The 140,385-nt window shown below is 43.1% G+C and overlaps 4 protein-coding genes across 10 annotated transcripts; 1 reads left to right on the plus strand and 3 right to left on the minus strand.

The window, feature by feature from the left end:
- Nucleotides 1-438: 438 nt before the first annotated feature.
- Nucleotides 439-51,161, minus strand: wdr90 (WD repeat domain 90). Its single transcript, XM_014158909.3, has 42 exons — nt 50,807-51,161; nt 50,549-50,640; nt 50,075-50,251; nt 40,411-40,549; nt 40,023-40,193; nt 36,408-36,534; nt 36,042-36,109; nt 35,729-35,841; nt 35,274-35,513; nt 35,042-35,104; nt 34,853-34,921; nt 33,659-33,769; nt 33,246-33,391; nt 32,974-33,031; nt 26,915-27,033; nt 26,331-26,492; nt 25,370-25,500; nt 25,129-25,245; nt 24,075-24,310; nt 23,587-23,723; nt 20,729-20,859; nt 19,810-19,940; nt 16,246-16,407; nt 14,577-14,705; nt 14,289-14,422; nt 14,089-14,129; nt 13,801-13,932; nt 13,374-13,550; nt 10,772-10,854; nt 10,563-10,665; nt 8,319-8,440; nt 7,916-8,072; nt 7,577-7,767; nt 7,036-7,204; nt 6,733-6,856; nt 4,748-4,919; nt 4,492-4,614; nt 3,646-3,820; nt 3,293-3,423; nt 2,925-3,068; nt 1,504-1,708; nt 439-1,168 (listed from the first exon to the last, which is right to left on the minus strand). The coding sequence occupies exons 1-42, from the start codon at nt 50,817-50,819 to the stop codon at nt 1,011-1,013; spliced, it is 5,583 nt and encodes a 1,860-aa protein (XP_014014384.3). The 5' UTR covers nt 50,820-51,161; the 3' UTR covers nt 439-1,010.
- Nucleotides 51,162-53,659: 2,498 nt separating this feature from the next.
- On the minus strand, nt 53,660-61,552 carry LOC106579376 (glucagon receptor-like). Its single transcript, XM_014159214.3, has 7 exons — nt 61,300-61,552; nt 61,147-61,207; nt 60,967-61,036; nt 60,565-60,656; nt 60,225-60,363; nt 60,071-60,112; nt 53,660-56,338 (listed from the first exon to the last, which is right to left on the minus strand). The coding sequence occupies exons 1-7, from the start codon at nt 61,514-61,516 to the stop codon at nt 56,267-56,269; spliced, it is 693 nt and encodes a 230-aa protein (XP_014014689.3). The 5' UTR covers nt 61,517-61,552; the 3' UTR covers nt 53,660-56,266.
- A 25,569-nt stretch (nt 61,553-87,121) lies between these two features.
- ift38 (intraflagellar transport 38) lies at nt 87,122-113,875 on the plus strand. 2 transcript variants are annotated; one of them, XM_045702546.2, is made up of 13 exons: nt 87,122-87,242; nt 87,511-87,581; nt 95,667-95,778; nt 95,895-95,979; nt 96,423-96,602; nt 105,066-105,161; nt 105,525-105,608; nt 105,719-105,852; nt 110,964-111,105; nt 111,994-112,093; nt 112,299-112,409; nt 112,669-112,721; nt 113,586-113,875. In XM_045702546.2, exons 2-13 carry the CDS (start codon nt 87,560-87,562, stop codon nt 113,754-113,756), a joined length of 1,290 nt encoding a protein of 429 aa, XP_045558502.1. In that variant the 5' UTR covers nt 87,122-87,242; nt 87,511-87,559; the 3' UTR covers nt 113,757-113,875. The 2 variants fall into 2 exon arrangements, with proteins under 2 accessions (XP_045558502.1, XP_014014382.1); XM_014158907.2 differs by having other exon boundaries at nt 111,994-112,066.
- On the minus strand, nt 108,621-137,796 carry nlrc3 (NLR family, CARD domain containing 3). 6 transcript variants are annotated; one of them, XR_006760748.2, is made up of 21 exons: nt 137,438-137,796; nt 129,368-129,553; nt 128,692-128,955; nt 126,745-128,494; nt 126,316-126,402; nt 125,588-125,671; nt 125,284-125,367; nt 123,515-123,598; nt 123,348-123,431; nt 122,734-122,817; nt 121,977-122,060; nt 121,129-121,212; nt 120,777-120,860; nt 120,473-120,556; nt 120,126-120,209; nt 119,784-119,867; nt 119,269-119,352; nt 116,125-116,208; nt 115,852-115,982; nt 110,949-111,168; nt 108,621-110,446 (listed from the first exon to the last, which is right to left on the minus strand). XR_006760748.2 is itself a non-coding variant. In XM_014158904.3 (20 exons), the coding sequence occupies exons 2-19, from the start codon at nt 129,489-129,491 to the stop codon at nt 115,892-115,894; spliced, it is 3,408 nt and encodes a 1,135-aa protein (XP_014014379.1). In that variant the 5' UTR covers nt 129,492-129,553; nt 137,438-137,796; the 3' UTR covers nt 108,621-110,446; nt 115,852-115,891. The 6 variants fall into 6 exon arrangements, 5 of the variants coding, with proteins under 5 accessions (XP_014014379.1, XP_014014376.1, XP_082821984.1 ...); XM_014158904.3 differs by lacking the exon at nt 110,949-111,168; XM_014158901.3 differs by lacking the exons at nt 108,621-110,446; nt 110,949-111,168 and adding an exon at nt 115,470-115,708.
- Nucleotides 137,797-140,385: the final 2,589 nt, after the last annotated feature.

Raw genomic sequence — 140,385 nt, forward strand, 5'->3', positions numbered from 1 at the left:
ATAGCCCATCTGTAAATAGCCCATCCAACTACCTCATCCCCAAACTGTATTTATCTTGCTCCTTTGCACACCAGTATCTCTACTTGCACATTCATCTTCTGCACATCTACCATTCCAGTGTTTAATTGCTATATTGTTATTACTTCACCACTATGTACCATTTATTGCCTTATCTCCCTTATCCTACCTCATTTGCACATGCTGTATATAGACTTTTTCTGTATTATTGACTGTATGTTTGTTTATTCCATGTGTTACTCTGTGTTGTTGTATGTGTCGAACTGCTTTGCTTTATCTTGGCCAGGTCGCAGTTGCAAATGAGAACTTGTTCTCAACTAGCCTACCTTGTTAAATAAAGGTGAAATGAAAATTTGTGGAAATATACTTACCTTGCAATTGCATCACAAAAAACAATTACATTAATGAGACAATTTAGGGTTTAATTTGAGGTGACAACCTTTATTGAAATTTCTTTGTTGAAATAATATATACAAGTGTGGAACATTGATGGACAAAACATTTAAGTGCATAATTTAGACTGAATGACCGTATTGGCTGATGGACATAGCATATTGTAATTTTAAGAACATAAAATGCAAAACAAAAATCCCTCCCATCAAGTGTAAAACCACTGAACAGACAAAAGAGGCTCCCATATAAATAAAATATTTTCTTCAAATATAAAAAGTAATTTACAGGACTGATAAAAACCTCAGAATTAAAATGACTAAAGTAAACAAAATGATCAATTATTCAATTTCCTTCGTCAGTTGAACTGAGGCACTTGCGAGCGTGAGTATTGAGGACTTTTAACCTACAACCAACCAAGGGTTGATGCAGACAGGAGAGCAGTGTTTCAATTAACCGACATGACCAACACCTCATGTCAATCTAGAAATCCATACTAACTAGGACCAATGGTGAAAGCTTGGGTCTATACAGTAGATCCTCCCCTGATTGTCCTTTAATAATATAGTTCAGTCTACTAATATATAGTGGTCTATCTTGTTCTAAAGGCCCTGCACCTCCCACAGCAGGATCTCATTGTAGGCAACGGTAAAGAGGAGTTTCCCTGAGGGGGAGAATCGACAGGTCTGCAAAGAGTCACTGTGGTGGAGGAAGTCCTGGAACCTACCGCTGGATGATTTGATGAGCTTCAGCACTCGCTCTGAGAGAGAGAGAGAGAGAGAGAGAGAGAGAGAGAGACAAAACACACAGCAGCTTCATGCAACCTATTTACATACACACAGAATGTATCATTGCGCACAGAACTGTGCAGAGACACACATGCTGGTGATTTGTCAAACTGATGCTGCATTGTAAATTCGAAAATACCAAGCAAGCCTGTGCCAAGCTGGTCTGCTTTTGATGGGTTTTTATTGTAGTTTATTTTAATGCTTCAGTCCTTGCTAGCAAACAAAGTGCCTTTTACAACAAAACACAAGACGCACCAGTCACATTGTAAAACTGAAATGAGAGAGGTAGAAGAGAAGTGACATGCACCTTTTGAGCCCACCGCTATGAGGCGACCCTTGGAGGAGAGGCTGAAGCACATGGCCCAATGGGACAGTGCAATCTTCTTTATGACCCGTTTCTTGGCCAGGCTGTAGAAGGACAGCTCTCTCTCCACTCCATAGCCTGTGTACACCACCAGGCCAGGGTCTATGGGGCTGAAAGCAGCCAGGCTGGGAGGAAGGCTGTCTGACTCCTGATAAAGACAGAAATAAAGAGAGATAGAGAGGACTTTTAAAACACAGAAATGTTCACAGTAAAACTATTCAACGCCCGCAAGGTTGAAAAAGGTTTTTCAAGTAAAAAAAAAAACAGTAATTGACTGATATCACATCTCATCTTGCACTTCACTTCGGGGCCAATTCAGACTTTTTTTTTTACTCGTTTTGATTGAAGCTCTTCTCAGTATTTAGTATTCAGACCTACCCTAATGCTTTTTTTTTTTATATACTTTTTAAAATGTTATACTTCATTGTGGGAAATGGGGTGGAAATACCCGTCATCTTGATATGCTTTCCAGTTTCCTTCCATGACTGGTTTCACATTAGTCTCCAGCGATCAGAAGGAAAAATCATCTAAAACAATTGCTATTTGTATTTTACAATCCCCTTCTCCAAACGGATTACTAATTTACCTAGCTCTTATCAAAGCTCTTATTAATTTGAAATTAAATTGCATGGAGAGCAGTGTGTTATTTCTATCAGATGTTTTTTTTCCCACTTGGAACAAACAGGTTAACTCAAACTTATTCATGATTTCCGTATCTGTAGACACACCTCTGCCACGTATCTGTAGACACACCTCTGATCTACCCCCCCAAAAGAACACCTTGCTGGCACATGCATTTCCCCATGCTTAAAGGTACAATATGCAGAAATCACTCCGCCATTTCCTGGTTGATAAAATTCAAATAGTTCGCCTAATTTCAGTTTACGGTGACAAAAAAAGCAGTCATTATGTAGAGAATCATTGTACCAGTTAATCCGCTGTGAAATATATTTTCTATAACCAAAAATATTGTATTTTCATCTGTTTGAAGCTGGTGTACGAAACTGAAATTAAAAGACAAAAAAAAACAATACTTAAGAATGGGAAGCATGGAAATTACGCACATAGCATAAATCCACCACTTAGACTCGCTTTCAACGAGAATGACAGAGCTATAACTTACTTGTCTATGTGAATTTGGTCGGGTCGCCTACATATTGCAGCTTTAAGTCCAAGTTCAGAACACAGAGAGAAAAGTGCATAAATAGGGAATGAAGTTACATTTACGCGCACGCGCATAACTTGGGTCTGAATTCCCACCATCCTGAACAAAATCCTCACCTGAAAGTGCTTGTCTAACAGATAGATTTCCATGTTATTCATTTTGTGTGCATGTGTGTGTATGCCTATGAAGAGAGGTTTACCTCAGGATTGGCAGGGGCTGGAAATGTGAGCCAGTCCAGGAGCTCACACTTGTCCTTCATCCAATCAGCTGTCCAAACGCTGACCCGTCTGTCTGCACTGGCAGCCAACCACATCTCGTTTCCTTCAAGCCCAAATTCTTTGTACTGGTGGACAAAATGCATGACGACACAATTCCTTCATGTAGATTCTTAGCAGCTCCTCAAAAACAGTTACACTAGTAACCTCAGAAGACGTCACACAGAAGTATGTTTTAGACATTCTATGTATACTATAGGATCGGGTCCCCCCTTGTATTCATTATAATTTGAAAGGCAAAACTGATCCTAGATCTGCACTCCTACTCCGATGAGTGAATACGGGCCCTGACCTGTTTCTTCACACACTGGATGGTAGTGATGGGTGCCCCCTTGTGGTCGCTGATGATTCGGACGGTAAGCCCGGTTACTGGGCTGCTGACAGCCATCACGCCGTCCCTCCCCGCAGAGAGGATCACCTGACCTGAGGGTCAGAGGTCACATATAACCTCCGTTATTGGCCATGTGTATCATTATACATCCCAGTGAAATGACATACAAACGGTGTCCCAACAGAAAGAGTGCCATCACATCCTAAACATGAATAGGAAAGCAGAATCAGCAGTGTCCGACTACCAAATTCACACACGAGACAACGTCCACTGGTAGCATTGACAGTGACCTTCCTAAACACACACACACACACCGTTAGCAGAGTACTGGATGGCGGTGACGGCCACAGGGTGTGGGTGCAGCTTGAGCTCCATCTCTGAGGAGGCCAGGCGAAAGATCCTTAGGGTTCCGTCGCTGTACCCCCCCACCACACAGGCAGCCCCTTTAGAGGGACTGCCGACCGGGCTCCAGCACGCACTACCACAGCTCTGACAGACAAGACGGGGATGGGGGGGGGGGGGGGGGGGGGGGGGGAAATCAGGGGAGTAGATATTGACAGTCAGACTCCTAGGTTTATAACTGGTGCATGATGCGTTGGAGCTTCTCTCTCTATGTGGAATGTAGCCTTGTAGGTAACATGTCATAGTGGAATTGTTACAGCATGTGATATACAGCCATTTAGCCTGTGTAACGCGGTCGTTGAAAATAATAGCTCTGTTCATGTCATAGTTCTAATTATAACATGCTTCACAACATTTTGTTGTTTATAAGCGCTTTATAATATTTGCATTGTAATACTTATGGCTGCTGTTACAATGTATTAATGTATATAGGTGTAATAAGGGGTTAAAGCAACAACAAAAATCCCATGACTGAAACTTAAGTGGATCTCAGATCGATTGTCTGCTGGCCCAAGTTATCCTCCCCTTACACTTAAAACTGTCATGTCCATCATGCTTTTAGGGAGAGAGGATCATTTTGTACATGTATTAAAACTGCGAGTCTCACCACTTTGTCCTTTTCGATTAGAAACCAAAAATGATCCATATGAGTGGAGATCCGTCACAGCGACGTAACACTTTAACGTTATAAAGTATTTTCTTGAATCCACACGGCCATCTTAGCCTTAGCGGTTCCTGTAGTTGTCTTGCCGTCTCACCTGGTTGAGCACCTGAAACTGCACCACCAGTTCGTTGCTGGGGGCCGACCACACCCTCACACTGCCGTCCTCCCCACACGTGGCAAAGTGGCTCTCGTCTGGGCTGAAAACCACGTCATTTACCTGACCACCGGGGGGGGGGGGGGGGGGAGAGCGGGTCATTCAATGTACGGATAGAGGCGTCAACAATGAACGCTCACATAGGCTCCAAAAGTCATAAATGCATGCACACGCTGGCAAAAACCCGGCACTGTACCTTGCTCTTGTGCCCGCTGATGAGGCGGATGCTGGTGTTGTCCACCCAGTTGATGTACCACAGGGTACCCGCAGTGGTGCCCACGATGCCCATGTCCATGACGTCGTCAAAGGCCGCGCTCACCACCGTCCCGTCCAGCATCATCTCCTGCTCCAATAGCACCAGAGCACCTCTGACAGACAGAGGCAAGGACCAATGAGAGTAGACCATTAGATCAAATACGCCAATTCATTGAATAAGAGTGGTTCTCTATATAAAATGTAATAGCCTCACAAGATCGCTCTGATGCAATACATGTACACTGAACCGAAACATAAATGCAAATAAACTGAGTTACAGTTCATACAAGGAAATCAGTCAATTGAAATAAATTAAACTAGACCCTAGTCTATGGATTTCATATGACTAGGAATACAGATGTGCATCTGTTGGTCACAGATAGAGTTCCTTAAAAAAAAGTAGGGCCTTGGATCAGAAAACCAGTCAGTATCTGGTGTGACCACCATTCGCTTCATGCAGCGCGACATCTCCTTCGCATAGAGTTGATCAGGCTGTTGAGTGTGGCCTGTGGAATATTGTCCAACTCCTCTTCAATGGCTGTGCAAAGTTGCTTGATTTTGGCGGGAACTGGAACATGCTCTCGTACATGTCGATCCAGAGCATCCCAAACATGCTCAACAGGTGATATGTCTTGTGATTATGCAGGTCATAGAAGAACTGGGACATTTCAGCTTCCAGGAATTGTGTACAGATCCTTGTGACATGGTGCCGTGCATTATCATACTGAAACATGAAGTGATGGTAGCGGATGAATGGCACGACAATGGGCCTCAGGATCTCGTCACATCTCTGTGCATTCAAATTGCCATTGATAAAATGCAATTGTGTTGGTTGTTCGTAGCTAATGCCTGCCCATACCATAACCCCACCTCCACCATGGGGCAATCTGTTCACAATGTTGACTTCAGCAAACCACTCGCCAACACGACCCTATAAACGTTGTCTGCCATCTGACCGGTACAGTTAAAACTGGGATTCATTCGTGAAGGGCACACTTCTCTAGCGTGCCAGTGCCCATTGAAGGTGCGCATTTGCCCACTTAAGTCGTCACGACACCAAACTGCAGTCAGGTCAAGACCCTGGTGAGGACAACGAGCACGCAGATGAGCTTCCTTGAGACGGTTTCTGACAGTTTGTGCAGAAATTCTTCTGTTGCGCAAACCCACAGACCGGTAGTCTCAGACAATCCGGAAGGAGAAAAAGCCAGATGTGGAGGTCCTGGCCTGGCGTGGTTACACGTGGTCTGCAGTTGTGAGGCCGGTTGGACGTACTGCCAAATTCTCTAAAATGACGTTGGAGGAGGGTTATGGTAAAGAAATTAACATTAAATTATCTGGCAACAGCTTTGGTGGACATTCCTGCAGTCAGCATGCCAATTGCACACTCCCTCAAAACTGGAGACATCTGTGGCATTGTGTTGTGTGACAAAACTGCACCTTTTAAAGTGGCCTTTTATTGTCCCCAGCACAAGGTGGACCGGTGTAATGATAATGCCGTTTAATCAGCTTATTGATATGCCACACCTATTTAACAGGATGTTAGACAGGTGTAACTAACAGGGATGTAAACAACACTTTCCATGTTGTATGCAGAAATCGCTCCGCCATAAAAGACAAATAAACTAGAAGCTTAGAAATAGCGCACCTAGAACAGATCTACCGCTTCTTAGACTTACTTTCAATGAGAATGACAGATCGGTAACTACCATTTCTATGTGAATTTGATCAGGTCCCCTCAAAAAGTTACATATTGCAGCTTTAACTAAATACCAAATGTTCAAAGTATATAAAACAACAGGCCAGAGATGAATGGGATTTAAAGACATGTCATGAGAAGATACTCTATGTAACATAGGAGGATGAGGGAAAAGGTATGTAAGGAGTAGAATGTGTAGGCTGAGAAGGAGTGTGCGGTGAGCAACAGACCTGTCCTCTGTGTTAGAGGCCTCTCCTCCAGGCCTCATGCCCTGTACAGCTGCCACACCCCACAGCCTCAGCCTGCGAGTGTTACTGCCCGTCAAGAGACGGTTCCCCCGACACAGCAGCACTCCTAGAAACACACAAACGTACACTAATACTGTACATACAGACTGACAAACCTATTTTGGAGACGGGTTTATTTGCAAGGATTGTGAAATGTGTTTATTTACCAACTTTAGTTGAATGAAGTCTGGATAAGCTTTGGTTAAGAGTGCCTGCTATGAGTAACATTATTAAAATATAACTGACCGATCTCCCCCTGGTCAGCCTCCCAGGTCATAAAGCAACGCTGGGTGTTGCAGTCCCAGGCACACACATGCCCGCTGTTGGTGCCCGTGAAGAGGATGAAGTTGGCGTTGTAGCACAAAGCTGTCAGCGCCACATCACCCACCTCCTCTGGCACACATACTCTCTGCACCTAGAATTTGAAAAACTTTATTGTCCACACAAAGTGGACATTTTTCTTCAGTCTTTGTTTAAAAAAAAACCGTTGTCCTCGTTATGTGGAAATATATGTCTTCCTATGAGGGAGGACATGTTGAACATACCTGGTGCCGGCCTGATTTTTATCCAAGCAGAGGGGCTCTAGTTAGCTAGACATGCCCAGCCCAAACCAGGCAGGAAATGAGCAGTGTTAAACAAAAGAAGGCTGGTATTACACCGAAACATATTCTCTAGAAAGCAGGCCAAAAGAGCATAGTTTGGGTCGGTACGATAGTGTGAAAAAAGTATCAGGGTTATCTTCTTAGAAATACAATTAATTAGAAATTCATTCTAATTCTATTGTTACCTTGAGCTCCACGTCCATGCCCTGTGTGTGGGTGTTGCAGAAGTAGAGTCCCTGGCTGCCCACACAGGCCAGCTGGCTGGCTGCAGAGGGGCTGAATGCCACGTCGTGGAGCGGGCCGGACACGCTGACCCTGGACAGCAGCTGGTAGGTCCTGGTGCTCCACAGCGCCACCTCCGGGTCGGTGAAGTCCCCTGCAGGAGGGCAGATTCAAATACCTTTAAAAAAAACATTTTCTATCTCACATCCTTGAGGTAATCATTGATCTGTATGTGACTGGATAAGTGAACGCTATGTAGTGAAACTCTACTCCACTTGTCCTTGAAGGACTTTTCCACTGACCCACAGTGAGGAAGAAGAAATCATCCCTGGAGAAGGACAGGGCCTGCACCGCCCCCCGGTGGTAGGAGATGGTATTACTGCAGGTTCCGTCCTGAACGTTCCAGATGCATATCAGGCTCCTGGAGCCACCGCTGCCCCCTGCCGCCGAGGCCACCGTCTGAAAGAGAACAACACACCGTCAGAGACATGTAATGACTCATAAAATCAACTGTCTAGTTAGAAGGGATCAAAGTCACAATTACTTTAAAAACAGGGTAATTCAGACTTAGCACAACTAGTCACAGAGAGAAACCACATTCAGACAGTGGTTGAGACGCAGAGAATGAGTCATCCTTATTGGCACCAGCACAGTCCACCACCTTCATCATCATCGCTCATGCAAGAGAGGAGACTGGAGGCCTACCTGCGCGTCATTGGTAACAGCCAGACAGGAGATCTCTTCAGTGTGGCCCAGCCAGTGTCTCTGGGAGCCAGTGTGTAGGTTCTCCACCACCACCACACAACCACAGGAGTACGCAAACAGACCTGCAAATCAGTCAACACAACTAGGGCTGTGGCGGTCACGAAATCTCGTCAGCCGGTGATTGTCAAGCAAATAACTGTCGGTCTCACGGTATTTGACCGTTAATTAATACAAAACATCTCCTGGCGTCCACACATGGCTTTATTAGACTTTTAAAAATGTATTTTAGGCTATGTAATATAACCTCCACAATAAATCCATTATCTGTTTTAGACAGGTCTAAAGAAGCATGCTATGAAGAAAACGTAGTCCATTTCAGAAGAAAATAATAGCATACTCTGAGTTCTCCTTAGGTTAGGTCCTGATGTGGCTGTGGGCTACACTAGTTAATTTAGCAGACAAGATCTGCTTATCATTCTGTGGCATTATTTTATAGTATGAAGAATACAATTAATTAATTTAGAGTTATTAATGTAACTTTAGTTCTGTAAACGTTGGGCTATGTGTTTTGATTTTTAATACACTAAGGCTGCATGATGAGACTAATGATGATTTGAAGAAAGTCGCTTGAAAGGCATGGGCTGTTTTTTTTCTCAGGCTGTACACACTCCAATAGTCTCTCACAATTTGACAAGCACTTGATGATGCCTCGAATTTCATAGTGGCATCCCCTTTGTGGTCGTAATGCACCATTAAAAGAAAATCATGCCCTTTGTGGCCCGGAGTGCTGCTTTGTGCCCTTCTCCCTGAGTGTGCTGCGCAATCCGAAACGTCTCTCACGCACACGGCTCTCTGTCACGTGATCGGGTCTTTCTCACAGGCTACAAGTGAAGACGGACACGTCGGGGACGCAACTGCACGAGTCATTATCCAATTCTGAGGTGCATATTGAAAACGTCAGATGAACTGTCCACATTTACTTTTCGTCAACCAAGAAGATGAGTAGGCCTAACGAACAGCAAAAGCACTAGCCTATGTCAATATACTATCCCCACAAAAGTCGACCAATTCTATTCTGTGCGAGAAATAAATATTCCAAACATAGTCTGGGACAGTTGTGGGATGCGACAGATCCCAAATTAATACAACCACTAGCATCAAAACCTTTTTATGCAATGTGGCTGACGCAACAGATCAGAACGTTAAACTTAAAATGTTGATAAAGTATTAGGCTATTTCTTCACATTATAAGCGCAGTAATGCGCACATGGTAGTAGACTATAAGCACAAATGTTCCATTAGCGGAAAACACCATTATCAATAGTGACCGCAAATGCGATTATGCATGTAATGCTCTTATTATAAAGGTGCATTTTTATGGTGAAAATGATCTTCCCCAAACTTGAACTTAACTCGCTGCGTATATATGCCACTTAGGCTCTACACCTCTTGTAAAGCGGATTGATGTGCTTAATTTTAAGAAGTTATTTGGCCACTTTAGTTGTGATACAAACCTTAAAAACGCAATTGCATAGCCTATAGAAATGTTGCGCAACATGAGCTGATGGGCTCTCATGAAGTGTTTGATTAGATTTTCGAAGACATTTGCATTGACGTCAGAGTGATTAGAGGGACAATAGAGTGCTGAGTACCAGGCAGTTAGCAAGTTTGGTAGGCTACTAATGACGAGCAGCAGCATCAGAGCTTGGAGAAGCCTAATTACCGTGACTAAACGGTCACGTCGAATTTGACTGCCTTCATGACTCGTGACCTCCGGTGTGGCGGTAATATGGGCACCGCAACAGTCCTAAACAAAACCACCACACAATCAAAGGTGTACACAAACGGACCTGCAATCAGTCAAGTTTCAAGTTTTAATGTCACGATGGGCAAGAAACAAAATGCCTTTCTTGCAAGCTCCAAACCCAACAAGGTACTAAAAATAACATAAGGTAGAACAAAAACACAAGAGAAAAAAAATAAAGACACGAGAAAGTAAGAAGCTATATACAGGAAAGTATACAACTACCACAGCAGTACACAAACAGACCTGCAATCAGTCAACACAACCACATAAGATAAACAAACAGCGATGAAACCGGAAATAAGAAGGAAAGAGACATACGGGGTTGGGTCATACATGCTTACGACAAGTCTTACAATGCATTATAACTTGCATCATAATATTTTATCAGTATATTTTAGACAGACAATGAAATCAGTTGAACAAGCGCAAGGTTTTACCTGTTTCTGGATTCCACACCATGTTGGCCCGCCCATTGCCATTGTAACCAATTACTGCTTTCAGACTCAGGCCCTCTTCGCCCAGTTCGGGAGTTGCAGTACTCTGAGATGGAGACAAGCAGACAGAATGCTTGGAAAGCAAGCCTCAATAATGCAGGCTTCCTTATTTCTCAATAACAGGACCTGAGCTGGCGAGAGGTGCTCTCTACCTGGTCGAGGGAGGAGGTTTTGAAACGTGGGGTGAAGTGCTTGTAGCAGTCGGGACGCACTGGCTTCTCCACCTCCAAAAAATCTGTATAACATACAAAAAAGTAAGAAAAGGTTAAAGACATGCTCCGGAATATTGGCAACTACAAAGTATTTTTTAAACCTCCCGCTTTGGGCTGGATATGTTAATGTGTAGAAGCTATGCTGTGCCATTTTCCCCCACGTGGGCCACTCCCCTAGCAGTTCAAGCAATGAGCTTCAGCCCCTCACAGTATAAGTGTCCACAATATGCACATGAAGCACCCAGCAGAGCGAGAGAGAAAGCAATGAAGTGTTGCACGAATCTGCACATATGTGACATTGTACACAATGTTCGGGGACCATTCTTGGCTTGTTAGCGCTACTTTCAGAACTACTGGCTTATTAAAAAGTATACACAAGTACCGGATAATCCCTTTAATAGAGAGAGGAATGGTTCTGTTTAGAAATATGCACTATTGTCAAAGTCAACTATAGAGCATACTATATTTAAACAGACAGACAGAGACAGACAGACAGACAGACAGACAGACACACACACACACACACAGAAAGTATTCAGACCCTTTTCCTTTTTCCACATTTTGTTACGTTACAGCCTTATTCTAAAATGGATTAAAAAAAAATATAATCCTCAATCTACACAAAATACCCCATAATGTCAAAGCAAAAATAGGTTTTTAGAAATGTTTGCTAATTTATTAAAATTAAAAACAGAAATACCTTATTCAGACCCTTTGCTATGAGACTCGATATTGAGCTCAGGTGCATCCTGTTTCCATTGATCATCCTTGAGATGTTTCTACAACTTAAATGGAGTCCACTTTTGGTAAATTCAACTGATTGGACAGGATTTGGAAAGGCACACACCAGTCTATATAAGGTCCCACAGTTGACAGTGCATGTCAGAGCAAACACCAAGCGATGAGGTCAAAGGAAATGTGCATAGAACTCTGAGATAGGATTGTGTTGAAGAACAGATCTGGGGAAGGGTAGCAAAACATTTCTGCAGCATTGAAGGTCCCCAAGAACTCAGTGGCCTCCATAATTCTTAAATGGAAGAAGTTTGGGCCAAGATGGCCGCCCGGGCAAACTGAGCAATCGGGGGAGAAGGGCCTTGGTCAGGGAGGAGACTTCCTCTGTGGAGATGGGACAACCTTCCAGAAGGACAATTATCTCTGCAGCACTCCACTAATCAGGCCTTCATGGTAGGGTGGCCAGATGGAAGCCACTCCACAGTAAAAAGGCACATGACAGCCTGCTTTGCCAAAAGGCACCTAAAAGGACTCTCAGACCATGAAAAACAAGATTCTCTGGTCTGATGAAACTAAGATTGACGCTTGAATGCCAAGCGTCACATCTAGAGGAAACCTGGCACCATCTCTACAGTGAAGCATTGTGGTGGCAGCATCATGCTGTGGGGATATTTATCAGCGGCATGGACAGAGATTAGTAAGGATCGAGGGAAAGATGTACAGAGAGATCCTTGATGAAAACCTGCTCCAGAGCACTCAGGACCTCAGACTGGGGCAAAGGTTCATCTTCCAACAGGACAATGACCCTAAGCACACAGCCAAGATTATGCAGGAGTGGCTTCGGGACAAGTCTCTGAATGTCCTTGAATGGCCCAGCCAGAGTCCGGACTTGAACCCAATCGAACATCTCTGCAGAGACCTGAAAATAACTGTGCAGCGGCGCTCCCGACTGACTGCATGAATGTCCAACAGAGCTGTTGCCGGAGAATTTAATGTTAATTTCTCTACCATAAGCCGCCTCCAACGTAATTGTTATAGAATTTGGCAGTACATCCAACCAGCCTCACAACCACAGAACACGTGTTGCCATGCCAGCCCAGGACCTCCACATCCGGCTTCTTCACCTACGGGACCGTCTGAGGGGGGTGCTGAGGAGTATTTGTGTCTGTAATGAAGCCGTTTTGTGGGGAAAAACTCATCCTGATTGTCTGGGCCTGTCTTCCCAGTGGGTGGAACTGGCTACCAAGTGGGTGGGCTCATGCCCTCCCAAGCCCACCCATTGCTGCGCCCCTGTCCAGTCAAGTGAAATCCATAGATTAGGGCATAATGAATGTATTTAAACTGACCGATTTCCTTTATGAACTGTAACTCAGTAAAATCTTTGAAATTGTTGCGTTTATATTTTTGTTCAGTATGTACACATGTACAGTACCAGTCAAAAGTTTGGACACACCTACTCAATCAAGGGTTTTTCTTTATTTTGACTCTTTTCTACATTGTATAATAATAGTGAAGACTTAAACTGTGAAATAACACATGGAATCATGTAGTGTGTAAAGCTGTCATCAAGGCAGAAGAAGAATCTCAAATATAAAAATATATTTTTATTTTTTAAACATTTTTTGGTTACTACATGATTCCATATGTGTTATTTAATAGTTTTGATGTCTTCACTTTTATTCTACAATGTAGAAAATGTACAATGTACAAATAAAGAAAAACCCTTGAATGAGTAGGTGTCCAATCTTTTGACTGGTACTGCATGCATGATGATTATCTTTGCCACTGAATTTATAAATAAATAATTTACCTTTATCCGCTGCTCTCTTCAGACTAGACTTCAGGGTTGATGAGTCTCCGCCTGCCACCATCTCAGTGACTTTGAGAAAGGAGCCAGATGCAGGGCGATGGGAGGGGCCTGCCAGGGGGGCAGCGCGGGGAAGAACCTCGTCAATGTCCTCCTCACACAGAGACAGGTGGCTCAGAGCTTAAAAAGGAAAGAGGGAGACAGGAGAAGGGCAAAGTGGGGGAGAACATGATACTTTAGGTCGGTTGCAAAACAATACCTAGCTCCTTCTCTTTCTGTGCTTGCAGGAAGTCATAAGCAAAATGGTGGAAACCCAATGTTTCTTTGCACACTTTTCCAGGGGTTGGTGCTAGGGGTAATTTTTCAAGTAAGGGTGAGAGATAAAAACAAATCATTAAAAAAAGATGAAAAAGGGAGCAGCGATTCTCACCTTGTCCAATCCTGTCTATGGAGCTGATGTCCAAACAGGGCGGGGGTGAGGAGGGAAGGGGCGCTGTCTGTCGAGGCATTCCATTGGATAGCAGCCTACCGTTGACCTCTGACTCTGAATGACCTTTAAGGGCTACAGTAGAACCCCCAAATTCTGATTATCTATTGATAGCCAGAACTACAAGACTTACTTCTGTACGTGGTATTCTATTTACTGGCAACCTTGTAAATTATGGTGTGAATGACATAGAAAGAAATTATGATTCATGATCTCTGTTTTTGTATTTACCTGGTTTATGAGGGGAAACAGAGGCTGCCTTTGGTGGTGAACTGCGAGAGAAAAATGAAAACTGATAAATTACACACAGATGCATGAATACAACCTACTTATACAACTTACAACAGTACAGTAATGCAATGCCACTGTGGAGAATTTTTTGGGGGACCGACAGACATTCAGACAGACTAACCGACAGGCAAGACTCTCACCGTCTGTCAGTTCCAGTCTCCTGAGGGTGGGCCAGGAAGTCCCAGAAGAAGATGGCGTCTCCTACTGAGACCACAGCCATCTGGTCTGGGGAGAAGTTCACCTGGCGAATAGGCTGGCTGTGGCCAATGAACATCTGGGATGGAATTATGTCTTCAATCAACACATTTCAAATGAATAACGTCACAACTTTAAAACTACTTGAAATTTGGTAAGATCACGATACTAAAATCCATAAATTGCTAATGCAAATGTTGGTTGGCATGGTAACCGAACCCAATCAACTTTACCTGTGAGTTGACATCCAGCTGCATGCTGTAATCCCACACCTTCACAGCATTGTGTCCTGCTGTCAGTAAGAAACGTCCATCCTCACTCACTGCCAGAGAGGAACACTGGTGCTTGTGTACCTTAGACACCTGGCAGGGAGACCATACACAAACACTGAAGAACTCCACCAAAACAATGTAGATATTAAGTACCTTGATTAATAAAAATAAAAAAATAATTTAAACACCCACGCTTTTCTTTTCTCACTAGCTATGACTTTGCTGATAAGTTGCTTTGTTGAGGAAATGTTTTACTTACTATGATCGTGATATGGTTGTCTCACCGAGCTACTTTATTAAGATGAATACACTACTAAGTCCCTCTGGTTAAGAGCATCATCTAAATGACTAAAATGTAAAAATATAAAAACATCTCTTTAGAAAAGTCAGTGGCAAAGATAATCACCACCTTCATTACAACACATATCACTGTATTATGCACATCAACGATGTCACACAAACACACTATATACACAAAAGTATGTGGACACCCCTTCAAAATTTGTGGACTTGGCTATATCAGCCACACCCGTTGCTGACAGGTGTATAAAATCTAACAGCCATGCAATCTCCATAGACAAACACTGGCAGTTGAATGGCCTTACTGAAGAGCTCAGTGATTTTCAACGTGGCACCGTCATAGGATACCACCTTTTTCCAACAAGTCAGTTCATAAAATTTCTGCCCTGCTAGAGCTGCCCCGGTTAAATGTAAGTGCGGTTATTGTGAAGTGGAAATGTCTAGGAGCAACAACCGCTCAGCTGCGAAGTGGTAGGCCACACAAGCTCACAGAACAGGGCCGCGAGTGTTGGACAAAATTGTCTGTCCTCGGTTGCAACATTCACTACCCAGTTCCAAACTGCCTCGAAGCAACGTCAGCACAAGAACTGTTCGACGGGAGCTTCATGAAATGGGTTTCCATGGCGAGCAGCCACACAAAAACCTAAGATCACAAAGCGCAATGCCAAGCGTCGGCTAGAGTGGTGTAAAGCTTGCCGCAATTGGACTCTGGGGAAGCAGAAACGCGTTCTCGGGAGTGATGAAACGCACTTCACCATCTGGCAGTCCGACGGACGAATCTGGGTTTGGCGGATGCCAGAAAAAACGCTACCTGCTCCAATGCATAGTGCCAACTGTAAAGACGATTCTGTGCTTCCAACTTTGTGGCAACAGTTTGGGGAAGGCCCTTTCCTGTTTCAGCAATTCCCCCCCCATGACAGTGCACACAGAGGTCAATATAGAAATGGTTTGTCGAGATTAGTGTGGAAGAACTTGACTGGCCTGTACAGAGCCCGGACCTCAACCCCATTGAACAACTTTGGAATGAATTCGAACGGCGACTGAGAGCCAGGCTTAATTGCCCAACATCAGTGCCCGACCTCACGAATGTTCTCGTGGCTGAATGGAAGCAAGTCACCCACAGCAATGTTCCAACATCCAGTGGAAAGCCTTCCCAGTAGAGTGGAGGCTGTTATAGCAGAAAATGGGGGACCAACTCCATATTAATGCCCATGATTTTAGAATGAGATGTTTGACGAGCAGGTGTCCACATACACTACAAAAGTATCTCCCACACTAAAACACACACAGCTCAGAAACAGAGAGACAGCATGCATATCAGTACCACTACCTCTCTGAGCAGTCGTCCGGTGTTCGCGCTAATCCACAGGATCTTGTTGGCGGAGGTGGTGACCAGTAGGTGTCCGATAGAGGCCGGGGAGAAGCATACCTTCAAGGCCGAGTCCAGACTGGTGCTCTCCACATCCAGGATACTCACGTCCACACGCAGCAGCTGGGTGATGCGACGTAGAGCATCACGTTACCTCGGCTCAGATACACATCCGAACTAGTTCAAATCTCATTTTAATATGTCACATGCTTCGTAAACAAGAGGTAAAGACTAACAGTGAAATGCTTACCTTCCCAACAATGCAAGGAGAAAAAATACATACAAATAACAGAAAAGTAGAACACGTAATAAGTTATAATAAATACACAATGAGTAACGATATATATACAGGAATCCAGCACCGAGTCGATGGGAAGGGTAATTGAGGTAGATATGTACATTCAACACATACAGTTGAAGTCGGAAGTTTACCTACACCTTAGCCAAATACTTTTAAACTCAGTTTTTCACAATTCCTGACATTTAATCCTAGTAACAATTCCCTGTCTTAGGTCAGTTAGGATCACCACTTTATTTTAAGAATGTGAAATGTCAGAATAACAGTAGAGAGAATGATTTATTTCAGCTTTTATTTCTTTCATCACATTCCCAGTGGGTCTGAAGTTTACACACACTCAATTAGTATTTGGTAGCATTGCCTTTAAATTGTTTAACTTGGGTCAAATGTTTCAGGGGTAGCCTTTCACAAGCTTCCCACAATAAGTTGGGTGAATTTTGGCCCATTCCTCCTGACAGAGCTGGTGTAACCGAGTCAGGTTTGTAGGCCTCCTTGCTCGCACGTGTTTTTTCAGTTCTGCCCACAAATTTTCTATGGGATTGAGGTCAGGGGCTTTGTGATGGCCACTCCAATAACCTTGACTTTGTTGTCCTTAAGCCATTTTGCCACAACTTTGGAAGTATGCTTGGGGTCATTGTCCATTTGGAAGACCCATTTGTGACCAAGCTTTAACTTCCTGACTGATGTCTTGAGATGTTGCTTCAATATATCCACATAATTTTATTTCCTCATGATGCCATCTATTTTGTGAAGTGCACCAGTCCCTCCTGCAGCAAAACACCCCACAACATTTACATTTACGTCATTTAAGTCATTCTCTTATCGAGAGCGACTTACAAATTATGCTGCCACCCCCGTGCTTCACGGTCGGGATGGTGTTCTTCGGCTTGCAAGCCTCCCCCTTTTTCCTTCAAACATAATGATGGTCATTATGGACTAACAGTTCTATTTTTGTTTCATCAGATCAGAGGACATTTCTCCAAAAAGTACGATCTTTGTCCCCATGTGCAGTTGCAAACCGTAGTCTGGCTTTTTTTATGGCGGTTTTGGAGCAGTGGCTTCTTCCTTGCTGAGCGGCCTTTCAGGTTATGTCGATATATGACTCGTTTTACTGTGGATATAGATACTTTTGTACCTGTTTCCTCCAGCATCTTGACAAGTCCTTTGCTATTGTTCTGGGATTGATTTGCACTTTTCGCACCAAAGTAAGTTCATCTCTAGGAGACAGAACGTATCTCCTTCCTAAGCGGTATGACGGCTGCGTGGTCCCATGGTGTTTATACTTGAGTACTATTGTTTGTACAGATGAACGTGGTACCTTCAGGGAAATTGCTCCCAAGGATGAACCAGACATGTGGAGGTCTACAATTAATTTTTCTGAGGTCTTGGTTGATTTCTATTGATTTTCCCATGTCGTCATGCAAAGAGGCACTGAGTTTGAAGGTAGGCCTTGAAATACATCCACAGGTACACCTCCAATTGACTCAGATGATGTCAATAAGCCTATCAGAAGCTTCTAAAGCCATGACATCATTACCTGGAATTTTCCAAGCTGTTTAAAGGCACAGTCAACTTTGTGTATGTAAACTTCTGACCCATTGGAATTGTGATACAGTGAATTATAAGTGAAATAATCTGTCTGTAAACAATTGTTTGAAAAATTACTTGTGTCATGCACAAAGTAGATGTCCTAACCGACTTGCCAAAACTAGAAATTTGTGGAGTGGTTGAAAAACGAGTTTTAATGACTCCAACCTAAGTGTATGTAAACTTTCTTCTTCAACGGTAACTAGGAATAAAGAGTCAGATAATAAACAGTAGCAGCAGTGTATGTGATGAGTCAAAAAGTTGTGCAAAAAGGGTCAACGCAGATAGTCCGGGTAGCTATTTGGTTAACTATTTAGCAGTTTTACGGCTTGGGGGTATAAGCTGTTTAGGGTTCTGTTGGTTCCAGACTTGATGCATCGGTACCGCTTGAGGTGCAGATGCAGAGAGAACAGTCTATGACTTGGGTGGTTGGTGCCTTTGACAATTTTAGGGCCTTCCTCTGACACCACCTGGTATAGAGGTCCTGGATGGCAGGAAGCTTGGCCCCAGTGATGTAATGGGCCGTACGCAGTACCCTCTGTAGCGCCTTACGGTCGGATGCCAAGCATTTACCATACCAGGCAGTGATGCAACAAGTCAAGTTGCTCTCAATGGTGCAGCTGTAGAACTTTTTCAGGATCTGAGGGCCGGGCCAAATCTTTTCAGCCTCCTGAGGGGCAAGAGGTGTTGTCGTGCCCTCTTCACGACTGTGTTGGTGTGTGTGGACCATGATAGATCCTTAGTGATGTGGACCCCTAGGAACTCCCGCTCCACTAGAGCTGTGCCGATGTCAATGGCGGCGTGCTCGGTCCTCCGTTTCCTGTTATCCACGATCAGCTCCTTTGTCTTGCTGACGGTGCGGGAGAAGTTGTTGTCCTGGCACCACACTGACCTCCTCCCTATAGGCTGTCTCATCGTCGTCGGTGATCAGGCCTATCACTATCGTGTCGTCAGCCAACTTAATGATGGCGTTGGAGTCGTGGGCGGCCACGCAGTCCTGGGTGAACAGGGACTACAGGCGGGGACTAAGCACACACCCCTGAGGGGCCCCCCGTGTTGAGGGTCAGCGTGGCGGATGTGTTGTTGCCTCCCCTCACCACCTGGGGGAAGCCCGTCAGGAAATCCAGATGCAGACGGAGGTGTTCAATCCCAGGGTCCTTAGCTTTGTAATGAGCTTGGAGGGCACTATGGTGTTGAATGCTGAGCTGTAGTCAATGAACAGCATTCTCAAGTAGGTGTTCCTCTTATCCAGGTGGGAAAGGGCAGTGTGGAGTACAATAAAGATTGCATCATCTGTGGCTCTGTTGGGGTGGTACGCAAATTGGAGTGGGCCCAGGGTGTCTGGGATGATGCCGTTGATGTGAGCCATGACCGGCCTTTCAAAGCATTTCATGGGTTAGAGATTGCTCTACTTGAAACATGTAGGTGTTACTTTGTCTCTGCCAAAATTACTGCAGAGACACACCAGTTGGTCCTGACCTACCATTTGGGAAGTACAGAGTAAATCAATTTTTTTACACTATTATTTTAACAATAAATTTGTCCAAGCCACATATAGGGAAAAAAAAGCTCAAAGACTAATTGATTGACACAATAACAGGGGGCAGACATTTTGTTGATCGTAAGAGAACCAACAGTACCTCATCTAGGGAGCGGGCGGCCATGATGGTGACGATGTACTCAGACGGCCCGACGAAAGCCAGACAGCGATTGTCACTGCTTATAGCGAGGGCGTCAGGAGCACGTTCAGTGCCTCGCGCAACCACATTACCTACACAAAAAGAGAATAAGGGAGGGTCTGTTGGGGCATAAAATGTACTTTTTGGTCTACCAGCCACTGTGGCAGGTAGTGTTAAAAATCTACAAGACACTATTTATTTTGGCTGCTAAAAAATCTGAATCATTTAAATTACACCAACAAAGCACACAACAAACATATACCTTGTAATGTTTCTAAAACAAATGTATTACTAGTAAGAAGTAATGCATGTTGTTTAAGTTCATTTTTTGTGACCGGAGTATTTTAACCAAAATATCACAGCCCCCAGCCAGGCAGTGTTCAACGCGAGGTGGAATAGGCTATAGTAGGATTCGCAGTTCTTTGACTTTGTGCGATTAATTTACCAGCCATGAAACAAAACGTAAGAAATACTTTGAGAACAGCTACTGCAGCATTTATTTTACTATAGATGTGATCATACTTGACTACCTTTATTCACAAATCCGAGTGAAATGCTCGCACTGTGGAGCCCTGACCACCCGCCATTGTGGCTAGTGAAATGGACATCTTACCCGCAAATGCCAAAATCTACCCACATTTTGCTAGTGGCGGGTGATAATGTAAGGCCCTGCTTGTAAGTCAATGAAAATTGAAGATACAGTACCTTCACTGGAGATGGAGCTGTCTGACAGGTAATATCAGAACAATACAATAGACTGAGTGCAGTCCTTGTATTCCCGAAGGTGAAGGGTTCCATCTTCCATTCCATTCATAACATACCAGCTAATTCAACCAGCTCCAGCTGTATTGTATATGTGTGGTTGTCAGTGTTAACTCACCCAGTACTCGGAGTACATGGTGGTCATCCTGAGAGGAGTTGTAGAGAGCCAGAGAGCCCAGGGAGCCAGCGCTGTACATGAACTCGCCATCTGGAGAGAAGGCCAGGCCCACCACCTCCCCTCTGTGCTGCCTGCAGAAACAAAAAAAACACAGGACTCGAGGTGTTCTGAAAGATGAGACGTCAAGGATTATAATAAATAGCACTTTGATGTCATAGAAGCAAACCACCTGTGAGTCCAAACGCGCACTTCACATTTCCATTTAAAACTCATGTAATTTACATTATGATGGATTCTATCAAAATGTAACATGTTTCAAGTTAAATTGTAGTTTTCTAGAATTGTGTTTAGTGAATGACTACTGTGAGTATTAATGGAGTTTAGGCCATGAAACCGTGTGTACGCTAATTTAGAAAGGTTGACCTCATCAGATAAGAGGAAATTGCCAAGGATCACAGAGCAGGGTCAGGCCCAGAACAGAGGATGGACGGGGGTGCGATTCTGACATCTGGCAAAACAAAGAGAGGACCATGGACATTCCACAGCGGAAAGGAGGGGAACTCATTGGGGCCATAAAATGTATAGCTGGGGAGGTGACGCCTACAAGGGAAGAGTATAAAATGTGTAGTGAGCTTTCTAAAATGTATGCACTCAGCTGACTGTATCCTCGGTAGTAAACACTTCCTTATTGGAAAGAGGTTGCAATAGCATTATTCTTTTTAACAAGTATCAACGTTTATGACCGCTATGTTTGATGTACAGTTACAAGGGTACCATGGCGTCATAGCCTGGGTGGCTCTTAACAGAATGAGCTCGTTTATTTTCTTCACAATAAACAAGCAGCGGAACCACGCACTTAAATGCCCTCCTGACTCAATTCTATAAGCCTTGTGACAGCCTAATTTAGCTAGTCATGTTGGCAATAGAACAAGCTTTCAAATGATGCCCACCTAACCCAGATTGAGATTTAAATTTAAATAACAACAGTAATTGTGCGATGGTGTAAATAACAACAGTAATTGTGCGATGGTGTAAATAACAACAGTAATTGTGCGATGGTGTAAATAGCAACAGTAATTGTGCGATGGTGTAAATAGCAACAGTAATTGTGCGATGGTGTAAATAGCAACAGTAATTGTGCGATGGTGTAAATAGCAACAGTAATTGTGCGATGGTGTAAATAGCAACAGTAATTGTGCGATGGTGTAAATAGCAACAGTAATTGTGCGATGGTGTAAATAGCAACAGTAATTGTGCGATGGTGTAAATAAGTAATTGTGCGATGGTGTAAATAGCAACAGTAATTGTGCGATGGTGTAAATAGCAACAGTAATTGTGCGATGGTGTAAATAACAACAGTAATTGTGCGATGGTGTAAATAACAACAGTAATTGTGCGATGGTGGGGACGCAGGGCTGTGTTCCAAACATCTACAAGTCTGCTTCAGTTACTAAACAGCACAACTAAGAGAGCTCAAAAAAAAGCACAGAAAAGTTGAAAGCGCTTTCCTTTGAGTCATAAAAGCGCATTGAAAGTACTTAGAAACTGTGCACACTGGAGGTGTGTGGCCACCAGTTAGACACCAGTTAGACCCCTCACTCAAACCCTTCTCATTTTATCTTACGTTGCACCTACCCCACATTCTTCATGAATATTCTTACTACGTTACTGAATGTATGCAGAGTATTTTCAGATTTCATGGTCGATAGATGCTGCGAGAAATACAGTTAAACGTAAAATGCACGTAAAATCAACAGTTATTTTAGATTCAGTCGTGTCAGGTGAACAGGTGTCCTCACTTTTAATAACTTTCACATAATCTCCAAATTGTTCCCTTTCAATTCCTGCCATGGTTATGCATATTCTTCTCATACTGTAGTTCAGTTAGAAACATTTCAATTGGGCCCTATCCATATAGGCCAATTCCCATGATTGTAAAGGGTTAACAAACACCCAAATACAATGAGTCACAGAGCGAGAGCCAAAAACACCGCACTAATCATATATTAAATAAAACCATTTCCATTCTTCCTCTCGCTCTCATTCTCTAAACCTTTACACCGGTTAACACTGAAGTGTTCAAACTGCGGCGGTGGTCTCGACATTCATACAAGACCTTATTAAATGTGTCTATAATAGCCTTGCTGCCAACTCTGTCCCACAGACTCTGTGTGTGTGTGTGTGTGTGTGTGTGTGTGTGTGTGTGTGTGTGTGTGTGTGTGTGTGTGTGTGTGTGTGTGTTCAGTTGGTGCGCGAGGGAGCGTGGCTCAGTCACGAATCACAGATTCATCTCCAGAAGGCCTCCGCTCGATTCCTCTATAACGAGATACCACACTGGTACCAACTGACAGACTGTGACAAGAGCCAACTCTCTGTCACCCTTCCTACACCGCCATTGTCCATGCCTGTAACAGGCCAAAAGAAAAAATGGGCAAAGAGGGCGAAAGATAGAGGCACAGCAGATGTCACCGGTGTGACACTTCCTTGTCAGGGGTGGTGTCCGAGAGGTTTATGGTAGGTCACAGTAATGACATGCCTCAGCTGGCAGGATAAACAGTCACTGACTTAACCGGCTATATATTCAAAATCAGTACCAAGACGTATGACCCACTGACAGCGACAGCTAGTCACGTCCGGCAAATTGGCCATCGGGTTACGGCGTCTTACAGCACGTGATCAGAATTGAAAGGATTATTGCGAGTCAAGGCAAAACTGTGCTGAAGGTCTTTTGATGCTCAGAGACTGTATCTAGATTCTGTTGGATCAAGGCACCACGTAACTTCTGTTGTTCATTAATCCATCAACACCAGAACCCACTACGTACACGACAGTATCTCCTCTAGTCTGGGTCTACCTACTTGTGTTCTGCCAGTAGTTTGGCGCTGGCAATGTCAAAGACCCTGACAAGGCCAGAGCTGGATCCACAGGAGAAGACTTGCAGGCTGGGGTGGAAGGCCACGGAGCAGGGCGTGTCTTCAGAAACAAAGTCATACAGCTGGAGAAGGACCAGAGGACACATAGCAGTCATGAGGTACAGCGATTCAGTCAGATAACATCACGGTGGAACAGTCAGAATTCTAAGGAGGAGAGGTCAGTTATTTCAGGTGAGAGAAATCTTACAATAATTCTCGAAAAACATAACACTGACCATTTTCTTACTATCGCGTCGACCTGTACCAAACTGTGGCATTATCCTTATCAACACTGTTCAAGCAACTATGGTGGACGCATGACCAGGCCAGCTCAGTTCGGCTCAGCAGTGCGAAAACAATATGTGGGTTTGAAAATGAGCCTAGTAGATTTGAGCATCAGTGTGTGCTATCAGTTCCAGGGCTCGAGTTCCCACCTGCTGCATGGAGTCCATGTCCCAGACGCGCACGGTGCGGTCGCAGGAGGCGGTGGTGATGCGCCGACGGATACCGTCCAGGCTGAAGCCCAGCACGCCGTCCGTGTGTGACCTCATCAGGGTGCTGTAGCCTCGGCTGCTCACGTCCAGGTAGCCCAGGTTACCGCTGGTGGTGGCCGCCATGACGCTGAGGCCGTCGTCGGACACGGACACAAGGCTCACAGGACCCTCGTGTTCTGGGGAGGAAAGACAGGGGGGCTGAGGAACACTGGAGTGTGTGTCTGTGTACTGTAGGCTGAGAAAGTGGGAGGCAGCTTGCACAGAATGTGGGTTTTGATTAAATGGCAGCGATTTCATTACTCTAAAATCCCATCAATTCTCCTTTGAAACCCTTCATACGAGCAATACGATTTTAGCTCTTTGATAAGTCCTGGAAACCCCTTTGATATGGGTTGTCTTCAAATACCTTCAGTTTATCAGACATTTACTTCAAACAAGTTACCAATTCTTTAGATGCCAGTCAATATTGACACGTTGAATGCGGCAGACGTACTGAATAAAACAAATGACTGTGGCTGAGTGAGATGTCTTTTGTTCCTGCCACTGGTTTTGCAGATGACTTTAAGAATGAGTGATATGTGGTTGTTTTTACCTATATTAGGGAAAGGGGGATACCTAGTCAGTTGTACAACTGAATGCCTTCAACTGAAATGTGTCTTCCACATTTAACCCAACCTTCTGAATCAGAGAGGTTCGGGGGGCTGCCTTAAATCGACATCCACGGTGCTCGGGGGAACGGTGGGTTAACTGCCTTGCTCAGGGGCAGAACGACAGATTTTTAGCATGTCAGCTCGGGGATTCGATCCAGCAACCTTACGGTTACTGACCCAACGCTCTAACCACTAGGCTACCTGCCGTCTAAGTCACTCTTGATTAGAGTATCTGCTGAATGACTAAAATGTTCAATGTAAATGTAGATGATTGACAAACCGAGCAGGGATGGAGTTGAATGTTAAAATAAGGGGCCCTGCAGTTGGACTGTGCCTGTTCTCACCAGCCTCCAGGAACACGGTGGAGAAGTCTAGGGGCCAGAGCCGCAGGAAGCCGTCCTCAGAGCCTGTGGCGCAGAACGCTGATGACACACTGATGCTGTTAACAGCGATGCCCAGACCTGGTGGGAAGGAGAACATTTTTATTGTTCAACACAGCAGTTTAAAGTGATCTCATGTCTCACCTTAAATGACCTTTCTCAATCCCTCTCTTTCTCCCTCCATCCCTCCCCGCCCTCCTCTCACCCATGCTGAAGGTCTGTTTCTCACGGCGCTGAGCATGGGGCTGCTGTGCAGGCAGCAGTCTCCTGACGTTCTTGATCGCCACGCTCCCATAGTTTATCTCCAGGATGTGGCCACTGCGGCTACTGGCAAATCTATTGGAAACAAGGAAACCGAGGCTCCATAATGGCTCAAAGAATTCTGAATTAGAAAATTGAGCACTTATGGCCTCCTCTCCGGAGAGTGGGTGGGATTAGGTACTTTAGATTGGGTTATTAGGGGATTGAGTGGTGTGGATCCAGCAGGTGAGGTGTCAGTCACTCAGAGGTAGTGATGTGTGGATCTTTTCAAACCTTTCATAGGCTCAGCGGGGGGGGGGGGGAGGAAAGAAAGAAAGAAAAAAAAGAGAAAGAGAGAGAGAGAGAGAGAGAGAGAGAGAGAGAGAGAGAGAGAGAGAGAGAGAGAGAGAGAGAGAGAGAGAGAGAGAGAGAGAGAGAGAAAGAGAGAAAGAAAAGGCACTGGGTTCTGATTCACCGAAATGGAACTATGCAGGGCTTGGAGGAAGACGTAAGTAAGCTCACAGTTTAGAGAGCCAAATTTGCACATTAACCAATTTAAAAATGTTCTTCCGCCATCTTTTAAGGTCAAGGTAATTTATCTTAGATGGTAAAATGTTTACAGTGGGTGAGATTTAGCCTCGTAAACACCAGACTGAGTCACGCTGCGCTATCAGCAACATTCATGTAAGCTCGCGGGATCAGGCAGCTATGCGAGGCTAGGTCAGAATTACTGTAGAAGGGTTTCTAGATATACTGTGACATTTGCACCCTTCCAGAAGTTATAGACTGCCTCTCAAATGGTACCCTATTCCCTCTACAGTGTACTACTTTTCACCAGAGCCCTGCACTATTTGGGATGCAGCCATAGCTTGCTTACCTACAGTATATGAAAAGGTTAAAAAGCTGAAAGGAGTCTGTGGACTCACAGACTGCGGTCCTCAGGCTCGCGGTCAGCAGAGTGACCCTCCTCAAAGGCCACATCGGTGAAGTCCAGGGCGTGGTACTCCCCCAGGTTGACCGGACAAGACCGCAGGGCCCCGCTCCGCACACGCCACAACCGAACGTTATCCCGACCACAGGACACCATCCTGGGGTGTAAATAATCAAAAGAACACATTTACATTTTGGCTATTTAGCAAAGGCAAAAAAATATTTTAAAAAAATCATAGTGACACAAACTCAAGATGACAGAATGGATACATTCCTACACCCATTTCTTTTAACCTCTAATGAATCCTGAATGAAGCCTTACATATTTGTACTTATTATGGATCCCCATTAGCTGCTACTCTTCCTGGGGTCCAGCAAAATTAAGGCAGTTTATACAATTTTAAAACATTACAATACATTTACAACACACTGTGTGCCCTCAAGCCCCTACTCTACCACTACCACATTACTAAATCCATGTGTATGTATAGTGCGTATGTTATCGTGTGTGTGTGTGTGTGTGTGTGTGTCAATGTTTGTGTTGCTTCACATATTGAAGTACGATAGACTGTAACGTTACCGTGTGTCATCAAAGAAGGCAATCTTCATGGTCTGTATGTCCACGTCGGTGTGTGCTTTGGCCAGGACAGACACCTCTCCTCCTTTAGTGACACGAAGGGTGTTCCACACAACCACCATCTGTGGAGGAGAGTTAAAAGAGTGAAAAGATTTGACATGGGCCCGGAGGTGCCCAAAAGTTCAATAGCTGCATCATTGAGAGCATCTTGACGGGCTGCGTCACTGCTTGGTTCGGCAACTGCAAGGCACGACAGAGGGTAGTGAGTATACCCACTGCTGCTACCGTCTATGATATATCCTGTTCCCTAGTCACTTTAACCCTACCTAAACTCGGCAAAAAAAGAAACGTCCTCTCACTGTCAACAGCATTTATTTTAAGCACACTTAACGTGTAAATATTTGTATGAATACAATGCAACAAGTTCCACAGACATGTGACTAACAGAAATGGAATAATGTGTCCCTGAACAATGGGGGGGTCAAAATCAAAAGTAACAGTCAGTATCTGGTGTGGCCACCAACTGCATTAAGTACTGCAGTGCATCTCCTCATGGAGTGCACCAGATTTGCCAGTTGTTGCTGTGAGATGTTACCCCACTCTTCCACCAAGGCACCTGCAAGTTCCCGGACATTTCTGGGGGGGAATGGACCTAGCCCTCACCCTCCAATCCAACAGGTCCCAGACCTGCTCAATAGGATTGAGATCCGGGCTCTTCGCTGGCCATGGCAGAACACTGACATTCCTGTCTTACAGGAAATCACGCACAGAACGAGCAGTATGGCTGGTGGCATTGTCATGCTGGAGGGTCATGTCAGGATAAGCCTGCAGGAAGGGTACCACATGAGGGAGGAGGATGTCTTCCCTGTAACACACAGCGTTGAGATTGCCTGCAATGACAACAAGCTCAGTCCGATGACGCTGTGACACACCACCCCAGACCATGACAGACCCTCCACCTCCAAATCCATCCCGCTCCAGAGTACAGGTCTCATTCCTTCGACAATAAACGCAAATCCGACCATCACCCCTGGTGAGAGAACCGCGACTCGTCAGTGAAGAGCATTTTTTGCCAGTCCTGTCTGGTCCAGCGACAGTGGGTTTGTGCCCATAGGTGACGTTGTTGCCGATGATGTCTGGTGGGCACCTGCCTCACAACAGGCCTACAAGCCCTCAGCCCAGCCTCTCTCAGCCTATTGCGGACAGTCTGAGCACTGATGGAGGGATTGTGCGTTGTTGGTGTAACTCGGGCAGTTGTTGTTGCCATCCTGTACCTGTCCCGCAGGTGTGATGTTCGGATGTACCGATCCTGTGCAGGTGTTGTTACACGTGGTCTGCCACTGCGAAGACGATCAGCTGTCCGTCCTGTCTCAGGCATCTCACAGTACGGACAATTTATTGCCCTTGCCACATCTGCAGTCATCATGTCTGCTTGCAGCATGCCTAAGGCATGTTCACGCAGATGAGCAGGGACCCTGGGCATCTTTCTTTTGATGTTTTTCAGAGTCTGTAGAAAGGCCTCTTTAGTGTCCTAAGTTTTCATAACTGTGACCATAATTGCCTAACCTCTGTAAGCTGTTAGTGTCTTAACGACCGTTCCACAGGTGCATGTTCATTAATTGTTCATTGAACAAGCATTGGGAAACAGTGTTTAAACCCATTACAAGGAAGATCTGTGAAGTTATTTGGATTTTTATGAATTATCTTTGAAAGACAATGTCCTGAAAAGGGGAATTTTCTTTTTTTTGCTGAGATTATATGTACATAGCTACAACAATTACCTTGTACACCTGCGCATCGACTCAACACTGGTACTTCCTGTGTATCGCCATGCTATTTTCCACGTCCTGTGTATAGCCACGCCATTTTCCACGTCCTGTATATTCTAAACACCTCTCGCCGGCTTTGTATTCATGTTACCTGGTGAAATTGCTGTTCAATATGATCTTGTTGCCATCTGATGCACATTCAGATGTCATAAATCAGCACTGCAGAGCTCTCCCAAAATTCTGACTTGTGCTCTGATATCGGCATCACTGATTTCTGCACTCGTAAAAGCCTGGGGTTTCTGCACGTTAACACTAGAAGCTTATTACCTAAAATGGATCAATTGAAAGTGTGGGTTCACAGCTCCAATCCAGATGTGTTGGTCATTACGGAGAAGTGGTTAAGGAAGAGTGTTTTGAATACTGACGTTAACCTTCCTTGTTATAACCTTTTTCGGCAAGACAGATCTTCCAAAGGTGGGGGAGTGGCAATCTTTACCAAGGATCACTTTCAGTGCTCGGTTGTCTCCACCAAGTCTGTCCCCAAACAATTTGATTTGCTTGTTTTAAGCATTATACTTTCAAATAGCTCGTTGACTGTTGCTGGGTGCTATCGTCCTCCATCAGCCGCGGCCTGTACCCTACCTGCCCTAAGCTCTCTCCTGGTCCCTTACACTAAGTCTGAATTTGTCCTGCTTGGTGACCTAAAATGGGACATGCTTAAACCACCTGACCAATTCCTAAAGCAATGGGACTCCCTAAATATTTCTCAGATTATCACCAATCCCACAATGACTACAAACACCCAGAAAAGGCTACTCTCCTCGATGTTATCCTCACAAATAATCCTGATAGGTATCAGTCTGGTGTTTTCTATAATGACCTTAATGATCACTGTTTTACAGCCTGTGTTAGTAATGGCTGCTCAGTGAAACGACCTGTCCTGATTTGTCATAGACAATTGCTAAAAAACTTTAATGAGCAAGCTTTCCTTCATGAACTGGCCTAGAATCAGCTTGATGCCCTCTGTCAAAGACACTTGGACTTTCTTTTTTTATATTTTCAGTGGTATTGTTAACAAACACACCCCTATAAAAGGAAAAATAATTAAAAAACAGGTTCAGCCCCTGGTTCGACCATGTTCTTGCAGAGTTACTCCCCCTCAAGAATAGCACTTGGAGAAAGGCTCGGCACACACTTACTCAGGTTGACAGGCAAATGAGAAATAAGTGCACTCAGGCCAAAGTTAGAAAAATAACTGCTCCTTACAGTAACTATGGGTCTAACCCCAAGTAGTACTGGAAAACGGTTAAAGACCTGGAGAATAAACCCTCCTCCTCACAGCTACCCATGTCCCTTAATGTTGTGGTTGTTACTGACAAGAAGCACATGGTTGAGCTCTTTAATCACCACTTCATTAAGTCAAGATTCCTATTTGACTCAGCCATGCCTCCTTGCCCGTCCAACATTTCCCCATCTCCCACCCCTTCTAATGCGACTATCCCCAATGCTTCTCCCTCTTTTTCCCCTGCACCGCTACAAAGTTTCTCTCTGCAGGCAGTCACTGAGTCCGAGGTGCTAAAGGAGCTCCTTAAACTTGACCCCAAAAAAACATCTGGGTCAGATGGTTTAGACCCTTTCTTCTTTAAGGTTGCTGCCCCTATCATCGTCAAGCCTGTCTCTCCTTTCTGGGGAGGTTCCCATTGCTTGGAAGGCAGCGACGGTTCGTCCTTTATTTAAAGGGGGCGATCAAGCTGATCCTAACTGTTCTATTTCGCCCTGTTAATCAAAAGTGTTGGAAAATCTTGTCAATCAACTGACTGGCTTTCTTGATGTCAATACTATACTCTTGGGTATGCAATCTGGTTTCCGCTCAGGTTATGGATGCGTCACTGCAATCTTAAAAGGTCCTCAATGATGTCACCATTGCCCTTGATTCTAAGCAATGGTGTGCTGCTATTTTTATTGACTTGGCCAAAGCTTTTCACACGGTACACCATTCTATTCTTGTGGGCCGGCTAAGGAGTATTAGTGTCTGAGGGATCTTTGGGCTGGTTTGCTAACTACCTCTCTCAAAGAGTGCAGTGTAGAAAGTCAGAAAATCTTCTGTCTCAGCCACTGCCTGTCACTAAGTACCCCAAGGCTCGATTCTAGGACCCACGTTCTTATCAATTTACATCAACAACATAACTCAGGCAGTAAGAAGATCTCTCAACCATTTATATGCAGATTATACAGTCTTATACTCAGCTGGCCCCTCAGTGGATTTTGTGTTAAATGCTCTACAACAAAGCTTTCTTGGTGTCCAACAAACTTCCTCTACCCTTAACCTTGTTCTGAACACCTACACAAAAGTCATGTGGTTTGGTAAGAAGAATGCCCCACCTCCCACCGGTGTGATTACTACCTCTGAGGGTTTAGAGCTTGAGGTAGACACCTCATACAAGTACTTGGGAGTATGGCTTGAAGGTGCACTGTCCTTCTCTCAGCACATATCAAAGCTGCAGGCCAAAGTTAAATCTAGACTTGGTTTCCTCTATCATAATCGCTCCTCTTTCACCCCAGCTGCCAAACGAACCCTGATTCAGATGACCATCCTACCCATGCTAGATTACGGAGACATAATTTATAGATCGGCAGTTAAGGGTGCTCTCGAGCGGCTAGATGTTATTTACCATTCGGCCATCAGATTTGCCACCAATGCTCCTTATAGGACACATCACTGTACTCTATAGTCCTCTGTAAACTGGTCATCTCTGTATACCCGTCGCAAGACCCACTGGTTGATGCTTATTTATAAAACCCTCTTAGGCCTCACTCCCCCCCATCTGAGATATCTACTGCAGCTCTCATCCTCAACATACAACACCCGTTCTGCCAGCCACATTCTGTTAAAGGTCATATTACAGGTCAATTTATATTACATTTACATTACATTTACGTCATTTAGCAGACGCTCTTATCCAGAGCGACTTACAAATTGTATTTTATTTATTTATTATTTTTAATCCCAGGCCCCGCAGGAGGCCTTTCGCCTTTTGGTAGGCCGTCATTGTAAATAAGAATTTGTTCTTAACTTACTTTCCCAGATAAATAAAGATTAAATAATAAAAAAATATAGCCATGTTATTTGCAACTCCCTGTATATAGCCATGTTGTTTGCTACTCCCTGTATATAGCCATGTTATTTGCTACTCCCTGTATATAGCCATGTTATTTGCTACTCCCTGTATATAGCCATGTTATTTGCTACTCCCTGTATATAGCCATGTTATTTGCTACTCCCTGTATATAGCCATGTTATTTGCTACTCCCTGGATTTAGCCATGTTATTTGCTACTCCCTGGATTTAGCCATGTTATTTGCTACACCCTGGATATAGCCATGTTATTTTCTACTCCCTGGATTTAGCCATGTTATTTTCTACTCCCTGGATATAGCCATGTTATTTGCTACACCCTGGATTTAGCCATGTTATTTGCTACACCCTGGATATAGCCATGTTATTTTCTACTCCCTGGATATAGCCATGTTATTTGCTACTCCCTGGATATAGCCATGTTATTTGCTACTCCCTGGATATAGCCATGTTATTTGCTACACCCTGGATATAGCCATGTTATTTGCTACACCCTATATAAAGTTATTTTTACTTGTCATTGTTATTCAATCTTATTCACCATTTTTTATCGTTAACTCTGCATTGTTGAAAAAGGACCCGTAAGCATTTCACTGTTAGTCTACACCTGTTGTTTACGAAGCATGTGACAAATAAGTTTTTTTTAAGTTAGGCCGCCTCCGCCAAACAACAAGCAATTAACTTTCTGTTCACAGTCACAGCAATCAGTCAACCAAAAGGTAACTAACACTGATTGCGAAGCTATGGTAAAAGTCATGACGATAATGAATTGCTTTTTCCCCTCAGAGCGTTTCTTATTAGGTCCCTAAGCAGTGCGCTGAAATGTTTTTCTATTGACCTTGGTTGCTCCCTAGCTGGGTAGCCATGGTAAACAGACTGTTTTGTTCTCAGGTAAGAAAGCAGCTAGAAGGCCAAAAGAAAGATAATTGTTTAACCTGAAACAAACTGAGATTAAGACTGAATAAGGTCGTCTTGGCTGTAGCCAAAACGTGACTAAGAAGAATTGTTTAAACAGAATTGTATATATGGATTACATTAAGAATACAATCTGTATACCATTCTTCCTAGTCATGGACTGTATCCTTTGAATATAATATCTGCAAACAATTCTTCCGAGTCACGCATCATATCATGGCTATGTTGGCTGTGGTGCTTACTGTTTTACTGTGGCCGTCTTTCCCCACTCCACATAGAACCCCACCGCTGTAGGAGAAGCTGAGGAAAACAAGAAGCGCAAGTCATGAACAGAGTGAATATCAGTTCTTAAAGCGAATGTGTGTGTGTTGTATTATACTGTATATGCGTGTGGTTAGCTTAATGAGGACAATGGACCAGGAACACACAGGGGAAAATCAAATGTGAAGTGGAGTTACATAAAAAGGGGAGATGTGAGGTGAAGAGGTGTGTGAATTTATATGTGAACGGTCACCTCAACGAGGACAGTGAGTGAGCGTGGGTCTTGAACATGGCCAAGCAGCTGGCCTTGAGGTAGTTCCAAACCCGCACCACACTCTGAATGCCGGTCTGGGCCGAGGCCAGCACTGTGCTGTTCCCATTGAACGTGAGAGCAGACACCTGACAGCACACAGAGACAACATACTGTGAGGTGACATTGATGCCACTTTGACAGTGATAAAATTCAGCGCTAGCGTCAAAAAAGACCACGGGACTCTCATAACCTGCTGTGGCATCTCATTCAAAACCTGTTATAGTACAACGTCTAAAGCACCAGCCAGGCCAAATATTTGAAGTGGCATATGGCCTACTATGACAACAGTGGCGCTGTTTGTGAGTGTGTATTGTGTGTGTATTCAGGATATTTCATTAAACTGTGTGTTACACCTTATCAGTGTGGCCGATGAAGAACCTCTGCTGTCCGGAGGAGATCTTCATGGAGACGATGATGGCGTGACAGGGATACACCACCGTATCCCCAGACTTAGTCCATAGAGCCTACAGGGAGAGCGGTAGTAGATTGGTATTTATGAACTGAGTAGTTTGAATCCTGGATGCTGATTGGCTGAAAGCCGTGGTATATCAGACATTATAAACTGGGTGGTTTGAGCCCTGAGTGCCGATTGAGTGAAAGCTGCGATATATCAAATCAAATTTTATTTGTCACATACACATGGTTAGCAGATGTTAATGCGAGCGTAGCGAAATGCTTGTATGCTACGGATATGACAAAATGTACATTTTTACTGCTCTAACTACGTTGGTAGCCAGTTTATAATAGCAATAAAGCACCTCGGGTGTTTGTGGTATACGGCCAATATAGGGCTGTATCCAGGCACTCTGCGTTGTGCATAAGAACAGTCCTTAGCTGTGGTATATTGGCCATATACCACACCCCCTCGGGCCTTATTTCTTAAATATACAGTACTTGTGTATATGATATATAGTTTTGTCATATATGATCACACAGAGCGAGAGAGACTCATATCTGATATTATATTTGTAACATATAAAAATTGTATGATATCTAATATACGGCAACGTATATAAAAGTTTTCCTTTATTTATTTCACATGACATACAGGACTTTTTAACCCCCTTTTCCTCCCCAATTTCTATCTTGTCTCATCGCTGCAACTCCTCAACGGGCTCGGGAGAGGCGAAGGTCGAGCCATGCGTCCGCCGAAACATAAACCGCCAAACCACGCTTTTTAACATCTGCCCGCTTAACCCGGAAGCCAGCTGCACCAATGTGTCGGGAGGAAACAGCGTTCAACTGATGACAGAAGTCAGCCTACAGGCTCCCAGCCCGTCATAGGGAGTCGCTAGAGAGCGATGAACCAAGTAAAGCACCCCCGGCCAAACCCTCCACTAACCCGGACTACGCTGGTCCAATTGTGCGCCGCACTATTGGACTCCCGGTCACGGACGGTTGTGACACAGCCTGGGATCGAACCCGAGTCTGTGGTGACGCCTAAAGGAATGCGACGCGGTGCCTTAAACCGCTGCGCCACTCGTGAGGCCCCCGTGTGAAAACACATCTCACAGCGTAAACAAACACATTGCCACCTTGAAACTTACACATTTCATAGTGGCTCCCCCGAAACCAATGATTTTGTTTAGCCTGAGGATGGGGTCAGGATGCAGCTTCTGAGTAGACAGAAACAGGATTCACACAATATTCTGTACAATATTATTGTACGGTAAGTAACAAAGTCATCAGGTGTTTCAAAAACTAAAGTCAATCTCTTTTTTCTTGTCTTTTCTTACCCGCTGTTGGGATTCCTTGGCTATGGGAAGAGTGACAGGTCTTGAGACTGCTGTATAAACAATCTGGAAACGTAAAGAGATGAATACGGAATCCTTCAACAATACAGAAACAAAGCAGTGTGTAGGAGCAGGGAAAGCACAGGAAGTGACTTTGTGAAAGAGGTCTGTTACATAAATGTGGGGAGGTGTAAATTGAGAGATGTGTGTGTAAGTGCTAAATGGTGTGACTCACCTCTTTGTCACTGTCGTCTCTGTGGGTGTTGATGTCATCCTCGGTGTGGGCATAAACATGCACGCCCCCATCGTCCGTGCACGGTATCCTGACAGCCGAGCGGTGCGACCTGGAGGTCCTCAACCCCTGACCTTTTCCCAGGTTGTCGTCCTGTGATATGTCTTGGCCGTTTAGGCCAGATGTGACCACTCCCAGCTCAGCAATACTGGACGTCTCCAGAGTGGTGCGATGCCTTGGGTGCTGGGGGAGGAAACGGCACATCAGGTTATGACAATGCGAAATACAGCCGTTTGTAATTGTATACAGAACAGACAGTCTGACACAGACTGTATACAGAAAATGGGACGACCACAGATATACACATATACTTACGAGCATGAAAATACAATTTCAGACACAAAGAACACACACACACACACAAACCAACCAACCACCCACCCAGGCTATTGTCTTACTAGTTTGGGGGTGGTGATCTGCTGGATGAGTGACACTCTGTCCTGCACTGGTTTGCTGATGTTCACACTGCGAGACATCTCTCTCATGGGACTCCTCTCTGCTGGGGAACATGCTGGGGCAAGACAACAATAACGTGCTGTTACTACAGAATTTGTACGGTGCAATTAATGTTTTCATTCTACTGTAATTATACACTAACATAGTAATCACTGCATTTGTCACAATTGCTGCTTAGGCACATCTATTCTTAACTTCATTGGAATTACTGAGGTAAATCAAACTCTCATAGGCGTTATAGTGCTGTCCACTTACTAGATACAGCGCTGGGATAGCCTTTCTGAATGGAGTCAAAGGGCATCTTGGCTCCGTCTGATGGAAACCTGTTAGAATAAACAAAGTAGCAGCTCGAAAGTTTTAAACATAAGAAGCAGTTGAAAGGCAAGATGACACTTCAATAACGACTGAAACTAGATGATGTGCATAGCGTCAGCAGCTCAATTCACCCTGTCTATGGTAACTGGATAGCGGTTCATTAGGGCATACCGGTGCAAAACGTTTCAAAATGTTATTTAACAGACAACGAAAAGAAGCAGTTATTTTTGGACAAGTCCAGGTAGTCGCTCGCTTTTGCAACTCCGTTTTCTCCCATTTGAAGGCCACCCTGATGAGGCCACCCACCTGATGTAGTCATAGAGGTCATGCCAGCTGCCTCCCTTGGGAACAGGGAAGGACATCTCCCTAGGCATGGGGCCTGTGCCCAGAGATGACGCCAACCCGGCCTGCTTTGCCTCATTGAAGGACACTCCTGGAGGGAAATGAACAAAGGATAAAAAGATGAGGAATTTCTTGAAGAATATTGAAGAGATTGAAGAGAGCCTTGGACCTGGGCTAGAACCTTGAGGGAGGCACATTGAATTAACGCAATTGATTGCACCCCCACACAGCCTGGTCAATTGCACTGTGGTTGAGTTGAATAATTCTTTTTGAAATAAAAGTAAGTACTTCAAACTCAGGAGATGGCCATGAATAAGTAGGTTCAGCTGTTTTTGAAAAATTTCAAGTACAAAGAAATGCACTTTAAATTCAGGAAATGGTCTGAAATAAGCAGGTTGAAGGTTCATCTGTTAAACATTTTCTAAACTAAAAAAATATGCCAAACTAAGGAAATGGTCTTGTAAATAGGCTCAGCTGAAGGATTCTCTGCATTTTATCTATAAAAATGCAGAGATAAGGCCCTGGCCTTTGAACATCCTGAAGAAAATGAGCCCTTAACTGAAATATATTTGTTTAACTATGCTATTCACCACCCCGTTCATGAAAATGGATCGCTCCTACAGACAGTGAGTCACGTGGCTTGCTATATAAAGCAGGCAGACTGGCATAGAGGCATTCAGTTACTGTTCGATTTAACGTTTGAATGGGCAAAACGAGTGACCTAAGCAACTTTGAGTGCGGTATAATCGTTGGTGCCAGGTGTACCGGATCCAGTATCTCAGAAACGGCCAACTTCCTTGGCTTTTCACGCATGACAGTGTCTAGGATTTACCGAGAATAGTGCGACAAATAAATAAAAAAACATCCAGTCAGCGGCAGTTCTGTGGGCGAAAACAGCTTGTTGATGAGGTCAAAGGAAAATGGCAAGAGTTGTGCAAGCTAACAGTCGGCCTCAAATAGACAAATAACAGCGCAACCCAACAGCGGTGTGCAGAACGGCATCTCGGAACACACAACTCGTCGATCCTTGTCACAGATGGTGTGGTCATCTGCTGCAAAAGCCAGAGTTCCACTCCTATCAGCTAAAAACAAGAAGAAGCGGCTCCAGTGGGCACACGATCACCAACACTAGACAATTAAGCAGTGGAAAAACATTGCCTAGAACATGACAGCGAGTTCAGCTTACTTGAGCGGCCTGCTTAGTCCCCAGACCTCAACCCAATAGGGCATATTTGGGATAAAATGGAAAGGGCTGTTCGCAGCATGAATGTAGCGCCGTCCAATCTGCAACAACTGCGTGATGCCGTCACGTCAGCATGGACCAACATCCCTGTGGAATGTTTCCGACACCTTGTAGAGTGCCTCGAAAAATTCAGGCTGTTCTAGGGGCAAAGGTGGGTCTTCCCCGGTACTAAATGGGTGTACCTAATAAGCTGGCAGGTGAGTGAATGTTTCTACACTGAATGGGGTCTTAAGTGTAGTGCTCTGTTCACAACCACGCTGGCCTTGAAAGCTCCCCAGACCTGCCCCCGCCACCTAGAGTACTAGACGCATGCGGCAAATTGGAGATTCATGTGCTTAGACAAACATTATGGATCACACCTGGTTCAGTTCAGTCCTGTGAAAAGGTATTTACAAAACAAATAAAAAATTCATACTGATAAGTACAGAACATATAAAATAAATATGTTTTGTGGAATTAGCACAGATTGTCTGTATGTTTATTCCATTACATGTACAGTGTAGAATGGAGATAATTATCCATAACGTTTTTCTTAGCACATGCCCCCAAGTTTAGTCTCTATAGTAGAGGAACGCTTGTCACCTCTCAAACAGGGCCAATCACTAGGGCCAGCTCACAAGTATTGGCTTTTTAGAGACAGTTCCTAATCAACACTAAAAGCAAAATAATTTTGAAAACATTAAAACAAAAGATCGCATCGACACAGACCGCAAACTGGCTACACAAAGCTTAAGTAGGCTACCGCAAAGGGAATCTGAACGCTGCTCGCTAGGCTACCGCAAAGGGAATATGAACGCTGCTCGCTAGGCTACCGCAAAGGGAATATGAACGCTGCTCGCTAGGCTACCGCAAAGGGAATATGAACGCTGCTCGCTAAAAGAGTCCGCTGTTTCAGCCTATGTAAAGGTGCCTATTGTATTTCTTTGCAGCGCATACATCATTTCAGAGTTTCGAAGATGTATAAAATCTCGAATCTAGTGCAAAGGCATTTTAGAAGGATTGCCTCTATAGCTAATACTGGACACTCATTCATTCTTCATCGCGCAGTCTTCAAAATTCCCGACTCCATTTAATGCCAATATGTTAATTTATTTTTTATTATACTTTTGTACTGCTTTTTGTGACGTGGATCATAATTACAGTTACAGTATATCAGGTTGCGTGATCCTTGTAATGTTACGTGGAAAATACACCTAATGGGACGCAGCATTGTGCGACCAGTTATTTTTCGACCTTTCATTTAATTTCTTTCACTAGCAAATGAGAGTGAACTGCTGGCACTTTACAGGCTGACTACACCACTTGCGTCGCGTGCGCGAGCGTTGCAAAATACATTTTGAAATCTATATTATTCAATTATTGCACCCACACTGCTCGCACACGCCAACGAGAGCCATCGTGCATACATTTATTTTGTTCCCCCACACCAAACGCGATCACGACACGCAGGTTAAAATATCAAAAACTGAACCAATTACATTAATTTGGGTCGAAAAGCATTAAACCTTTATGGCAATTTAGCTAGCTAGCTTGCACTTGTTAGCTAATTTGTCCTATTTAGCTAGCTTGCTGTTGCTAGCTAATTTGTCCTGGGATATAAACATTGTTATTTTACCTGAAATGCACAAGGTCCTCTACTCCGACAATTAATCCACACATAAAACGGTCAACCGAATCGTTTGTCATCTCTCGTCCTTCTAGGCTTTTTCTTCTCTTGACTTTATATTGCGACTGGCAACTTTCATAAATTACGTGCATTACCGCCACCGACCTACTTCGTCTTTCAGTCACCCACGTGGGTATAACCAATGAGGAGATGGCACGTGGGTACCTGCTTCTATAAACCAATGAGGAGATGGGAGAGGCAGGACTTGCAGCACAATCTGCGTCAGAAATAGAACTGACTTCTATTTTGGCCCTTGGCAACGCAGACGCTCGTTGGCGCATGCGAGCAGTGTGGGTGCAATAATTGAATAATATAGATTTCTACATTTATTTTGCAACGCTCGCGCACACGACACGAGCGGTGTAGTCAGCCTGTAAAATATTTGTGACGTAGATTGCGCTGCAAGTTCTACCTCTCCAATCTCAGGGAACATTCTTCCTCAATGACAAAAGCTGACACATTATTACTAATAAAAAAGTTACTAATAGCTAGTTCTGTGGAAACATTAAAAACATTGAGACAGGAATTTTCTCCCAGATTGTTCACCAGAATGCAATTTCATTTTGTGCACATACACAGTCATTGGTAAACCTGACATGAAGCATCTAACACTATATTACATTATAATCCTATTATAAAACCCTGTGATAGCTTTGGGTCACAGTCTCACCAGGGTCTAGCACCAGGTCACTGGTGAACATGTTTTTCACGGACATGTTGGCACACAGTTTCACTGTCTTCAGGTGGCTGTGGCGGCGGTTGAGGTAGACAGAGAGAACGTACTGCAGGTCCATCATCAGACAGGTCCAGCGCACCGTAGAGGGGGCGGGACCCACCAGTCCTGGCCAATAGAAGAACTTGGTCATGATCAAGGAACACCGCAGTACAATTGTAATTACCTGGTTTAGCCATGTTCAGTGAAGACATGACAGAAGGCAAAACTCGACAAATCTGAATCAAATGACCAGCTTTTAGCTGTTAAAATTCAACCAGTTTTGCTTGAACGTGATTGTTGTTGTAACTGTGTCACTATGTTCAGTGAAGATGTATGTTTTTACCGTGTCTGGCTGTTTTTGCAGTGCTCTCGTACACCGAGCCCTTGGCCGCTCCACACAGGAAGGGGAACTGCAGCCAGGTGGCTGTGGACTTGAACTCCTTAAACAGGTTGGAGAAGGAGACACGGATCACCTGGCCCTCCTACAAAAAACAGCAGAGGAAACGGAGGTCAAATATAGTACCTTTAATTCTTATGGTGGGGTTGTACTGGTAACTGGTAAAAATGTGAATACTGATTTGTACAGTTTAGTTCGTTTGAGGTAAATGGACTCTTAACAACGCGATGAAACTTTGCTAGCTTCTTGATTCGGCAAGGAGCAACAAAGTCTTGGGTTGCAGAGGCAACAACCCCCACAATGTAGCAGCAGCACACAGAAATATAATTAATAGATGAATTCTGTTTCTATGGCAGCACATGCAATCAGGAGCGAAGGAGAAAATGTGTGTCTAAAAATATGTTTTTATTTTTGCTATTCAAACCGCGTCATTAGTCTGGCCAATTAGGCATCCAAAATTCCAATACCGTCACAACCCTAAATCTAGAGTGAGAATAGGTCTATTTCACTCTTTGCAACCATGATGTGAGTGATAAGTGATCCACTGAACACCTAGGCAAATCTAATGACAGAATGATATAGCGTGTCCAACTTTCAAGCATGGCTTTGGGTGCCCTTGGGTGGAAGAAATCAACCTTGTCAAAATGAGGTACTAGGTCTTGTGTATTGGGGTTCTGCCGCAGAGCATCATAGGGGTTTGTATATGTTAAGATGAGTAAGTTCAAATAAATGGTTGAACTCATTCCTGGTCTCCCGTCTCATTATTATAAAGATGTGATTATGAAACTCACGAGACATAACCAAAGACTGCCGACGAGTGAGTCTAAACCTACAGGAACTATTCTGTCTGGAAGAAGTCAGTTTTTACAAGTTTAAATTGTTATTTTCCGTGGTACAGTCTAGGCTAATGTTAGCACAGTGTATTGCTAGCAGAGGCAAGTGCAGTTGAACTAGCTAAGAGAGAGCGTAAGCATCGTCATGGACGGACGGAGCAGGAAAAAAAACTAATTTTAAAGGGAGGAATATTCAGTGAATAAAGGAAAATACATTTATTCAACTGTGAAGATGAACTTTGAAATAAAAAACTGCTACATTAGCAAACTTGAGGATGAAACGTTAGTGAGTGAGATGAATGAACATCACGTGACAGAGGAAAATATTGCTGTGGCAGAACAGAATGTTGCCATGGTTGAGGACAATATTGAAGTGAGTGACAAATCAGGAGCCTTTTGAGAAACGAAAAACGGTTGAAAATTGTTGGAAACATTGGACAGTTTGATGAAAGCATTGAGCAGTGGAGCTCATATACAGAGCGGTTTGACTATTTTGTTCTTCAAATTACATTGAGGACAAAATTGTGCCTACATTTTTGTGTTACGGGGCCAGGGACATTGGGTTTGCTATGCAGCCTACTACAGCCAGACAGGCCAGGTAATAAGACATATGGGGATATTGTGGAAATACTGAAAGGACATTTTTCACCAAAACCACTAGTTGTTGCTGAAAGGTTTAGGTTCCACCAAATAAATCAGGAAGAGAGAGCATCAGTGACAATGTTTGCTGCTGCATTAAATAAACTAAATCAGAGCACTGTGTTGAATGATGTTCTAAATTACACAACTAGAGACAGAGTGAAGCTACTATAAGAATATTTTGAAGATAAGTACACAACGCAAAGGACGAGAGGACTAGGATTAACGATCAATAAGAGTTGGTTTTCAGTTCAACAGCTGTTTAGAATCTGTGGACTGTCACTCCTGAACTCAGAGCTGTGTGTGTTACGGTCTGTACATTGAGTTGGGAGCAGGACAGTTATTTGGCCATTGGCCAGTTGTCCTGCAAGGAGTTCGGATTGGTCAACCCTAGGCTAGGGTGAGGGGTTATAAATGGCATCCTGTTCCTTTGTTCGTGGAGAAAAGCTGAGGAGAGGGGAGACTGAACATCTACCTCCCAACATAACATCTTGATTTGTCCTTCTCAAATAAACCTATTTTTCTCCCCCTGATTTGCTTTGGAGTTTGTGTTATTGAAGAATAACATCAATTGCTAACACTATACAAAAGAGACTATTGACTTAAAGTAATCTGACCTTGGCAAGGGCCATTGAAGTCAGTGTGTCCATGGACCTAGATGATGGAGGCTCAGCAGTTGTGTACTTTTCCTGATGAATTCAACTGAGAATCAGAGACAGGGAAATCAAGGCACATGCTTCCGCTGTGGCAAAGCGGGACATCAGGCGTCTACGTGCTGATGTAAGGACATGAATTTCCGAGCCTGTGATATAAAGGGCAACTTCGCGCTCAGAGAAAACGTCAAAGACTGAAAACAAACAGACAGTCCAACAAAATAAAAATATATGTTCACGCTGTTGAGCAGGAAAACATTGAGGTGAGAGACTCAGACAAGGAAGTCACACTGAAAATCCTGACTGTTGCTGGGGGGGAGGGAGGTGCATGGCTATTATGTCTCTCCCTAACTAGAGGGGCAGCCAGTACATATGGAGATTGACACAGGGGCAGCTGTATCTCGTGTCAGACACAAACCAACGTTTTTGAAAGCACGACGCTTAACTTATACTATCAAACCAAAAGTCGAGGCTGACTTCGAAGCTCTAGTTAAGAACAAAGTACTGGATCTGGTCAGCGTGAGTGAATGGGCTACACACCAAACACTACGAGAGATAGGCGGGCACCTCAACGCTTGGACTTGTAGAATAAACTCTCCCAAAAGTTCATGTAGGAGGAGTTGTGTATTGGGGTTGTGCCGCAGAGCATCATGGGGGTTCGTATGTGTTAAGATGAGCATGTTCAGATAAATGGTTGAACAAATGAATGTCTCATCATGATTTAACTGTTATAAAGACGTGGTTATGAAACCCACGAGACAAAGAACCCAGATAGAATCAGAGACGAGGTAGATGCGACAAAACTTATAATGGTAGCAAGAAACCATACGGGCAATCCCAGGGGGAAGGTCACCCTGACAAAAAAAGTGAATTATTCCAAAATGAATGAATGAATGAATGAATGAATGCAGGCAGGCAGGCAGGCAGGCAGGCAGGCAGGCAGGCAGGCAGGCAGGCAGGCAGGCAGGCAGGCAGGCAGGCAGGCAGGCAGGCAGGCAGGCAGGCAGGCAGGCAGGCAGGCAGGCAGATAGATAGATATACTGACCAAAAATGTAAACGCAACATGTAAAGTATTGGTCCCATGTTTCATGAGCTGAAATAAAAGATGTCCCCCAGAGCTGTTGCCAGAGAATTTAATGTTAATTTCTCTACCATAAACCACTTCTAACGTTGTTTTAGAGAATTTGGCAGTACGTCCAACTGGCCTCACAACTGCAGACCACGTGTAACCTAGCCAGCCCAGGATCTCCATATCAGACTTCTTCACCTGTGGGATCATCTGAGACCAGCCACCCAGACAGCTGATGAAACAGAGGAGTATTTCTGTCTGTAATAAAGCCCTTTTGTGGGGAAAACTCATTCTAATTGGCTGGGCTGGCGCCCCAATGGGTGGACCTATGCCCTCCCAGGCTCACCCATGGCCGTGACCCTGCCCAGTCATGTGAAATCCATTGATTAGGACCTAATGAATATATTTAAATTGAATGATTTCCTTACATGAACTGTAACTCAGTAAAATCGTTGAAATTGTTGCGTTCATATTTTTGTTCAGTATATTTTGTAGTGCAGACATTATTTAGGTACTATTCTATCTGCTGACATTTTACAAAGGTTCCAGGATGACAACAAATGTGTTATGATAGATTTTGATAAAGAAATCTTTAAGATTTGAATGTCAATGGGTGTAATATCCATAACGGTTGTATTTCCTCTCTAAAGTAATAATAGAAATTACAACCTTTTCAAATGTTTCCTTTTTTTGTGTTCAGCCAAGCCTTTCCTTCAAAATGCCTATTCATGTTGTGACCTAAGAGACAAACTCAGACTTCAGCTAATATGTTCAGTCTCACCAAAATCTTGGCCATTTCATGTTGCAACCATAGTCCCTCTTTTTGTTTTATTTGGCCAACATGCCAATATTTGGATATACACTATATTCCAAGGGGACCTATAGACACACACATCAAAAGCTTAATTTACATTTTGTTTGTCCATTCTGTGAGACATTCAAGTTGCGATTTTGCCTGCAAATGTAACATCCATAAAGCTGGAATCAACAATACCAGTCATGATTTTGTCTGGTAACTTATCAAGGAGAGTTCCATGGTTGAATACCTGAACAGCACACGTATTCATAAAGGGTCTCGGAATAGGAGTACTGATCTAGGATCAGGTCCCCTACTAATCTTATTCATTATGATCGAGAGAAAACTGATTTTAGACCAGCACTCCCACTCAGAGGCTATGAATATGGGCCCTGGCTAAATGCAAGGATATTAGAATAACATAATCCCCCAAAACCCTAGACAAGACAATAACAGAGCTGAACGTGAGACTCGAGGTGCTAAAACCTAGACTGTATTATAGAGGCACTAAAACAACTAGTCTAATGAACTAGTGTAGGCTTAAAACTAAGAGAGATTTATATTACTCGTTCAATAATTAGATGGATAAATCTAAGAAGCTTAGACAGACAGCTTAGAAGGCTTATTTTCCCAATTCCAGTTAAGATCTCAACTAAATGCCATAATTCCCAATGAGTGGTGGCAAAATAACCTTGGGTTTTAAATCCATAGGAATTACAGCACTTCCAAACTGAAAGGTTGGGTATAAAACACATGAAGCAGCCAATTCTAGCAGGTAGATCAATACCACAAGGAACAAGTGGTGTTCTACTGAGAATCAGTTCGAGAGGCATGCTACTATAGTCAACAAAAATATAAACGCAACATGTAAAGTGTTGGGGCCATGTTTCATGCGCTGAAATAAAAGATTCCAGAAATTCTCCATATGCACAAGCATTTCTCTAAAATGTTGTGCACAAATTTGTTTACATCCCTGTTAGTGAGCATTTTTCCTCTGCCAAGATAATCCATCCACCTGTCAGGTGTGGCATATCAAGAAGCTGATTAAACAGCATGATCATTACACAGGTGCACCTTGTACTGGGGACAATAAAAGGCCACTCTAAAATTTGCAGTTTTGTCACACAACACAATGCCACAGCTGTCTCAAGTTGAGGAAGATTGCAATTGGCATGCTGACTGCACGAATGTCCACCAGAGCTGTTTCCAGAGAATTGAATGCTAATTTCTCTACCATAAGCCTCATCCAATGTCGTTTTAGAGAATTTGGCAGTATGTCCAACCGGCCTCACAACCACAGACCACATGTAACCACGCCAGCCCAGTGGGTGGTCCTATGCCTTCCCAGGCCCACCCATGGCTGCACCCCTTCCCAGTCATGTGAAATCCATAGATTAGGGCCTAATGAATTTATTTCAAATGACTGATTTCCTTATATGAACTGTAACTCAGTAAAATCGTTTAAATTGTTGCATGTTACGTTTATATTTTTGTTCAGTATAAAAACAGGTATTGAGTGTTGTGGAAGTGGGAGAGAGAGGAGACAGACTGTTCTGAATAGTAATGTTATTTGACCTTTAACACGGCAAATTCCTTAGAATTATGAGGCATACATTTATTTTATCAGTGCTATACCAATCTATCATACTATCAAAATACTAAGTACTACGCCCTTGTTGAATAATAACATGCCTCACAACACAGAGTTCCTATATAAATCAGTTTTATAAAGTATGTAATTACACGCCTGACAATGCCATTGTGTTCCTTCCTAGTAGAGGTCGACCGATTAATCGGCCGATTTCAAGTTTTCATAACAATCGGTAATCGGCATTTTTGGACACCGATTTGCCGATTATTATTATTTTTATACACCTTTATTTAACTAGGCAAGTCAGTTAAGAACACATTCTTATTTTCAATGACGGCCTAGGAACGGTGGGTTAACTGCCTTGTTCAGGGGCAGAACGACAGATTTTTACCTTGTCAGCTCGGGGATTCGTTTTTGCAACCTTCCCGTTACTAGTCCAACGCTCTAACCACCTGCCTTACATTGCACTCCACGAGGAGCCTGCGTGGCAGGCTGACTACCTGTTACGCGAGGGCAGCAAGAAGCCAAGGTAAGTTGCTAGCTAGCATCAAACTTATCTTATATAAAAAAAAACATCCTAACATAATCACTAGTTAACTACACATGGTTGATGATATTACTAGTTTATCTAGCGTGTCCTGCGTTGCATATAATCGATGCGGTGCCTGTTAATTTCTCATTGAATCACAGCCTACTTCGACAAACGGGTGATGATTTAACAAGCGCATTTGCGGGAAAAAAAACACTGTCGTTGCACCAAAATGTACCTAACCATAAACATCAATGCCGTTCTTTAAAATCAATACACAAGTATATATTTTTAAACCTACATATTTAGTTAATATTGCCTGCTAACATGAATTTCTTATAACTAGGGAAATTGTGTCACTTCTCTTGCGTTCCGTGCAAGCAGTCAGGGTATATGCAGCAGTTTGGGCAGCCTGGCTCATTGCGAACTGTGTGAAGTCCATTTATTCCTAACAAAGGCCGTAATTAATTATGACATAACATTGAAGGTTGTACAATGTAACAGCAATATTTAGACTTAGGGATGCCATCTGTTAGATAAAATACGGAACGATTCCGTATTTCACTGAAAGAATAAACGTTTTGTTTTCTAAATGATAGTTTCCGGATTCTACCATTTTAATGACCAAAGGCTCGTATTTCTGTGTGTTATTATGTTAGAATTAACTTTATGATTTGATAGAGCAGTCTGACTGAGCGATGGTAGGCACCAGCAGGCTCGTATGCATTCATTCAAACAGCACTTTTGTGCGTTTGCCAGCAGTTCTTCGCAATGCTTCAAGCATTGTGCTGTTTATGACTTCAAGCCTATCAACTCCCGAGATTAGGCTGGTGTAACCGATGTGAAATGGCTAGCTGGTTAGCGGGGTGCGCGCTAATAGCGTTCCAAACGTCACATGCTCTGAGACTTGGAGTAGTTGTTCCCCTTGCTCTGCATGGGTAACACTGCTTCGAGGGTGGCTGTTGTCAATGTGTTCCTGGTTCGAGCCCAGGTAGGAGCGAGGAGAGGGACGGAAGCTATACTGTTACACTGGCAATACTACACTGCGTGCACAATTATTAGGCAAATTGTATTCCTCTGAATTAATTTTATTGTTGAACAAACACAATGCTCTCAGTCAATCCAAAATGTTATTGAACCTCAAACCTGAATTTTTAACAAAGGAAAAATGAGTTTTGTCTTTCTCAGGGAAATATAAGTGTGCACAATTATTAGGCAACTGTTAGTGTGCAGAATTATTAGACAACTAAATTACAAAAATAATTTCTCTCAACTCACTTGTTTATTCTCAATTTTTAGAGTAAGTGTAACAGATAAGTAACACAAAATGACAATTATATAACATTTTTGGCCTTTCAAAAATATTCAGTGACCAATATAGCCACCCTTATTTTCAATAACTGCCATGAGCCTTCCATCCATGGAGTCTGTCAGTTTCTTGATCTGTTCACGATACATTTTCGCTGAAGCAGCAACCACAGCCTCCCAAATGCTGTTCAAAAAGGTGTATTGTCTTCCATCACTGTAAATCTCACATTTGAGAAGGGCCCACAAGTTCTCAATAGGACTTAAGTCAGGTGAGGAAGGGGGCCAGGTCATTATTCAGGCATCTTTGAGGCCCTTGCTGGCTAGCCAAGCAGTGGAGTACTTGGATGCATGTGATGGAGCATTGTCCTGCATAAAGATCATGGCCTTCTAGAATGCTGAGTACTTCTTCCTGTACCACTGTTTGACGAAAGAATCTTCCAGAAACTGGCAGTAGGTGTGGGAGTTGAGTTTCAGTCCATCTTCAACCCGAAAAGGTCCAACTACCTCATCCTCAATGATAGCAGCCCATACCAGTACCACTCCTTCACCTTGCTGGCACCTGACTCAAAGTGGTGCCCTGTGTCCATTACTGATCCAGCTACGGGCCCATCCATTTGGTTCATCAAGAGTCACTTTCATTTCATCTGTCCATAAAACCTTTGAAAAACCTGTCTTCAGGTATTTCTTTGACCAATCTTGACGCTTCAACTTGTGAATCTTATTCAGTGGTGGCCTTGTTCCAGTCTTCTTGAACTTGGCCATGTCTCTGAGCACTTGACACCTTGTACTTCTGAACACTCCAGGTAGGTTGCAGTTCTGGAATACGGTGGAATTGGAGGATAATGGGTTCCTGGTAGTTTGACATTTAATTCTTCTCAAGTCTTTTGCAGTTAATTTGCGCCTTTTCTTCCACATGCGTTTTTTGCACCCCAGTTGACTATTCGCAACAAAACGTTTGAATGTCCGGTGGTCACACCTCAATAGTTTAGCTATTTAAAGAGTGTCGTATCCGTCAAAGGCATTTTACATTTTTGGCTTTTCAGTGTAAGTTAAATTTGTTTTTTGGCCCATTTTACCTGAGGTAATGAGGCTGCCTAATAATTATGCACACCTTGATATAAGGTGTTATTCACTTTCGCCACTCATTACACAAATACATATCACCTGAAAATGATAAAATCCAATAACCATTCAAGTTTATATGGTTTGGAGTTCGAAAATGTGAATAGAAACAATGATAAGATCAGAATACTCACTTGCCTAATAATTGTGCACGCAGTGTAAAGTGCCTATAAGAACATCCAATAGTCAAAGGTATATGAAATACAAATCGTATACAGAGAGAAATAGTCCTATAATAACTACAACCTAAAACATCTTACCTGGGAATATTGAAGACTCATGTTAAAAGGAACCACCAGCTTTCATATGTTCTGAGCAAGGAACTTAAACGTTAGCTTTTTTACATGGCACATATTGCACTTTTACTTTCTTCTCCAACACACTGTTTTTGCATTATTTAAACCAAATTGAACATGTTTCATTATTTATTTGAGGCTAAATTTATTTTATTGATGTATTATATTAAGTTAAAATAAGTGTTCATTCAGTATTGTTGTAATTGTCATTATTACAAATGATGAAAATAATAAACCGGCCGATTAATCGGTATCGGCTTTTTTTGGCCCTCCAATAAATCGGTATCGAAAAATCATAATCGGTCGACCTCTACTTCCTAGTCTCGAAAACCCAACACAGTGACTAGGGTCTGGTTTGATGGACTCTTTTGGCATTGAGGAACTACGTCACTTCCTAGGTACGCTTGAATAAAATACAAAATATTTGCTAGCAAGATGGAGATCACAGAGGTTATTTTGCAAGAGGCTAGATTGCATTACCTAGCTTAACTAAAACCACTGCAAATGTTTTCCCCCCAAACTATGGTTTTGATTCGCGACGTTCTGACATTTCTGCCTCGTGATTTGTTGGTTGAGTATTTTTTACGCTTATTGACGAAGGCAGTGACATAGTTCCTCTATCATTGAAACCAGACCCTAGTTCCTTCAATTGGAATGACAACCACAATGGAGTGTGCCAACACAGAACATAATGGCACACCCAAGCTGTACATAACAATGCTGAATTCAACCCAAGAAAGGGCACAGGTTGAAAACCATGTCCCCAGTCAGTACCTCAGCAGCGATGTCCAAATGCACTACAAAGTGTTTGGCAGGACTGGGTCTGAAGAGCAGGTAGAGGTAGCGTCCTGTCAGCCCCAGGGACTGAGTGCTGGTCTTGGGCAGAAGGATGTAATTGCTGGCTGGAATGGACCCCCGGATCCGAAACACTGAACACGTCAGTGTTTTGTCCTGTCAAAATGCCATAATGAAAAGTCACAATTAGAAGCAAACTGAAGACCTGGGGGTGAATCTCAAAAGTAGTTTCTGATTCCTCACTTCCATCTGACATGAGCAGGGGCATGAGAAGGTCTAAAGGGGGTCAACCTCAGAGCTTCTCCTCACTTCTCTGATATTTTGAGGAGGGGAGAGAGTGGGCACAAGGTATTGAGTACTTTTGACATGATTGCCACCCCAGGTTGCCTCCTCTCTCCAATGCAGGGTTGATTAATTTGATTTGATAAGGTATAAGAGTAGAGTGTTGCCTACCATATAGGTTGTCACATCTCCCTCTCTTGAGGTTTTCTTCCATTCCTCAACTCTCATGTGTTTGAAGATGTTGACATAGGGGTGTTGCCACACTGTCAGGCACAATAAACATTGAATGGCACTAGTTATAAAACTGTAAATGCATTTAACGTTAGCTAGTTGGAATAGTTGTCATAATTCATTACTCTGTATTTTTAACAACTAGCAATGAAATACGTTAGCTGGTAACCTGCAGTGATATGCAAATAAACCCTTTACCTCTCGACGTCATTGTAGCAATATGTCAGGGAGTCCTTTGAAGTTACTTAGCTAACGTTAGCTAACTTAACGTTAGTTAGTAAGTGAATTCACCTGTTGATATCTGGCAAAATATGTACTATACTGCTGTACCGGATAGCCACTGTGGCTTTGCTGTTCTATCAACTCGACCCTTGGTAACAAAGGTACCATCAACAGTTAACTTGCTTTACGAAAGAAGTGCATATCTTGTCTTACTCCATATTTTCCTTTAAATGTGTGCAAGCAAGGTTTTTTATGTTCTTCGCCATGTAAACAACAGATTTTGGTATGGCAATCTGTACTCTCCCGCTACAACCGCCGCCGTTTCCAACGATAAGACGTAGACACGTCTTTACGTCCCGCGGTGCCTCTGGGAGCGGTAGTTCAGGACCATAGAGAGCAATAGTAATGGCGTCTTTTTGTAGGCATTAACGCCACCATGGCTCGTTGTGCAAATTAATGTGGTTTTGTGGTAAACACAGGTTTATGAGATCTTATACGTTTTGCTCTATGTGGTAATCTTCATCAGCTAACATCCCATTTTGGGAATTTCTATGCATTTATGCAATCAAAACAAGCACACAAATGCTTCATAATTCATAAAGGTAATGTTAACTGAGTGATATATCATAGAACAAAACATACACTATATATACAAAAGTATGTGGACACCCCTTCAATTTAGTGGATTTGTCTGTCAGCCACACCCGTTGCTGACAGGTGTATAAAATCGAGCACACATCCACGAAATCGCCATTGACAAACATTGGCGGCAGTAGAATGCACTTACTGATGAGCTGAGTGACTTTCAACGTGGCACCGTCATAGGATGCCACCTTTCCAACAAGTCATTTCATAACATTTCTACCCTGATTGAACTGCCCCTGTCAACTGTAAGTGAAGTGTAAATGTCTAGGTACCGCCGAGTGCTGAAGTGCGTAGTGCTTAAAAATGATCTGTCCTCAGTTGCAACACTCACTACTAAGTTCCAAACGGCCTCTGGAAGCAACGTCAGCACAAGAACTCTTCGTCGGAAGCTTCATGAAATGGGTTTCCATGGCCTAGCAGCCACACAAAACACCTAAGATCACCATGCATATTGCCAAGTGTCGGCTGGAGTGGTGTAAAGCTCACCGCCATTGGACTCTGGAGCAGTGGAAATACGTTCTCAGGATGGATGAATCACGCTTCACCATCTGGCACGAATCTGGACGAATCTGGGTTTGGCGGATGCCAGGAGAACGATACCTGCCCAAATGCATAGTGCCAACTGCAAAGTTTGGCGGAGGAGGAATAATGGTCTGTGACTGTTTTTCATAGTTTGGGCTAGGCCCCTTAGTTCCAGTGAAGGGAAATCTTAAGTCTACAGCATACAATGACATTCTAGACGATTCTGTGCTTCCAAATTTGTGGCAACAGTTTTGGGAAGGCCCTTTCCTCTTTGAGCATGACAATTCCTACATGCATAAAGCAAGGTCCATACAGAAATGTTTTGTTGAGATAGTGTGGAAGAACTTGACTGGCCTGCACAGAGCCCTGACCTCAACCCCATCGAACACCTTTGGGATGAATTGGAATGCTGACTGAGAGCCAGGCCTAATTGCCCGAAGTCAGTGCCCAACCTCACTAATGCTCTTGTGGCTGAATGGAAGCAAGTCCCCGCAGCAATGTTCCAACATCTAGTGGAAAGTCTTCCCAGAAGAATGGAGGGGGGACCAACTCCATGTTAATGCCCATGATTTTGGAATGAGATGTTCGACAAGCAGGTGTCCGCATACTTTTTTCTCCTAAGCCTGTGTCTATGTTACGAGAATTTTTAATCCCAATAATGATAATTAAACAATCATTTAATCTTTGACCAATTTCCCGAGGTTTGTAAGACCCTGGGTTCAATAATAATTGGGCAAAGTCTCAGATTTTATAAAAGGTTCATTGATCTTTATTCATGAGAGCTCTAAAGTCAAAAATGAGGACCCAGTCCTTTTATAATACACACACACACATTCCTATCTTTAGACCACTCCCTGCTCAAACAACCAGTACTTTTCCACTAACCACAAAGAACCATTCATTTTGTCACATCCTTCAAGGCTGGGTGGGGATTCCTATGAGTTGGGAGCAATCAGCCAATGAAGAAGAAAATGTACTACTTTAAAACCGCGATAGCCTCAAAGGCGATGCCTATGCTATCACAGGTGCTATAATGGCACAGATACAAAGATGAGTCCTTTATCTATTTCTATGGCCTGTTGTTCACGTGCATTTCTGCTCTCTCATTGGAAAGAATGGTCCCACCTGATCTCACCTCTTCCCGCCTGCCTTCCATCTTTGAGGACATATATTTCCATTGTTAGAGCGGTCACTCGACTATCTTGTCAATAAAATAGACAATCTTTGGCTGAACAACCAGAGGTAACTAATTTCCGGTTTTTAGGACAACAAGCTGTTGAGCTTTATTGGTCAGGATAGGTCATGGGCGCATTAATCTGCCCAAGCGTTGCTGACACATGACAGATCTTAAAACGCTTGGATAGGTATTTTACGTATCAGCAAACCACATCGTTTGTTCTATCAATCTGTCAGTCGATGAAACAGTCGATGACGTGGCCTGCAACCATTGGTTGATGCATGCAGCATCTGAGCAGGGGAGCCCGACCCATGTCTTGAGTTGGATAAGGATCATTTGAATCATAAATTCCACACTAAACATGATATGGTAAAAGGTCATGTTAAATTGTGTAAAGTGACTGATGCATTCAGGGTTCACATACACATCACTGACACAAACATCAGAAAGACAACAGCAGGAAAAAGTGATTTTTTTATGTCATATTTCTCTTTATCTATTGACATTTCAAAAGTCTTGTAGCGATAAGCTTCACTCATCTCGAATACAAAATGACTACTTGAGACACAATCGCTAGTGAAAGTCTACACACCCCTTGCACAGTCTTCACATTTTGTGCCTTAAAATGAAATCTAAAAAGGAAATAAATGTGGAGTTTTTTGCCCCCTAACGATCTACACAACCTACTCCGCATTTTCAAAGCAAGAGAAAAAATATAGAACATTTTCCAAATTAATCAAAAATGAAGATGTTTTGATTGCGTATTTCGTCACACCCCAGAGTTAATACTTGGTGGAAGCAGCCTTTGGCAGCCATTACAGCTGTGAACAATTTTGAATTACATTCTACCAACTTTTATTTTCAACTATTGTGGTGGCAGCATCATGTTATGGGTATGCTTGTCACCGGCAGAGACTGGGGTGTTTTGTTAGGATCAAAATAAATATGAAAGGAGTAAAGCCCAGGTAAAAAGTTAGAGGAAAACCCACCTTAGTCTTCTGAAAACCTAACCCTGGGATAGTTTTATTTTTCAATTACATAAATGTTAATGCCAAACATACCAGAATGGCTTTCCAAGAGGTGCTGAGTGTTCCTGCGTGGTCCAGGCCAGAAGGTTTATATATTGCTGTCCATCAATTAACCTTAATTTACTGAGCTTGAGCAATTTTGACAAAAACAACGGATGTACACTGAGTATACAAAACATTAAGAACACCTGCTCTTCCCATGACATAGACTGACCAGGTGAATCCAGCTGACAGCTATGATCCCTTATTGATGTTACTTGTTAAATCCATGTCAGTGTAGATGAAGGAGAGGAGACAGGTTAAAGAAGGATTTTTAAGCCTTGAGACAATTGAGACATGGATTGTGTATGTGTGTCATTCAGAGGGTGAATGGGCAAGACAAAATATTTACAGTAAGTGCCTTTGAACATGGTATGGTAGTAGGTGTCAGGCGCACCGTTTTGTGTCAAAACTGCAACACTGCTGGGTTTTTCATGCGCAACAGTTTCCCGTGTGTATCAAGAATGGTCTACCAGCCAAAGGACTACCAGCCAAAGGACATCCAGCCGACTTGACACAACTGTGGGACGCATTGGAGTCAACATGGGCCCGCATCCCTGTGAAACGTTTTTGACACCTTGTAGAGTCCATGCCCCGACAAATTGAGGCTGTTCTGAGGGAAACAGGGGGGGTGCAACTCAATATTAGGAAGGTGTTCCTAATGTTTGGTAAACTCAGTGTATGTTGCCCTAAGAGTTGCGCAAATGTAACAGTCTTTGCTTCCGTCCCTCTCCTTGCTCCAACCTGGGCTCATACCAGGGATCCTCTGAACCCATCAACAACTGCCTCCCATGAAGCATAGTTAACTATCGCTACACAAAAGCCACGGCCCTTGCAGAGCAAGTGAAACAACTACTTCAAAGTCTCAGAGCAAGTGATGTCACAGATTGAAATGCTACTATCTAGCTAGCCATTTGACACCGGTTACATCTTATTTAAAATGATTCCCAGCTGTAATGGCTGCCAAAATACTTCCACAAAGTATTAACTCCGGGGTGTGAACACAAATGCATTTTATACATGTTATTTTTTCTTGTGGAACACTTTCCAAAATTTCCTTTAACTTTGAAAATGTGGAGTTTATTTAATCCCTTTTTAGATGCAATTTTAAGGCATGGGGGGAGTTGGATGTGTAGACTTTCACTAGGCACTGTACCACTCATCATTTGGAAATACATTAAAATACTGTACATCAACAGAGTGACACACAAATAATATCTTACTTAAAGGCCCAGTGCAGTCAAATTTCAGTTTTCCCTGTGTTTTTTTGTATCATATTGTACAACAGCTGATGAAACTAACACTGTAAAAGTGGGAAAAATGTGATCAGTGTAACTTTCTGATAGTTGCCCGTTGAAAATACAATTTACACAGGACCTTCTAATCTGCAGGTTTTGCATGGGTGGAGTTGTCTTGCATGGTGACATCCCCAGGCCGTATAAGTTGATAGACCAATAACAAAAAAAGTGACAAACCTCTCTGCCAACAGCTAGTTTTCAAGTTACATTAGGCACCCCCAATTAGACCCCTCGCTCAGACCACTCCTAGACAGTCCTCTGAAACTTCTTGTTTGTGAAACAATTATTATAAAAAAAAATTACATTTTAATTTAAAACTATTACACTACGGTACTTAATTGTTACCCAGAAATTATTCGATATTAAGATAAAAATGGCTGCATTTGGGCCTTTAATCTGAATAAATATTTACAACATGTGGAGGTAACTCTACTGGGTCATTTAAGTGAATGAGGAATGACACCTGCATAGATGGACTAGACCCTGTGGTCTCATTATGAGTTAGGTGTGTGCAGTCTGTACTCTTGTCCAGGGTTGCCGTTGTGGTATGACAATGCAGTTGAGCGAGAGACTCTGGTGTCATGGAGGTGTTCCGAGCATGCTGTCTTGAACTTTGAGTCTGTGGAGATGGAGTACTATCAGGCTGGACTCCTGTTGGTGGTGTAGAAGCTCCATTGTTCTCTGGAACTGTGGCGATGGAGAATGGTTCTACTCTTGTCTCGGTTAGTCACTGTCCACAGCACACCACCTCCATCTCCATCCTACAGCTTCGCAGTTTCTTCACAAGCTCTGTCTTCACCTGCAACCAACAGAGGAAACAACATTCTTCCCTCCCTTCAACTGAAATGTGTGAGTTTGTCCTTGCTGGTCACTGATGCACGGTCTACTATTCTTCATACAATTCTACTCCCTCAGTAAATGACAGCCTGTCTTTTTGCAAAACCAATTTTTAATCAAAGGATGTTGGATTGATGCATTTTTCCTACTCAGGAAGGGCGATTACAGAGCAAAAGAGGACATCTGCAACTATACATGAGAATGGAAGAAGCTACCTGCTCCCGGATCCACGAGGGGGCTAAAGGGGGCTTTGGCGCAAAAAATTCTCTGTATCTCCGTTGCGCTGTGTCAGCACAATGGACAGGGAACGCCGTGGTGTGTGTAGGGCGGCTATGAGAAGTCGCTGGGTGGTAAGATATGACTCCTTTTGGTTTACATAAAAAGCAGGGGAAAATGCATGCGTTCCTAAAACACAGAAGTAAGACTCAAGGCTGCAAGGTTGCGGAGGACAGTGACAGACCCCGGCTTTAAGTTTACAGCCACCATGGTGCACAGAACCCTCAGTCTCCTCGATCCTGCAAACAAATTACTCCAGGCAAAAGCAACGGATCTTTACACTAGAGTCAAAGTGGTCCACAGTGTATTGGAGTGTGTCAAGAAGCTGTGCACCACCACCAGCTCCAAGCAAACAACGATGTTACAGTATATAAGTACAAACCTCCAGGCCTACATGATGGCCAGTACAGTAGGCCAGCAGGACTGAGGAGAAGAGACTGAGTGGAAAACACCGTTCTTCAGCACGTTGGATACTGTCATTGGTGAAATGTCAGAACTGGTGAAGGCCCTGTGTGCCTTTGACCCAGAGAGCCATGACTTTCTAAATTAGTTAAAAGGTGAACCCACTGCTGGATCTAAGCAAAACAGATTTGGTGGAAGCTGAGTTTAGTGCCGTTCACTATGTTTTGCAGACTGAAATCGCCCGCTCTGGCTCCAATGAGGACAAATTGACCCCACTTGATATCCTGCAACGATTCTCTGGGCCTTTTTCCGCTATTCCGACCATGCTTACTACACTGAAACATGGACTGACTTTTTGGGCGTCCAATCAGAACAGAACAAACACGCTACTCCCGAGGAATGCTCAACTAATCTAACTGGCATTTGAGGGGGATCTCACAAGAAGACTTCGGGGAATGATCGATTGATCGATTATTCAGGAAATTCCACAGAGCATCAAGGAAGCTGCAACCCTTTTGAAAACGTAAGATTGTTTCAATCTAGCTGGTTGGTTTTGATCAAAATCATGCTTTAGGGTTTAGGGCGCTGTCCATGGTGTTGATGGAGCGCAGCGAGATGTTGTGGCATTGAACCTGTCACTTCTTGGTCAAAAGCAGTTCTCGAACTTTTATGTTTACTATGGTGTAGCGTAATGCAAGCTGAATTCCATATCATTCCAATGTAAGAACCCAATGACGCCCCTGGGTATAGCTACATATCAGTATGTTTCATCATAGAAATAGATAACCAGAATCAAATTGAGCCTTTCTTCGTAGCCTATTGGTTTTCGCTGCTGTAAATGGAACTGTACGTATTGGAAACGTGTTTATGGTAGGCTGGCATTGCTTAATTGATTATGTGGGTCGAATTTGATTCACAGAAGTGTATTCACAACCTGTTGCCATATCACAACCTGTTGCTGAACTCATGAGCGAGCAGTATGATTTTCCATGTTTGAAGCAGCCCTGTATAGACCTATTTGTTTGGCAAGACAGCTGTGCATGGCTGCATCTCACTGTAGTAGGCTATGTTTTGGTTATTTGGATCTCCATTCGCCTTTTGTTTACTGTGTTTGTTCACTGTTAATGTAACTAGCCTAAATATAGATTGTGTCATGCGGTTATCGATCTGACATATTGTTTACTAAGCCTACTACTTGGTTCCGCTGTTTTGTTCTGGTCGCATTCTGACACGTCCTGACCAGTAAAGGGGTTATTTGTTATTGTAGTTTGGTCAGGACGTGGCAGGGGGGTGTTTGTTTTATGTGGTTCGAGGTTTGTTGGGCTATGTACTTATGTAAGAGGGGTGTTTGTTTTATGTGTTCCGGGGTTTTTTGGTCTATGTTCTATGTTAGTGTACTTCTATGTTCAGTCTAGTCTATCTATTTCTATGTTTAGTTCATTGGATTGACCTTCAATTGGAGGCAGCTGTTCCTCGTTGCCTCTGATTGAAGGTCCTATGTATAGGGGTGTTTTTGTAATGGGATTTGTGGGTAGTTGTTTCCAGTTTTGTGTCTGTGCACCTGACAGGTCTGTTTACTGGCGGTCGTTGTTTTGTATACGTGATTTGTTTGTTTTTCCCTTCTTCTGATTTAATAAAGAAGATGAGTATACACATTCCCGCTGCACCTTGGTCTAATCCTTACGACACCCGTTACTCATTCATTTATTCATTCGCAGTTGTGTCGTATTCTAAGCAAAACTGCTATTCAGTATTTGTTTGCACGCATGAATAACTAGGCTACTACTATTTTGGTAAGACAACTATGTGTATCACTGCATTCATATAGGCTGCTTGTAAAAGATGAATTTCCCTATCTATCTTGTAGCCAATATTCATTACCAAAACGGGCTAGCTGTATGGCGTGGTCCATTGTGCTGATAAAGCGCAGCAGAGATTTCAGATTTCAAAAGCACTCAATGATCTTGGAGTCTCAGCATTTGAACTTTGTTTATTGTGGAATAGCGTGATTATATAAGCAGAATTCAATATCATTCCAATGCAAGAACACCCCCAAAATGTAGCCCCCTCGCCGATTTCAACTGCCCCTGTAGTCACTTTATCCTGGGGCCGGGTCTGAAGCTACCGCACATTAGAATGAACAAGTCTGATGTTCAAAAGGCATTCATCTAATAATACTAGTTGCCCATTCTTAAAGTAATTCAGAATGTCATTAACATTTCTTTCAGACACTAGCGAACCTGTCAGATACTTGTGACCCATCAGACATCACATCATACCATTTACAGCAATTGTCACAGATAATAGAGGTAGCCAAATTAGTCTTCAATCAGGGATGTGCAGTTGGCAGTAAGTGTGTGCGTTTGTAACAGCATAGCTTCCGTCCTTCTCCTCGCCTTGAACCAGGGACCCTCTGCACGCATCAACAACTGACACCCACGAAGCATCGTTACTCATCGCGCCACAAAAGCCGCGGGCCTTGCAGAGCAAGGGGAACAACTACTTCAGGTCTCAGAGCAAGTGACGTTACCTGATTGAACCGCTATTAGCGTGCACCACCGCTAACTAACTAGCCATTTCACATCGGTTACACTCACCCCCCTTTTGACCTCCTCCTTTTCTGCAGCAACCAGTGATCGGGGTCAACAGCGTCAATGTAACAGTATAGCTTCCATCCCTCTCCTCGCCCCAACCTGGGCTTGAACCAGGGACCCTCTGCGCACATCAACAACTTACACCCCACGAAGCATCGTTACCCATCGCGCCAGAAAAAACCGCGGCCCTTGCAGAGCAAGGGGAACAACTACTTCAGGTCTCAGAGCGAGTAACGTTACCCGATTGAAACGCTATTAGCACGCACCACCGCTAACTAACTAGCCATTTCACATCGGTTACACGTTACAGCTTATATAGGAAAGGATGGGGCACCTCAGGGGGAGCATGTGATGAGTTTGATGGATGGAAAACAATAGAAAAACAGAACATAACAGAAAAAACACAATAGAATCTTACAAACCTCTTTGTTACAGTAGCAGTACAGCACAGCCACCAGAAATCCCTATAGAGACAACGCTTGGGTTAAAACAGAACATTGATAGGCTTCACTTGCTAGGTAATAATGCAAGGCTATGGTTTGTTGACCTGGGTAACCTGGTTTTCAGGTTCCTCACCTGAAATGAGTTGAGGAAGAGTGTGAAGAAGACCTTGATGTAGCGCAGGATGCCAGTGGTCTGCTCATCAGTGGCGAAGATGAAGATGACCTCATGGATGCCAAATAGAGGGATGAGGGTCAAGGTCGCCTTGGCCAAGCTATCAGGAGATAGGACATAGGGAGGCAATTTGTCTCACTGTCTCAACTCATTTTCCGCATGTCTTGCCCTCTTTCTTTTAATCTGCCCCTTTATCTTTCCTCCTCTCTCTGTCACCAACTATCAAATTGGATGCCACATCGGTAAAGGAAGAGGCCTGTGTGTAATATCATTATATCAGTCTCTTGTCCTTCTTCCTTACCGAAGCTTGTAGTCAGGATAGCCATTCTGATTGTTGGCACGTAGTTTGGATAGAATCACCTTCAAAATCTTCATGAAAATCAATAAGTTGATCTGTTGACAGTAGCATTTGCAATCTTTCAAAAACAAACACACATACACAGCCATGTATGACAAGTAGGCTATAAATATGCAGACCAACACTCAACAACACAATGCACTGAGACAGGCATACAAACACACACACACACACACACACACACACACACACACACACACACACACACACACACACACACACACACACACACACACACACACACACACACACACACACACACACACACACACACACACACACACACACACACACACACACACAGAGAAAAATGTACATAACAACAGAGCCAATAGCCGCCCTCACCAGTGACGCAAACAGAATGGGGAACCGTATTATCCACCAGTAGCTCATATTTTCATTGACTGCCCAGCACCTGAGGGTACCAGATTGGGACATTCATTGTTTACGCCTGTCTCTAAATCAATACAAACAACAGGCCGTGCAGTGTGCACTGATTGAGGTGACACATGGACACCCACTCACTCTTTGTTTTCTCTCAATAGCTTGGCCAACATCCAAGGAAGGACAAATAAAAGAGGGGTTCCTGACAAAAAAGACATTGAGCATTAATACGACACAGTGGGTATAAAAGGCAGAAGTGGTATTTTGGATGTAGACAAAGGATATGTTACTCACCCCAGCCGAGGCAGATATAAGGCAAGTACTTGTTGTTCTCAATTAATACGGAGGCGATGAGCACCGAATACAGGTAGATGGCCTCTCCAAAGAACCAGTAGTGATTGGCTAGAACACAATACTGCATCACCACCTGGGCCATCCTGCAGCCAATGGCAGCCTTGAGATAAATATTGCAAAGATGGTGATTACTATAATGGTCAATCAGTGATGACATTTTGCTGAGTCCAAAAACAACTCCTAGTCTCCACAGATCACGTCACCATATCCAAGGGTATTCAAGTGTTTGCAGACTTGAAGGAATAAATATGATAGGAACAAGCAATACGGTAGCTCCACCTACACTGCTCACAACCCACCTCGTGACTCAGCATTTCTCCCAGGTCGGCCTGTCTCATGATCTCCCGGCCCCAGTGACGCTCCAGCATGGTGTCCTTGACGATCACCGACACGGCTCGCAGGATGAAAGACACAAACAGGTTTGCGTGGATGTAGTTGCGGGTGCAGTGAAGCTTCCTGACGGGGAACAATAGAGGCATTTGGCCAAGAAATATTACTACCAAAAAAAATACCATCAAAGAATACTACCAAGAAATCTTCTCAAGATGTCCTTATGTTTAGTCACACTCACAAACCTTCCCATACTGTTACATCTCTATGGTTGCTTTTTCCAATACTCATCCAAAGCCTCCTTTTGGGCTTTCTGTGGTAAATATGACTTTGATGTAAGTGCTTGATTACTGGAGTAGAGATGAGTGAAGTGGACCAGTGTTTCTATTTGAAGAGCGGTGGTGAACAGAAGGACAAGTGTACCTGATACTCAGTAGAATGATGAGCGCTGAGACCAGGGTGAAGAGGGACAGGGTGTAGCCAACCGTGTATAGCATCCTGAAGCTCACCATCAACTGCTTGAACCACAGCTGTGGAAAAAACAATGCAGAGCGGTGTTACCATGGAAACTCATGTCAGAAGAGATTATGTTAAGTAGGACTTTATATACACATCTTCGTACCGACAAAGACAGAAACAACTTTTTAAATAAGCGTTGGCCGCTCCCAAATCGCTTCCTAGCCTTTCCCCTTAGCCTTAATCCATTAATGTTTGCAGATCTGTAAGGTGGAAACTCTATCATTACACTGCTTATACCTACATTATCCAGACCCGTCAGATCTGCAGACATTGAAGGCTTTGCGTTAAGGGATTGCATAAGTTGACAGTAGTACAGCCCCCCCCCCAATTGACGGAACAGAAGGCTGATTTACCTGAAGAGTTCAGGGGCACAGTGCTCATTAATACCTACAAGTAAAAAACAATAGATAGTGTTTTTGTCAGGTACCTCCTGAGATGTGATTTCCTGTTCCTCTTCACACTGAGACATGTCCCTCCAGACTTCCCCATCCTCCTCCTCCACCCAGTGGCCATCAGAGCCACACCGTCGACGCACCACACCCTGAGACACTGGACATCCCGCAGACATGTCCAGTGTGTGTTCACATACGCACACATGCACGTGCGCACACACACACACAAACATAAATACACATTGAGTGCACAGACAAAAAAATTCTTTCCACAGAAACACGCATACAGCTTGTGCCCACACACACACACACGCTATTCTGAAAGCAACACGCACAAACAATGTTTCCAAATTGGCATAATTATTGGAGCTGTGTCTCAGAGTAGGAGTGCTAAAATAGGATCAGTTTTGCCATTTAGATCTGTTGGGTTCTGAGAATATGAAATGTTACTTATTCATGTCACTGATGGAGTGCTAAGGTTGAAGGTCTACACCAGAAGTTAAGGGTTATAGGAGGAAGGTATATAGTGGGTGCAACTAAGCTTGGAATGTGTTGAGTGCAGGGAAGCGATTACATGTGGCAAGCATTGAGAAGGGGAGACGGGTGGAGAGCTTAGAAACGAACAAATGTCACTGAGGGAGAGAGGGTAATGTATAACGTTTACATTATGTCCAGATATGTTATTGTTAGCCATCGGGGATCCCCTGGGAGGAGAAGAGACACAGTCTGGTATCAATAACCATGACAACCTTGAGTTGGGGAGGAGTGAGCACTTTGGGGTAGAGGTCAGGTTAGATGAAGTGAGGAAGAACAGATAACACTAAGGTTCTGTCTAGCAACAGGGAAGCATTGGCTGTTCGGTTGTGGAGGAGACTCAGCCTAGGAGAAAGGGTTAACTATCAGTGCTTGTGTGAAACGTTTTTTCTGTCTGAATTACAGCTGTAACAACCCTTTCGGAAGAATTCAACTTGGTTAAAGCTTCTCTAGTGTCTGTGAGTTACTTACTCTGAAAAATAAGAACCAAACAGATCATAATGAATATGATTATATGAACAGCACGGCTACTTTTATATGTTTTATGAATAGGTCAATATATTTCGGGGTATTATTCTGTGACATCATATCACAATTCAATAGATGACCATCGACAATACAATGTAGATGAAAGTAAAAATAAGTCAGTCACCTTTGTCAAACCAGGGCAGGTAGGAGGGACAGGACACGTTGACCACCGACCCAGGAGGACCATCTGGCCAGCAGGCGTAGCGGTCAAACGTCCTGTTACAGAACAAGCCTGGGAGACAGAGAAAGAACATAACCACGAGCGTTCCATTTGCAGACTGGTCATCCAGACTGACCAAAATAGAGTGTGCAGTGTTTAGAATGCTTTACAGGCAATTCTATCTGACCAAGGATAGGCAACTACAACTAGCTGCACCTCAATGTAAATTTACAGCGCATTTGGAAAGTATTCAGACCCCTTGACTTTTCCACATTTTGTTACATTACAGCCTTATTCTAAAATTGATTAAAACAAATTAAAAATACTCATCAATTTACACACAATACCCCGTAATGTCAAAGCAACTTAAAAACTGAAATATCACATTTACACACTAAGTATTCAGACCCTTTACTCAGTACTTTGTTGAAGCACCTTTGGCAGCGATTACAGACTAAGATCTTCTTGGATATGGCACTACAAGCTTGACACACCTGTATTTGGGGAGTTTCTCCCATTCTTCTCTGCAGATCCTCTCAAGCTCTGTCAGGTTGGATGGGAAGCGTTGCTGCACAGCTATTTTCAGGTCTCTTCAGAGATGTTAGATTGGGTTCAAGTCTGGGCTCTGGCTGGGCCACTCAAGGACATTCAGAGCCTTGTCCCGAAGCCACTCTTGCGTCGTCTTAGCTCTCTGCTTAAGGTCGTTGTCCAGTTGGAAGGTGAACCTTTGACCCAGTCTGAGGTCTTGAGCACTCTGGAGCATCAAGGATCTCTTTGTACTTTTCTCCGTTCATCTTTCCCTCGATCCTGACTAGTCTCCCAGTACATCATGCTTCACCGTAGGGATGGTGCCAGATTTCCTCCAGACGTGACACTTGGTATTAAGGCCCAAGAGTTCAATCTTGGTTTCATCAGACCAGATAATGTTGTTTCTCATGGTCTGAGTCCTTTAGGTGCCTTTTGGCAAACTCCAAGCGGGCTGTCATGTGCCTTTTGCTGTGGAGTGGCTTCCATCTGGCAATCTACCATAAATACCTGATTGGTGGAGTTCTGCAGAGATGGTTGTCCTTCTGGAAGGTTATCCCATCTCCACAGAGGAACTCTGGAGCTCTGTCAGAGTGACTATCAGGTTCTTGGTCACCTCCCTGACCAAGGCCCTTCTCCCACGATTGTTGAGTTCGGCCCGGGCGGCCAGCTCTAGGAAGAGTCTTGGTGGTTACAAACTTCTCCCATTTAAGAATGATGGAGGCTGCTGTGTTCTTCGGTACCTTCAATGCTGCAGAAATGTTTTGGTTCCCTTCCCCAGATCTGTGCTTCGACACAATCCTGTCTCAGAGCTCTACAGACAATTCCTTTCGACCTCATGGCTTGGTTTTTGCTCTAATATGCACTGTCAACTGTGGGACCTTATATATACAGGTGTGTGCCTTTCCAAATCATGTCCAATCAATTGAATTTACCACAGGTGGACTTAGGACTGTGGCAGTCAAAAATTTCATCAGCCGGTGATTATCAAGCAAATAACTGTCAGTCTCAGGGTAATTGACTGTTAATTAGCATAAACACATGTAGCATCTCCTGGCTTCCAAACATAGCCTACAAGCCACTGATGCAGACTTTTGGAACATCTACATTTGGAAAAGTCTAACAAATCCATGTATTATACCCTACACCTTCACAATAAATTCATTATTCATTTTAGACAGGTCTAAAGAAACATAATATGAAGAAAATGCACTCTATTTCAGAAGAACAGAATAGCATACTCTTGAGTTGTCCTTATGTTAGGTCTTGATCTGGCTATGTCAAATGGCTGTGTGCTATACTATCTCATTTAGCAGACAAGATTTGCTTAGAATTCTGTGGCATTATTTATATTATTTTATAGTATGAAGAATACAATTGAACAAAGCTGAATAAAATAGACTGGATATTTTCTCCAAACGATTTGAGGGAGTGCGCACATGCGGCTATTCTGTGTTGAGCTGTTATCAAAGAAATAGGTATTCCTATATGCTTAATTTAGAGTTATTAATGTAACTTTAGTTGTTCTACAAATGTTGGGCTATATGTTTTGATTTGTAATACATTGTAAAGCCGTATGATGCGACTCTAATTATGATTTTTTTTTTAAAGTTGCTTCAAATGAACGAGCTCTGCTTTTTCTTTTGCACTGGCTGTACACACTTCATCAGTCTTGGCCCGGAGTGCTGCGTTGTGCCCTTCTCCACGAGTGCTGCGTGCTCTGAAGCACCTCTCACTCACATGGCTCTCCATCACGTGATCAGGTCTCTCACAGGCGACAAGCGAAGACAGACACATCGGGGGAGCAACTGCGCGCATCCTGATCCAATTCCAAGTTGCATAATTGAAGATATTGGAAGAACTGTCGTCAGCCAAGAAGATGAGTAGGCCTAACGAACAGCAAAAGCACTAGCCTATGTCAATATACTATCCCCCATAGTACAAAAGTTGACCTATTATATTCTGTGCGAGAAATAAATATTCCAAACATAGTCTGGGACAGTTGTGGGATGCGACAGATCCCAAATGAATACAACCACTAGCATCAAAAAAACGTTTTTCACGCAATGAGGCCGATGCAACCGATCAGAACATTTAGATGAAAATGTGGATAAACGATTCGGCTATTTCTTCACATTATACGCGCAGCAATGTGCACACGGCAGTAGGCTATAAGCGCGAATGTTACATTAGCGGGAAAACACCCTTATCAAAAGTGACAGCAAATGTGATTATGCACGTAATGCTTTTATTATAAAGGTGCATTCTTAAGGTGAAAATGATCTTCCCCAAACTCACGCGCTGTTTATGTATGCCAGTTAGGCTCTACATCCCTTGTAAAGGGGATTAATGTGCTTAATTTTAATAAGTTATTTGGCCACTTCAGTTGTGATAAAAACATTTATCAAAACATATAGGCCTATGGGCTAGGCTAAATGAGATGTGTGACTATGATTAGAAAAAGTAGCAAAAAAAAAGGCATTGTTTCTTGCCTTATGCTGGGCATCATTCAAAAGGGATAATACTGTATATAATTCACAAGTGATAAGCTAATATTGTCACCTATCAGACTATTCTTGATTTAATCTTGTCTTTACATATACTAAATTATATACAGTACTGTGGACAAGTTTCAGGCAGGTGTGAAAATATGCTGTAAAGTAAGAACGCTTAAAAAATAGACATGTTAATAGATTATATTTATCAATTAACAAAACGCAAAGTGAGTGAACAGAAGAAAAATCTACATCAAATCAATATTTGATGTGACCACCCTTTGCCTTCAAAAGAGCATAAATTCTTTTAGGTACACTTGTACACAGTTTTTGAAGGAACTCGGCAGGTAGGTTGGCCCAAACATCTTGGAGAACTAACCCGCAGTTCTTCTGTGGATTTAGGCAGCCTCAGGTGCTTCTCTCTCTTCATGTAATCCCAGACAGACTCGATGATGTTGAGATCAGGGCTCTGTGGGGGCCATACCATCACTTCTAGGACTCCTTGTTCTTATTTACGCTTAAGATAGTTCTTAATGACTTTCGCTGTATGTTTGGGGTCGTTGTCATGCTGCAGAATACATTTGGGGCCAATCAGATGCCTCCATGATGGTATTGCATAATGGATAAGTATCTGCCTGTACTTCTCAGCATTGAAGAGAGCATTAATTCTGACCAAATCCCCAACTCCATTTGCAGAAATGCAGCCCCAAACTTGCAAGGACCCTCCACCATGCTTCACTGTTGCCTGCAGACACTCATTCGTGTACCGCTGTCCAGGCCTTCGGCAAACAAACTGCCTTATGCTACAGCCAAATATTTCACATTTTAACTCATCACTCCAGAGCACCTGCTGCCATTTTTCTGCAACCCAGTTCCTGTGTTTTCGTGCATAGTTGAGTCGCTTGGCCTTGTTTCCACGTCGGAGGTATGACTTTTTGTCCGCAAGTCTTCCATGAAGGCCACTTCTGACCAGACATCTCCAGACGGTAGATGGGTGTACCAGGGTCCCATGAAGGCCACTTCTGACCAGACTTCTCCAGACGGTAGATGTGTGTACCAGTGTCCCTCTGTTTTCTACCAATTCTGAGCTGATGGCACTGCTGGACATCTTCCGATTGTGAAGGGAAGTAAGCATGATGTGTCTTTCATCTGCTGCAGTAAGTTTCCTTGGCCGACCACTGCGTCAACGGTCCTCAACGTTGCCCGTTTCTTTGTGCTTCTTCAAAAGAGCTTGGACAGCACATCTGGAAACCCCTGTCTGCCTTGAAATTCCTGACTGCGTTGCTGGGAGAGACCTTGCTGATGCCGTATAACTATCTTGTGTCTTGTTGCTGTGCTCAGTCTTGCCATGGTGTATGACATTTGACAGTAAACTGTCTTCAGCAACCTCACCTTGTTAGCTGAGTTTGGCTGTCGTCACCCAGTTTTATTCCTCCTACACAGCTGTTTCTGTTTCAGTTAATGATTGTGTTTCAACCTATGTATTGAATTGATGATCGTTAGCACCTGTTTGATATAATTTCTTAATCATACACCTGACTATATGCCTACAAAATCCCTGACTTTGTGCAAGTGTACCTACAATAATTGATGCTGTTTTGAAGGCTAAGGGTGGTCTCACCAAATATGGATTTGATTTTTCTTCTGTTCACTCACTTTACATTTAGTTAATTGAGAAATATAATCTATTAACATGTCAATTTTTGAAAGCATTCTTACTTCACAGCATTTTTTCACACCTGCCTAAAACTTTGCACAGTACTGTCTGTGTGAAATTTGTTTTGATTTTGTTTTGATTTAGAATGGACCATTATCATGCACCTGTCTGGAAAAAATGTCATCTTATGCACTTAAATAGCGAATGGAAGACGCACCAATTTGTAAGTCGCTCTGGATAAGAGCGTTTGCTAAATGATGTAAATGTAAATGCTTTTCCCGTGGTTAATTTTCATGCCAGCCAGATAGGCTATACTCTTGTTGTAAAGATACGCAATGTGCTTAATATTAGGAAAGCTGAGAAAAAAATTGTAGGCCTAGTCTATAGAAAGTCTGTAGAAAGCTGATGGGACCCTCCTCTTATAATAGAGGCCATCACTCTGTTTTCTCGTGCCTATAGAAATGTTGCACAACATGGCCTCATGGGCTCTCATGAAGTGTTTGATTCGATTTTCAATATAATTTGCATTGATGTTAGAGTGATTATATGATTATAGGGACAATAGAGTGCTGAGTACCAGGCAGTTAGCAAGTTTGGTAGGCTACGAATGACCTGCAGCATCAGAGCTTGGAGAAGCCTAATTACCGTAACTAAACGGTCACGTTGGAATTTGACTGCCTTCATGACTCGTGACCGCCGGTGTGGCAGTAATATGGTCACCGCAACAGCCCTAGGTGGACTCCAATCAAGTTGTAGAAACATCTCAAGGATGATCAATGGAAACAGGATGCACCTGAGCTCAATTTCGAGTCTCATAGCAAAGGGTCTGAATAATTATGTAAATAAGGTATTTCATTTCATATTGTGTGTATATTGATGAGGGAAAAAATGTTTTAATCCATTTTAGAATACGGCTGTAACATTCCAAAATGTGAAAAAAATAAAAGGGTCTGAATACTTTCCGAATGCACTGTATATGTCTAAATGCCCTGTATACATAAATGCAATCTTCTACCACAGTGGTTCCCAACCAGGGGGGCTACAACCCCTGGGGGTACTTGGCCTATCCATAGGGGGTACTTGAAAAGACTTGTGAGACCATAGGCTTACTGGTAAAATGCACATGAGGGGGTACTTCAAGGGTACTCTGGGCAGGGCAAAATTCAGTTGGTTGTACAGTAATCCAAAAAGGTTGGAAACCACTGTTCTACCAGAAGCCTTCTGGCCCACTTCATAATATAAAACAACCCCAAAAAATATGCCAATGGAACCCATCCTATTTTATCCTTAATTAGTCTCGCTTGCCAGACTTATGGTACTCTACTCCCAGTTGTGTGAGAGACTATGGGAAGTTTACCAAGGAACCACTTCTAAATGCCAAATCTATTTGAGTCGAGTTGTATTCTTACCTTGAGGAAATGGCTCATAGTCAATCATCTTCACACACTCGTCTTTGTAGTGGATCCACCTCATGTAGGTCTCCTCCAGGACTTTACCACCAACCATCTCCACCTGGAAGAGGAAACAAAAAAATCAGGAAGAACCAAGAGGAAGAACCAAGAGAATAATAACAAGTACAGTACATTCTATCATACAGTATTTTCTGGTATGTGTAGATGTGTGTGTTTGGTAACACTTCGCATGTTTTATTAAAAAAAAAAAATTATTTATATGTTTGGTAACACTTTGCTCTATGCTTTTATTACTGAGTTAATGGAATAGCCTTCTTCTCTTTTGCCATCTAGTGGGATTTCAAAAACATAATTGAATGAATGAATAAAAGGTTTCATTGGAGGGGGCAGCTAAAAATGTATTGCTCTGTACGACAGTAGCTACATTCTGTCTCACCACAGTCCAACCATTAAACAATAGGTGTTTCCTGTGTACAGACTCAGCTCACTGTACACTGTACACTCATTGTACTCTACAGTGTCCAACAGTTATAAGTGGCTCTTGAGAGCACTTTGGCTATTATAGTGTGTCACGCTCAACAACACTCACGACTGTATGGTTCTGCTTAAAACAACAACACATTTGCATGTAACAGATACAGTCTCAATACAGTATTTTGTTCATATCTCACCTTTAGCATCTTCAGCAGCAGTAGGCAGGTCAGGGCCATGCCTCCCATGGTCCAACTCATCTCTGTTCGGGGGAGCTAGCTCTGTGAGGTCAAGAACAGAGCCAATAATCTCTTTATAACCATTCTGGACAAGCAGTGCAATACACATACTGCATAAAACATTGCATTTTTTTTATTCTGTGTACGACCTTATGGTAGACTGCACAAATAACAGAAAGAATAATTCACTCTGCCCTGTAATTTCTTGATATTTCTCTATACAGCACCTGGCCTCTGACCTCTCTTTAGTCAGGAATTTTATATTCATATATTTTCCTCAGAGATTCAAGGCGATCCACAGCAATATTTTCAAATAAGATAAATATCTTCCAATTATTCTGTTATTCATTTCTGTGTTTGTTTAGTTTTTTTGATTGAGATGCCGGTCAATGGGTAAGTCCTATAGATGATGGATCTTAATTTGATCACTCTTTTGTTGCTGATAAATTTCCTGCACAGCAGGAAATGCAAACTTGTAGTGTATCAAAAGTTTAAAAAGGCTTCTAAAGTTTGTAATTTCAACTTTAAAATGTCAGACGTGATTTGTCCTAACGAAAAATGTATCAACCGCTACAAAAAATGTCCAATACTTATAATCCACATAATAATTCACATTTCCTGTTGCTGCAGGATTATCTTACTGCTGTAGAAAACTGGCTCAAATGGAGATCCTACATCTGTATAGACCTACCAGTTTGATCATATTTTTAACAAGAGGAACGTTTTCCAGTTATTCTATTATTAATTTAATTTTTTCACAGAATTGAGATGGTCAGTTGGTAGCTAAGTGCAGGAGGATACCTGCTTGAGGTGGAGCAATTATAGTCTAGAAACATGTTCTCCCAAGGCTATAATTTCACAATAAATGTATTTTTCACATCGTGCTGCTGTGCCGCATACTTAAACATGCAGTCCGTAATTCAAGTTATATTCAAGAATCAATAGCCATATAAAAGTAAAAAAATGTATGTACCAATCCTGAATTTCCCCTTTAAAACTACCTATAGATTCTGCCTGTAGCAGGGCCGCCCCTGGGCATAAGGCCCCGGCCACTTGGAGGACCATGACATTTTTAGGAACTCAGTCGGGTTCTCAACTTACTGTTGAGTGTTAAAATAGTAGAATACAGCAGGTGCAATTTCGAAATTTGGTTGTGCGTTAGCAGTTTTCCTGATTGGTAAGTTAGTCTACGCAGGTATCAAAACTTGTAGTAATCATGGCTGAAGGGCACGTGCCCAGGGGCCCTGACCTCCATGGGGTCTCCATTGATTTTGTTAGTCACTCTCACTCAGATATCATATTAACATGGCATAAGTCATGGCAAAATGTATATAATTTCAGAAAACGTGCTTTAGAACTGCTAAAATGTCTCTCCAGCTCATGGCAAAATGTGTAGAATTGCACAAATTAGCTGTAAAACGGCAAAAAGAATTCTCTGCCCCATGTCAAAACAAGTAGAATTACAAGAAAGTAGTTATAAAATTGATAAATGTTTTCTCCAACCCATAGCAAAACGTGTATAATTTCAGAAAATTAGCTGGAAGACTGAGGAGAAGAAAATATTGTGTGGAATGTGTAGTAAATTAACTTTAAAACGTAAAATGTTTCTCCGCCGTAAAGAGGGGGGTCACTAAAATGTTTTTTTTTTTTTAACCAAATAGTCCCCCCCGCATCACAATGAGATGTGATAAACTATTAGCGTCCGTTGCTATATCAACAGATAATTACAGCCAAAATTATGTTATTTTCATCCCCACTATGTTTAAAGTAGTTTTGTTTAGCTAATAAGATGAAAACAAAACTTCAAACTACTTTTAGGTACCTTGTTAACTAGGGATGCACAATATATCGGTGACCATATCGGAATCGGCCGATATTAGCTAAAAATGCCAACATCGGTATCGCCCGATGTCTAGTTTAACGCCAATGTGCAAAACCGATGTCAAAGCTGACCTGCGTACCTATATAACGTAGGTACATGACGTAATGACGCCACGTAAAATTTTGCGCTACACGTGCAACACAGCATTCCTAACCTAGCCCACAATGTCTGCTGTATGGCTTGCGCAGTCAACAAGTCGATCAGTCATTTGAAAGAGTAAGAAAATTTCAGCGAGACAACTCAAAGGCGAAATCCATTAACACCAAGATAATGGGATTCATTGCCCTTGACAATCAACCGTTCTCTGTCGTGGGTGATTTTACGTGGTAGTGTGTACTGGTCGAGCACCAGTACACACTACCAAGTTGGCTATTTTTCAGATGTTACCCTACCGGAGTTACACAGTAATAGCGTCACTGCTATTAGCTTCATGACTGACATTTGGATCAGCGATATCAGCCCCATGAGCATGCTGAATCTGACAGCACAGTGGGTCGTCGAGGATTTCGTACTGAGGAAAGTCGTATTGCATGCTCATGAATATGCTGATTGTCATACCACTGCTGCCATTTCAATGGCATTTGAGAACATGTTTCAAACTTGGAAACATGAACACACTAGCTAGCTCAATTCGAACAACTGACTCTTGAAATAAGCTCATCAACTGCGCCTGCAGCAGACGTGATACACTCTGTCATGGCATTGAAACGCCTGCTCAACAATACTGCCAACACAGGCTGTGAACAAGCGATTCGGTGGCATTCTCTCTTTACTGTATCGCCACCATGCTCAATGCTATATACAAGGACAGCTACTTCGATGCAGACAAAAAAACTGGATTTATGTGAAATGTTACATACACAGCTCAAAAGATGGAAACGGACACAGTGACAGTGCGCACCGAGGAAGAGAGGTCACGGACAGACAGAGCTGAAACTTCACTGCTTGACATGTAGTATGACGAAATCCTGGTTGAAAATGAAACGACAGAACAAATGAACAACGAAACAGCACAGCAAGTAAAAGAAAGAAATAGGTTTTGATTAAGTTTTACTGGTAATGGGGACATACGTAAATGCCGACAAAATAACTTTTTGGTCAGTGTGGTGTGCGTGTGTAACCTTTATTTATCTAGGCAAGTCAGTAAAGAACAAATTCATACATATAATGATGGCCTTCCGCCGCCAAACCCGGACGACGCTGGGCCAACTCTGCGCCACCCAATGGGACTCCCAATCACAGCCGGATGTGATACAGCCTGGATTCGAACGACGGACTGTAGTGACGCCTTTTACACTAAGATGCAGTTCCTTAGACCGCTGTGTCCATGTGTGTGTGTTAACTATTTAACTGTACTAGAATCCTTAAAAAGGCCGTTAAAATTTAAGATATCGGTATCGTATTTTTTGGGGCTAGGAAAATATTGGATATCGGTATCGGCCAAAAATGTAATATCGGTGCGTCACTATTGTTAACATTTCAACAACATGAATGATACGATTAAATGAACAGCACTCCTACTTTGATATGTTTATGAATAGATCAACATATTTGCGGTATTATTCTACAATATCATTCCCTTGTCTCGTCTACACTGAACTTTGAAAGTTTCTTCAAGTGCAGTCGCAAAAACCATCAAGCGCTATGATGAAACTGGCTCTCATAAGGACCGCCACAGGAAATGAAGACCCAGAGTTACCTCTGCTGCAGAAGATACGTTTATTAGAGTTACCAGCCTCAGAAATCGGCAATTAACTGCATCTCAGATTGCACCTCACGGAGTTCAAGTAACAGACACATCTCAAAATCAACTGTTCAGAGGAGGCTGCATGAATCAGTCCTTCATGGTCAAATTGCTGCAAAGAAACCACCATTAAAGGACACCAATAATAAGAAGAGACTTGCTTGGACCAAGAAACACGAGCAATGGACATTAGACCAGTGGAAATCTGCTCTTTGATCTGATGAGTCCAAATGTAATATTTTTGGTTCCAACGGCTGTGTCTTTGTGAGACGCAGAGTAGGTGAACGGATGACGTCTGCATGTGTGGTTCCCACCGTGAAGCATGGAGGAGGAGGTGTGATGGTGCTTTACTGGAGAAACTGTCTGTGATTTATGTATAATTCAAGGCACACTTAACCAGCATGGCTACCACAGCATTCTGCAGCGATACACTATCCCATCTGGTTTGCGCTTATTGGGACTAACATTTGTTTTTCAACAGGACAATGACCCAACACACCACCAGGCTGTGTAAGGGCTATTTGACCTAGAAGGAGAGTGATGGAGTGCTGCATTAGATGACCTGGCCTCCACAATTACCCAACCTCAACCAAATTGAGATGGTTTGGGATGAGTCGGACCGCAGAGTGAAGGAAAAGCAGCCAACAAGTGCTCAGCATATGTGGGAACTCCTTCAAGACTGTTGGAAAAGCATTCCAGGTGAAGCTGGTTGAGAGAATGCCAAGAGTGTGCAAAGCTGTCATCAAGGCAAATGGTGGCTACTTTGAAGAATCTCAAACATAAAATATATTTAGATTTATTTAACACTTTTTTGGTTACTACATGATTCCATATGTGTTATTTCATAGTTTTGATGTCTTCACTATTATTCTACAATGTAGAAAATAGTCAAAATAAAGAAAAGCCCTTGAATGAGTAGGTGTGTCTAAACTTTTGACTGGTAATGTATGTACCTATTGTAGGTCCTAGGATAAAACAATGAATAATGTTCAACTAACACATACCATTGTAATGGAGGGGGACACCTTTGGGCAGGGGGACATTATTCGGCATGATAGGCCCCCCAACAAAATTTTCCCTGAGGGCCTCAAAAGGCTATAGCATATATTCTGACACATAAACGGATCAGTGCAAGCCTTCAATCATCACAGATGGTTTTTAGCACACTGAGAAACCTTATTATACTTTGTTATAAATAGGAATGAGTCATCCTCCTTTATATGCTCTGCAAATATGGCTATTCATCAATCTATCATTCAAAGAGGGAGATCTCTAAACAAACAGAGCAAGATATCCACTTACCCCACTTAGCTAGGAGAACATTACATCCTAGGGCAATAATTACCCCTGCACACCTTTGAAACACTTTTTTTAATCCCAATCTGATGTACCATATGATTAGGCTTTTTTAACACTAAAGTGCATCATTCTGGGAGGGGGAAGAAACAGAGAAAACAGAAGCAGTGGGTATTGTTAGAGACCATCTAATTAGGCTGGTTGGCTGCAATAGGTAGTCCATTCGCGAGAATCACACAAGATGACACAAGTTCATTTTGTTGCCATCACGTGTTTGTCCCTACCCTCAAATCTTCAATGCACAATTGGAAAAGCCAGATGACAGAAGGACAACAACTGAGAGTGAACCCAGCAAACCAAAATTGGTTCTGTGAAAGTTCCCAGAACATTTGTTATGTCACAGCAAATGTTCTCATAACACAAAAATTGTCCAGTCGTGGTGATGATTATAGAATGTTTGTATAAAACATTCTCCTGATGTTGCAAGAACGTTCCTAGAACACATTTAACCTGTTCTTAAAGGTTCCCAGAATGTTTCATTAGGTTGTGGAAACTGTCTGGTGAGAACAATGTTGGGACATCACAAAAGATATGTTCCCAAAACACAAAAACTGTCCAGTTGTGTGGATGATTCTACAATGTTTCTTTTAGGGAGCAAAAAACATTCACCTGATGTTACAAGAATGTTCTCTAAATGCATTTTGTCTGTCCTTTCAAGGAATATGTAACGGCTGTCTTCTGTAGAAATGGACCAAGGCGCAGCAGGTATGTGAATACTCATCTTTAATTAAAATAAAGAAGTAAAGCATCCACTTAACAATGCAAACAAAGTAACAACAGCTACAGTTCTGCAGGCTAAAAACGCAGTGCAAAAAACAACCACCCACAACCCCAAAGAAAAACACACACACCTATATAGGACTTCCAATCAAAGGCAACTATACACACCTGCCTTCAATTGGAAGTCCCAATCATCCACCCAACATTTAACCAATACAAACATGCCACGTCCTGACCCCAAAACTAAAACACTAGCTCCATCTGCTGGTCAGGACGTGACAGTACCCCCCCCCCCTCAAGGTGCAGACCCCGGAATGCACCTACCAACAAAAAAAAACAACACAAAACCCATAAACAATAACCCTAAAACAATAAGGGAGGGAAGGGAGGGTGGCTGCCGTCACCGACGGCACTGTGCTACACCCTCCCTCCCCAACCCACCTATCCTGGAGGTGGCTCAGGTGCAGGGCGTGGACCTTGCTCCACCGTCGGCGTAGCCCACTTCGGTGGCGCTGCTAACTGCGCCGGGCAGATGGGCCACTTGGGCTGACCCTGGCAGACGGACCACTCGTGCTGGGCCGGAGGACAGGAGGACCCCTCGGGCTGGACCGGGGGACAGGAGGGCCCCTCGGGCTGGGCCGGGGGACAGGAGGGCCCCTCGGGCTGGGCCGGGGGACAGGAGGGCCCCTCGGGCTGGGCCGGGGGACAGGAGGGCCCCTCGGGCTGGGCCGGGGGACAGGAGGGCCCCTCGGGCTGGGCCGGGGGACAGGAGGGCCACTCGGGCTGGGCCGGAGGGCAGGAGGGCCACTCGGGCTGGACCGGAGGGCAGGAGGGCCACTCGGGCTGGACCGGAGGGCAGGAGGGCCACTCGGGCTGGACCGGAGGGCAGGAGGGCCCCTCGGGCTGGGCCGGAGGACAGGAGGGCCACTCGGGCTGGGCCGGGGGACAGGAGGGCCACTCGGGCTGGGCCGGGGGACAGGAGGGCCACTCGGGCTGGGCCGGGGGACAGGAGGGCCACTCGGGCTGGGCCGGGGGACAGGAGGGCCACTCGGGCTGGGCCGGGGGACAGGAGGGCCACTCGGGCTGGGCCGGGGTACAGGAGGGCCACTCGGGCTGGGCCGGGGGACAGGAGGGCCACTCGGGCTGGGCCGGGGGACAGGAGGGCCACTCGGGCTGGACCGGAGGGCAGGAGGGCCACTCGGGCTGGACCGGAGGGCAGGAGGGCCACTCGGGCTGGACCGGAGGGCAGGAGGGCCCCTCGGGCTGGGCCGGAGGGCAGGAGGGCCACTCGGGCTGGGCCGGAGGACAGGAGGGCCACTCGGGCTGGGCCGGAGGACAGGAGGGCCACTCGGGCCGGGCCGGAGGACAGGAGGGCCACTCGGGCCGGGCCGGAGGACAGGAGGGCCACTCGGGCCGATCCTGACAGGCAGGGCACCCTGGCAGAACCGGGCAGTCTGGCCACTCTGGCAGAACCGGGCAGTCTGGCCACTCTGGCAGAACCGGGCAGTCTGGCCACTCTGGCAGAACCGGGCAGTCTGGCCACTCTGGCAGAACCGGGCAGTCTGGCCACTCTGGCAGAACCGGGCAGTCTGGCCACTCTGGCAGAACCGGGCAGTCTGGCCACTCTGGCAGAACCGGGCAGTCTGGCCACTCTGGCAGTTCAGGGCAGTCTGGCCACTCCGGCAGTTCAGGGCAGTCTGGCCACTGCGGCAGTTCAGGGCAGTCTGGCCACTCCGGCAGTTCAGGGCAGTCTGGCCACTCCGGCAGTTCAGGGCAGTCTGGCCACTCCGGCAGTTCAGGGCAGTCTGGCCACTCCGGCAGTTCAGGGCAGTCTGGCCACTCCGGCAGTTCAGGGCAGTCTGACCTCTCTGGCGACTGTTGACTGGCGGGCAGCTCTGACGACTGTTGACTGGCGGGCAGCTCTGACGACTGTTGACTGGCGGGCAGCTCTGACGACTGTTGACTGGCGGGCAGCTCTGACGACTGTTGACTGGCGGGCAGCTCTGACGACTGTTGACTGGCGGGCAGCTCTGACGACTGTTGACTGGCGGGCAGTTCTGACGACTGTTGACTGGCGGGCAGCTCTGGTGATGGTTGACTGGCGGGCAGCACTGACGACTGTTGACTGGCGGGCAGCTCTGGTGACTGTTGACTGGCGAGGCTGGGTTGACACACTAGACTCCTGATGCGTGGGGCTGGTATAGGACGTGCCAGCCTGGAGACACGCACCTCCATGCTAGTGCGTCTGGCGGGAAACACCGGACCGAAAGGGCGCACTGGCGGTCTTGAGTGCAGGGTTGGCATCACCCCTTCCGGCTCGATGCTCCCCTTGCCCTGGCACCTGCGGGGCGCTGGTACTGGGCGAACTGGGCTGTGCGTCCGTATAGGCGAGATGGTGCGCACCTCAGCGTAACATGGCGCCCTCCACCTCGTACGCACCTCCCTGTAGTCACGGGTAGCTGGCTTACGGCTCTTCCCTGGCCTGGCCAAACTACCCGTGTGCCCCCCCCAAAAAAAATCTTGGGGCTGCCTCTCGGGTTTCCTAGCCAACCGTGTTCCAGCGTAACGTTCCCGATGGTTCCTCTGTCCAGCTGCCTCCACTCTCCTGAGTGCCTCCACCTGTTCCCATGGGAGGCAATCCCTTCCGGCCAGGATCTCTTCCCAGGTGTAGGCTCCCTTGCCGTCCAGGACGTCCTCCCATGTCCATTGTTCCCTTTTTCTCTCCTGTGGCTTCCTCCTCTTCTGCTGCTTGGTCCTTTGGTGGGTGGTTCTGTAACGGCTGTCTTCTGTAGAAATGGACCAAGGCGCAGCAGGTATGTGAATACTCATCTTTAATTAAAATAAAGAAGTAAAGCATCCACTTAACAATGCAAACAAAGTAACAACAGCTACAGTTCTGCAGCTAGAAACGCAGTGCAAAAAACAACCACCCACAACCCCAAAGAAAAACACACACACCTATATAGGACTTCCAATCAAAGGCAACTATACACACCTGCCTTCAATTGGAAGTCCCAATCATCCACCCAACATTTAACCAATACAAACATGCCACGTCCTGACCCCAAAACTAAAACACTAGCTCCATCTGCTGGTCAGGACGTGACAGAATAGCTGTGTGGACCAAATAGATGAGCTGTTAAATAACATTTTATTCGGCACATGCTTCGTAAACTATAGAATAGAAAAGTAATAACACGTAATAATAAAAGTAATAATAAATACACAATAGGTAAAGATAACTCGGCTATATACACGAGTTAACTAGGCAACAAATAGATAATAAACAGAACCAGTCGAGTATGTGATGAGTTAGAAAAATAAGTTGCTGCAAAAAGGATCAATTCAGATAGTTAAATAAACCAAATAGCTACCCAGACTAACTATTTATCAGTCTGAAGGCTTAAGGCTGTTCAGGGTCCTGTTGGGTCCAGACTTGGTGGGTCTGTACCGCTTTCCATGCGGTAGCAGAGAGAACAGTCTATGACTTGACAATGTTTAGGGCCTCCTTCTGACACCGCCTGGTATAGAGGTCCTGGATGGCAGGGAGCTCGGTCCCAGTGATGTACTGGGCCATATGCACTACCCTCTGTAGCGCCTTGGGGTCGGATTCTAAGCAGTTTCCATACCAAGCAGTGATGCAGCCAGTCAAGATGCTCTCAATGGTGCAGCTATAGAACTTTTTGAGGATCTGAGGGCCAGTGCCAAATCTTTTCAGCCTCCTGAGGGGGGAGAGGCGTTGTCGTGCCCTCTTCACAACTGTGTTGGTGTGTGTGGACCATGATAGATCCTTACTGATGTGGACACTGAGGAACTTGAAGCTTTTTTTTTTTGATTTATATAAGTGTCCGGATTAGTGTCCCGCCCCTTGAAAGCGGCAGCTCTAGCCTTTAACTCAGTGCGGATGTTGCCTGTAATCCATGACTTCTAGTTGGGATATGTACGTACGGTCACTGTGGGGACAACATTTTCGATGCACTTATTAATGAAGCTGGTGACTGATGTGTGAAACTCCTCAATGCCATCAGATAAATCCCAAAACACATTCCAGTCTGTGCTAGTGAAACAGTCCTGTAGCTTAGCATCCGCTTCATCGGACCACTTCCGTATTGAGCGCATCACTGGTACTTCCTGTTTGAGTTTTTGCTTGCAAGCAGGAATCAGGAGGATAGAGTTATGGTCAGATTTGCTAAATGGAGGGTGAGGGAGAGCTTTGTATGCATTTCTATGTGTGGAGTAAAAGGGATTTAGAGTTTTTTTGCCTCTAGTTGCTCAGGTGACATGCTGGTAGAATGAGGTAAAACGGATTTCAGTTTTCCTGCATTAAAATCACCAGCTACTAGGAGTGCAACCTGTAGATGAGCATTTTCTTGTTTGCTTATATCCCTATACAGACAGCTATAATAGACAGCTATGACAAATATAGATGAAAAATGTCTTGGTAAATAATATGCTCTACAGCTTATCATGAGTTATTCTAACTCAGGCGAGCAGAACCTCGAGACGTACTTAACAAAGAGACACACACCTCCCCCCTGTAGTTTATCCTAAGCTGCTGTTCTGTCCTGCCAATGCATAGAAAAAACATCTTGATGTACACCCGAGTGTACAAAATGAGTGCACAAAACATTAGGAACACCTTCCTAATATTGAGTTGCACCCCCTTTGCCCTTAGAACAGCCTCAATTTGTCGGGGCATGGACTCTACAAGGTGTCGAAAGCATTCCACAGGGATGCTGGCCCCTGTTGACTCAAATGCTTCCCACATTTGTGTCAAGTTGGCTGGAAGTTCATTGGGTGGGGGACCATTTTTGATACACACAGGAAACTTTTGACTGTAAAAAAACACAGCAGCGTTGCAGTTCTACCATACCCCATTCAAAGGCACTTAGATATTTTGTCTTGCCCATTCACCCTCTGAATGGCACACATAAACAATCCATGTCTCAGTTGTCTCAAGGCTTAAAAATCCTTCTTTAACCTGTCTCCTCCCCTTCATCTACACTGATTGAAATGACATCAATAAGGGATCATAGCTTTCACCGGAATTCTCCTGGTCAGTCTATTTCATGGAAAGAGCCGCTGTCCCTAATGTTTTGCCCACTCAGTGTATATTATCCATGTCCAGCAACGACTCCGAGAAACATAGGCTATTACAGTCCTTCAGGTCCCGTTGATAGGATAGTCTCGAACAGAGCTCGTCCAGTTTGTTCTCCAGTGATTGTACATTAGCCAATAGAGGGTAAAGGCGGTTTATTTACTCGCCAACGTAGTGTCGTCAGGGTGCCGGCACGTTGGCCTCTCTCGCGGCATCGCTTTACCTGCGTTGCGTTGATTGCTTTGTATACCTCCATACTGCTCAATTGCCACCATAGCAACTCAATCCATGCAAGGGCAGGATAAGGCTACAGTAGATAAGAATGGTACACTTGTGAAGACAACAACATGAAAGAAAAATTAAGAAAAAAAGACCAGCTCCAAGACCAGCTCCAGCAGAGCCTTTTGGTCAAACTCAATCCTAATAAGAGTCTGTCGGAGAAAACCCAGGTAAATCCTCAAGAGGTCTAAAAGCTAATGTACGTGTATTTCTCAGTCAATCAAAAACACAAGAGTGTGCATAACCACAGTGGTGATGTGATTTGGGGGGGGGGGGGGGGGGGGGAATTTACTGTTTTGCTTGGTTATTTGTTTGCTAGTTTGTTGAGAAATTGAATGTGGCAACATAACCTGTGTGGGTGGTAACATAATATCCACTCCTGCTTGTAAGAGTATCCACAGTGGACCTCCCCTGCAGTCAGTCAGTCAGTCTGTGTGGAACAATGCTCATCACTGTGCCAGACAGACACCTGCAGACCCTGGAACCTACCCTCACCAGTAACCCTCTTCGGGCTCCAGACTAACATACACTGGTGGGCTGAGATTGGCAGATCACATTTAGTGATTTTACTTTCTTGGCAGGACCAATTTCACAGTCATTGCCAGTGGCAGCTCAAACAATGGTTCCCTATGGAGAGAAAGACTCTTGGGTCTGTTGAGTGACACAATAGCAAAAGACAGTGGATGTCTGTGTGCTCCCTGAGCAGTATGTGTTAGAGCAGGGGTCCCCAATTACATTCAGCAGTCAGACGACTTTCCCTTGAGCGGATGGTCCAGGGGCTGGAACATAGTTATAAATAATTTGTATACTGCAAATTCGCCGCAAGAATCCCAAACAGATATAGTATTTGACAAAAAAAAATGGAATGGAATCAACCACATGGAAACCACATGTTTGATGTGTTTAGTACCATTCCATTGAATCCATTCCAGGCATTATAATGAGCCGTCCTCCCCTCAGCAGCCTCCACTATGTTACAATCTGATATTTAAGATTTTTTATTTTATATATTTTTTTGCTCCTGAAAACTTGGGCCACTTACAGTGGCAGGAAAAAGTATGTGAACCCTTTGGAATTACCTGGATTTCTGCATAAATTGGTAGTAAAATTTGATCTGATCTTCATCTAAGTCACAACAATGGACAAACACAGTCTGCTTAACTTAATAACGCACAAACGATTATACGTTTTCATGTCTTTATTGAACACACCGTGTAAATATTCACAGTGTAGGGTGGGAAAAGTATGTGAACCCTTGGATTTAATAACTGGTTGACCCTCCTTTGGCAGCAATAACCTCAACGAAATGTTTTCTGTATTTGCGGATCAGACCTGCACAATGGTCAGGAGGAATTTTGGACCATTCGTCTTTACAAAATTGTTTCAGTTTAGCAATATTCTTAGGATGTCTGGTGTGAACCGCTCTCGAGGTCATGCAACAGCATTTTAAATCAGGTTGAGGTCAGGACTCGGGCCACTCCAGAAGGCGTATTTTCTTCTGTCGAAGGCATTCTGTTGATGATTTACTTCTGTGTTTTGGGTCGTTGTCCTGTTGCATCACCCAAATTCTGTTGAGCTTCAATTGGCAGACAGATAGCCTTACATTCTCCTGCAAAATGTCTTGATAAACTTGGGAATTCATTTTTCCGTGGATGATAGCAAGCTGTCCAGGCCCTGAGGCAGCCCCAAATCATGATGCTCCCTCCACCATACTTTACAGTTGGGATGAGGTTTTGATGTTGGTGTGTTATGCCTTTTTTTCTCCACACATAGTGTTGTGTGTTCCTTCCAAACAACTCAATTTTAGTTTAGGCCTGATTACGAACAATGACAAGACAGCCTACAGGGAGGAGGTGAGGGCCTTGGCGGAGTGGTGCCAGGAAAATAACCTCTTACTCAATGTCAACAAAACGAAGGAGCTGATCGTGGACTTCAGGAAACAGCAGAGGGAGCACGCCCCTAACCACATCGACAGGACCGCAGTGGAGAAGTTGAAAAACTTCAAGTTCCTCGGCGTACACATCACTGACTATCTGAAATGGTCCACCCAAACAGACAGTGTGGTGAAGAAGGCACCACAGTGTGGTGTGGTGACAGTGTGGTGAAGAAGGCACTGCCTGTCCTCCAGGACACCTACAGCACCCAATGTCACAGGAAGGCCAAAGAAAATCATGGCCTGTTCACCCCGCTATCATCCAGAAGGCGAGGTCAGTACACATGCATCAAAGCTGGGACCGAGAGACTGAAAAACAGCTTCTATCTCAAGGCCATCAGACTGTTAAACAGCCATCACTAGCCGGCTTCCACCCGGTTACTCAACGCTGCACCTTAGAGGCTGCTGCCCTATGTACATAGACATGGAATCACTGGTCACTTTAATAATGTTTACATTCTGCTTTACTCATTTCATATGTATATACTGTATTCTATTCTACTGTATTTAAGTCAATGCCACTCCGGAATTGCTCGTCCTAATATTTATATATTTCTTTATTCCATTCTTTTACTTTTAGATGTGTGTATTGTTGTGAATCGTTAGATACTACTGCACTGTTGGAGCTAGGAACACAAGCATTTTGCTACACCTGCAATAACATCTGCTAAATATGTGTATATGACCAATAAAATTTGCTTTGATCATGCTGAAACATGAGGTGATGCCGGCGGATGAATGGCACAACAATGGGCCTCAGGATCTCGTCACAGTATATCTCTGTGCATTCAAATTAACATTGATAAAATACAATTGTGTTCGTTGACCGTAGCTTATGCCTGCCCATAACATAACCCCACCGCCGTCATGGGGCACTCTGTTCACAACCATGACATCAGCAAACCACTTGCCCACACGTCGCCATTCACACCATTGTCTGCCATCTGCCGGGTACAGTTGAAATCGGGATTCATTGGTGAAGAGCACACTTCTCCAGCATGCCAATGGCCATCAAAGGTGAGCATTTGCCCACTGAAGTCTTACAACCCCGAACTGGAGTCAGGTCAAGACACTGGTGAGGATGATGAGCACGCAGCTGAGCTTCCCTGAGACAGTTTCTGACAGTTTTTGCAGAAATTCTTCAGTTGAGCGAACCCACCGTTTCATCAGCTGTCCGGGTGGCTGGTCTCAGATGATCCTGCAAGTCAAGAAGCCGAATGCGGAGGTCCTGGGCTGGTGTGGTTACATGTGGTCTGCGGTTGTGAGGCCGGCTGGACGTACTGCCAAATTATCTAAAACAATGTTGGAGGTGGCTTATGGCAGAGAAATTCTCTTGCAACAGCTTACATTTACATTTTAGTCATTTAGCAGACACTCTTATCCAGAGCGACTTACAGTAGTGAGTGCATGCATTTTTATACTTCTTTTCCAATACTAGTCCCCCGTGGGAATCAAACCCACAACCCTGGCATTGCAAGTGCCATGTTTTACCAACTGAGCCACACGGGACCTTTCTGCAGTCTCAAAACATCTGTGGCATTGTGTTGTGTGACAAAACTGCACATTTTATAGTGGCAGAGGTGCACCTGTGTAATGATCATGCTGTTTAATCAGCTTCTTGATATGCCACACCTGTCAGGTGGATGGATTATCTTGGCAATGGAAAAATGCTCACTAAAAGGGAGTAAACACATTTGTGCAACATTTGAAAGAAATAAGCTTTTTGGGCGTATGGACAATTTCTGGGATCTTTTATTTCAGCTCATGAAACATGGGACCAACACTTTACATGTAGCGTTTATATTGTTCAGTATAATATAGAAACACCTGAGTGGGGACGCAATAAACTGGAAGCATCTGGTTTTCAGGCTTTTCCTCTTCTCTGCTTTGCCCCTGAAGTCAATGACATCATGAACTTTACCCAGTACCAGGACTTTTTGGCCCAAAAAAGTGGATATCCTAGCAAGACAATAACTCCAAGCACATATCAAAATCCACAAAGAAATGGTTAATTGTCTACAAAATCAACATTTCAGTCTCGGGACTTGAAACCAATTGAAAACCTGTGGTTTGAGTTGAAGAGGACAGTCCATAAGCGCAGACAAAGGATATCAAGGATCTGGAAGGATTCTGTATGGAGGAATTGTCTCCAACTCATAAAACATTTTAGATAAAGGCTTATTGCCATTATCCATGCAAGGTGAGGTATGGAAAGGTATTGAAAACAGGGGTGTCAATAATTTTTACCCCTACCTTGAGAAAACAAAGTATTACTTGTTAAACAAAACCAATGAACAATAAAGTTACATTGTATTCGGGTCTATTCTACTGTATTTCACATGACTGGAACTTCTTTAAGAGATTTATTTTCAACTCAAAAGGTTATAATAAGAGGTAATCACAACTTCAAATCCTTAATAATGGCATTACAACAGGTAAAGCAAAAGAACACCTCTGGAGTCCGCACAGGTTGACATTTACAATTAGATAATTTGTCGATAAAAAGCAGGTGCTGCTGGAGGTCAGTAGTCTTACATTTCAGTAGGCTTCAGTAAATCAAACAAATTGTGATTGCAACTATACCATAACCTTTGTGAAATTGTACATACCATCAAGTGGGATACCAACAAAAGGTAAACAGAATAGAGCAAATGCACAGAAATATAATTTATTCTATATACAGTAGAATGCATTATATTTCTGCCCTCGCAAATACATTACATTTTCACAAGCAAATAGGTACATTTCTGCCCTCGCAAATAAAAAGGAATTATCATATGTTCATTGCAATGAAGGGTATTTATGCCGGTATATAATTTAATCAACAACAGATCCATTCTTAATTGCTGTAGTCCACCATCCATTATTATATATATATATTTTTTTACAAGTGTCCACAATGTTCTTATATTGAAGAACATTGATTATATGCACGTCACATTAAAGTTTGTCTACAGTAACCTACCTTTACAACATCAACTATAAAGTAAGAACAGTTTAATACATAGCTAAACAAACATGGTACATAAAATAGAGTACAATATATAGAGTAGATAAAGATACTGTACCTTCAAGTAGAGATGCTGCCTCTTGTCGAAAGACTGGCGCTGAGATGCAGTGCACCTGTAGCAGTCCAGTGGCAGCATTATACATACAGAAAACTACGTACGTACCATGAGTGCACCAATACCGACAGTTGATACCCGGTTGAAATATAATATTCTAGGGATTGAGGCCAATTATTATAATGGATGCGATGTAAATTCACAGACCCTATAATCTACGCATAGAATGGATTTTATTTAAACCAACTATATAATTAACCTATATAGGCTATTTGGCTATACAAAGCTGACGTGATGATAATTAAACTATATTGACTGTAAACCATATTATTATAATATTGACGAAATTAGAATTTTTCCAGTTACAAACTTATTTTAGCTAAATTATGAGAATGCGTTCCATTAAAACCGATAGGTTTGTCTCCTCTATGATTCCGTAGTATTGGATTCCATAGAGACGGGCAAGCATATTTTTTGTTGCTGCCAGATAGCTAACAAGCTATACCTCATAGAAGAAGCTAGCCAATCTAACACCCAAGATCAGGTAAATCGTGTTTAAACTTCCTTGCGAAGGTATTGTGTTATCGTGTGCAACTTTTAAGAACATTATGCCGCAAATACGATATCAACTAGGTGTATTGCTCGAAGTGTATAGTTAATGTAAATAGTTATATTACGGACTGTCATGTTTCTGATTTGGCTCATGTTAACGTAGTTAGCTAGCTAAAGTAACGTTAGTGATGATGCCACCACAGTTGAATCGTTGACTTTGGTAGCATAAGGCAGTATCTGATTTTTCTCAAATCTCTCAGGATCCAGAAGACGTCCTTGGGTGATTGAGTGCCACAACACGAACAAACTATGTCCTTTAGAGACTTACGAAGTAAGTAACGTTAGCTAACTGTTACCACAGACAGAAGAGGTAGTTAAAAATATATTAGCTATTAATGTCTGTAATAGAGAGTAATAGTAATGGCGTCTTTTTGTGGGCACTAATAACGCGGAGGCCCGCAGTGGCTCGTTAGTTAATGCTATAGGGAATTTAATGGGGGTATGAGATTAAAGCCGAAAATAAGGTCTGGTAAACAAAGGCTTAGGATATCTTATACGTTTAGTTCTAACAGATAATCGTCATCACCTAACGTCACTTTTTGTGAATTTTGAAGCTTTTCTGTAGCTACGTTAATGAAAACAAAGCACATCTTTTCTCGGAGGAAGTCTACGCCCCTTCGTCGGTCATTGGTCAACATTAGAGATTCTTCAATGGAATGTTTGTCATTCAATTATGACAACCTCGAGTTGTTTTAATGTATTTTTTTCCACTTGAGAAATACCATGAAAAAAAACTGCAACAAAATATCTTAATTAGATGTAAAATTGCGCGACTAAGATCTCGACGGCAAAAACGTCAAATTGAATGACAGATTTCATGAATTGTCTTTGATTAAGTCTGACTATTTTGAGGAAGGGTGTATCAAGATGGACAAACAGTACTATTGTCGCTTTTTCCCCTCGTTTTCCAAGTGAAGGTCTTTAAGGAAGTATGCATGCACACTCCTTCGGCTAGCTGCCAGCCGAACCGAAGAATGCGGGAGCCTTAAACCTGTGTTAACCTCAGACCTTATTTTTATCCATTGGTACCAATTGTATGCATATCCTGGCTTCTGGGCCTGAGTGACAGGCAGTTTACTTTGGGCACGTCAGTCAGGCGGAAATTGAGAAAAAGGACCCTAGCCTGAAGAAGTTAAACCTGTGTTAACCTCAGACCTTATTTTCAGTGTTTATCCAAAACCCCAATTAATTTCCTTATAGGCTCTGACCTAAGAGCCATGGCTTACTAATTTCCAGTGGTGGAAAAAGTACCCAATTGCCATACTTGAGTAAAAGTTAAGATACCTTAATAGAAAATGACTCAAGTAAAAGTGAAGGTCACCTAGTAATTACTACTTGAGTAAAAGTCTAAAAGTATTTGGTTTTAAATGAACTTAAGTATCAAAAGTAAACGTAATCGCAAACATGTACTTATATTAGGCACATTTTGTCGTTTTTTTGTCGTTTTTTTGTTGTTGCCAGGCACGCTCCAACTCAGACATAATTTACCAACTTAAAAAATAAATATATTATTTTTTTCACCAGTTATTTAACCAGGTAGGCCAGTTGAGAACAAGTTCTCATTTACAACTGCGAACTGGCCAAGATAAAGCAAAGCAGTGCGACACAAACAACAACAGAGTTACACATGGAATAAACAAATGTACAGTCAATAACACAATAGGAAAAAATCTATATACAGTGTGTGCAAATGAGGTAAGATTAGGGAGGTAAGGCAATAAATAGTCGCTCTGGATAGGGGCGTCTGCTAAATGACTAAAATGTAAATGTAAATAGGCCGTAGTGGTGAAGTAATTCCAATTAGGCAATTAAACACTGGAGTGATAGATGTGCAGAAGATGATTGTGCAAGTAGAGATACTGGGGTGCAAAGGAGCAAAACAAGTAGTTGGATGGGCTATTTACAGATGGGCTATGTATAGGTGCAGTGATCTGTGAGCTGCTCTGACAGCTGATGCTTAAAGTTAGTGAGGGAGATATGAGTCTCCAGCTTCAGTGATTTTTGCAATTCGTACCAGTCACTGGCAGCAGAGAACTGTAAGGAAAGGTGGCCAAAGGAGGAATAGGCTTTGGGGTGACCAGTGAAATATACCTGCTGGAGCGCGTGCTACGGGTGGGTGCAGCTATGGTGACCAGTGAGCTGAGATAAGGCGGGGCTTTACCTAGCAAAGACTTGGAGCCTGTGGGTTTGGCGACGAATATGAAGCGAGGGCCAGCCAACGAGAGCATACAGGTTGCATTGGTGGGTTGAATATTGGGCTTTGGTGACAAAACAGATGGCACGGTGATAGACTGAGTGTTGGAGGCTATTTTGTAAATGACATCGCCGAAGTCAAGGATCGGTAGGATAGTCAGTTTTACAAGGGTATGTTTGGCAGCATGAGTGAAGGATGCTTTGTTGCGAAATAGGAAGCCGATTCTAGATTTAATTTTGGATTGGAGATGCTTAATGTGAGTCTGGAAGGAAAGTTTTACAGTCTAACCAGTCACCTAGGTATTTGTAATTGTCCACATATTCTAAGTCAGAACCGTCCTGAGTAGTGATGCTAGTCGGGCGGGCGGGTGCGGGCAGTGATCGGTTGAAGATCATGCATTTACTTTTACTTGCATTTAAGAGCAGTTGGAGGCCACGGAAGGAGAGTTGTATGGCGTTGAAGCTCATCTGGAGGTTAGTTAACACAGTGTCCAAAGAAGGGCCAGAAGTGTACAGAATGGTGTCGTCTGCGTAGAGGTGGATCAGAGAATCACCAGCAGCAAGAGCGACATCATTGATGTATACAGAGAAAAGAGTCGGCCCGAGAATTGAACCCTGTGGCACCCCCATAGAGACTGCCAGAGGTCCAGACAACAGGCCCTCTGATTTGACACACTGAACTCTGTCTGAGAAGTAGTTGGTGAACCAGGCAAGGCAGTCATTTGAGAAACCAAGGCTGTTGAGTCTGCCGATAAGAATGTGGTGATTGACAAAGTCGAAAGCCAGGTCGATGAATACGGCTGCACAGTATTGTCTTTTATCAATGGCGGTTATGATATCGTTTAGGACCTTGAGCGTTGCTGAGGTGCACCCATGACCAGCTCGGAAACCAGATTGCATAGCGGAGAAGGTATGGTGGGATTCAAAATGTTCGGTGATTTGTTTGTTAACTTGGCTTTCAAAGACCTTAGAAAGGCAGGGTAGGATAGATAGTCTGTAACAGTTTGGGTCTAGAGTGTCTCCCCCTTTTTAAGAGGGGGATGACTGCGGCAGCTTTCCAATCTTTGGGGATCTCAGACTATACGAAAGAGAGGTTGAACAGGCTAGTAATAGGGGTTGCAACAATTTCGGCAGATCATTTTAGAAAGAGTGAGTTTGTGCTACTGGATGCAAATTTCTGCTTGAAAAAGCTAGCCTTTGCTTTCCTAACTGCCTGTGTATATTGGTTTCTAACTTCCCTGAAAAGTTGCATATCGCGGTGGCTATTCGATGCTACTACAGTACGCCACAGGTTATTTTTGTGCTGGCCAAGGGTTGTCAGGTCTGGAGTGAACCAAAGGCTATATCTGTTCCTGGTTCTACATTTTTTGAATGGGGCATGCTTATTTAAGATGGTGAGGAAAGCACTTTTAAAAACATAACCAGGCATCCTCTACTGACGAAATTAGGTCAATATCCTTCCAGGATACCCGTGCCAGGTTGATTAGAAAGGCCTGCTTGCTGAAGTGTTTTAGGGAGCTTTGACAGTGATGAGGGGTGGTCGTTTGACCGCAGACCCATTACGGACGCAGGCAATGAAGCAGTGATCGCTGAGATCCAGGTTGAAGACAGCAGAGGTGTATTTAGAGGGCAGGTTGGTCAGGATGATATCTATAAGGGTGCCCGTGTTTACAGATTTGGGGTTGTACCTGGTTGTTTCATTGATAATTTGTGTTTAGACACACACTAAGCATGTATTTAGTGCAGGGGGGGGGCAAAGTACGGCCCTTTGAGCCGTTTCCGGACCGCTGGGCACTTCAATCTGGGCCACGTGACATAAAAAATGTTTTACTTCGGGGTTTTTTTACACATTTTTTTTCTCCCCACTTTCTTGGTATCAATTGGTAGTTACAGTCTTGTCCCATCGCTGCAACTCCCGTACGGACCCTGGAGAGGTGAAGGTCGAGAGCCTTGCGTCCTCCAAAACACGGCCCAGCCAAGTTGCACTGCTTCTTGACACAATGCCCACTTAACCCGGAAGCCAGCCGCACCAATGTGTCGGAGGAAACACCGTACACCTGGCGACCGTGTCAACGTGCATGCGCCCGACCCGCCACAGGAGTCGCTAGAGCGCGATGGGATAAGGAAATCTCGGCCTGCTGAACCCTCTCTTACCCCAGATGACACTGGGCCAATTGTGCACCGTCTCATGGGTCTCCCAGTCACGGCCAGCTGTGACACAGCCTGGGGTTGAACTCGGGTCTGTGGTGACTCCTCAAACACTGCAATGCAGTGCCTTAGACCGCTGCGCCACTCGGAAGGCCCTCGCAAATTGATTTTAACAAACAATTGGTCATCCAAAAAATGCGGCCCTCAATTGAATTTCAAAATCCCGATTTGGCCCCTGAGCCAAAAAGTTTCCCCACCCCTGGTTTAGTGAGTCCGCCAGATCAGAGGCCGTAGGGAGGACCTGGGATGTTCTCTTGATAAGTGTGTGAATTAGATAATGTTCCTGTCTTGCTAAGCATTCATATTGTTACTTATCCTCTTGCTCTTTTGCACCCCAGTATCTCTATTTGCTCATCATCATCTGCACATCTATCACTCCAGTGTTAATGCTAAATTGTAATTATATGGCCTCCATGGTCTCTTTATTGCCTTACCTACTTACTCTTCTACATTTGCACACACTGTACATGGATGTTTCTATTGTGTTATTGACTGTATGTTTGTTTATGTGTAACTCTGTGTTATTGTTTTTGTCGCACTGCTTTGCTTCATCTTGGCCAGGTCGCAGTTGTAAATGAGAACTTGTTCTCAACTGGCCTACCTGGTTAAATAAAGGTGAAATAAAAATGTAAACAAATAAACAAATTCAAAAGGTAACGAGTACTTTTGGGTGTCAGGGAAAATGTATGGAGTAAAAAGTACATACTTTTACTTCATTCCTAAAGAAAAGTAAAAGTTGTCAAAAATGTTAATAGTAAAGAGACTACTTAAGTACTACTTTAAAGTATTTTTACTTAAGTACTTTACACCACTGCTAATTTCAGTTTTTTAAGACGACAAGCTGGCGAGAAAATGAGGGAGGAGGATGTCTTCCCTGTAACGCACAGCGTTGAGATTGCCTGCAATGACAACAAGCTCAGTCCGATGATGCTGTGACACACCGCCCCAGACTATGACGAACCCTCCACCTCCAAATCGATCCCGCTCCAGAGTACAGGACTCGGTGTAACGCTCATTCCTTTGACGATAAACGCGAATCCGAACATCACCCCTGGTGATACAAAACCGTGACTCGTCAGTGAAGAGTACTTTTTGCCAGTCCTGTCTGGTCCAGTGACGGTGGGTTTGTGCCCATAGGTGACGTTGTTGCCAGTGATGTCTGGTGAGGACCTGCCTACAAGCCCTCAGTCCAGCCTCTCTCAGCCTATTGCGGACAGTCTGAGCACTGATGGAGGGATTGTGCATTCCTGGTGTAACTTGGGCAGTTGTTGTTGCCATCCTATACCTGTCCCACGGGTGTGATGTTCAGATGTTTTTGCGACTTGTCCAGAAGCTACTCCTGCGTTGTCTTGGCTGTGTGCTTAGGGTCGTTGTCCTGTTGGAATGTGAACCTTCATCCCAATCTGAGGTCCTTAGCGCTCATGAGCAGGTTTTCATCAAGGATCTCTCTGTACTTTGCTCCGTTCGTCTTTTCCTCGATCCTGACTAGTTTCCCAGTCCGTGCTGCTGCAAAACATCCCCACAGCATGATGCTGCCACCACCATTCTACACCGTAGGGATGGTGCCAGGTTTCTTCCAGATGTGACACTTGGCATTTATGCGAAAGAGTTCAATTTTAGTTTCATCAGACCAGAGAATGTTTCTCATGGTCTGAGTCCTTTCGGTGCCTTTTGGCACGCTCCAAGCAGGCTGTCATGTGTCTTACTGAAGAGTGGCTTCCATCTGGCCACTCTACCATACAGACCTGATTAGTGAAGTGCTGCAGAGATGGTTGTCCTTCTGGAAGGTTTTTCCATCTTCACAGAGGAACTCTGGAGCTCTGTCAAAGTAACCATCAGGTTCTTGGTCACCTCCCTGACCAAGGCCCTTTTCCCCAATGGCTCAGTTTGGCTGGGCGGCCAGCTCTAGGAAGAGTCTTGGTGGTTCCAAACTTCTTCCATTTAAGAATGATGGAGGCCACTGTGTTCTTGGAGACCTTCAATGCTGCAGATTTTTTTTTTGGTACCCTTCCCCAGATCTGTGCCTCGACACAATCCTGTCCGGCGCTCTACGGACAATTTCTTGAACCTCATGGCTAGTTTTTTTTTTTTCTCGGACATGCACTGTCAACTGTTGGACCTTTTAAATAGACTGTTATGTGCCTTTCCAAATCATGTCCAATCAATTGAATTTATCACAAGTGGACTCCAATCAAGTTGGATAAACATCTTAGGGATGATCAATGGAAACAGGATTCACCTGAGCTCAATTTTGAATACTTTTCGAATGCACCGTATTTGTATCATACCTTAGTTCTTTGAGGTTTGTCTTTTAGAAGAGCACAAAAGGCACATGTAGCGACAGCGAATTGTCCCAGCTCCATCGATTTTCCATACAATATCGATGCGAGTGATTTAATTTGCACTCACTATTGATTACAGTGGAACAAGCTTCGAGTGGACGCTTGGCAAACGTTGGTGTGTGTACATTTTACAAGGTACAAATTTAGCAAATTACAAGTAATCTGAACACAAGTGTGCCTAAAGAAAGTCTGTACCCCTTTAACTTTTTTTTCACAAAGTGAAAAGAAATAAGGCTGTGTTAGAAAATCTACTCCAAATCATCCATTTTGTTTGCAACAAGGCTGTTAAGAATTACTGCAAGGCAACACGGCAAATAAATGTACTTTCTGGCCTAAATATAAAAACTAGAGGTTTGGGGCAATTCCAATACATCACAGTGAAACCCTCTCTATTTTCAAGTATTGTGTTGGCAGAATCATGTTATGGGTATGCTTGTCAGCAGCAGGGACTGGGGAGTTTGTCAGGATCAAAATAAATATGAAAGGAGCAAAGCCCAGGTAAAAAGTTAGAGGAAACCCCACCTCAGTCTTCAGAAAACCTAGCCCTGGGTTAGTTTTTTAAAAATTTTTCACAAAAGAATTACACAAATTTGAATGCCAAAGACACACCAGCATGGCTTTCCAAGAATTGTTGAGTGTCCCTGAGTAGTCTTGAAAATCAGAAACATGAATATTGCTGTCCATCAATGATTCCCAACAAAATGTAATGAGCTTGACCAATTATGACAAAAACAAGTCAAGTAGTACCTGAAGTACCCACCCATCACCCATAGACACAAACAAACATTATCAGGAACACCTCTTTAACATCTAAGTTAGCTAGCTAGTTAACTAGCAAGCTAGACTGATGGTTTATAAAAGCCAAAGAATGATCAACTTGTTTTAATGACTAATATCTAGTGTAGCCATCTAGCCAGGTTAATGTTGCTATCTAGCTAGCAACCATGAGTATTGTGTAAACTTTAACTTACCTAACACAGTTCACAGAATTGTCCATTTAAACAGATTTCGGTACCATGAGATAGTTAATCCAAAGATTCTTACCTTTGAAGTCTCGTCAAGATTGTCATGGCCCATGTGAGTGACATGAAGTTTGCGACAGGAATGTATAGACTACCCACATTAGCGGCTAATTAGCATTTTTTTTTAAATAGGGTAAATGGAGGTAAATGTTTCGATAAAATTCACATTGTCAGAGAAACATTTACATGGTTATCAAAATGTCACATCAGGGTAAGCCTACTTAACACGGACCTTATTTGAAGTGGTTGTGAAATCCCCTAATGGCAAAAATTTTATGGGGGGAATAAAACAATTGGAACCATTTCCGTGTTTGACCACTAGGCTTTATGGGTATTATGAGTTATACTGTAACGTTAGCTACGTGATGAAAACAAGATGTTTCTCCTAAGGTTTGCAATACAGGGTGGCTATCTGCCAAAGTAATCTAGCTTTCTTGCTATTTATGGTAGCAGATGGGTTCAATATGAACTATTGGTCCAGGCATCATGACACTAGTTACCTTTTTCTACTGGTTTCCAACTTATTGTGTATCAGCCAGCAGAAAGTAGTTGGTTATTTGTGTTATAATGAGATCAACTATCTCTTGACAGATTTCACAGAAATGATGCGGGCTCTGGGCTATCCTCGCTTGATATCCATGGAGAACTTCAGGACCCCCAACTTTACTCTGGTGGCAGAAATTCTCATTTGGCTTGTGAAAAGGTGATAAATAGGCGAAGTCGGACAAATGCAGTAGCTAGTCTTCTGACAAATGCATACGATACAGCACACTGTTGGAATGATTTTTATTGTATCGTACGTTTCTGTCGTTCCAACAGATATGAACCGCAAATGGACATACCGAGTGACGTGGACACGGAGACAGACAGGATTTTCTTCATAAAGGCAGTGGCCCAATTTATGGTAAAGATGCATTGTCATTTATTTAAGGCAGGCGCCTGCTTCTCGCCTCCCTGGATCCCTTTTCCCCAGAGCTAAAGTCCCGTCAGCCTTGGTCTTACTTTGTTAAATGGGCACCATTCGCCAGAGTACAGTAGAGCAGAGACAGTGCGTCAAGTACATGCACCGAAGCTTAGGGACCTTTAGCTGTCGGGAAGAGGGGTCCAGAGAAGTTGGATTCACAGCCACTCCGTTTGTTTAATTTATTTGACTGTTTGTTTGTCAATATTTTGCTTATTTTGAGACCTCCCATATTTGTCTATCGCATATCGTATTATTTTGTGGTAAATGTTCAACAAGGCCACTTTAATTTTAAGTGCAAATGTCTTTAGAAAATAAGGGAATGTGTAGTTTACGAGGCTAACACGTTTTGGAGGGGAACTCAATGTGCTTTCACCTGATTCCAGGCAACAAAGGCTCACATCAAGGTGAACACAAAGCGTCTGTACCAGGCTGATGGCTACGCTGTGAAAGAGATGTTGAAGATCACCTCAGTGCTGTACAGTGCCATGAAGACCAAGGAGATGGCCTCAGGGGACAAAGTGGAGGAGGACAATAGCAAATTCAAGTTTGACTTGGGTTCCAAGGTGAGAATGACACTGTAACATGTTGCGAACTCTATGTAGTCCTACCTCCAAATATGCTAACTCCATGTACCTTCTATGTAACAAAAAAAATCTACCAAATGAGAAAAGATCTGCAAGAAATTGTAATTTTTAGGATGAAATGGAGTGGAGATCCAAAATGGTTGTCCGGTACTGTAGGTTTCTAAGGTTCTGCTGAAAGATTCTGTTTAGCCCATAGATATGACTAGGTTAATATAAGCAGGGGACCCCTGACATAGCAAAGGCTGCGTGGGCTTTCTCTGTTGGTGTTACAGGGTTATTGGTATTGTAATATATTCAGCCGCACAGACAAGGAGATACTCCCAGCCCTGTCTGTGAAGACAGTTCAGACCTTTTGGGGGTTCGACCACGGATGTGACAAATGGACAATTTTGCTTAAGGTTTAAACAGATTTTTTTTTTTTATTGGTTTTTCATTAAAACGGTAAGATAAAGTCATTAAATTCCACGTCAATTCACAATGCAAAATAATGGGCCTAATTATGACCGCTAGGGCCGAGCAATGAAGTTAAAGTATATCTGCCGCAGTCATAAACCCTTGAAAGCGCCTCGGCTACGGCGTTTTTGTTTGTCTGTAAGGGTACACTACGGCTTTTTAACACTAACCGCCTGGCCTTTCAGCCTATAAATACCCGCTAGAGAACGTTGCCGGGCGTCACCTTTAGCATATGCATCAGATGCATATCCACCCGCAAGGTGTACAAACATAAGGACCAACTCTTGTTAAATAGTGCATAAACAATTGTAAAGGATGAATTCCATGGCCATCAGGTTATTCTTAGAAAAGTGATATTTGGAAATAGAGCTGCACCTCTTGAATTTTGAGTTATTTGACAAAGGTAAGTGTCATAGAAACTGCAGAATATGCTCTTTGTGAAACGTTTTACTTGGAGGATTTGATAGTTGTGCTCCCTTCCCTGTATCTGTCAATTCCAATTTGCGCCCATCTCTTCATGTATAATTTTACAACCCATAATATTGTCACTCATCAACTATTGTTAATTGAATCTTGTCTTTAGGCTAACTCTTATTGTTTGTGAAATTAGTTTATGTGTAGTTTTGATACGCAGGCTGACTAGCATCGTTTGCTTCCCCTCGCTCATCACCTCGGATAGCGTCAAGGATATGTTTTGCCGTATTCTAAAAGCCTAGTGCAACATGTAGAATGTTTTCATTTCCCTTACAATACATTTAGTTATAGCAAATAAAACAGTCCTGTAACAGCTTTGTTTGACAAAGTAAAAGAGAATGATACAGTATTAACCCGCAAGCCGCGCAGTCAAATTATTTGCTAAAATCATGAGCGCCAATGCTGATGAGTAGGCATAACACAATCTCGTCATTACACTATTGTTTTTATAAATTAAATCAACCTCTTCACCGTCCTTATCGTTCAGTTAGGCCTAGTTTAATTGTGAAGTAACGTGCACAATTATCGCCCATTCATTCTTATCTATAACCTTATTTTACCAGGTAAATTGACTAAGAACACATTCTCATTTACAGCAACAACCTGGGGAATAGTTACAGGGGAGAGGAGGGGGGATGAATAAGCCAATTGGAAGCTTGGAATGATTAGGTGGCATGAGGGCCAGATTGGGATTTTAGCCAGGACACCGTTTTAGCCAGGACACCGTTGTTAACACCCCTACTCTGACGATAAGTGCCATGGGATCTTTAGTGACCACAGCGAATCAGGACACCCGTTTTAACTTCCCATCCGAAAGACGGCACCCTATACAGGGTAATGTTCAAATCACTGCCCTGGGGCATTGGGCTAATATTTTTTTTAGACCAGAGGAAAGTGCCTCCTAATCCTTCTGGTCTCCCATCCAAGACCAACCCTGCTTCGCTTCAGAGGCAAGGATGCAGTGTGGTATGCTTCAGTGTGGAGATAGAGACAGAGACGCATGCCTAGTGCCTGGCTGGGTACAAAACATCCTATAGCTCATTGTCTTGCGGGTTAAGTTGTGAATAGTTATGGGGTAAAAGGCTCTAAATACTCTTCTGTTTGTGAGTTGAAAAATTCTGACATGAGCAATGTAAAATACAACCATTTAGGAAAAGTCAGGGAAGGACATTGCTTTTTGGGGGTAGGAATCGTCCACTAGGAATCGATTACTAAGATTCAGTATTTTTGGAATGGATTTTAGTTGCCGTGCTTCCGAGAACACAAACACTCTGATCTTTCATAGCGAGCTAGCAAGGGACGGAGAGAGAGAGGAGGGGCATGCTGGAATGTTGTAGTTCGCAATTTCTTGTCTTTCAATGTCTCGCAACTTCAGTAAAGCAGGGCTTTATCATCAATTAATAGGCTAGGATATTTTACACGCAACACACCGAAGACTGAACACACACTCGCATCATTAGCGAAGAGAAAGAGCAGGCGAGCCAGCTGCACTGTGATTTGAGTTTTGTGGAGGGGGGAAAACCATTGTTTTTCTGTTACGGGTTTTTCTTAACGTTAAAGATCCCAATTTCGTTTAAACGTTCACACCCCTAGGTTCGACCCTCCTAAACTGGTTGGGATATGCATTTTGACCACTTTTGGCATCTCTGTACACACTGACGTAGATCAGAATCTTAGAAGGAATGACAAAATCATATATTTTACTAGACAATTATCGCAGTTGATTGTGACAAAGTATGTCATAACAATTTTGTTGATATTAGTGGGCTCCCGAGTGGCGCAGCGTTCTACTGCACTGCATCTCAGTGCTAGAGGCGTCACTACAGACACCCTGGTTCGAATCCAGGCTGTATCACAACCGGCTGTGATTGGGAGTCCCATAGGGCGGCTCACAATTGTCCCAGCGTCGTCCAGGTTAGGGTTTGGCCGTCATTGTTAATAAGAATTTGTTCTTAACTGACTTGCCTAGTTAAATCACAGACTACAAAAGGAAAACCAGCCACGTCGTGGACACCGACGTCTTGCTTCCAGATAAGTTAAACACCTTCGCTCACTTTGAGGATAACACAGTGCCGCTGATGCGGCAGGCTACCAAAGACTGTGGCTTCTCCATCTCCGTGGCCGATGTAAGACATTTAAGCGTGTTCACCCTCGCAAGGCTGCCGGCCCAGACGGCATCCCAAGCACGTCCTCGGAGCATGCGCAGACCAACTAGCTGGTGTGTTTACGGACATTTTCAATCTATCCCAGAGTTGGCCACCATTGTTCCTGTACCCAAGAAAGAAAAGGTAACTGAACTAAATGACTATCGCCCCATAGCACTCACTTCTGTCATCATTCTGGACTCCAAAAGCAACAAGCCCACCTCCAGAAACTCCTGTACCCCTATATAGGTCCTAGGGGGGGCATTTAAGCATGTACCTGATAACATTATTTTGCATGACCTGTATTCTCCTTTTCAGCTTTTTTGATAGCCCACTATACCATGCAGAGCAGGCATAATCAAAATTACACTGAATCAAGGTTAAGACAAGCAGTTTCTTAACTTTGATGTTAAAATATCTAGTATTACGATATAAACCATTTCAATTTGTTCGCCATTTTAGAAATCATTTTAGCAGCAATCAGTTCTCCAGAAAGGGATTGATCTAGGGACACACCAAAATAAGTTACACTTGTTTTAGATTCAATCTCCTTGCTTGCACAGTTTACCTTTTATCTTGTCAGCCCTAAGCAATCTACGTTTTGTTCCAAAAAAAATGTATTCCGTTTTTCCCAAATGTAGCGACATTTTGTTGTCAGTCAACCAATCTCTAACAAAATGCAATTCCTTACTCAGGGTCTCCTCTATGTAAACTGTATCCTTGACTGATATCAGTATGGCTGAGTCATCAGCATAAAGCAGGAGTTTGCACTTTACTGTAGCTGGCATATCATTAACATGTATAAGAAATAAGAGAGGCCCTAAAATTGATCCCTGCGGTACTCCACAGGATATTTCTTTGGCCTCTGACAGAACATCACCAACATTACATACTTGTGTTCTGTTGGTCAGATAAGACCTAAACCAATTCACTGCTACATCATTTAGACCCGTGCATTTCAGTTTCATCAGGAGAATATCATGGTCCACAGTGTCAAAATCTTTCCACAAGTCTAACATGATCATACCTGTATAGCTCCTCTTCTCACTTTCCTGCCACAACAACTATCTAATAGACACAAAAGTAAAGGAATGGAATAAGAATATATACACTACCGTTCAAAGTTTAGGGTCACTTAGAAATGTCCTTGTTTTTGAAAGAAAAGCAAATGTTTTTGTCCATTTAAAATAACATCAAATTGATCAGAAATACAGTGTAGCTATTGCTAATATTGTAAATGACTATTGTAGCTGGAAAAGGCAGATTTGTTAATGGAATGTCTCCATAGGTGTACAAAGGCCCACTATCAGCAACCATCACTCCTGTGTTCCAATGGCACGTTGTGTTAGCTAATCCAAGTTTATCATTTTAAAAGGAGTATTGATCATTAGAAAACCCTTTTACAATTATGTTAGCACAGCTGAAACCTGTTGTGCTTATTAAAGAAGCAATACAACTGTCCTTCTTTAGACTAGTTGAATATCTGGAGCATCAGCATTTGTGGGTTTGATTATAGGCTCAAAATGGCCAGAAACAAAGAACTTTCTTCTGGAACTCGTCAGTCTATTCTTGTTCTGAGAAATGAAGGCTATTCCATGCGGGAAATTGCCAAGAAACTGAAGATCTCGTACAATGCTGTGTACTACTCCCTTCACAGAACAGCGCAAACTGGCTCTAACCAGAATAGAAAGAGGAGTGGGAGGCCCCGTTGCACAACTGAGCAAGAGGACAAGTAAATTAGTGTCTAGTTTGAGAAACAGACGTCTCACAAGTCCTCAACTGTCGGCTTCATTAAATAGTACGCGCAAAACACCAGTCTCAACATCAACAGTGAAGAGGCGACTCCGGGATGCTGGCCTTCTAGGCAGAGTTGCAAAGAAAAAGCCATATCTCAGACTGGCCAATAAAAAGGAAAGATTAAGATGGGCAAAAGAACACAGACACTGGACAGAGGAACTCTGCCTAGAAGACCAGCATCCCGGAGTCGCCTCTTCACTGTTGACGTTGAGACTGGTGTTTTGTGGGTACTTTGTCCTCTGTTACCATGCACAGCTCAAACAAATAATTTGTGATACCTTTGCTATGGTAAAAGTTGTTAATGAAAGACTGGCCATAGTGTCCAGAGCAGGTCGGTAACAACTTAACCAGAGATGAGGCTATAGTGGTAAAAAAATATATATGTGTATATATCAGCATCAGCATAAATATATATATATATATTTGCAACCTTTTGTCTGGTCATCGCATAAAACATCATCAATATCCAGGCCAACACTACAGGATTTGACCTTATGGGGAGTTTTTGAGCCAATGTCCTTTCAAATTTTCCGCAGTTTACGAGTCTGATGTAATTTGTCATTAACAGTGTCTATGTAATGTTTGGATTTGACCTTTATCCATTTTGTATCTAGTTACCATCATAATCTTGTATATTTGTCCTTTTGAATTTGGCCAGGTAGCGATCCCTTCTCCTTATGAGGTCTAAGATCTCGGAAGTGATCCATTTCCCTGACCGCTGTATGATTCAAATTTGTTTCATCGGAGCCAGAGTCGAGTGCAGACAGAAACACATCTTTAAAAGATACCAAGCTTGATCAACACCACAGTTTTGTACATGAGACCAATCCAAATTTCCAAGTACTTCTACAAAACGCTCCTTTGACAATTTTTTTCATAGACCGTACTTTCATGTAGTTATTACCTGGCTCAAGTAGTATTTTGGATTTCTTACGGGTACAGTAGGTTACCATATGATCACTAAAACCAATATTTAAGACTCCTGACTGACAGACGTTCTCTTGGTCTGATGATACAATAATCAAATCCAAAGTTGACTTACTCTCTACACACCCGGGTTGGCTCAACAATCAGTTGTTTCAGTTATACAGGGCATTTCCTAGTGTACTTTTCTTGGGTGATAACTGCACATTTGTATTACAATCGCCAAGCAGAATATATTCTCTATCAGCAAATACATTGTGATCACAGCAATTCGATTCAAGTAATCATAGAAATGATTCTGCTTAGGAGTCCAGTAGCACACACCAAGAACTATAGCATGACATTTAGGAAGAAGTATAGCTACTGGTGCAACCTCAAGTCCATCCATTTTCAGATCTGAACCAGGGTTAAAATCATTCCTAGTAAAAAAACACATGGAGCCACCGTTTCAGTCAATTCTATGAATGCTATAACCAGGTAGCTCAACCTCATTGTCCTCCAATTGACCCGTCGAGCCATGTCTCAGTCACAGCAACTACTGCAGCCCAGGTGTTAGAAGCGAGGGGTTTTAATTCCTCTAATTCCGGCAGCAGGCTCCATGCGTTGACATGAATAAAGTGAAGTCTTCTCCGATTTCAAACAGTCAAACATGTCATTTTCTGTGCCCATTGCTGATATATCAACTAACTCATCTAGATTGCACTCATTATCCCTGCTTGTGTCCAGCATCCCAAACTTTGGCACTATGTTTAAACAGCATACATTGCAAACAAGCGAAATGTTACTTTGAGACTTTACAGCTTCATCATATGACAAGGGTTGGATATCCCCACACTTTGTGTACTTAGCGCTTCATGCTTATGTTGCAGAACAATACATTGCATGAGGCACAAAGATGCAGTCCTTGTCGTGGACGAATCAGAATTAGTTGGGTAACATAGATAATTAAGATGTTTTATTAGTATAATATGCTTATTTGAGGTACTTGTCATTAGAAAGTGTCCATTGGACTCTGGTGTCTTTTCAGTTGCACGTCTCCCTTAGCTGGGGCTCAGACACTTGGGGCCCAGAGAGGGGAGAGGTCAGACTTGTCGTCATGGGAATGTGTCTTTACCTATTTCTTAAACCATGTGAAGGGATGGTGTGATTAATGGGGAACCAATGACTTGTCTCCACAATGTCTGTGAGCAAGTCACTCCCTTTTCTTTATTGTGGGGAGGATTATGGCAGTAAATGGACCCTTCTATGTCCTCTGTTAGATCTCACACTTATCCTGTGATAATATATGGCCTAGAGGCTCACTCCCCAGTGAGCCTGTCCAGGAGTGGGGTCAAGAGGGGGTTTGCTTGAGATGGGAGTATCTAGAGTTGACAATTGATATATGCCATTGGATAGTTCTGTTCAATACCGTACCAGGGAGGGACGGTTCTAAGGAGACCAGATACTGGGCTATAGCATTAATCCTGTTGACATAGCAGTTACTGTCTGATGTGTTTTATTGATATCTGTCATACAAAACTTAACCTTTGTGAACTGTTACTAAGTATCTGTGGTTTGTCAATGTACGTTGAAGGGGGTGTATCGTTGCTATAAAAGATCCCTGTAGCCATTCTGTAATCACCTCATTCAATGATTCATTTGAGAGAGTGCATTATTGGGGGTCAATACCTTTTGCAAAAGTATCTAAAGTATTAAAGATGTAGTTTAACTCGGACTGGTGTGTTTGTAACTCTTCTCATTTGGTAATGCAGAAATTAGCCACCACATCCTCCATAACCACAGGCCAGACATTCAGGCTGTAATCAGTACTTGAACGAATCAATAACCACTGGTGACAACCCAAAACTAGCAGTCACAGTCAACAGCCCTTAAGTACTGGGCCCAGATTCACAAAACCTTCTTGAGAAGAAATGTCTTAAATGCCATTTTTCCCTTAACTATAGACTTAAGAAGAATGTTAAGCTAAGTTGCTATTCCTCAAAAAGATTATTGGAAATGTTATTGCGATACTTATGTTCTCCTTAAGCAAAAAGTTAAGAAGAAATTCGATTATTGAAAATAAAGTTCTTGGAAATGTTGTTAATTCTAAGATATCTAAACCCTTGTCTTAAACTCAGGGCAGTGAGAGAAAAATCTCATGAAAGCAATTGAACATGTTTAATTCACTCAGACTTCATCTGAAAGTTTCATTATTGATTATTTTAAACCCAAGAACATGTTTTAGAACAGTAATCTCAGTACGAAATATGCTAACATGATTGCCATTGCTAGCTAGATAGCTAAAATGGTTGCCTTGCAACAAACATTCGTAAGAAGATATTTGAGAAGTTCATAAGAATCTTAAGATATTGTTGATGAATAACACTTACGAACTATCTTATGAACTTTTTTTTCTTAAGAAGCTTCTTAAGTTTTTGCGTAAGAGGTGTTTTGTGAATCTGGGCCCTGGTGTTTTTCCCCGCTATTACAATATTTAGTTATTGATGATGTGGCTGGGGACACCACCATGAAAATTGCACACAAGAAAGGAAAGAAAAACAACTCTTATCGTCATGAAATATTGTTATTTTCTGTATTACGTGTTAGTGTTTTCAAATGTACTTTTCCAGGCTTTCTCCTCTGAATTCTCCTTCTCTTGTCTGTGATCCAGATTGCAGACCTGAAGGCAGCGAGGCAGCTGGCCTCGGAGATCACGTCTAAAGGAGCGTCGCTTTACGACCTGCTGGGGAAGGAGGTGGACCTGAGGGTGAAGGAAACACACCACACACACACACACAGGCTCAGAAACACACCACGGATGGGGAAAGCAATCAGACATTTTGACTGCATGTCTGGGACTGTGGGAGACGGTTTGTCAGCCCCCCCAATATGTGGAGATGTTACCAAAGACATCTGTATCATTTTAAAATATTTGACACGGCACTTGATTTGAGAAGACATTGGAACGCTGCAGACAGGCACACACTGGTTACTTAGAAGTATGAACCCCACAAATTTTGGGGAAAAATGTCTGTCATTCCTCACCAGAATATCTGTGACAGATTTATAATTACATGTTGTCTTTGAGAATTGAACCTTATCATGTTGATCCTGTCTCTTTCCATTATAGGAGATGAGAACTGCTGCCATCTCCAGACCCTTGGAGATCAACGAGACAGAGAAGGCCCTCAGAGCAGCCATCAAGGAAGTTTTGGTGTGTAATGTCTTGAGTTACAGACACGGCTCATATGTCTGTTCCACCACCATTCACTCTCAATAGCAACCACTCTAGCTAATGTATATGTGTCTTGCTCTGTGGTCCAGGAAAGCGTGGATAAAACCAAAGACATGCTGAACAACGTGTCCTCAGATGAGACCAGCCTGGAGTCCAAAATGGAGAAGAAGAAACAGGAGCTGGAGAGGAATCAGAAGAGACTCCAGACTCTACAGAGTGTACGGTGAGTTAGGAGAAACTTCTGTGACAATTGTGTTTAAAAAAAAATATATATATATATATATATATATTTAGAAGGACTGAGAAGCTCAGTTCTGATTACTTTTTAAAAGGACATTGTACTCCAAAATGAATGAAAATACAATTATGCTGACACCATCTAAAATATAATTTCTACCTCGAGAAATGAGCCCAATAACATATTGGTCAAATTATTTGTACAAATTATTTTAACCTATTGGACCATGAAATTAATTTCACATATTTTAACATAGGCTATATGCATGGTCCATATTATCAGGTATGCTATTAGCAATGAGCATTATAACCTGTAGCCCAACTGACGCAGCATAGTGGCTATAAATAAATAGGCTGAAGCATGGGGTTGCCTATGTTCATTTACTAGGGATGTGCATCTTTCCCTTTCAAGATGATTTGATACATATCTAGATACATGGGCTCCGATACGATACAGGAATGATACGTTTTAGTTTGAAATGATTCGGTGTGATTCGGTTTGATTCGAGAACAAATCAATGCGATTCAGTTTGACACGATTCGATGCACTAACATTTGTTGCATAAACATCAATTTTCTATTCTAAATTAAAATCTGCTGATGATGGAGCTCATGAGCTGGATCTGAGATGATGTGTGTTTATGGTGTATGTACTATTTTATTTATTTAACCTTTATTTAACTAGGCAAGTCAGTTAAGAACAAATTCTTATCTGCAATGACGGCCTAGACCGGCCAAACCCGGACGATGCTGGGCCAATTGTGCGCCGCCCTATGGATGGGACCCCAATCACGGCCGGTTGTGATACAGCCTGGATTCGAACCAGGGTCTCTGTAGTGACACCTCAAGCACTTAGATGCAGTGCCTTAGACCGCTGCGCCACTTGGGAGCCCTATGTAGGCACTTGAGCAGAGCCATAAGGGAAACTAGGTATCTACCACCCCACTACCATCTTTTTTTTTTGTCCCCTCATTTGGTTCTGAAATCACCATCACCCACTAATTAACTTGTCATTTTTGCAGATTAAGTGTTTGCGCTAGTAATGTATCAATATTTATCGTTTACAAATTAGCTATGACATGGGCAATGAATATATAGCACAATTTTGGATTTCACCCCCATCTCAAAATCAAATGGTTTTGACCGTTTGGAAGTTTTTACGGAGTGAACGTCTATCTTCGGCCTTGCATTGCACCTCCCAAAGTTATTTATGTCCTTGTTATGAAATGATCAACTTTACCCTGTATATCTAAAAATGACCACATACAGTACACTGATTTATTTAAAGCAGAACTACCAAAACTATTGCTGATGGTGAACCTGAACAATTAAAATAATGTATAGCCAGATGTCTCCGGTAGTTTACTTTCATTCTTGTAAAACACCATTTTCAACTGCGCACAGATAACAATAACCTAGAAATGACGTAGGTTGTCACTCAACCAATGAAGCCTAATATCACGCAAGCCATTTTAGCATTTGAATGCTGAAGGTGCCGTTCAGGAACAGGCTGCCTACCTTGTGAAGCTGGGTACAGTGCGCCGTTTGACTAGGCTACTGATATTGCCTGGGGTGGTTCGGCAAGCAAAAATGACTTGTAGATCAATGAATCAACACCGTACATGCAGTTTGACACTAAAAGAGAAGGCGCATCAGTTGTCACTGTAATGTTTGAAACGATTTTCTGACTGATGCATGCGCGGACTGATACACTTAAACATTTGAGTCAGGGACCAATGGGCATCGGTGAATCGTTACATCCCAAGCATGTACCCTATTGGGCTAATCATTAGCGAGATCCTAAATATGATATTTGAACTAGTTAGCATCTATTTGACAAATGTTATGTCCCTCAAAATGTTGTCCATTTAGCCCCACTCTCTCCTATGCACTCACAACAAATTGCAGCTAAGGCAATGTGCTTAACCATGCTGCTGCTAAAAACTCTGGGTTTAAAATGGTGAAGTTCGCGCATATTTAGGAGTTGAAATAAATTAAGTAGTAATGGAAAACTGGGACCCCCCCTTTTTAACAAATGCCATTAAAACTGCTGTTTTCACGATTACAAGAATTGTTGTGCATTGACTGCTTATAAGAATGCATGTTTCCCTCCCTAAAGCAATTGTAACTTGAATGCGTATTGATAGGAATATTTATCTTGCATAGAACACACAACAACAAGCCAAATGGGTAAATAGATCAACCATTCTACTATGGGGTTGTCAGATTTTTCTATTCATTACTTGTTTTGTTTGCAGATGGAAATAAAATGTGGACTGTTCTAGCATCTTCAAAGTGCTCCTCGGCAGAAATATTTTTTCATGTTCCATATTTTCGGGGCATGCCGGCAATAGTTTTGCCATTGCGCAGTGCCACAGATAAATGACTGCAGCGGAAACACTGCTAAGAAAGCATAAGCATAATCACCACCTTCCGGAGACACTTGAAACCCCACCTCTTTAAGGAATACCTGGGATAGGATAAAGTAATCCTGGTTATTTCCAAAGTTTTTAAATAGTTAGAAAAAATAAGATGACGCTCGGGTAACATGGATAACTATTAAAAGATAGCTGATATGCGGGTTTTCTACATTTTATAATGAACACGATGCAACTTTTGGTAGATAGGCTTCTGGCAGGTTGCGGTATAGCAAAGCCAAGTCAGCCACTGCTCATGGTTCTTACAGGGGAAGTGAAATGATAGGCAACAATGACTTTGCTCATGATCATGCACACCACAAATGACATGTAACTATAAGTTCCTTAAATTTTATTTTGTGGGTGCCTTTTCATTATCTGGATAGACACTTGTGGAGGTGCAAAATAATACTATTTTAATTTGCTCCACGGCTCAGGTGGCCAAGTGGACACAAGGCTATTTGCCTCATCTCATTTGCAGCTGTTTCTGATTTAATAAACAATGCCATGCTGGTGGGTGGTAACATTCAAATAAAACCCAGCCCTTAAACAAAACGTAAGCTGAAAAGTATGTGTATGTCATATCATTCACACAGATTTGCATGAAGTGGGCAGTTCGGATTTGTCACTTCAAGGCCAAATATATCATACTTGGGCTAAAACGATTACTTATTGACTTAAATCTTTGTGCAACATCATGGGTAAGCTCTTGCCGTCATCTTTCAGCGCGAAAAAGTGGATTTCTACTGGTGTGGGTGTTTTTAAAGACATTGTAAGAGACAAATCCAGACAGCAAGTAGTATGGTAGCACATTGATTAAGGTGGATTTGTTTTTCTATGCTCTAACACTTGATGTGACCAAAACATCATAGATATAGATGGAATGTGCTCAACTCTGTTCTCACAAGCCAAAAAAAATAACAAATTATAGCAGGGTTGTAAAACCCAAGAAACAATCGAATAATTGAGTAAAAAAGGACAGCGCACACTTTGGCAAAGTTGCAACAAAAACATTTCAGTTGTTTTATGTAAGGTAATATACATCAGAGGAGCTGTTTAACTGGAGGATCCCTGGATGCTGGTGTAGTGCATCTTAAAGACATGCTCCGGTACTTTGGCGACTAGGAAGTATTTTTTTAAACCTCCCGGTTTGGGCTGGATGTGTCAATGTGTAGTTCATGCATGCTTAATCTATAAGCAGAATTACTGTTTTACCTCAATTAGCCACAAAATCCCTAGTTTGAAAGCGACTGTTTTCTGGAAACTGAGCGGCGCCATTTCCCCTAGATTTACCCCCGTGTGGGCCAGCCACCTAGCAATTTGAGTTTCAGCCAACAAGCTTCAACCCCTCACCATTTGAGTGGCAGCTAGCAAGACACACACACAGCAGCGAGAGAGCAATGACGTGGTGCACATATCTGCACATTTGTGACGTAGTACACACTTTTTGGGGACCACTTTTGGCTCGTGGGTGCTAATTTCAGAACTACAGGCTAAATAATATAGAAGTACCGGAGAATATCTTTAAACAGGTAGGCCAAGTGCTTGCTTGCCCATCTGACCACACCCACTTTTCTCTTTACAACCACATTGGGTGCTTCCTGGAGGAGGCGGAGTCCTCAAAGCCGCCCTTTGAAGCTTTTCTCTTCCTCTGCTGGGCCCTCTCTGCCCCCTCCTTGTCCTCCCTGTTGTCCAGAGCCTTTTTCTAGACTGGGACTGTCTTCGTAGTCATAGTCCGAGATCCTCCATTGGCCTGTGCACTGGCCTCCACCCTCTCCCCTCATTGGTTGAAAACCTGAGAAGCATCCCGCCGGCCTCCACACCGGCTCTCCACAGCAACCCAGTTCCACTCAGACCCAGCTTGTTTCGAGACTACCCAGGATTTGAATTTCTGAGGGTAGTAGGGAAGTGCCATCAGGATTCCTCGGGTACTGGTATTCCTCCTTGCCTCTGTTGTAGGGCTATTATTCAGAAGCCCAGTTAGTGAGTCACCTGGAACAGTGGGGCGCTGGATGATTGGGAGAGAAAGAACCCCCTCCAATAGGTGATGGAGGATACTCATCTGACATGCCTCTGCGCCATAGAGTAAGTCATGCCCAGCAGAGTGCAGGTTGGCCACCTTCCTGTCCAGAATAATGAACTTTCCATCCATATCCATACTGCCTGGAAAGAGAAGTCAGACAAAATGGTCAGAGCTGACCGCAAATTGAAGACCCATGATTTCCCTTACAGTACAGAACTAAAGTTACTATCATCTAGAGGCTAACTTTTGCCCCAAGACTGTCCTGATGCTGTATCTCAATATTTGTTTCATAAATACCTGGGAAGCGGTAGGAAAAAATATATAATTTAATTTTCATTAGAAATGAATACCGTATTCAATGCTTTAAAGATTATTGAATCAACTTTGCTCATGAGTTAGGCATGAAGATAAAACGTGCTTACTGCTTAACTCTTTTCTCTTGCACATCAATACATTTTAGCAGGGTGCTAGTCTAGAAGCCAAGAAACAACAATCCCATAATATAGACGTGAAAGAGTCCAAAACTCTTGAAATAGTTGCAGATTTCTATTTATTTTTATTACATTTATTTTTCTAAGACGATGTCTTATTAATAGCTCACAAACATTTCAGCTTAACGCTAGTTTTCTCACACTCACACACCTGTTCCTCTCCCAGGCCAGCATTCATGGATGAGTATGAAAAGATTGAGGAGGACCTGCAGAAGCAGTACGAGACCTACGTGGAGAAGTTCCGTAACCTGAGCTTCCTGGAGCAGCAGCTGGAGGACTACCATAGACTGGAGCAGGAGAGGTTTGAGGTGAGCGAGCGTCCTCCTCAGTCATAGGGTTGTATTTGGTTGGTACCATAGACGTCAGGGGGCCTGTTCAAGAGGGTGAGATGTTATGGAATGTTCACAAATATGCAGGTAACTGCCAGAATAAAGGAAACGCCAACATAAAGTGTTTTTAATAGGGCGCTGGGCCACCTTCGAGCCGCCAGAACAGCTTCAATACACCTTGACATGGATTCTACAAGTGTCTGAAACTCTATTGGAGGGATGCGACACCATTCTTCCACATGAAATTACACCATTTGGTTTTTGTTGATGGTGGTGGTGGTGGTGGAAAATGCTGTCTCAGGTGATGCTCCAGAATCTCCAATAAGTGTTCAACTGGGTTGAGATCTGGTGACTGAGATGAACATGGCATATGGTTTACATCGTTTTCATGCTCATCAAACCATTCAGTGACCACTCGTGCCCTGTGGATGGGGGCATTGTCATCCAATGAGTGTATTAGCCATGGTAGCTAAAATAATGGCCTGCCCAGCATTTTTAAACATGACCCTAAGCATGATGGGATGTTAATTGCTTAATTAACTCAGGAACCACACCTGTGTGGAAGCACCTGCTTTTAATATACTTTGTATTTTTCATTTACTTAAGTGGTTGCATTATTTTGGCAGTTACCTGTATTACGTCGAACAGAAGTGATTGTCTGTCATGCAGAACAGCGAATCCCGTCAGCTCAATTAAAAAAGAAAACTTTTCTATCTGCAACATTGTGAACATTTCACCTCACTGAACACACACACCCCTGGTATGAATTCTACTGGCTGTTACCTAGAAACATGGTCTTCGCTGATATATTGTGATTGGCAGATGTACAAAAGGCTATATCGACTTCTTTTTCTTGTTCTATCTCAGGAGACTGAGAACACCCTTAGGATGATGCAGCACAAACTGCGGGAGGAGGAGAGGAGGCTGATGAGAAGTGGAGGTGACACGCGCTCAGTAACACACACCTGTATGACACACACTCAATAAACCACAATCAACAGCACGCGCTTGATGATCACACACAGTCTCACACATAATTTGAAAAGTAATCAATTTGTATTCCGAGGTAAAACTCATTCTGCTTGCATTGCACCTGTAATATTTTTGAATGCCATGCTTTAATCAATAAATACTGCCCTTGGCCGTAATACTCTAGTTGTGTATCTCCATAGCCAAAGACGAAGACTCCGATATAGACATCCCTGACGACGAGGGTTCAGACAGCGATATGGAGGATCGCAGACCCTCTAAACCCCGTCCCACCAGAAACGGCCCTATGACAGGTACTAACTCTCTACTCTAGCGTTTACCCCTCTTCCTGAGGCAATGTCCAGCCAGGAGGGCCACCGTGTGCTATGCAGGCTTTCGTTCCAGCCCTGCTCCAACACACCTGATTTTAAACTACAGCGTTTGAATCAGGTGTGTTAGACTGCAGTTCGGCTGGAGAGAAAAACCCCCAGGTTCAAGAGTCGCCCACCCCTGTCCCCACGGGGACCCAGCTGCCTCATATCACACTTGACCCTTAAACCTCTATCCTAACAGGGAGAGGCGGAGCGCGGCTCGTCGGCAACATGCAGGGTGGAGACAGCGAGGAGGTCAGTAAAGGGGTAACCATGACGATGACGAGCACCCCCCACAAAAAATGATTCACTCCTTTTTAGAAACTCAACTCATTCACTCCGTATTAAGTGATACCTACCAGTGAGGTATGACTACAGTCGATAGAGGATAGTGCCAGCCTGACACCACTTTACCGCAGGCAAACGAAGAGTAGGACAAGAGAGCACTTCCCAGGTAACGCCACCACAAAGGACAGCACGTCCAATAGAAATGAGACTGGGAGGCAAATGGTAATCTGTTTCCAGTGTCTAGAGATCGGTTTGTCTCCCATGAATTTGTGTATGGAGATTTCTCTGGCTAGATGCACAGAGCCCTCTCGTCTTTCTCCATCACTCTCTCTCGCTCCCATCTGTTCTTTCTACCTATCCTGTTCCTCATCATCTCATTTCTCTGTTTTATCCCCTTTTCACTTCATTTCCCTCCTTTTCTCTCCACCATTCGTATTTCAAAAGCCCAAAGCGGTTGCGTCCAACTCACTTCCTCGCGCCCCCACACGGAGGACAGGAAAGGTTGGTGTGGGACCATGGGATCTAGTCTGTGGCATCTGCCCCTAGCCGTGATGGATGTGAACTGAGCAGATCACATGAGTAGATCCGATTGGCTAGCTCATTAGATGGCAACATCTGATTGGTAGTAGTTTAGAGTTTGGTTGCACTGCACAGTGAAATGTTTCCCTAGGTGGTCGTATTAGCACTAGCTGAGCATTACCCCATGTACCCTGTATGTGTGTAGAATTTCCCGAACCTCCTAGAACCCATCAGACTTTGGCTTGTAGTTGTGTTAAGGCACTATCATGCTAAGGTACGAACCTTGTTAACTAACTCTGTCTGCTCTTTCAGACAGAGGACAGCGAGATAGACGTGGACGAGGATGATGATGAGGAAGGTGAGGAGAATGAGGACCTGGAGGACGACAACGACAGTCTAGAAGTCCCGGCGCCCAAGCCATCCCGGCCCTCCAGGGGGCCCTTGAGGCCCCAGCTATTAGAGGAGAGCGATAATGACTTTTAAGCTGACACACACACACACACACACTGTATCACAGCTCGTGAGCACTGAGGACAAACAAAACACTTTATTCCATATAACCTAATAATGTAATCATATAATAAACACTCTGTCCAATCTGAGCTTCCTGTTTGTGAGTGTTATCTAGTTCCGTGGTCCACCACTCAGTAGTAAATGACTGAATCATCTTAACAGCACGCGTGCCAATAGAGCCAGGTACGAGGAGAGCCAGCTAGAGTAGCACTCCTCAGTTCTCATCACACGGGGCCGTAACCTTGGAGACTTCCTGCTGGCCAGCAGCTGGAGTCACAGCCACTCATTTTAACAAATCACCTTCACTCTGCTGATTCGGCCCTCTTCACTCTGTCCTCTGCCCTATGTGGGCGGAACAGGGTTGGACAGCCCTGACCTAGAGCCTGACATGCCACGTTTCAAGCATATACTAGCAGAAATTACAGTCCTGTTGAATATTAAAGCCTGGATTCAATCCGATCAGTGAAAATAAGACCAGGAAGTGAGGAAGTCAATTTGGTCAGCAAAAGTGTTTATCGATCATTTTGATAAGTGAGGCTTATTTGTATTTGAATTGACGTTTCACAATGGTTAGGTTATTACGAACGCACTGACAGAAGTGGATGCACGTGGCATTTTGGCAACAAACAAAAAACTTTATATCAGAGTTGTGCCACGCGTATCTGCACTCTCATTGGCTAGAATGGTCCCACCTGGTCAAAGCCTCCTCCCGCCTGCCTGCCTTCCATCAAAGACAGTACAGTGCTTCCATTTCCATCTTTGAGGACAGGTATTTTCATTGTTGGTCTCTGCGAACGTGGAAACATTGCCTTTAAAATGTCCATAGCTGACAAAGCAAGATTGGATTGAATTCCGGCCTTATGATTCAGATTGACATCCGCATAGTATTGTTTTGGCGGTGTCGGGAACTGGGACCTATCAAATCCACAAGAGGCTCATTGCGTTACCTTATCACAGAAACTGCCATTGGATGCAACGAAACCACACGTCCACACCTGACTATAAATCGACAAATCCCATGCACCCATACAACTTCAAACACAGAATTAGACTGATCGGCTTATTAAATCCCCTCCCCATCCAAATGAACATGAAAACTTATATCAGCTCAACATAAATGGTTTGACATTGGAGTCGTTATTTCTAACGTGGATAGAACATACCCTTTCTAGTGCTGTTTTGAACTTCAAACGTAGAAGGGATCATAAGGGAGTGGTTTGTGACACGTGTGCAACCACTCACCGATATGTGTCAGCTCGTAACGCAGTTACACCTCCAACATCATCAAAACAGCTGCTATGCAGCTTAATGCTGTAGTATAAAATATAGATTTTTATACATCCCATTGTGCCAGTATAAAATATAGATGTTTATATATCCCATTGTGCCAGTAATAGAGCCTTTCTTCTGAGGGTTGTGATCAGCACTATGTGCTTTCTCTCAATATCAATTCAAGTACTGTACTATATACAGTACTATATACTGTAGGCTAAATATATGTGATTTCCAGTATCTAGTGAGATCTTTACCATCTGGGCGTGAAGGTCACTGCACACTACAGTACTGTGTCTTCCAGTATGTTTGGTGCACCAAACATACTGGAAGACACAGTACATCCTATATGAACTGTATACGTCATGTCACACACATTTTCAATTCATATAAAGGCAATGTATATGTAGCTGCTTTAAGATATGTTTATTAGGAAAATAAATGTACATAAATAATATTTAAATGTCAGTCGGTACTAATATACACAATTCCCCCGACAGTACCAATGTAATAGATCTTAAAATAAGACCTACAACAAATATCCCTGCGGTTTGTCGTTGTGGCTGTCCGTCAGAAGCTAGGTCCAATGAGCCAGGCTGATGGGTAGCCTCTGAAATTCTTACTCTTCATGTCCATTGCAAAGACAAAGACTTCTCCATGGGTAAGGGATGTGTTCAGAAGGGTGAAACGTGTTCAGAACATTGCAAAGTATTGAGCTGGCACGAGAATGATGGTTCTATACAACACGTTATATATCAATGTACTGTAATGTTTAACCCTAATGAATAAGCACCTGGGGACCGATGGCCTTTGACCTCTGGCGTCCCTTGAGGTCAGATCTCCACCACACAGTCTGGAGAGTTGGTTCTGATGGCATCAGAGATGACCTTTGCTCCCGACTCTCCGATGCCGTTCCCCTGCAAGCTGGAGGAGTGGAGGAGCATGCATTAAAGCCTGAGTGAGTACACACTCAAGCACGCACACACACAGTCTTACACATACCTTTTTATATACAATATACAGTGCACACCAAATCGTATATGAAAAGTCAGCAGGATACACTCACTTTATATAAGTTAGCTGGTGGTTTCCTTTCAGGGCTGTGGCGATGAATATGGCTCCATCCATTCCCAGAGAGTTCTCCTGCAGACTGCACACACATTACATGCATCAAAAGGCTCATGTAGAATCCAACATGAATCCAACAGGCCTAAGGCACAACCAGACAAAAACACTCAAAAACAAGACCGCAAGACCATTTGGAAGTAATGTATTGTGGCAGCACTCTGAAATTGCTTTCACTGAGGGAACTGAATGTACCTGTGTTTACATGTGTGTGTGTGTGTGTGGTTGTCTGTCTTTGAATGTCTGTATCAAATGCTTTCTACTTGAGCCTTTCATGTGATGTTTCTCTCTCACTCTGACTCAGTGCTTGGATGAACTAAGCACAACAACGAAAATATACCCATGCACAATTACTTATTTATTTGGATGTATTTATTTGGACAGTCAAGATAAAACGTTTAATTAGACTCTACCCTCCAGCAATTTGGATTAATGGATTAATTTGTTTAGTATGAGGTGACAGTACAGAAACTCACCTTTTATTTGTGGGTATTCTCATACCCGTTTTACCATTCACGAATGAAAGCACTTTATGTATTTAGTCCCCCCCATTTGACGGTGTCATAAGTATCTGGACAAATTCACTTATAGTGCATTACATTTTGTCAAACATTTAGTATTTGGTCCCATATTCTTAACATGCAATAACTACATCAAGCTTTGAGGCAAAGGGAATGTTTTAGCTTCACTGTCTAAAGAAATACATATGGGAGTGCATATCAGTGTGAAACATAATTATGGAGTCCACAGGAAGCCAGAGAGAGGAAGTATGACTAATATCCCTTACTGAAACAGTTCAGGTGACTAAAGCTCGATAAATGTGTAGAATTACAACCAGCACAATCAAAGACGGGTACATAAATACATTGCCTTCAGACAGTATTCACATCCCTTGATTTTTTTTCACATTTTGTTGTGTTACAGCCTGAATTTAAAATAGATTCAATTTAGATTTTGTCACTGGCATACACACAATACCCCATAATGTCAAAGGTGAATTCTAATTTTCGAAATGTATTAAAAATGAAAAGCTGAAATGTCTTGAGTCAATAAGTATTTAACCCTTTTGTTAATTATTTATTTTATTTAACTAGGCAAGTCAGTTAAGAACAAATTCTTATTTACAATGACAGCCTAGGAACAGTGGGTTAACTGCCTTGTTCAGAACAACAGATTTTTACCTTGTCAGCTCGGGGATTCGATCTAGCAACCTTCCGGTTAATAGTCCAACGCTCTAACCACTAGGCTACCTGCCACCCATTAAGGCAAGCCTAAATAAGTTCAGGAATAAAAATGTGCTTCACAGGTCACATAATAAGTTGCAATAATACTGTTTAACATGATGTTTTAATGACTACCTTATCTATGTAGCCCACACATACAATTATCTGTAAGGTCCCTCAGTCGAGCAGTGTATTTCAAACACAGATTCAACCACAAAGACCAGGGAGGTTTTCCAATGCCTCGCAAAGAAGTGCACCTATTGGTAGATGGGTAAAAAAAGCAGACATTGAATATCCCTTTGAGCATGGTGAAGTTATTAATTACACATTGGATGGTGTAGTCACTACAAAGTCACCCAGGCACTACAAAGATCCAGGCGTCCTTCCTAACTCAGTTGATGGAGAGGAAGGAAACCGCTCAGGGGTTTCACCATGAGGCCAATGGTGACTTTAAAACAGTCACAGAGTTTAATCGCTGTGATAGGAGAAAGCTTACTCCACAATACTAACCTACATGACTGTACAGAATAAAAATAATAAAAATATTCCAAAACATGCATCCTGTTTGGGGTGGCATGTAGCCTAGTGGTTAGAGGGTTGGGCCAGTAACCGAAAGGTTGCTGGATTGAATCCCCGAGCTGACAAGGTAAAAACCTGTCTTTCTGCCCCTGAACAAGGCAGTTAACTCACTGTTCCCCGGTAGGCCGTCATTGTAAATAAGAATTTGTTCTTAACTGACTTGCCTAGTTAAATATAACAAATAAAAACTTTATTTCCTGAATACATAGTGTTATTTTGGGGGGAAAATCCAACACATCACTGAGTACCACTCTTCATATTTTCATGGTGGCTTCATCATGTTATTGGTATGCTTGTCATCGGCAAGGACAAAGAAGATGATTTAACGAAATAGAGCTAAGCAAATGCAAAATCCTAGAGGAAAACCTGGTTCAGTATGCTTTCTACTAGACATTGGGAGACACATTCACCTTTCAGCAGGACAATAACCTAAAACACAAGGCCAAATATACACTGGAGTTGCTTACCAAGACAATATTAAATGTTCTTGAGTGGCCTAGTTAGAGTTTTGAATTAAATCGTCTTGAAAATCTAGGGCAAGACTCAAATGGCTGTCTAGCAATGATCACCAACCAACCTGACAGAGCTTGAAACATAAAAAAAAGAATGTAAATATTGTACAATCCAAGTGTGCAAAGTTCTTAGAGACTTACCCAGAAAGACTCCCAGCTGTAATAGCTGAATACTTATGTAAATTATATTTCTGTATTTGATTTTCAATAAATTAGGAAAAATGTATTAAAGCATGTTTTCACTTTGTCATTGTGTGTCGATGGGTGAGAGAGAAATACATTTTAATCCATTTGAATTCAGGCTGTAACACAACAAAATGTTGAATATTTCAAGGGGTATGAATACTTTCTGAAGGCACTGAGGTAGGAAATTGCTGTTGTATCCATTGTGCAATATGTTACTTTGCAAAACAGATTGCCATGGTAACACTAGCCCACTGTAGTTCATGTTTAAAGCCACTAATGTTTTGTGCCAGATCTATGGTTGCTAATGACAATACAGCCCTTGGGGGAGTGGAGTCGTTAACCCCTGTGGTTTCCTCTGTGCTTGTGGCCAAATGTCTGATGGAAAAATTACGCCAAACAGAAATGCCTTGGTTACAGTCCTAAAGAAAATAATTTGACTTGTCACGTAGTTAATAACGCAATATTTCGTAGAAAGATAAATGCTATTGTAGCAAATGTGCAAGTGGGAATACAACTGCTAGTGTGCATGCATGCAATTGCTAATGTTTATACATTACAAGGGCTCACTGGACGAAAAGGACTCACTTTAATGATTTGAGTGTTCTGTTTGTCTTCAGTGCATTAGCCAAAGCCTTGGCTCCCTCCATCCCTATGGAGTTCCCTCGTAGGCTGGAACACAAACGAGAATGTGACAGAAAGGATACAAAGAACACTAAGTCTCTATATGGACCATTGGGAGGCTGGTGAAATCAGAGGGCAGGCTCATGATAATGGCTGGAATGGAATACATGGAATGGTAAATGTAGGGCTTAAATGTGTTCTAATACCATTTTCATTCGTTCCATTTCAGCCATTACTATGAGCTTATAGTGGACTGTGTTGGGACAAAAATCTGTGAAGAAGAGATATAGGTGACTGTGCCAACAGTGGCTGTCAAGAACACCAGAAAGAGCGAGAAAGTGGGAGGGAAGGTGTGACCGAGTGAACAATTTCTAGCAAACGCAGCGGGTCAAGAGAATGAGAGTCAATTTGTTGGTATTATGCCACAAGGACACAGAAATAAAGAGGGAATGAGAGCGATTGAAGGAAATAAAACTCACTCCAGAGTGTGCAGGGTTTTGTTGACCATTAGAGCCTCGGCCATTGAGATGGCACCACTCCTGCCTGCTGATACGCCCTGGAGACTGTAAAGAGAACACACACGTGACCATACACACACACATGACCATACACACACGTGACCATACACACACACATGACCATACACACGTGCGAACACACACACATGACCATACACATGTGACCATACACACACGTGACAGTACACACACGTGCGAACACACACACACTCATTCTCCTCCATCAGAAGCATTTACAATGTGGCAGAAATAAAGGCAACAAAGCTATTAGCTCAGTATTAAATAGAGATATGGGGCACTAACCACAATGCACAGAGAGACGCATTGGTCTTCAGGGCTCCTGCCAGAGCTACCACTCCTTCATCCCCAATGGCATTTTCCTGTAGACTACACACACACACACACACACACACACACACACACACACACACACACACACACACACACACACACACACACACACACACACACACACACACACACACCACACACACACACACACACACACACAGAGAGCCAGAGCAAAATCAGTCTCCACAGTCAATCAATGACATTTAACTGTTCTTTGATTTCCAGACTTGGGAATGGTACAGTTTCGTCTAAATTAAGAGCCATAGGTAGAATGAAGTGTAGAGGGCTTCAGTGCTTACTCTAGTAGCTGCATGGTGGAGTTGGTGAGTAGAGCTTGGGCCAAGGATTTAGTGGCTGTGCACTTGATGAAATTCCACTGGAGACTGGTGGACAGAGAGGGATATTTAGGTGAATTTAAATGTGTGTAGGCGTGTGTGTGTTGCCCGCATTCTCCAACAAATGTGGCAAGGTGTGGGTTGCTGCTGCAGCCAGCAATTAGGGTTGTTCCATCTCAGCAGGCATTCCCTTCACTTTGCAACTGTGTGTGTGTGCGGTGTGTGTGTGTGTGTGTGTGTGTGTGTGTGTGCAGATCTGACTGATTACCGTAAAGTAGTAAGTGCTCGGTTGACCTTCACAGCTCCAGCTATGGCTTTCACCCCCTCATCGTGCAGCAGGTTGGCTGTAAGACTAAGACACACACAGAGATATTGAATGCAAGAGCATCGGTGAGAAAGAAAATAAAAACAGAGAAAGGAAGCCAGAGAAACCTTCATCAATTCTGAATGACCCCAGCTCTAAATAGCCAACTTGTCAGTGCTCCTACTGTTAATACAGAACCCAGATGCCTCACTACGGCACGCCCTGAGTTGGAGACATTTCCCGACAGCTAGGTATTTCTGTGCCACCGTATGTCAGAGGAGAGTGGCCTTTACTGACAGGTGGTGGTGCAACTCACTCCAGGTGTCGGAGAGAGCTGTTCTCCTGCAGTGCCCTGGCCATATCCTTCGCCCCCTCCACCCCGATCGAGTTCTCACGCAGGCTAGCAGGGAGAGGGGAATGAAACAGAGTTATTACAGAGACCGAGCCCTGAAACAGCTAGTGTCCTAAAGATGTTATGGCAGTCTCTGCATAGCTTTAGTTCAGAGAGATGGTATAAAACGTTGAAGGAAAAACTAGGAGTTTTCTTTTTGCAACACTCAGACAGACTGAGACCGAGTCACAAACCAAACTAGACAGGTTGTAAAGCTGAAATCCGTAGTTAGTGAAACTGCCACGTACGTTTGCGATATTACAACAACAAAAAATTACTTCAAACAATGAACACAGTTTTTTTTTCTTTCTTTGACATCATTGCACACGCAATAGAACAGCAGAATATGTACTGCAACTTTTTTCTTTTTTTTACCACAATGCTCCTCTACTCTGTTTAATCAACAAAACCACAAAAAATAAAGGCGCTTCGGGGGGGGGGGGGGGGGGGACAATGGCGACGTTTCCCCCTTTACGGATTTCGGGTTTAAATGAACATATCCATTTTAATCAGCGACTGATTCAAATGTGGCTAAATGTGTGCAGTGCATCCTCTGGGCAATCGGTGATGAAAATTGACCCATTTTAAAAGTGCCTGGGAGACAGATGTACAGCAGCAACACTGGTGTTTAGGGAGAGACATGATAAACTGAGCAATCATAGTTGAAGTAAGCCATAATGACATACAATGAAACTGATGAATGTTTCCTCAGTCATTATACTCATTAGGACTTAATTGATGAGAGCAGAATTTCCATTAGCTCCAGTACTCACTTCAGACAGATGAGTCCACGGTTCAACCGCAGAGCCTTGGTTAACGCAGTCATCCCTTTGTTACTGATGGAGTTACTCTGCAGGCTGAAAATGGACATAGAATAATTCATTGACCCTTTAGAACCTACCGATCGGTTCTTCTATTTTGTTCTATTTCTATGGTGTTCTTTCTTGGTAGCCTAGTGCTTTTTGTGGTTGTAAATGGAACTGTACGTATTGGAAGTGTGTTTTATGGCAGGCTGGCATTTCTTAACTGATTTACATGGGTCGAATTTGATCCACAGAAGTGCATTGTGCCATATCACAATGTGTTGCTGAACTCATGAGCCTTTTGATTTTCCATGTTTGAATCAGGCCTATAGGTCTATCTATTTGTCATGACAGCTGTGCATGGCACATAGGCTGTTTATAACAGGTGAATTACCTATCTTATTTATCTTGTTGCCTATATCATCATTAAAAATAAATCTATTTCAAATGCCCCCTTAGTCACTTTAACCTGGCGCCGGGCCTGCAGTAAACTAATCACGATATAACCAGAAAAATGACTCAAACAATGTCGCTATGACAACTGCCACTGCTTCAAACCATGTTAGATAAACAGATGGCTTATGTCATCTAGGTCAAATGGGTGCTTGTGAATGTATTTGTATTGGAGTGTAAGGGGAATAGGAAACATTTTAAAGTTGATGTCAAGTGGAGGAGCTGCATTGCAGTCATGTTAGGTAATGTCATGTAGTGAGGGCACGACACTGACTGCAGCGAGTGGAGGCTGTGGTTGACGGTCAGGGCCTGGGCCAGGGCTGCAGTGCCTTTGTCCCCCAGCTGGTTACTGCTCAGACTGCAGACCCATAAAGAAACAGAAAACACATTTCAGAAAGCCGCAAGCGTGCATTATTCCGGGCCTTATACTGTCAATATTGGAAGTCCGTGGTAACCAGGTAACTAAGCTAAAAAAACTAAAACGTGTATTCTTACACCATTGAGAGCACGTCAGATGTGTATATATCAGTCGATTCTGACATATACAACAGTTCTATAGTCTACTGTTAGATGGAATATGACATTGATTTTCTTATGCTCCTACATTTACATTTTAGTCATTTAGCAGACGCTCTTATCCAGAGCGACTTACAGTAGTGAATGCATACATTTCATATATATATATATATTTTTTTTTTCGTACTCGTCCCCCGTGGGAATCGAACCCACAACCCTGGCGTTGCAAACACCATGCTCTACCTAGTGAGCCACACGGGACCACGGTCAGACAATTAATCTGTCAACACGTTTTTGTGACATATATGTCATAGAATGTTGAGATAGACATCTTGTAGTATGAACCGCTGATAATGATGACAAAGTTCTTACATCAGTTCTGTAAGTGTCCGGTTTGTCTTTAGCGCTTCTGCAATCCTCTTGGCTCCATCTGCTCCAATACAATTCTTCTGTACACTGGGAGCACAATGTTGACATGTTTCAGCGTACACACACACACACAAACACACACATACACATGGATGGTTGGTAGGACTCACTTCAGCGAGACAAGTTTGCGGTTGGACAGAAGCACCTCAGCCAGGGCGCGAGCGCCCTCCTCCTCAATGAGATTATTTTGGAAACTGCAGAACCGGGAGAAAATGAAATCACAAACCAAAATGATATTTAATATTTCACTGGCATTGGTAAAAATAATCAAACGGCAAAAACTGCTGAAAGCAAATGTCAGAGTCGAAAATCATATACAGTTGGTAGAGCATGGTGTTTGCAACGCCAGCATGGTGTGTGCAACGCCAGGGTTGTGGGTTCCATTCCCATGGGGGGCCAGTACAAAAAAATGCATGAACTGTATGAATTCACTACTGTAAGTCGCTCTGGATAAGAGCGTCTGCTAAAATGACTAAAAATAAAAAAATACAAAAAATAAGTCTTCACACCCGTTGCACATTTTGCCTCCGTATATTTAAATCTAAAAAGGGATTACATTTGATTTCTTTCCTACTGATTTACACAACCTACTACACATTTTTCAAAGTGCAAGAAAAAAATATAGACATGTTCTAAAATGAATAAAAAACAAAGATGTCTAACAATTAATACTTATTTGAAGCTACTTTTGGCAGCAATTACAGCTGTGAATCATGTTGAATAAGAACATATTTTGTTTTGGAAAAACTGCTCAAGCTCAGTCAATTTGGTTGGGGATCATTGATGGCCAGCAATATTCAAGACTTAATGATCTCAGATTTTATTTTACAGATTTATGTCAGCACCAAGACTAGACCACTCAATGGAAACCCATTCTGGTGTGTATTTAGTCTTAAAATGTGTTTAATTTTCCCACTGAAAACTAAAACAATCCCAGTGTTAGGTCTTAAAAGACTGAGGCAGGTTTTCCTCCACGTTTTTACCTGGGCATTTACCAGTTTTGTATTTATTTTGGTCCTGACCAAACTCGGCAGTCCCTGCCAGGACAAGCATACCTATCCCATGGCACTGACACCACAGTTCTTAAAAATGTAGAGGGTTTACTCTATGATGTGTTGGATTTGCCCCAAACCTTACATCCAATTCTTATCCATGTTGTCTTGAAGTATTACTTAAGAGCCTTGTTGCAAACAAGAGGGATGATTTGGAATGGATTTTTTTTGGCACAGGTTTCCTTCTTTTCACTCTGTCATATAGGCCAGTAATGTGGAGTGAATTCAGTGCTGTTGATCTATGCACAGTTTTCTCTCAGCTTAGCCAATGAACTTTGTGGCTGTTTTAAAATCTTCTTTGGCCTTTTTAGTGATATCCCATGAGCAGTTTTAATTCTCGTAGGAAGGACGGCCAGATCCTCACACTACCAGGGTGATATGATACACCATCCACAATGTATAATCTACTTGACCATACTCAAAAGGATATTCAGTGTCTTGGAATTATTTTGTAACCTTCCCTGATATGTGCCTGTCTAAAAAATGTATCACTGACATGTTTGTAAAGCTAATTTTCAGCTCTGAGGTTGAATCATTGTTTGAAATTCACTATCCAACTGAGGGACCTTACAGAGACAGGGGAAGTTGTTCTTAACTCGTTGTTAAGAACTTTTTAAGATGTGCCACAGCAAGTGGTGTGAAGAATTCTTATTTTTTTTTATTATTTCCTGCAAATTTCTGTAATTTGTCTTACATTTTGAAAACTCTGAATTAGTTTATGTAGATATGTAGGGGGAAAAATGAATTTAATCCTTTTTAAATTTAAATTTAAGGCACCAACTGTGCAAGGGGTGTAAAAACTTTCACTAGACATTGTAGTTACTCACTTGATGGACACCAGGACCTGATTCATTTTGAGGGCTTCTGCTAGAAACTTGGCGCCTTTAGATCCAATGTTGTTGCTACGGAGACTAAGCCACAAATAACTTATGCTTAACCATAGGAGAACTTTGTGAAATTAAACTATCTTTAGTTACCACTTTCATACTTATTATATAACCAACAGGTGGGTTTATCTTCTCACTCATTAGAAGATGTTCTCAGATTACTGTTAAAGTGACTGGAACATTGTCATGAACAAACATCTGCTATTCATTTGGATGTAATCAGACACAAATTGGTCTCACTCACTCAAGCGTAATTAGCGTCCGGTTAACCAGTAGTGCTCGACTCAGGGCCTTGGCCCCTTTGTTGCTGATAGCGTTCTCTGCCAGACTTGAATATAAGAGAAGTTACATAAGAAAGACCATCATAATACATCATTATACAATACTGGGCATACCAATTTGCATGTATGACCTCAGTGAATATCATGAACAGTATTATCTCACTGGAAAGAAAATGTTCAATCACAATAAAAGCATAGCAATGAACCTGAATGAGAACTGAAATGTCCTCGATGCTAAATGTCTGACGACATTGTTTAATGGCTGTGTAAACATTGTCATCTCCTTGAACTGAAGCATTACCAGAATATGTGAAGGACCTGAGGTGGCCAGGGGTCTAAACTGGTTAATGAAAGAAGTAGCAGTGTAATTTGTTTAACACTGATTACAGATCACACAATTGTGTGGAGGTCGGGTGACAACAATCAGTTCAACTCATTATTTGATTTGAGTCCAATCACAAGTACTCGAGGAGACTCATTGACAGTCCTCTGGACCTGATTGGACCATGGACGAGTTCCCCGTACACTAAAGTACAGAAATGACTGAACATTGAACACCTGCATGGCCTTAAGAGAGGCTACTTATAGGATGTAGGCTACTTAGTTTTGGGCTATTTTTCCCCCCACACATAGTGAGGGATTCTAGTCATTTTAAAGAATCCCTGCCACAAAGAAATGAATGGCTCCTGACCTTATCTTCTGAAGGTGGCAGTCCTTTGCACTCAGTAAGCTTCCCAGCAGTTCCATGACATCATCTTTAAAATGGTTATTTTCCAATCTGCAAAATGTTAAGATACAGCATCCTTAGTATGGACTTCAATACGCTGTCATAGGGAATTGGAAATTATATTTCAAGTTTAGCCATAAATGTCACAACATTGTACCCCCCCCCCCCCCCCCTCTTTAATTCCCCTTATCTGAAATGGTTGCACTTTGGAGTGAAGGAGGATATTTTCAGGGATGGAGAGGGGCTATGTTGAGATGAGGAGGGGCTTATCTGAGATGGGAAGGAGCTTATATGAGATGTGGAGGAGCTTACCTAAAATGTGGAAGGGTTTGTTTGAGATCGGGAGGAGACACCATTAGACAGGGAGCTGAGGTAAGGTCTGCTCCAACTAACCTGAGATGGCTGCAGTAGAGCAGCTGAGGCAGCAAGCTTTTTACAGTGGAGTAGTCCAGACATGCCGACAGGTTGATCTCCTCGCTGCACTCTGGAGACACCTGTAGCAGGTAGGCCAGCGCTGTGCAGTGTGTCCGTGTCAGCTTCCCTCCCAGGCCACCACAGCGCAGGTCCTCCTCCACGCTGCGTAGCACCTCTGTATGCTGCAGCTCCTGCAGGCAGTAGGCCACGTTCACTGAGCGTAGTGACACCACAGCACCACCGCTGCCCAGGAGGTCCTGCAGCAGCCCAGCCGCCCAAACCCTTTGGCCCCCATCGTCCTTCCCCTGGGCCAGCAGGCCTGCCAGCGGCCGCACTGCCGCTGGACACAGCAACCCCGCCAGGAACCGCACAAACACGTCCAGGTGACCATCCTCTGCCTGCTGGGACCGCTGCAGGGCGCTCCTGAAGTGGTTCTGGAAGCCGATCTTGGGCCAGGACATGGCGCTCTCGGTGAACAGGTCAAAGATGGCACGTTTGGAGCAGATGTGGTAGTATGTGGCTGCTAAGAACTCCTGCACAGTCAGGTGGGTGAAGCGGTAGGCCACACAATTCGGGGAATCCTCGCGGATCAGTACTCCAGTTCCTAGGCCACCCTGGGTGGATGGAAGGTCTACTCCATAGGCCCTCATGTCCTGCTCACTGAAGGTGTATTTGTGCTTCAGAAGTCCGTAGAAGGCCAGTCGGCCCAGACTTCCCAGCAGCTTGCGGTTGTTCCCGTTAAGCTGGTCCATCTTGATAGGCTCTCTGCCTCTGGGCTCACCTGCTTCGGCTCTCATAGCGCAGAAGTGGGAGTAGAGCTCAGTGCAGGTCCTGGGAAGACCCTCCTGCCAGCCACTCTCCAACAGGTACCCAAAGGTAACCGCCACTATCCAGCAAATGCAAGGCATGTAAGACATCACCATGAAGATCTTGTTGGACTCCAAGTGAGTCCATATCTGACTGGCAGTATCTCCCTTAGGGAAGTTGTGGCTCAGGAACAGCCGGATTTCCTTCGGGCTGAATCCGGGGATCTCGGTCAACCTGTCCACTAGTCCCCCAGGAATCAACGAGGCCACCGCCGGCCTGGAGGTCACCCACACCGCTGCTTCAGGGAGCAGGTTGCCCCGGATGATGTTGGTGACCAAGTCGTCCACCGACACCTCCTTCTTGGGGTCTGTGCAAGGCACAGTCTCCGAGAAGTCCAGAGGACAACGGAACTCGTCCAGACCGTCGAAAATCAGCAATGTCCGACATGTACCACTCAGCACCAGGCTGGGGTCCGTCATGTGAGGGAAGGCCAGCTTCACCAGTCTTTCGGCCGACAGCTTCTCCCCAGTGTTCAGCTCCCAGAAGGCAAAGGGCAAGACAAAACTCACGTCCGTGCAGATCTCGCCTCTGCTCCAAAGGCGTACAAAATGTCCCACAAGGGTGCTCTTGCCGATGCCGGCCACTCCCACGGTGAGGGAGACCCTGGGGGGCAGGCTGACCCGTGTGAGGGGCTCCAGGAGTTTGGCCAGGGCCAGCTGTCTGACGTGGTGTCTCCGCGCCCCACGGGTGGCCTCCACCTGCATGAGGTCGTGCTCCTTCTGCTGGAGGTCCGAGAGGCCGTCGACCAGGAGCAAGATTCTGGAGGAGGAGAATTCTGGGCTACAGGGGCCAGGGGAGAGGCTGTCACTTGGTGTGGGATACTGCAACAGAAGAGCCTCCTTGTGCTCCTGAACCATGGGGTCTGCAGTGAGAGGAGAATCAAATCACAGACAATGATAGCTTATAGTAGTTTCAGAGAGGGGTGTATACCAATACAATTACCAACCATAGATAGCTTTATCACTATCTGGATCTGAACAACTTGCAGATGACAATCCTACACACAACACACTCTAGCCGAATAAACTAGATGCCAACCAATAGGGTCCTCCTCCTCACCGTGCATCGTGATAAGCCGGTACATCTGGGAGTCAGAGTTCTCAAGGAAGGCCTGGAGAGCGTTGGAGCCCTGGGGGTCCATGCTGGCCAGGATGGAGGTGAGGGTGCCCACCCGCTCCTGCAGCTGCCCCCCAGCCTGTACCTGGGCCTCCTCACCCTGGCTCAGCAGCTCCAGCTTCCTCATGTGGGACAGCGCCCCCTCCAGGAGGGGAGTGGTAATGAAGCGCTGCAGATGCCCCTGATGTTTCTGGATCCAGCCCACATCTAGGCCACAAGAGACAGACGAACATATTCAGAGCTCTGAACTCATAAATCATGGATTTATGTTAATGTTGATTGGTGTGAACTCTTCAAGTTATGTGTACGTATCGTCAGTTAGAATTTGGTCTAGCGTTGCTCACAGGCAGCAAAACACTTTTTTTTTATGTCAGATGTCTGGTACAACTTCACCTAATGTAGCATGCGTAAAAATACGCCAGAACAGAGTTCCTACATCCGGTTTTCAGCGGTAAAGGAAGCTAGTATGAATTAGCTGTATCCCTGAAAACCGGATGCATCCAGTTGTTGGCAACTTGTCCAAACCTGCTTTCATGTACAGCTCTTTCATCGATTGAGGAAATTATCAAGAAGGACATTAAGTGCAGCTCATAATGGCAACAACAGCAATGGCTTTTACCTTCCATCTCTCCCTTGGTGGAAGTTGAGGTGGGGGTAGACTGGAGGTCAACATAGCAGTCCTCTTGCCATGCGATACGCTTGTTTCTGTCCAGAATAGAATTGTAATGGGTGTTTCTTTCCATGGAGCTGTTGCTTGTTCCTGTCTAAAGATATGCCTGTCCACCTTTCTCCATCTCCGATTACTCTTGAACACAAAAAGGAAAAGCACGTCTCACCTCAGGGCACAGAAACGTGACATGTTGTGATTGAAGCCTTCTTTTTCAGTACAGTAACACCCTTGCCTATCACTGACTTTACCCTCACCTGATTGGAGTGTCCAAGGAACAGTGTATGATAATTGTGCCAATCATCAGGGGCCTCCTTTATAACAGTTGTGTAAATTTCACACAATTTCTGTGTGCACCATTTCTGGAAAGTCTGTGCACGAATGTGAACGAGCATTAAAACTCCGTCTGGAAACCCCCTCCATTCACCTTTCATGGTGACAATAATGCACTTTATTTGCTGCATAATTTGGAACTATTTGGAATTAGGTCACGGCAGTTTCTAAAATATATATATTTAAAAATTTCCGTTAGGTGTGGGCCAAATGTTTTAATAACTAAATCATGTTTTTACTTTTTCAAACTGAACATGCATGCTTCAGCGAGTGCCTGTCTGCGCATGCTGCAAGATTGATTGCATATTCAAAACTATTTAAAAGTAGACTATGCTGCAGCCCACACTTCTATTCAAAAGACGAGTTGTTGTTCAGTATACAACAGATTCACGTGGTGTGCAGCATCCACAAGTTGTCTGAAAATACGAAAATTGTGGTGGAAAATTGTATTTTATTAAGACGGTATACATATTTTCCCCATTTCTTTTCCACAGAGGAGCCATTAAATTGAGTAAAAGAGGAAATTGATGCCTTTGCAGCCTGAATGAAGGATGTTTTATGTACGAACCGGTTGATGGGGGACACGAGCGTGTTGCAAGTTGAGGAAATTTAAGTTGGACGTAAGATGACAAATGACATAAAGGTATAATATCGACATCTTGAGACCAGTTGGGCTGTACACTAGCCTACCCATACGGTCAAATCGTTTTATGTAAGCTACTGGTCTATTTACTGTGATGGCAGATTGTTTGAATCTTTTACAGTAATGTTTGCTGTATCTGGCAAAGGGCTGTGTCTGTTTCTGAAAGAGAGAACAATGGCAAATTGTTTTGGACCAACAATGTTTTGCATCTACTGTTTCCCCAACCTAAATACACCGAATAAAAATATGAATGCAGCATGCAACAATTTCAAAGATTTTACTGAGTTACAGTTCATATAATCAGTCAATTGAAATTAATTCATTAGGCCCTAATCTATGGATTTCACGTGACTGGGATTACAGATATGCATCTGTTGGTTACAGATACCTTTAAAAAACAGTAGGGGCCTGGATCAGAAAACCAGTCAGTATCTGGTGTGACCACCATTTGCCTCATGCAGCATGACACATCTCCTTCGCATAGAGTTGATCAGGCTGTTTATTGTGGCCTGTGGAATGTTGTCCCACTCCTCTTCAATGGCTGTTGCCATGGAAGTTGCTGGATATTGGCGGGAACTGGAACCCGCTGTCATACACGAAGATCCAGAGCATCCCAACCATGCTCAATGGGTGACATGTCTGGTGAGTATGCAGGCCAAGGAAGAACTGGGCATTTTTAGCTTCCAGGAATTATGTACAGATCCTTGCAACATGGTGCCGTGCATTATCATGCTGAAGCATGAGGTGATGGTGGAGGATGAATGGCACGACAATGGGCCTCAGGATCTCGTCACAGGAATCTCTGTGCATTCAAATTGCCATTGATAAAATGCAATTGTGTTTTGTTGTCCGTAGTTTATGCCTGCCTGCCCATACCATAACCCCACCACCACCATGGGGCACTCAGTTCACATTGACATCAGCAAACTGCTCGCCACACAACGCCATACACGCTGTCTGCCATCTGCCTGGTACAGTTGAAACCGGGATTCATCTGTGAAGAGCACACTTCTCCAGTGTGTCAGTGGCCATCGACGGTGAGCATTTGCCCACTGAAGTCGGTTACAACACTGAACTGCAGTCAGGTCAAGACCCTGGTGAGGACGATGAGCACGCAGATGAGCTTCCCTGAGACGGTTTCTGACAGTTTGTGCAGAAATTATTCCGTTGTGCAAACCCATAGTTTCATCAGCTGTCCGGGTGGCTGGTCTCAGATGATCCTGCAAGTGAAGAAGCCGGGTGTGGGAGTCTGCGGTTGTGAGGCCGGTTGGACCTACTGCCAAATTCTCTAAAAGGATGTTGGAGGCGGCTTATGGTAGAGAAATGAACATTTAATTCTCTGGCAACAGCTCTGGTGGACATTCCTGCAGTCAGCATGCCAATTGCACTCTCCCTCAAAACAGGCGTCTGTGGTATTGTGTTGTGTGACAAAACAACATTTCAGAGTGGTGTTTTATTGTCCACAGCACAAGGTGCACCTGTGTAATGATCATGCTTTTTAATCAGATTTTTGATAAGTCACATGTCAGGTGGATGAGAGAAATATGCTTTTTGTGCATATGGAAGATTTCTGGGATCTTTTATTTTAACTCATGATTCATGGGACCAACACTTTACATGTTGTGTTAATATTTTTGCTCAGTGTTTGATGGACTGCACGTGAAATTCTGAAATATTGTAGAGGGCAGGCTACTGATTTTTAAAATGTATTACAGTACTTACTGGGGCTGGGAATTGCCGGGGACCTCATGATACTTAGGTGCGCAACCTGGTCTCAGAGCATTTCGTAATATTCTGTAAGTAAATTCAAGACACTCCAATGCTATGTTACGTTTCAAATGGTATGTATTAAGTTGTGGATGTCCATCATTCATTTCGTATGATATGTTACGAATTACAATTCGTATATGTTTACGATTTGCAATTCGTACAATATGTTATGAATCTGAAAAATTTACAATATGTTACGAATTTGCAATACGTATGATATGTTATGAATTCCAATTTGTTGTTGCTAACGTTAGATTCAAACTCACAGGGGTTAAAGGGGTTAAATATGTGTTCAAAAAACGAAAATATTTCCTGAGCCTTCTTATATATAGCCTTCCAAGATATAGGACTATAGGATATAGGACTTATTGCTTATGATTTATTTTTGGACTGTCTTTTTGGCCATTTATGAATGTATTATTCAATGTGTTTCTATGGGCTATAGTAGCAGAGGCCAAATTAAATATTTTATCAAATACATTTGGGGGGATACATACAAGGGTCCTAAAATTAAAAACCAAAAAGCTTAATGATCCATGATATGACCATCTTAAAACAATTACGTATGTTCGCTTAGTAGAAACCCCCACCCCCTTTAAGGTTAAGTAACCATACAACACATAACATATTATACTAATTTGAGTGTCCCGGATTTACATTTATTATGCATTGTATCACAACATATGTAATGTCTAGTCTATGAGCCTTCTTAACCCTTTTAGCTAACTGTTCCCCTAACCCTTAAATCTAACCTTAACCCTTTTAGCTAACTGTTCGCCTAACCCTTAAACCTAACCTTAACCCTTTTAGCTAACTGTTCCCCTAACCCTTAAACCTAACCTTAACCCTTTTAGCTAACTGTTCCCCTAACCCTTAAACCTAACCTTAACCCTTTTAGTTAACTGTTCCCCTAACCCTTAAACCTAACCTTAACCCTTTTAGCATGGCTTTTCCATTAATATTAACCCTTTAACCTAACTCCTAACCTTAACCGTTAACCCTAACCCCTAGTGTTAGCTAACGTTAGCCGCCTATCCAACGTTAGCTACAACAAATTGGAAATCGTAACATATACATTTCACCAATTCGTAACATTGTATGGATTGCAAATTCGTAACATATCATACGAATTGTCATTTGTAAAACATCAGATGTATTGTAATTTGTAACATATCATATGAAATGGATGATGGACATTGACAAATGAATACATACCATACAAAACATAACATATCATACTAAATGGAATGTCTCCGATTTGCATACAGAATAACACGAAATGCTCTGAGACCACGCTGCAAAAGGATATGCATTGCTATTCTCAAGATTCTGCATGTATTGCGATTCGATACTGTGATTTTTATTGCAAATAGATGTTCCAAACATATTGCTCACCGTGTATCTGCAGCAGAAAGACAAGGAGAGCATCCGAAGAGAGCACCCTCCCCCATCACTAGTACTTACAGTAGCATGTATATAAACTGTAGGCCTACTTCAATGGAAAAGATAAACTGTTCATTCACCTGTTAAATTTGACTGTATATTATAAACCGTGCTGCCAATGGGATTGCAAAACTTGAAATACATATAGCCTATCTATTTGCTACTACTAGGTCCAATTAAATGAGAGATGTGCATGGTAATTTGATGTATGGCTACTTCGGAAACATGAACCCATCACGGCCAGAGAAGGTGATGAATTTATTCTGCAATGGTTATAAAGATAAAATAAATACTGAAAAAGATTCCTGTTTTAGATACTAAAACATACTAACGGCTGCATTTCTGTTCATATGTTCTCCAGTTTACATTTTTTATGAATAAGCTTTATCATAACCCTCATTTGCACAAAACAATTGCCAGGTTGCAATACAATATTTCAATCACTAACCGAAATGTGTGTACGCATGGAGGTCTAAAGTTTGTGGGAAGATGAGTACATTCTCATGTCAAGGTATACTTTTATAATTGGCAACTTTTTGGGAGTATGTTTTCTATGTTCACATGGTTTATAAATAAGGCCCCAGGTGCTTTCCTTGTGCAACCAAGGGGTAATGACCATTCAATGTATTGAATTCAAAATTGCAATAAAGAGTTACATAATGTATGGTCAGTAATGATGGTTGCAGAAAAGACGTTCCTAAAGTGTGAAGACCAATAAATGAGAAGTTTAAGAGAAGAGTTTAAACAGTGTCTGTCAACATATGACAAGAAGCTAAGGCTCTATAAGAGAAGATTCAGAAGGGGCCGAGCACTGCAGCTAGAACAACTACAAATGAACAACCGTCAGCAGTTTTGGAATGAAATCAATAAGATGGGTCCGAAAAAAAGATTTATGAAAATCCCTATGGAAATCATACTGGAAAATGGTGAACTTGAGCATAAGATGAATTGTGTATTATAGAACTGGGAGAATGACTTTGCTAACCTATTTTCAGTCAGCAATATCCCATCTATGTTTGATGACTTCTTAAATTATCCTTGTATCTTAAAAAATGGGTTGGAAATGGAAATTAATAGGGCTGGATTCACCTCAAATCAATTCCTGGATGCAAAATTGTCTATGGAGGAAGTTAGGAAGGCTGTTGAGGAAAGCTTAAAAGCAACAGGAAAAAAGGCAACATGAATAGCAGAGCTTCTAAATTTGCACATAAAATGTGTCTATTCCCAAATGTGTTTTGAAAATGTTATTATCCCATCAACTTAGTACACATTTATCATCAAACCAATCCCAAAGTCATCAACAAATGATCCACGGGTCCCACTAAATTACAGAGGCATCAGCCTTATAAGCACAGCCTACAAGTTATATTCTGGGATCTTAAACCGTCAGGTTTGCTTGTAAATCACATTTACACAGTATCCACTGTGATTAGAGCCAGACTACAAGAATGCAAACCTACATATGCATGTTTTGTTGATTTCACAAAGGCCTTTGATTCGTTAAATATAGATCTACTTGCTTTCAAATTTATATTAGCTGGGATGTATAGAAGATTGTGTGATACAATTAAAGCCCTATATAGGGGGCGGCAGGTAGCCTGGCGGGTAGAAGTATTAGGCCAGTAACCGAAAGGTTGTTGGATCGAATCCCTGAGCTGACAAGGTACAAATATGTTGTTCTGAGCAAGGCAGCTAACCCACAGGGCGCCGAAGACGTGGATGTCGATTAAGGCAGCCCTTTAAGCCCTTTGGGTTAAATGCAGAAGATGCATTCAGTTGTACAACTGCCAAGGTATCCCCTTTCCCTAGTACTCCAATTGCCTGTGTACAGGTAAATGAGCTGAAGACCAGATTGTTTCCCACTCCATTTGTGCAGATTTGAGAACCAGGATACTGCCTTTGGCAATTAAAGTAGGTAGATTAAATTCCATAGACGAAGAAGAGTGGCTATGTACTGTATTTGATTTAGGAGAGGTCAAGAAAAAGCAGCACTTTATTTCACTGTACTTTATATGATTACATAAGAGTAACCTAGTTTAATAAAATGATATGATAATTGTATTTTGCTACAGTGAAATATAGTGTCTTATAAGCCAATCTGTGTTGGGCATCTTTGAAGTGCATAATAATAACATTTGTTTAAAAGGAAATCATGCTCTAAACTGCATTTCTGCACTGGGGGCTCTTGAAAACCCCCCTTTGTGCAGTAATGAATGGTGCATCTGTCTGAGATCCTCAAGTAAACAAGCAATATTCCTCTCATTGATACCATTAGTGTTCTCATTTTTCAAGTCAGTTGAAAATAAACTGTCCATTGCAGCCTAATGTGCTGTTCTTAATTATTATTTTTTTTAAATTACAAATAAGTGCAGTTCTTTTCTTTTTAAATCAAATGCATGGCCCATATAATTCACAGGGCATACACCTTTTCAGTAGTCAGCATTAAGTGGTTACTTTATTATTTTTCCATTTAAAGGGTATAATTAGAGGCCAAAGTCAAGGTAGTGATGCGTTACAGACATGATGAAAGAAACAGATGTTATTAAGTAAATATTTTTTTCAGCACTTGGCAGCCCCGTTCTGTGAGCTTGTGTGGCCTACCACTTCCCGGCTGAGCCGCTGTTGCTCCTAGATGTTTTCACTTCACAATAACAGCACTTACAGTTGACCGGGGCAGTTCTAGCAGGGCAGAAATTTTACGAACTGACTTGTTGGAAATGTGGCATCCTATAGCGGTGACACGTTAAAAGTCAGAGGTCTTCAGTAAGGCCTTCTGCTGCCAATGTTTGTCTATGGAGATTGCATGGCTGTGTGCTCGATTTTATACATCTGTCAGCAACGAGTGTGGCTGAAATAGCCAAATCCACTAATTTAAAGGACTGTCCACATACGTTTGTATATGTAGTGCAACTGACAAAAATACAAATTCTTTCAAAAACATCCATTATAAAATCTCCCTCCCCAGTCACCCTAATTGACATCAAATTTCAAATCAACAGAAGAACATAAGGTCACCTTACCGCCAAGATCTTGATGTGCTACAGTAGCATAGTATACAACTGGCTTATACTTATTTCACTGTAACAAGACAGACAGAGCAAAATACGCTTTCCTGTAAAGTCATTCTGTCTTTACCATACCAGGTCTGCGCACGGCGGAAGTTGACTCAACTCATCGCCCAAACCAAACCCCATAAAAGTAGCTCTTGAGGTGTTGCAGGCAGGTTGTCAGCTTCCGGTTCAGTCTGAGACAGAGTCACGAAGCTAAAAACCACATAACCTACCACGGCCTGGCTGCAATCTTCACATTACACCTCAGACACCAACAGTGAGACAAACTGACGTGACTATAGTAACAGGAGTACAGGACAGAGCTACTCTTTGGAGATACTTGAGTAACTATAGTAACAGTCATTCTTATAAACTTTCAAGAGCATCAGCATTGATATCCAGTCTCATCAAAAAATGAATGAAGCATTAAGTGAGCTAGAGTGAAACTGAGTGTCAATAATTTGCTGTCCATGTAGTTTATTGTCATACTTCCTGTCTAGGTGTCCCGTTGGGCCTCGCTTGACTGCACTCACACGTCTGGTAGTTGCAGCTGAGTTTAAACAATGGTTTTGAAGTCTGAAGTCAGAGTGGCTGGTGCCAATGTTGAAAGGAAATGAGAGAGAGAGTAAAGAAGTTGGAAGGGGTGTGAGAAAGGTCAAAAGCTCAAGTTGCCACAAATGCAATATCTTAACCCACGTGGACCTCCACATGGGGGGAAAAACAACTGAAATTGAAGCGAGTATAAGATAAATAAATGTATAATCAGGTACGAAGATAACTCACCGTGGGCGACTGGTGCAGCTGTGGGTCGGGTTTCAACAGGTGTGAGCATTAATGACCCTAAACCCAAGTCCTCTACCTCATATTGTGGGGTGGGATAGAAATGGAACAGCTGCTTTGGTTTAGTGGATCTTGCTCTCGCTGTCTGCAGCTGGCCTGAAAGGAACTCTCAGACAAACCCTCCAAAAATAGATATCCTCTGGAGACACTTCTTCTGACTAGACGGCTTAATGCTGCTTCAGCACTGAAGGTGCTACTTGTGACAAGAAATTTTGCTAACAAAGTAAATAATCGTAAAAAGTAACTTGTCGCTCAGTTAAGGGGGGACTCTGCTCTCGCTGAGCTGTTTGACATTGCACCTCTTCCTGTGTCACTATCTGACTTCCTGTATCGAGGCAAGGAGATTTCAGTTAGGCATATGATGCTTTGCGTTGCATGAACTCTATTTTTGAATTACTCCTTGTGCACATATACAGTCGTGGCCAGAAGTTTTGAGAATGACACAAATATTAATTTCCACAAAGTTTGCTGCTTCAGTGTCTTTAGATATTTTTGTCAGATGTTACTATGGAATACTGAAGTTTAATTACAAGCATTTCATAAGTGTCAAAGGCTTTTATTGACAATTACATGACGTTGATGCAAAGAGTCAATATTTGCAGTGTTGACCATTCTTTTTCAAGACCTCTGCAATCCGCCCTGGCATGCTGTCAATTAACTTCGTCGCTTGCTGGACTTTCTTGGGCGCCCTGAAGCCTTCTTCACAACAATTGAACCGCTCTCCTTGAAGTTCTTGATGATCCGATAAATGGTTGATTTAGGTGCAATCTTACTGGCGGCAATATCCTTGCCTGTGAAGCCCTTTTTGTGCAAAGCAATGATGACGGCACGTGTTTCCTTGCAGGTAACCATGGTTGACAGAGGAAGAACAATGATTCCAAGCACCACCCTCCTTTTGAAGCTTCCAGTCTGTTATTCGAACTCAGTCAGCATGACAGAGTGATCTCCAGCCTTGTCCTCGCCAACACTCAAACCTGTGTTAACGAGAGAATCACTGACATGGTGTCAAGCTGGTCCTTTTGTGGCAGGGCTAAAATGCAATGGAAATGTTTTTTGGGGATTCAGTTCATTTGCATGGCAAAGAGGGACTTTGCAATTCATCTGATCACTCTTCATAACATTCTGGAGTATGTGCAAATTGCCATCATACAAACTGAGGCAGCAGACTTTGTGAAAATTAATATTTGTGTCATTCTGAAAACTTTTGGCCACGACTGCACACGCCAAAACATCTCCCCAAACATTATTTTAGCTAGGGAGCTAGAAGACGTTATCAATTATCCTGAAATCTAATCTAATGCCAAAATCAAATGTAAAACTTACATTGATATGATTAGGATTATTTAGAATTGACAATAATAAAAAGACAGGCAGGTAGCCTACTGGTTAGAGTGTTGGGCCAGTAACTGAAAGATTGCTAGATCGAATCCCTGAGCTGACAAGGTAGAAATCTGTCATTCTGACCAAGAACAAGGCAGTTAACCCACTGTTCCTAGGCTGTCATTGTAAATAAGAATTTGTTCTTAAAACTGACTTGCCTAGTTAAATAAAGGTTAAATAAAAAATGAAAAAAATAAGGGCATGAAGGTGTCAGGGGAGGTAAAGAGTGGCTGACAGAAAGAGGATGGAACTGACTCATCTCATACTGTGTAGAGAAAACAAACTAGATAAGAAAAAACAAGTTATTGAAAGGGAGAGATGGAGAGGTTGTGAAAGGGAGACATACTGTGTAAACAGTACATCAATGTAGAATTACATAGGTACTTGCACTCAAACCATGAAAAGGCAAAACCAAGGAGGCCAAGATGTAAAAATATAATGAATAGCATCAGTTATTGAATCCTTTGGCCATGTCTCCAGATATAAAGTGAATCTTGAAAAGTCAGTAGCAGGGCAGTTTGGAGACCTGACAACTATCCCACATTTTCTGGCTATATTTGTCTCACCTAACCTTAAAGATCTTTTCAAACTCAGCATCGTTGCAGTGCTCAAGAAAGTCAGAATTGATCTCAAAAGGTGGTTTCCCATCTTATGGATTGTCAGGGTGAGCCTTATTACGATGAATATCCTCCCTAGTTTGCTCTACCCCATGCAAATGATGCCACTGTGGCTCAATAGAAAAATTGTCAAGTGTTGAGAAGGACCTCTCTAAATGCATTTTTTTTATGGTTAAAGAGCTCGACTTAAAATGAGGACTCTACAACTACCCAAAGAGAGAGGAGGGTTAGCGCTGCCCAATATACGGTACTACAATTGGGCATGCCTTGCCTGCATCATTTCGGAATGCATGCAAAGCTATATAAGGGGTGGGACAGAGTCTCCAGAAGCATGGGGCTGTCCACCTATGGCTTTGTTAAAAGTACTAATAATTTGCCCCTCTATCACCAGATTCAGGTCACTAATCTCAAATAAATAAATTCAGTCTTTCATTGTAAGATAAAAGTGGATCTAGGGCTGTTTCTATTAACCAGTGAGAAACAAGGTTTTGAACCTTTCTAGATTGTTACTCTTATTAGCAAGAAAATGCATCCTATTTAAATGGATTAAGGACAAGCCACCAATGATTACACAGTGATATCAGGAGATTAAGGTTTTGCCTATGGAAAGACAGTGTGAGGATGAAAGGAAATTAAAATATTGACCCGAAAGTGTGGCAGCCGATGCTGGACCAGTTGCCTAGACATTTAGTTGACCTGTTAATAGGGGAAGAGATGCAGACGCTTGGCTCTGAAATGGACAACCTTAACTCAGAGTAAGGGGATACAGTACTGTTTATGCCAATATGTAAGCTTATTGCAGGGTAGAATGTGGTGTGTATCTGAGCAGAAAGTTGGGAAAATATGTGTAAACTTTTTTTCTTCCTTTTTAATGTTTTGTCATTATTTGTTTTT

The sequence above is a fragment of the Salmo salar genome, chromosome 19, assembly GCF_965601325.2.
Source record: "Salmo salar chromosome 19, fSalSal1, whole genome shotgun sequence".
Lineage (NCBI taxonomy): Eukaryota > Metazoa > Chordata > Actinopteri > Salmoniformes > Salmonidae > Salmo > Salmo salar.

What these genes read in the sequence shown, in the direction of transcription:
- wdr90 (XM_014158909.3), bottom strand. An exon ending in TGCAAAAACAGCCAGACACG is followed by an intron (nt 40,194 to 40,410) that starts GTAAAAACATAC and finishes TCTATTGGCCAG; the next exon opens with GACTGGTGGGTCCCGCCCCC. An exon ending in GCATGGACGTGGAGCTCAAG is followed by an intron (nt 7,205 to 7,576) that starts GTAACAATAGAA and finishes TTCAAATTCTAG; the next exon opens with GTGCAGAGAGTATGTGTGCC.
- LOC106579376 (XM_014159214.3), bottom strand. Translation starts at nt 61,516, where the DNA reads ATGTCATCACTGATTGACCATTATAGTAATCACCATCTTTGCAATATT. An exon ending in TCTTCCTCAACTCATTTCAG is followed by an intron (nt 60,113 to 60,224) that starts GTGAGGAACCTG and finishes TTGTCTCTATAG; the next exon opens with GGATTTCTGGTGGCTGTGCT. An exon ending in ACTGCTACTGTAACAAAGAG is followed by an intron (nt 56,339 to 60,070) that starts GTTTGTAAGATT and finishes TGTTGGTTGCAG; the next exon opens with GTGAAGACAGAGCTTGTGAA.
- ift38 (XM_045702546.2), top strand. Translation starts at nt 87,560, where the DNA reads ATGTCCTTTAGAGACTTACGAA. An exon ending in GTCCTTTAGAGACTTACGAA is followed by an intron (nt 87,582 to 95,666) that starts GTAAGTAACGTT and finishes ATCTCTTGACAG; the next exon opens with ATTTCACAGAAATGATGCGG. An exon ending in CAGAAACGGCCCTATGACAG is followed by an intron (nt 112,410 to 112,668) that starts GTACTAACTCTC and finishes CTATCCTAACAG; the next exon opens with GGAGAGGCGGAGCGCGGCTC.
- nlrc3 (XM_014158904.3), bottom strand. Translation starts at nt 129,491, where the DNA reads ATGGAAAGAAACACCCATTACAATTCTATTCTGGACAGAAACAAGCGT. An exon ending in CAGGTCCTGGTGTCCATCAA is followed by an intron (nt 123,599 to 125,283) that starts GTGAGTAACTAC and finishes CCGGTTCTGCAG; the next exon opens with TTTCCAAAATAATCTCATTG. An exon ending in AGAACACTCAAATCATTAAA is followed by an intron (nt 116,209 to 119,268) that starts GTGAGTCCTTTT and finishes ATGTGTGTGCAG; the next exon opens with TCTGCAGGAGAACTCTCTGG.